At 37.0% G+C, this 143,801-nt stretch overlaps 12 protein-coding genes across 26 annotated transcripts in view; 3 read left to right on the forward strand and 9 right to left on the reverse strand.

Annotated features, from left to right (window-relative positions):
- Positions 1-12,094: 12,094 nt before the first annotated feature.
- On the reverse strand, positions 12,095-15,288 carry uchl1 (ubiquitin carboxyl-terminal esterase L1 (ubiquitin thiolesterase)). Its single transcript, XM_043243971.1, has 9 exons — positions 15,136-15,288; positions 15,021-15,032; positions 14,569-14,697; positions 14,174-14,309; positions 13,301-13,386; positions 13,012-13,059; positions 12,859-12,928; positions 12,694-12,752; positions 12,095-12,563 (listed from the first exon to the last, which is right to left on the reverse strand). Exons 1-9 carry the CDS (start codon positions 15,166-15,168, stop codon positions 12,480-12,482), a joined length of 657 nt encoding a protein of 218 aa, XP_043099906.1. The 5' UTR covers positions 15,169-15,288; the 3' UTR covers positions 12,095-12,479.
- Positions 15,289-20,008: 4,720 nt separating this feature from the next.
- anxa5b (annexin A5b) lies at positions 20,009-26,544 on the forward strand. The gene is made up of 13 exons (XM_043243910.1): positions 20,009-20,111; positions 20,329-20,366; positions 22,589-22,673; positions 23,034-23,128; positions 23,659-23,772; positions 23,869-23,959; positions 24,057-24,136; positions 24,313-24,363; positions 24,587-24,680; positions 24,773-24,868; positions 25,125-25,183; positions 25,434-25,556; positions 25,666-26,544. Exons 2-13 carry the CDS (start codon positions 20,364-20,366, stop codon positions 25,726-25,728), a joined length of 954 nt encoding a protein of 317 aa, XP_043099845.1. The 5' UTR covers positions 20,009-20,111; positions 20,329-20,363; the 3' UTR covers positions 25,729-26,544.
- Positions 26,545-31,524: 4,980 nt separating this feature from the next.
- Positions 31,525-33,137, reverse strand: fgfbp1b (fibroblast growth factor binding protein 1b). Its single transcript, XM_043244029.1, has 2 exons — positions 32,987-33,137; positions 31,525-32,851 (listed from the first exon to the last, which is right to left on the reverse strand). The coding sequence occupies exon 2, from the start codon at positions 32,828-32,830 to the stop codon at positions 32,213-32,215; it is 618 nt and encodes a 205-aa protein (XP_043099964.1). The 5' UTR covers positions 32,831-32,851; positions 32,987-33,137; the 3' UTR covers positions 31,525-32,212.
- A 3,319-nt stretch (positions 33,138-36,456) lies between these two features.
- On the reverse strand, positions 36,457-38,553 carry fgfbp2b (fibroblast growth factor binding protein 2b). The gene is given in 3 exon segments (XM_043237010.1): positions 36,457-37,215; positions 37,217-37,338; positions 38,496-38,553. Coding segments are annotated over 3 exon segments (930 nt in total). The 3' UTR covers positions 36,457-36,465.
- On the forward strand, positions 38,516-44,179 carry zmynd10 (zinc finger, MYND-type containing 10). Of its 2 annotated transcripts, XM_043243804.1 has the most exons (12): positions 38,516-38,684; positions 38,791-38,899; positions 39,515-39,631; positions 39,715-39,768; positions 39,926-40,078; positions 40,172-40,260; positions 40,815-40,906; positions 41,264-41,436; positions 41,615-41,740; positions 42,090-42,211; positions 42,326-42,451; positions 42,649-44,179. In XM_043243804.1, the coding sequence occupies exons 1-12, from the start codon at positions 38,599-38,601 to the stop codon at positions 42,746-42,748; spliced, it is 1,347 nt and encodes a 448-aa protein (XP_043099739.1). In that variant the 5' UTR covers positions 38,516-38,598; the 3' UTR covers positions 42,749-44,179. The 2 variants fall into 2 exon arrangements, with proteins under 2 accessions (XP_043099739.1, XP_043099749.1); XM_043243814.1 differs by lacking the exon at positions 41,615-41,740.
- Positions 43,089-65,372, reverse strand: prom1b (prominin 1 b). 6 transcript variants are annotated; one of them, XR_006251304.1, is made up of 28 exons: positions 64,809-65,372; positions 60,048-60,109; positions 59,887-59,913; positions 59,341-59,546; positions 55,979-56,099; positions 55,729-55,792; positions 55,521-55,610; positions 54,599-54,816; positions 53,357-53,431; positions 53,192-53,255; positions 52,908-52,916; positions 52,636-52,795; positions 51,693-51,845; positions 51,423-51,546; positions 50,577-50,680; positions 50,127-50,211; positions 49,879-50,025; positions 49,730-49,801; positions 48,765-48,857; positions 47,287-47,340; positions 47,048-47,128; positions 46,760-46,828; positions 46,588-46,677; positions 46,153-46,268; positions 45,651-45,722; positions 44,955-45,085; positions 44,452-44,480; positions 43,089-44,237 (listed from the first exon to the last, which is right to left on the reverse strand). XR_006251304.1 is itself a non-coding variant. In XM_043243653.1 (26 exons), the coding sequence occupies exons 1-25, from the start codon at positions 65,056-65,058 to the stop codon at positions 44,459-44,461; spliced, it is 2,556 nt and encodes an 851-aa protein (XP_043099588.1). In that variant the 5' UTR covers positions 65,059-65,372; the 3' UTR covers positions 43,089-44,237; positions 44,452-44,458. The 6 variants fall into 6 exon arrangements, 4 of the variants coding, with proteins under 4 accessions (XP_043099588.1, XP_043099560.1, XP_043099569.1 ...); XR_006251305.1 differs by lacking the exon at positions 45,651-45,722; XM_043243653.1 differs by lacking the exons at positions 44,955-45,085; positions 45,651-45,722.
- A 2,633-nt stretch (positions 65,373-68,005) lies between these two features.
- tapt1b (transmembrane anterior posterior transformation 1b) lies at positions 68,006-82,307 on the reverse strand. 2 transcript variants are annotated; one of them, XM_043243687.1, is made up of 15 exons: positions 82,088-82,307; positions 79,680-79,810; positions 79,001-79,119; positions 78,747-78,779; positions 77,375-77,537; positions 77,164-77,299; positions 76,829-76,926; positions 76,635-76,704; positions 76,448-76,528; positions 76,251-76,360; positions 72,260-72,319; positions 72,023-72,091; positions 71,689-71,765; positions 70,617-70,783; positions 68,006-70,524 (listed from the first exon to the last, which is right to left on the reverse strand). In XM_043243687.1, exons 1-15 carry the CDS (start codon positions 82,275-82,277, stop codon positions 70,292-70,294), a joined length of 1,737 nt encoding a protein of 578 aa, XP_043099622.1. In that variant the 5' UTR covers positions 82,278-82,307; the 3' UTR covers positions 68,006-70,291. The 2 variants fall into 2 exon arrangements, with proteins under 2 accessions (XP_043099622.1, XP_043099631.1); XM_043243696.1 differs by lacking the exon at positions 78,747-78,779 and having other exon boundaries at positions 82,088-82,306.
- A 691-nt stretch (positions 82,308-82,998) lies between these two features.
- ldb2b (LIM domain binding 2b) lies at positions 82,999-95,152 on the reverse strand. Of its 3 annotated transcripts, none has more exons than XM_043243898.1 (10): positions 94,866-95,152; positions 93,318-93,420; positions 91,912-92,084; positions 90,751-90,873; positions 89,219-89,302; positions 88,984-89,107; positions 88,045-88,098; positions 87,104-87,228; positions 85,885-85,944; positions 83,602-83,739 (listed from the first exon to the last, which is right to left on the reverse strand). In XM_043243898.1, the coding sequence occupies exons 1-9, from the start codon at positions 94,995-94,997 to the stop codon at positions 85,885-85,887; spliced, it is 978 nt and encodes a 325-aa protein (XP_043099833.1). In that variant the 5' UTR covers positions 94,998-95,152; the 3' UTR covers positions 83,602-83,739. The 3 variants fall into 3 exon arrangements, with proteins under 3 accessions (XP_043099815.1, XP_043099833.1, XP_043099822.1); XM_043243887.1 differs by having other exon boundaries at positions 83,607-83,739; positions 85,889-85,944; XM_043243880.1 differs by lacking the exon at positions 85,885-85,944 and having other exon boundaries at positions 82,999-83,739; positions 94,866-95,151.
- A 7,335-nt stretch (positions 95,153-102,487) lies between these two features.
- Positions 102,488-105,397, reverse strand: qdprb.1 (quinoid dihydropteridine reductase b, tandem duplicate 1). Its single transcript, XM_043243959.1, has 7 exons — positions 105,251-105,397; positions 104,942-105,034; positions 104,697-104,793; positions 103,918-104,058; positions 103,081-103,189; positions 102,914-102,997; positions 102,488-102,794 (listed from the first exon to the last, which is right to left on the reverse strand). The coding sequence occupies exons 1-7, from the start codon at positions 105,341-105,343 to the stop codon at positions 102,692-102,694; spliced, it is 720 nt and encodes a 239-aa protein (XP_043099894.1). The 5' UTR covers positions 105,344-105,397; the 3' UTR covers positions 102,488-102,691.
- Positions 105,398-105,654: 257 nt separating this feature from the next.
- On the forward strand, positions 105,655-116,560 carry gtf2e2 (general transcription factor IIE, polypeptide 2, beta). Its single transcript, XM_043243931.1, has 8 exons — positions 105,655-105,823; positions 106,477-106,640; positions 113,081-113,172; positions 113,629-113,736; positions 115,150-115,332; positions 115,675-115,768; positions 115,899-116,014; positions 116,147-116,560. Exons 2-8 carry the CDS (start codon positions 106,478-106,480, stop codon positions 116,264-116,266), a joined length of 876 nt encoding a protein of 291 aa, XP_043099866.1. The 5' UTR covers positions 105,655-105,823; position 106,477; the 3' UTR covers positions 116,267-116,560.
- smim18 (small integral membrane protein 18) lies at positions 108,041-111,380 on the reverse strand. The gene is made up of 2 exons (XM_043244071.1): positions 111,254-111,380; positions 108,041-108,865 (listed from the first exon to the last, which is right to left on the reverse strand). Exon 2 carries the CDS (start codon positions 108,862-108,864, stop codon positions 108,652-108,654), a length of 213 nt encoding a protein of 70 aa, XP_043100006.1. The 5' UTR covers position 108,865; positions 111,254-111,380; the 3' UTR covers positions 108,041-108,651.
- A 15,573-nt stretch (positions 116,561-132,133) lies between the features above and the next one.
- Positions 132,134-143,801, reverse strand: part of adgrl3.1 (adhesion G protein-coupled receptor L3.1) — a 91,260-nt gene continuing 79,592 nt past the window's right edge. For 2 of the 6 annotated variants that reach the window (XM_043243486.1, XM_043243479.1), the window contains exons 19-24: positions 142,994-143,162; positions 139,649-139,777; positions 139,032-139,128; positions 137,163-137,288; positions 135,829-135,846; positions 132,134-134,878 (exon numbers count right to left, since the gene is read on the reverse strand). In XM_043243486.1, coding sequence (XP_043099421.1) covers positions 133,962-134,878; positions 135,829-135,846; positions 137,163-137,288; positions 139,032-139,128; positions 139,649-139,777; positions 142,994-143,162 — 1,456 coding nt within the window. In that variant the 3' untranslated portion in view covers positions 132,134-133,961. The remainder of the gene's footprint in view (positions 134,879-135,828; positions 135,847-137,162; positions 137,289-139,031; positions 139,129-139,648; positions 139,778-142,993; positions 143,163-143,801) is intronic. The other 4 variants (XM_043243510.1, XM_043243491.1, XM_043243497.1 and 1 more) reach the window with 3 other exon arrangements.

The raw sequence follows: 143,801 nt of genomic DNA on the forward strand, positions 1-143,801 counted from the left end.
TAATAGTCCTAGTTAACCCTGTGTTCCTTTAGAAGAAAGTAAGATGGTTTGGAGCAACATGAGGGTGAGTAAATACCAGAATGTTTTTCTGTGACCTGTCCCTTTAAATAAATGAAAGGAATAGGTTTCCATATCTGATGTATTTGTTTGTGAAAGGCTGGAAACTGTGCCGGATGTTTTCTTGTGGAACCAACAGTGTTATTATGACATAATTTCAGTGTAGATCCAGCATAGTTAATTGCATCTAAATTATGACTCAGGTAATTGACCAGAAAAAAACCTGTGGAACTGAATGAGCAAAGATGGCGGCCAGTTGAGCAACAGCCATTGAGATGAATGTGAAAGCTAACAGATTGTGCAGACCTCCTGCAGGAATGCAGTCGTATCTATTAGCAGAGTAGAGAGAAAAGAACACATCAACAATAGCCTGCCTTCCAACATACTATGTGGTCCGCATGGTGCATTAAAATGCCTAAGATTCCTGTTTCTTTACAACAGGTAATAATAGCATTTAAACATCTGCATCCCTGCAATAGGCCACTGGAGAAGCTTGTATAAGCTTTGAGCTGCCAGAGTTTCCCCTGTGATTGTGCGTGTCTTTCAGATATAAGCCCTACAGCAGCATCACACAACATAGCATATTAAACACTGAACTGATATTGACTGACAGAGTTGTGACTGGATCGCTTATAGTGGCACACGGATCAATGACAATGACAATAAAATAGAAAAGATCATTTAAAAGAAAGGAAAAATCTATTTTGATAACACATGCCGAAGCTACTCCTTGTATTTATGTTGGTTTTGTTAATGCTTGGCAGGTGAGGGTGGATCTAATCCATCGTCATACAAAACAGAAGAAAAACCGACACAAGAGCAAACAAACTAAACTGAAACTGACATTCAGTGTTACTGGTTTTTGCATGGTTTTTAAAAACCATGCCATTTTCAAGAACTTCAAAAAAAAAAAAAAATTGAATCAATAAATCTTCATTCAAAAATGGAGGATCTGCAGGGGTCCTTCTCTACGTTTTGTTTATTTTTTCTGCATGTTCATTACACAACATGATTTTTCTTGGTCATGCGCATTCCAAAAATGAATACAGATATAATATAAATAACAGTACGCCTAGGTTTTCTTCAACAATTACATTTTTTTTTTTTTAATTTTCTGACAGTTCAAAATCAAAGCATAAACTTAGAAGAGGTGTATTCTAGTCATTGTAGCTTTGAATTACTTTTTTTAATGTATTAAATAAATTAATAGAGTTTGACAGTTTCATGAACTGCATAATACATTAAACACATTTTTACTTTTACCAAGTTGATGTCACTGAAGTGCACTGTGCCTTACAGTGTATAACTACATCCTTCTAGTGGTTAAACACGGCTGAGCTGTAGATTATGGAGCTCCTTCACAGAATCCAGTGGCCGGGGGATTACGAGAGAGCTGATCAAAGTAATGCTTTCAAATCGAATCCAAAGCAAGCGATTAAAGGTTATTACACATTCCCCTTCCCTCATCCACAAAATACCAGTTCTGTTGAGGATGTTTCTGTTGCTTTTTTTTTCCGTCCCTTGCACTCCCAATTTATTCGTTTATTTCAGCATTATGCAAAACCATGTGTTCCATCTCCTCATTAAAAACAAAACAACAACAGAAATACAGATCATACGTACATATGCCCCTGTTGCCCCAGTGTCATTTCACAATAACACTGTTCTCTTCCCGCCTCATTGGCTCGCCGTTGGGAATCTGTGTTAATTTCTTGTCTCCTCTTGCCCAATGGGGACGGATGGGATGTGGCAAATGTAAATGCACTGTTGTGGAGTTGAGTTGAGTCAAATGTCAAGCTCAGCTGCACTGCCACATGCTCTGTGAGTTTGCAGCATCTGTGCACATGGCACTCTGTGGATAATGTGATTATTCCGGCAACAGTGAGCACTGTGGGAGACAGAGAGACAGAAGTCACACAAAACCATGCACAATTTCAGACTGAAGAGGATAGAACACTGTGGAAAAGACCGGAGCAAGTATACTTAAAAATGTATTCACAGCATTCACAGAAACATTAAGTTCAAGTGCTATTTTACTTAGCAAAAATACGTAATCCCATAGGAGGTAACTGTGACTTTTCCTCTCAAAATAACCTTTTTTGGACGCAATTCGGAGAATATAAAAAGTCAGAACTGTAAGATATAAACTCAGCAATTCTGAGAATGTTATGTATATATATATATATATATATATATATATATATATATATATATATATATATATATATATATATATATATATATAAATAAGTAACTAGTTTTGGTGATTTCAATGCCAAGAGATTTACATTGTTCATAGTGCATAATCAACAGGGTCCATTGGGATTCCTCAGAAGAAAATGGAGAGCAGTAGGTGTTACTCATTTATAATATCCAGCTATTACTTATCCGTATACTCAGCCTCATAAAATGTGCCGCCAAATGGAATTATTATTTTTGTGTGTGTGTGTCATCACTGTTACACATCTTGGCCTGTATACCATCTAAACATTTTTAGAAATTCTCCCTAAAAATACTAGCTGAATATTCTCGTCACTCCACAATCCGACATGGGTTTCTACTGTGTTCCAACCATGTTCCTCAGTGCCAACGCAGACCCACAATCCACTTCAAACCATTTGAAGTGGTTTGAGAAAAACGGATTGCTGTCCATCTCCACTGCTTCCTGACACATAAGCTTTTTCGCCATCGGACACTAATCCGATCAGCATTAAGTGTCAAAGCATACTTTTGAATTGGGTCGTTTCGTGAGAAACCGCTCAAATCTTCGGTGACCCGTATCACATTTCTTCGCCTTCTTCCATCCTAAAGGATTTATCCCTTGATTGATTGACCAAGTCGGGCTATCATATCTGACACCCCACATCTGAAGATCCCACAGCACACAGAAAACTGATCCTAAAAACTTCACCTTGAACCCCACTTCTGGCACTGGGAAGTTGTGTGTGTGTGTATGTTCTGATGATTTGACTTTGTCCATCCATACACCCATCCAGTCTTTAAAAAGGAAGATTTTCAGAGTGTAGTACGTTAATAAAATCTATACGTTGTACCGTATGCTTTCCTTCTCCTCATATTAAAACACTTTTATGTCTAGCTCAAATGTTTATATACAGAAATCCTAATTGATAGCGTGTGTGTAGCATAAATGAGAAACTTAAACAACACTATGCATACACTTCAGAAGAGTGTAGACTGTTTAACCAGTGCAATTAGCCTGAACATTCACTCATAGGACAGACAGAGGCAATTAAGAAGAGATTTAGTCCCCTTGAACAAACCTTGTTAGTCTCATGAGCTGATTTTTATTCATGAGAGGCACTCTTAAACACAAATTCATCTGATCAAGAATTAATTTGATTCAAAAGCTGTTACAGGGTACTGCATTATGTTAAGTACATCAATTAAAACTCACTTGATCTTTATTTCAAACACTTTAATAAAGCTTCGACTTCAGCAAATGTCTCATGATTCAATTAAACATTTATTTATTTTTAACTGATGGTCTGTAAATGATTGATATATTGATGATGAGCAAAAGAGCTTGAAGAAGAAAGTTTAAAAGACAGGCATTTTTTCTCTCTCTCTTTCTCATTAGATTTGATGTATAATCGCTTTAGCTTTTATATTAGTGCTGCTGAATATGAGCGCTCCCCTATGCACTTATCATTCACGGATGTGCCCGCATGTGTGTTTCATATCCGTTTCACTGCACTGCAAATAACCATATTTTTTACTTAGTGAATGTCAACACATTTGCCTTCTAGAAAATCAAAAGTGCAGAATGAATAAGGAGGGAGAGAGAGAGAGAAAAAAGAGGCAGGTAATGTACTGAGAGAAGGCAGTCGCTACATCACAAATCTCTTTGTGTGGGAAGTGCGGTACGCTCTATTGAATATGAAGTGTGTCACAGCTATTTACCTGACCTCAACAGAGTTAAAGGGTTGCTTCAGCCAAAAATGAAAATTAGCCCATGTTTTACTCACCCTCAAAGCATCCTAGGTGTGTACGACTTTCTTCTTTTAAACAAATTTGATCAGAGTGATCCTGGCTCTTCCAAGAGTTAGAAAGAGAGTAGATGGGTGTTTTTGTTCAACCATCCAACGGTAGCCAAGTAAAATGTGCGTCTCTCTAATAAAACGTTCCTCACACAGATCCAGGGGGCAAATAAAGGCCTCCCGCAGCAAATCCATGCATTTTTGTAAGAAAAATATTTCAATATTACATATTTAAAGTGTCATAAACATTTTTGGTAACAATAAGTTGTCATTGTACTAACAGAAACTAACATGAACAAACAATGAATAATACATTAATTACAGTATTTATTACTTTTTTGTTAACATTAGTTAACAAAAGCACAACCATTCATTGTTAGTTCATGTTAGTGTTAACAAACACATTTTAATAATGCATTAGTAATGGATAAAATTAGCATTAAGTAATGTTATATTAATTATTAAATGCTGTATATAAGTATTGTTCGTTTTTAGTTCACCGACTCCAACATGATAGGTGTGTGCTAGGCTCCGCCTTCTTTTACATCAATTTTTTTGGTTTATTTTCACTGTTCCATCCGTCGAGGTCAGACATTTGTGAGTGAAAACAGCAAGTGCATGTTATTTTGAACTTCTCTTCAAAAATATCATAAAAGAAAAGCTAGAAAAAGTTGAACTGAACATGATATTCAGTTTTGCGGCTCTATTCACAATGTAAAGGAAGAGTTACCTTGGACTGTGCTCAGATATTGACAGATAATCAAACAAACTTCCACTGAATGACTTCTTTAGTGCGAGGTCATGAGTTTAAGTTTCTTTCTTTGCTATTTTTTGCAAGCCAGAAGATCTTTGTCCTGCTGCAAGCTTCAACGTTAGAAAACATGTCTAAGGATAATGTCAGCTAGGCTTTTCTTTATACTACACCAAGAATTGCTTGTGAGTCACAGCAATACGACAACAGATTTTTGGGGGGTCTTATTAAAATAGTCTATCGTTCTTTTTAGTTTATAGATTCTTTTTAAGAAGAGACCAGGAGATTCTTGGTAAATCAGGAGTTCGTTTTTAATTCGTTGCTGTAGTCATCTGCAAGAAGTCTTCAAGAAATCTTTAAGAAAATCGCCAAGCAATCTTCAAGAAAATCTTCAAGAAATCTCCAAGAAACTAAAACCTAGCACAGTGAAGTTTATCGGTTTCAAGGGGGAGGAGTACATAGAGGTGGAGACCATTAAAAAAAAAATACAGAACAGGACATTTCAGATCCGCACTCTATTTAAATGCATTTAAATGCATAGGTGATATAGAGACCCCAAAACAAAAGGCACAGTTTTACCTTTCGACTGGCATTCACACTTAACTTGGGAAGACCTGCCAGATGATCAGTAACTGAAATGGAAAAGATTACTGTCTCAGGGCTTAGACTTCCTGCGCTTATATTGCAAATTATAATATACTTTCAGATTGGAAGATGTGTTTAACCTTTTATAAATTTGTAATACAACATATTATATATTTTCATATAAGTGTTATGTTCAAGAATTTCAACCTAAAAAAGGTTCAAATGTAATTAAAATAAATAAATAATCAATTTGGTTGAGGTTTCTTTGCAGGCAATGACTCACTGAAGTCTGTAACCCTTGGACATCAACAAAGACTGAGTTTCCTTTATTAGTGCTGCTTCACCAGGCCTTTACTGCAGCTGTCCTCAGCTGTTTGTTTGTGGATCCTTCTGCCTTTAGTTTTGTCTCCAGCAAGCGAAATGCATGCTCAATCAGGTTCTTAAACTTCAAAAACTTCTGTTTTGCTTTTGAAGTATGTTTGAGGTCATTTACCACCAGTACTGTAAAGCGCCATCTAATCAACTTGAATATGAAGAACTGAATATGGGCAGACAGCATGTCCCTATGCACTTCAGAATTCACCCAGCTGCTTCCGTCTCCTATAAAATCAGCAATAAACACAAGTGACCCACTGTCACTGGAAGCCAAGCAATTAATGTTGCTAACTCACAAGTGCATACTTTTTAAAATCAGAACATACCAAGAAGGTGTTTTTTTTATATATTACCAGTAATGGAAATGTTGACTTACAGTATCAAGGCCGGATCTGACTGTAAGAAAAATCTATAGTAGTAAGGTAATGTTGAGAGAGAAAAAAACACACTTTATATTTGAAGTTGTCTGTTATTAACATCACTTGGCTATATTTACTGGAGGTGACACTCAAACGTAGCATTAGAAAGTCCAATGGGATTCATCTGGTATGGGTCATTCTGGTACAGGCCAGTCATCACAGACCAGTGCAGCATTATATAATTGAATGTTGAATCAGCCTCCTTAAGTCTCTTTGACTGACACATGAGGTCAGTGTGAAGCCTTTAGGTGGGGTTAGATTTAATTAGCATCTCTCTCTCGTCCACTGAAGTCACAGCGCTCATATTCACTGACCAGCCTTTTTGTTTCTGGACTGTGAACCATCTTGCAGTCAGCATCTCTCCGAAGAGACAGGCCTGTGTTCTTATTGCCTGTTCATTTCAGCTCAAACCAGCATCAGCCACCGAATCATGGAGTGCCTTTTTGATATATGAAAGAACGTATATTCAGTTGCAAATAAAACGTGTTTATGTGAGAGCAGACACTGTTCACTTTTACCATTTTGATTTGAAGCATTTAACTTTAAATCTCATTTTTAATTCATTGTGATAAAGGCAACTTTACATTAAAAAAAATGAAATTAATACAGAAACACGATCATTTTTAAATTCTCCCAGAAGCCCATGTTCATTTTCCAGTGTTTTGGTGATGTCACTGCACAGTCTGTCCCTGTGTCTGTTTCATGGTTGTCTGATTTTGGGGGACAGATTGCATAACAAATACAGGCATGATGCACCATCCGGGTTTTTAATCGTGAAGCTTTTTTTAGTCTCAAAGGCTCAGTCAATTAAACCAAGTCATCCTTTTCTCCAGACTATTCAAACCGGTCCTATACTTTACCCACGCTAACACACACACACACACACACTATGCATGCACATAGTCTTTTCTCACCCTGTACCCGCTACAGTCTCTTCGTGGCTTCAGCCTCAAGGGCAGAAAGGAATGAATGGCAAACAGAGAAAGATACTGAGAGAGAGGGAAAATTGGTTCAATCAAGCAAGATTTTTTCGGAATCATGCAACAGAAAGGTCATTCTTCATTAAGACACAGCCTAGAGCTTGCAGAATAAAAGCTAAATGAGTTGTTAAAAACATAAATAAATACGGTGGGGTTTTGGATAAATATCATCCAACAAAAATCATTAGAACGTACATTACAAAAGCTCACAAATTGAACTGTATTAACAGTAAGTATAACGTTAAACAGCTTTATGACTCACATTTACGCAGAAAAGAGTTCTCAATAATTTCCACTATAAATACAAATGTTAACCTCTATTCTATAAATACGTTCAAACTTTCACCTTGATTTACTTGAAATCCTGTAAAACCAAAAAAGGCATTCTGTGCCATACACGTCAAAATGATGGGACTGAGAGATCATTCACGCTACAATGACGTCCTCTAGTGGCAACTCAAACATTATTATAGAAACAAAAGCAGCTAGAATAATTTTGAGGAAAATCCTCATAAATAACAGAAGCATTAGGCTATACTTGAATGACTGGGTCCAGTGAGGTTGAGTACAGCAAGAAGAAAAGTTCCTGCCAACCAATTCAAAAGGTATCCCAGTTAATTGATATGACTTTGTTGGCCTGAAGTATCTTAGAATTCCATGCAGTGAAGATGATACTCTGTTGGCCGAAGGGTCTTTCACAGTATTGAAAGTGGCAGAAATGAAGCGACTGAAAGAATTACCCATTTTAAGATGTGAGGGGAAGGAATGTTTTCTAGCTTCAAGAAGATTGTCCTTAAAGGAATAGTTCACCCAAAAAATGTTTAATTGTGTCATCATTTACTTACTTCTCAAGGGTGAGTAAACGATGACAGAATTTATGTTATATTCCTTTAAGAAATAAAGCAGAAAGGTAAACCACAGCAGTACAGTCACAGAAACCAGTATGAATTTTCTGAACACATACTATTTAAAAAGGAAAAAAACACTGTAACGCATTACTGTACAAAAAAATGTCTCCATCAATAGTAAAAGGCAGCTTTTAGGCAAATAAATAACCTTCTTTAACAGGTTACATAGATATTTTAAGGACTCAGCAGTCTCAAAATGAAAGCTTGTGGATTAGCAAACCTTGGCTTTTCAAGTCATACCACATGGCAAAATTTACACTGAAATAGCGCTGTCTCAGTGGAAAAGCCAATTTCTAACTAGGTCTCACTAGGTAGATAATATGGCGCCCCCATGGATAATAATAGCATCCTTGCAATAGCATTCTAGAGTATGACCTTGTGTCTCACTGAATGTGTTGTGTGAGGCTCCATTATTTCATAAATGAATAAATATTATAACAAAATCCTAATTTGGAGCCCAAAATAACACCATAGGTTACACAAAGCAACTCTATTAGAAATGCTCACATAATCACATGTGACTTTCAGCATTGACCTCTTTATAAGAGGAGATGTAGAGCAGGGGCGCAACAGCACATTTATGCGTATGCTTATTCATAGTATTTTTAATTCAATTGTTTTCATTTGTTTCATATTTTATATAAAATGGGATTATGTAAAATTCAGTTTAAAAAAAGTATTATTATCATTATTGCTATTATTGTTTTATTCATGCAAATAATTCATTGAATAATTAAGTAAAGATGCGTTTCCATGCGTTTTTAGATGTGAATTGTGAACGCTCCATGTTTCTGATTGGCATGTATTCTGATACATATTGATGTCTCTGAGCTGAGACAGAGAAACCGTTCACCCAAGCACTGTCCCTGCCTAGAATCTCTAAGAACTTGACCTCTCAACGTGCCTGTATTCTTCCTGTTCTTCAGTGTTCTTGTAGTAGTTATTATAGCATTAAAGGTGAGGTCTTGCTCGGGGGAAAAAATCCTGCACAGAACTGGTGAAAAGCTGTTTAACAGTTTAACTCCACAATTCAATACTACATAGTTCAGAGTCTTTGTAATGTGTTTCAGCAATACATTTATAACATTTATAATGTGTTTAGAAACAATTCTCATAAAAGTCTGGCTACATGAGACTATTCCCACCATAACCTGTAGATGGCAGCATATGATAACTCATTGGCTCATTTGACGTTTCCGTTCCTTAATGCAGTCCTTTTAACGTGCTTTGCTTTAAAATTTATGTATAGACAAAAAAATATCTATTGCAACATTTAAAATGACTCCATATGACTCCACTGATATACAAAGTAGAAATCTATTGGATTGGAAGCATGGGGAGCGCTGTACCACATAAATTATAGAGACGCAGGCGGTTTGTCTGGCACTGGGACACTTTGCCGGATGCTTGTGGGGCAAACGTGTTAATCAGAAATACAACATGACAGTGTATAAAAGCAAACAAGGGGGTCACTCTCTTCCCCTGTTGCCGCTTGTGTGGAAGCTCCTGGTGTGGAGCATCACTCTGAGTGGTGTGGCGGACATGCTGTCCAGGGGTAGGCCGCAGGTCAAGAGGTGGCGCTTACAGCCACGAACGGTGCCGCAGACCTGGGATCGGTTCAGCAGCTCCGAAGTGAACACACACTGCCCACTGTTTTTCTCAACCACGGACCACTGGGGGTGGAATCTCTGTCACGTCACATGACATGTATGTCTCAGGACCCTGCCGTATGTATGTTTGGTGGTCGATCTGATACAGCCCACTCTTGAGTGCATCAGGAGCGTCTGTCACTGATTCTGGTGGCACCTTGCTGGATGGCGAAGACATGGTATGCAAGAATCATGGTACTGGTGCTGGTTCTGAAAGCCATGTGAGAACCTACTTTTGAGCCAATAGTCCTTGGATCCGAGGATGTTATCTTATAATCGGCTCTGCTGCTGGCACCGACATAGGTGAAACGTGGGTGATCTGCATGCACTGATACATCCCGCAAGCATCCAGTTAGCATTAAATGAGTCAAAAGTGATGTTTCCCCCTAACGTGTTGTATATACCGTAAGTCTTATGTATATATGTAAGTCTTATCGGATAATATATATTTGCAATATTTATAACACAATATTTATTGCCTACTGGAGTGCGTGTGCACTCAACAAGGGGCATGGCAACATCATGGGCATTATTTAGAGGAGCGTCTATGGAAGACATTTTTGCAGCAGCCAGTTGGACATCAATGCACACATTTTTTTTTTGATTTTACAGGCTAGGCGACGTTGGCTTGGTCCAGCTAGGGGCTGTCACTTCTCCACTGACAATCCAGTGTGATAGTTGTTGCTTAGACACAGGCAGGCTCTGTCTATGTAACCAAACCATAGGCCCAGTTTCACAGACAGGGCTTAGACTAAGCCAGAACTAGGCCATAGTTCAATAAAGACAATTAAGTCATTTTTATAAACATGCTTAGGAAAAAAAACTAAACAAAAAATACATAATTGGATACACCAAGTATGAGCAGTATTTGAGTCTTAGTGTATAGAGTGTGTGGCATTTTTAAGACCTGTCGCATGCATGGGCTCTCAAGTGGCCAAGATTGCACGAGTTGGTATTTGGACAGGGCATTTTACTTCAGAATCACTGAAAAGCTACAGACAGGTGTTTAGGTGATTAGAGTTGTAGGTAAATTCTGCAGGACAGCAGCCCTTCGGGACCAAAGAAGCCCAGCTAGCGGTTGAAAGGGGTAGTGCAAAAATAAAGGTATTTCTCCCCGGGACACACAACTCATAGCAAAATTACTGGCTATAGCATTGTTTTCCAGAGAAAAAGCAATGTGAACATAACGTGATTCTTTGAAAGCAATAGGCCGTGTTTTCAGAAAGCTCAAAGTGGGTAGGATCATACAGAATAAAGATGAAGTATGTAATATTGCCAGTCACGGTTCAAATGGGTACTGCAATTTCAGCCTGCACTCTCAGAAACAAAAAGTACAAAAGCTGTCACTGGGGCAGTACCTTTTCAAAAGGTACACTTTTGTACCAGTTAGATTCAAATATGTACATCTTAAGTAATAATATGTACTTTTAAGGTATCAAAATGGCCTCTTAAGTACAAGCATGTCCCTTCTGAAAAGGTATCACTCCAGTGACAGCTTTTGTATCTTTATTTCGGAGCGGGTAGAATCTGCCTGAAACATTTCAGAGTATAACAGAGGTAGGCAATGTCAGTCCTGGGGTGCTGCTGTCCTGCAGAGTTGAGCTCCAACCCTAATCAAACACACCTGAACAAGTTCAAGTTCAGAAATACTAGAGCTACAGGCAGGTCCAGTTTTTTTTCAGGGTTGGAGATAACATCAGCACTCCAGGACTGACGTTGTCTACCCCGGAGTAGAATTGTATCATTATTTTTCAGGGAAACAGCTATGTAAAAATAACCCATTTCTGCAAAAGCATTGACGCATCGTACAGAAACCAAATTCAAAAGAAATTTGTTTTTTTTTTAGTTAACTGAACATGTTTCCTTAAATTCTGAAAACATTTTATGGTATTTTTGTGCAGTCACAAAAATAAAAACAACAGATACAGCACCATTAATGTGTATGCTTGGGTTATTAGAAACCTTTTTAAATTTTCTAGAAATTAGAAAATGAATGCAACTTGCATAAATACACACAAAAAAATAAAATTATCTAACTGAAATCACACCAGTCACCCATTATATAGCCGTTTGGTATAACTTGACTCACGTAAACCATCTATGCCAAACATTTGAAGTGGATCCAAACCTTTCAAATTTGTCCTAAAACCCCAAAATACATTTTAAGCTCAGGATACTTTTAACTTTTTTGCTCCAATTCAAATGTTGACGGTTAGCTCTTACATTTATGAACAGGACATGGCACGCACAGGTGAATCAAGTCTAAATAAAACTACATGTGCTGCATTACGCAACCTTGTGTAATGTCTAAATGAGAAGTTAAACTGCCAGTCAGTTGATGGCGTAGGTTCACAAACAACTCTGCACAAAAAGCCAATTACCCTTCTCGGTTTTGTTTATTTTGAACATATGCCTCCAAGCTTATGAGTTCACATTAAAGTTCTGCTAACTGTTGCCCCCCCCTTCCCCAATCAAAAAAAAGTGCCCAAAAATATTAGAACTAGAACTAAATGAGGTACATCAAAAAAAAAAAAAAGCTAAAAATAAATACTGATGTTAACAAAGAGCATAGTAGTTTAAGTAAATAAATAGTGGAAATAAATGAGAAATGACATTAATTCACAGTCAGACAGGCAGGCAGTTTGTGTAGCATGTATCAAGGCATGGTATAGGTTTAGAATCTGTGCTCTGTATTAGTTAGTGCATGAAGGGTTTTCCGAAACTGCTCATGGTTCTGGTCAAGTGGTCTGGCTCCTCTCAGGCTTTGGAGAGAGCCACGGCGGAGAAACGCACCTCCCCTTTCTCTCGCTCCATAAACTCACGGCACACCCTCGCCGCATCCTACAGAGAGATGAAGTCAGTTATTCAGTCACATGACTCCTTGCTTAAAGACGCTCTAATTCTACTGTTCTGACTATAATGAACTTGTATGAAAACTACAAAACCCATACCTAGGAAAATGTGTGCTTACCATGACAAAGCTTTCTGGTTTTGTAGGTCCATGCTTCACGGGTCCATCCATTCTGCCATCTGAGACAACAAAAACTCACTTTTTATTTTAAAAGGAGTTTATATTTAAATGCAAGTCATTGACACAGAAACAGACAACGCACCCCAATGTATATCATCCACTTACCCAGCTCATAAAGCTGACCATTTACATTGACAAATGTAATGAAATGGAAGTTGACTTTGTCTGCCTCTGGCTGTTAGAATAAGAGATGGAGGGAATAAAACAACAATTTAACCGGGTCATTACTTTTAGTGTTGACGCATGATATTGTCTTACCCGACACTGTCCTTCATCAGCAACCGCATCATGAGTTTCCTGGATGGCCTGGATTTAAAAAAAATAAATAAATAATTTACAAGTTACTTTAAAAGCAGAAATCAAGTTTAAAAACGCAAAAAAAAAAAAAAAGACAGTACAATAGTACCACCTATTGGTTGTGTTGAATACTGCAAATAAGAATTAAGCAGGCCTTTGAGTCACATGAACTTTGTAGCTCTTTTGAAGATAATCTTTGTTTTTGGCAAATCACATGTTTACGGTGGCTTTTAATGGACACTTACAATACCTTATTTTGTTCAAGTTCTTTGGCTCTTTCTGCAGCAGACTTCCCTGAGGTGGCTTCTAGAAATTTCTTCAGTGCAGAGTCACTGTCTAAAGACAGGAGGAGGGAAAAAAAAGTGCCGATTCATCCCAACTTATTTTTTTTACCCATAAGAGTAAGCACAGCAATTACAAAGTTTATAATGTGCCTGGTTTCCGGTGCCACTGTTTCAAGCTATTTTTAGATATTCAATATCTTGCAAACCAGTGTGTCTAACCATATTTAATGCATTAGCTTTAATTATGAACACACTGATTTGTAATGCAAACAGTTTTAGTTCACTGCGCTGTTATTCTTATTTTCCAACAGTGGCCAAAGAACCAGAAGTCTCACATTTACAGAAAACAAAAAGGTTTTGTCAATTTATTTGAAATGTTGTAATGTATATATGTATACATGTAAACTGTTGCAGATTAACATGGCTAGGAGTAAATGTGTTTGAATTTATTTAGCTAGTCAAAATATGCAAAGATAAATAAATCGGTTACACTTTACAATAAGGTTCATTAGTTAAAACGAGTAAATGTGAAAGAATGAACTTCTAGAGCATTTATTCATTTTGGTTCATGTTAATTTTAGCAATTATTAAATTGTGTTGGTTAGCATTAGTTAATGCACTGAGATAAACTAAACGAATAATTGCTCTAATGGCAACAACGAACTAATGTAACAAAGATAAATAAATACTGTAATGTATTGTTGAAGGTAGTTAATGCTTTCATGCTAACAAATGACTATAATAAAAAGCCGTTGTTTAACTCAAAGCCATCAGCTCTATTCAGCATCAGTAAACATCTCGTGTATGGCTTAAATTTTATGGTACATGTTTTCACTGACCAAAATCAATACTGTCCTGGTTGTTGGCCACAGCATGTACCAAACCCACAGTTCCACAAGAGTTGACCACAGTTTGTTTCAGGAAATACACACTTTTAGAGTCGTCTACAGACTGTTTGGAACGAAAATCCTCGTGCTAAAACAAAAGGAGGGAGACGAGGGTTAAAGTTACACAGTTAATATGGTACGTTATTGTCAGTAAATAAGCGAATGTAAAGACGCTCAAATGCTCAAGTAATGATAAATTACCAAAAGCGCACAATAGCAAAAATCTACAATGAACTGCACTTAAAGCATCTGTAAGTTTTCGGTTACCGACTCCTCACGTGAGAGCGGTGACCACGCCCGCGTTTACCGTAACGCTTTGTGCGCGCGTGAGCGTGCGTGCTGCGTACCTGTTGCGTTAAAGGGAAGAGCAGCATCATGGCACAGCAGGGTGAGGGCACCCCTGACAAAGACTCATCTTCCAGACCCAAGACGTCCACAAAACGCCAACTCGAGCCCACACCCAACTTGCTTAACACCTACACGGAATCGCAGAAAAAGAGGTTCACGAAAAATCGGTTTTCGAAACCCGTCATTAAACAAAAGCGATGCCTGATATTACCTACTCAAAGTTTGAAACGACCGTGTCTTATAAGCGACTGATAAATTAATTGTGCAAAATTACACATTGCGTCTGGCGTGCATATAAAAATGCTGCGTGTTATTGTGCATAGCAAGTGATGCTGTGTGTAAGCCCACGCCCTTTGATTTCAGATTGGAGTCCATGACAGTTTAGTCCCAGACGCAACAGACCTGTCCAGCAGTCTCACCATCACCTCATCTTATGACTCAGCGAACGTACCTTATTCAGCATCTGAAACCACAAATAGGGCACAAATACGTCGGTCAAGAGAAAACGAAAGCACGCACGATGCACAAATCAGCTAGCGAGGCTAAATCGTGATAAAGCGTGAAACCTCCGGGTTTATTTCCATAGGCTTCCACTCCATGATTGCAGACGGTCTTGAGTGTCACTTCCCAGAGTTCAGAAAGGCGCCGCCCGACAAAACACAAACCAGACCGAAGGAGCACGAGGATCATATATGCGACCGGTCATATTCCATTTACTCAGACCGGAGGGGTGTCCGCCCAGATGCACGAGCTATTTATGAACTACTGACACACTTACTCACCCGACTAGTGTTTTTTTCGGTTTATTTTGGAGTGTCGGAAAACGTCGACGCAAAAAATGGAACAGAGAGAAATGGGAAAAGTTGGTTTCTCCAGCAAAGATTCTTCAGCAATAGACCGGTCCGCCATCGGCCGATTCTGGAAGCTACCAGAGTTCTCCAGCTCAGATGAATCATTTGATTAAAATAAAATGTAAAAAAAAAAAATCGGTGACATTTTACATTAGATAGTAGTATTTAAATTATGAATTAAGAGCACTCGATGATTCGAAGCAGCATAAATCAGAACTGAAGGACAAAATTCTACTTTATACCCAACTCACATAACATTTACTTTGACCTGAGTGGCTCTGTTGAAATAACAACTGATGACTTGCACTTTTGAATGCCTTGTCCAATTTAAGGGTATTTACTGCCACTCTGTGTTTTTCTGTGTTTGTGAAATCAGTTTATACATTTAAAGATATATTAACCTGAGGATTGAATGACTAACGACCAAAAAAAGCATACTTAAGCCATTGATTCGCTGAAATATTTAAGACCCCGCTCATTGTGTCATAACTACTGTATTGCTGAAAAATAAAAAATAACATACTTTCATTTCTGCAGTTAGATCATTGCTTTGTAGAGCAGAAGAAGATTTTATTTAAGTCTCTTACTTGGTCGCTTACAAAAAAAACATGTTTGTATCATTTTATCAACTCCGTCATATAACTCCAATATATCATATCTTCGTTGAAAAGTGTCTCCTCCTCTTTGCTGTCATCTTGTCTAACTAGGTTAGAAGACCTCTCCAGCTCTCTTAAATAATTTAGGAGCTGAGACTAAGTCTTAACACTGTGAATTCATGCTTTATGAATGATTCTTATTCTTAAGTCTAGTAAAATTACATAATTCTTAAGACCAAAATTTTACTCTGATCAGCTTTTTAGATACAGCCCCTGATAAAAACATCACAATAGCATACATGTATTATATGCGACTGCCCATCAGTGAGCATCTTTTGGTGTGGAAAGCTGTGTATTTGTAGAATATAACATCATTTAGGTGATTTAATTTTAATCCTATAAACCAGTCCATATTGTATAATAATGTTGCATCCATGCTTCCTCAAATTTCTCTCCTGATTCAGACTTTTTGTTTCGCTGAAGAAAGTGACAATTAACTAATAATAATTAGTTACATTTTCAAAGCACTTTTATGGGTACCCAAAGCACTTGGCGATGGAGGGATCTCCTTAACCACCACAGATGTGCTGCATTCACCTAGATGATGCAACAGCAGCAGCTAGCTTATTGGTGGAGAGGAGAAGGAGATTAAACCATCCCAAGGACTGTGGTTTTGGATAGTATAGTGTCCCCATCACTGGGGCTTTAGGACCCACACAGACCGAAGGATGAGCACCCCATGCTGTTCTCACTAACAACTCTTCCAGCAACAGCCTAGTTCCCTATCAACACTTTACTCGTACTGCACCTGCTAAATCTCTCAAATGCAGAGCTGCCACTATTCTGCGTGCAGGACCCACTCGGATGATGGGCACCGGGAGTGTATGCCTAAGAAAGGCCCAAAATCCCACAGAGGCTGTCTGCTTGCACTGCGAGTCCTTCAACCTCTCCTCTCTTCGCACTCAGATAGCTTTCTTTTCAGAGAGCGATTCTAGTTCCTGGGCCCTCCTGTCTTCTTTTCACTAGCCTGTGAGAAAGAAACAGCATTCCAAGACAAGCAAGCTCACACTGGCTTAGCCCCCACATGCCTCACAAAATCTCCTGTCCTCTTACTCAATGAAGACCAGAGTTTTTGGAGGGAGTGACGATGAGCTGAAGGATGACAGTATGTCTCTAGCATCTTCAGATACGGAGTAGCTGTCACCCGGCCGCCATCCGAGCCCAGCCAGACTAAACAAGGGATGGATGCCTAGCTTCTCCAGTCAGCAGTCAGCGAGCTGGGAAAGCATTGGCGTCCCCTAGAGGACCCGTCTTGCAGCTGCCTCGAAGAATGGTTCCTGCTCTAGTGCCCTCAAGAAGGTGTTAGCAATCAACACCATCCTTTCCTGAACCTTACGATGAACATACAGCCTCTACCTCTTCCTTTGCCCCTCTCAACGGCGGCAAAGAAAAAGGCTATAAGAAGCCCAGATTGCACAATGCTCATGGAACTGAGAAGCGCAGTCGCTCAATGGCCTTGTGGTGCTGGAGCGACATTTATGGCTCAGTCTGACCAAGATCCAGACAAGATCCCTTTTCTAGATGTATCAATCTCTCAGAGCAGGCTGTTCAGTACTTCTCTCGAGGGCTTCACCAAACATTTCACGGAGGCACAGAAGGCATCCCAGGCTATGCGACATTTCCTGCCAAAACTCCTTGCTGCAACTGCTGCTACCAGCTGCCCCAAGTCAGAGCCGCCTCAGCAGGCAAAACCAGAGCCACGATGAAGTCGCTTTCACTCAGCTGGAAGATGCTTTCCATTTAGAAAAAAAGCCAGCACCCCAGATCCAAAGTAGTGTTGGATTCACCTGATGTTATGGTCCTGATGTGAGCACCAAAAAGTGGGTGGGGCAAAGTCTTGCTGCTGCTGGACCACCCCGCAAATTGCCCTGCCGCCGTGTTCTATCCCACAGTGTTCTGTGCTCTGTGTCCTCAAGCAGCTACCAAATGCTTGAGTATATACAACCCCTGTCCTGCTAGGAAAAAGCATGGTAAGCTATCCCTGGGGTGTCAGAGTGGCTAACGGGAATAATAAAGTTTGAACAAAACTAATGAATCTAAATTGTACCCTAATAATATGGTTGTTCAGAATGAATACATTAAAGCAGATCCTCTCACAAATAGAGCCAGGGAACTGGCTTTTTTCTCTAAACCTAAAAGACGTATATTTTCACATCCAGATCAGTCTTTACAGACCATTCTTAAGATTTGCCTTTGAGGCAAATACACAATACACAGTCCTGCCCTTCGAGCTCTACCTAGCTCCTCACACTTTTCACGAAGTGTATAGACAAGGCACTCTCTGCTCTGAGGTAGATGGGAGTTTGTGTCCTCAATTATCTATCTAGATGCTAGGCTACCTAGCCAGGTTAGAGGAAGAATCTCTGTTACACATACCTCTGCTACTCAGCCATCTAAAATGCAGTTTTGCCAAGAGCATACTGTCTCCCATCCAACGTATAACTTTCCTGGGGATGGTCATAGACTTGACATGCATTGAGAGCATGGATCTTGACGTAGTGTGCCGTGTCCCTCATTCAGTTCATGTCCTCCTTGATGTCTCTCACCCCCTAAATGTATTTCAAAGGCTGCTGGGATTGATGGCTGTAACCTCCTCAGTATTGCAGCTCAGTCTTCTTTGTATTGGCCCTCTGCAATACTGTCTGTTGAGTTCCACCTCGAGTATGACATCTCAAACAGATGGTGGTGTCATATATAAATCTTCATCAAGACGCCTATTCAGAATGGGCCCAGTTCAACTCTCAACTCTCAACAATACTCTTCTTTGGACCCGCAATGTCCCATCAGAGTAAGAGCCCATTCAACTAGAGGCATCGCCTCATAATGGCCGTGGTCTAGCAGTATCTTCCTAGTAGAGATTTGTGAGGTGGCTGGCTGGTCCTAGCCATCCACATTTACTAAATTTTAGAATCTAGACGTTTCAGAATTACATGCCAGAATCCTTTCTGCTTAAGGGTTTTACCATTGTGTGGGTTTAATATGTTTTTTGGGCCGTGACATGCAGAAAATGTTGAACCTAAATTGCTTGTCCTTAGCACAAATAAATGCTCAGAGAGCGATGGCCGTGCAGTTTCAATGTGTGATTGAAAAAAGTTTCCTATAACATCTTTAGCAGACACAATACTCGTTCCTGTGTCTCAGGGAACCAGGTTTATGGAAGTAACTGATTATGTTTTCCCAGGAGATCTCTCATCCAGGTACTGACCAGGCTCAACCCTGCTGACATGATGAATTAGCTTTTTTGATTCACATGACTGGAGTCATGTGGCATTATTGTGATAATTTATCCGCCGTTTAAACTGTCATTTTGAGATTTTGTTCTAAATAAATAACAGTGTGTGTATGTACACTGTATTGAGATTACATACAATTTCCCCTAAAATGCTGTGATTGTTGTAAAGACAAGGGCTTTTATTTTGATCAGCTACCTATGGGAAACTGATGTTCTTTTTAGAACATAAATGCATTTCAATAATGTCTGGGCTTGAGATTTGATCAGCAAGTCTTGTATGCATCCATGTGGAACAACAATGGGTACTTCCCCAAAAAAGATCGTGTCACGTGTCATGTGACGCCCATCATTGTGTTTGATTAGTCTTATGTTGCTTGGCAAATGGTTTTTCTCTGTTCACTCAGATCACCTGCTGAAACAACAGTTTGTTGACCAACAGGGTGGGGGACAACCGCATCATATTTCACAAACCACAGTCTTGGATGGCAAACGTTTATGTTTATAATTTTGTGTAATAGCATGCTGGCATTCTGTGAAAAGAAAAAAAAAGTAAAAAAAAAATTAAAACGTTCTCTGTATTCTGAAATGTCTGGTCCTCAGATGCGATTCGTTGCATTTGTATGAGCAGATGTACTGAAATATAAGAAGAAAGCAGAAACACCACTACCCATAAGTCAGAGCGACTGGTTTATTTGCCAGGGTGTGGCTCTACACATAGTAGTGAAGTTTAATCCTCCTACTAGCGGAGGTCACTCCTCATTCGTGCTCTTTCGTTCAGTACTGCAGTCTTTCCTCTTCTCTCGGTAAGTACATTTAAACAACGCTTAAACACGAATTCTTAAACTTTTCGTGCTTATATTTCTGTAGTGTACACAGGTATTACCCTACCTATCTGAAAACCATCTAAGTTACTTAATAAACTAAGCCTTTTATAATTTTATACGCACATGCTTTATATTAAAAAAATGTTTAATACTCCACTATTATTTTGACTTTTCTTTCTTTTTTTTCTTTTTTTAGCTTCAAGCTCTTTGAAGTAGGCTTTTATTCCAAAGATGGTAAGTATTTTTTTTTTTTTATTATTATTGCTTAAGTTTATCGTAATTTTAGCATATACTAATATTTAACACGCCTTTATTCTTGCCGACATTTTCTACAGAGAATAATGTTACATTTCCGACAGTTCATGTGTCGACGCCCATAATAGCTCCGTAAGAAAAAAAACAAAACGCATTGCTTAAAGGGGCACAGGAACCATAAGTACTGGTTATACCGCTGTCAAACACTTCAAACGATGCTTCTTTATTAACCAACGATCTAGGCGACACTGTCTCTGGAAAACGGTTACGTAAAGATTTATCGACCACGACTATTTCAAAGAGAGAGTTAAGGTTTTCACAAACCTGCCTAAATGTTTAGAAAGAAAGAAAATGGTTGTAAATGAGAGCAGCCAGGGATGACTCACTCGTGTGGGCTGAGAGACCCGAAGGGCGTTCCTGTCTCTCTCCTTCTCAGTTTCTCCACTCTGGGATCCTCTCTCCTCCTCGAGTCCAAGACTTTTCCCTTGTTCCGCCAACTAAAAGTAAACTTATGAATGGTTTCCGCTAACGTGGCGGATGATAATAACGCCTAATAACTTGCCGAAGTCCGCAATGTGATTGTTTTGAGGCTATCAACTACTCTCGATCTAACCAGTGCAGTTGTTTGAAATTATTCTTTATAGCGTGAAAGCTTCAGTGGCATTGTAAAATAATTTATTTGAGCTGTTTAAAAGCAGGGACGCCTGGAAACAAGCAGACGCTTGTTGCTGTAGGTAATATTGTTTTAATTTCCATGTATTTGAATAGGTCATATGTTTGCTGACACTTGTATAGAAAGAGTCCGAGTAACATGACTCCAGCTGGCAGCTCACGCAGAGCCACGAGTAATATGTCAAAAAAAGTCCTTCACTGCACGTTTACGTGTATTTAACTATATTGCAGTGCAATGTCTTGCTTCTGTTTTGTAAAATGTTTAATATAAGTTAGCATTCACTTCTGCTTTATCTAGTGGACTGTCACCATGGCCAGATTTGCAGTCTGATCTGAATGACGCTTTGCTTGTTTTGTGTAATTGTATTGCAGGTGGAATGATTTAAATAAATCAGTTTGTATGTTGCCATTATGCAAAAGCAGGAATCTGTTCTATTTGGAACGGATGGCCGCAGATTTTTAGTTAACCGTAGAAACGTTCAGGCCCGAGTTATTCAACACATTCCTGTGGCTGAGACATTAACTTAGGCTTGAGGTGAACAATACATTTCCTTTCCCAAACAAAAGAATGTCATTTAGTTTATCTAATAAAAAGTGGTAATTGTAAAAACGTAACGGCTTATGTGGCGGACGGCAGCTGGTTTAGACTCGCAGGTTTGTAAACAATAGACACGTTCACTTTGCGCGGCGGATTTATTTCTGGGGGCTTAACAGCTTCTGACCTTTGGCCTTGGCACAAAAGACGCACTCAGAATCACATTATAGCATACTACCCTTACTACTCCCGCATCAGAAAGATATGATAAAATAGGAAGAGTAGTGTACGAATTCAGGAATACTTTGCGTCCAAAATCGCATACCTGTGGTAATTACTTGTTTTCGTGTTGTCATGTGGCCTACCAGCATCAGCTTTTTAATGAGACCTTGCTGAGGGCTTTTGTTAGTAGTATGGTTGTCACCTAGGGGACTTAACTGAGATAAAAACAAACAAGTGTGCCCGTGCCTTTTCCTGTGACTCCTTTGATCAACGAACAGATGCGTGTCTCAATTGAAGTTCATTAAATTGTTTGAAAAAAGTTAAAAGCGTTATCTTTTACTCTGGAAGTTGCATCACTTGGTAAATAAGGACCTTTTATGGTGACTTGCATAACTTTCAGAATTCGAGTGGACAGTAGTGTCTCTAAAGTCACAAAAAGGATGCAGATAATAAGTGAATATGAACCATATTTGAAAGAAAATGTTTGAATTAATTTACACACGTGGTATTGTCTGACGTATGGTATATTCACATCCAGTACGCTGGTATCTTCCCACCGCCTCCTCAAAACATTTGCAACAGAAGATTTGTGGAAGTTGCTCATAGTTTCCATGTGGAAAACTGCCGCATGTAGAAGTTTAATGCAAATCTTCTTTAACTGGCTGCACATGTGGGTGTGCTTGTGACTCATAGGGGCATAGTTCCCAAAGTTAAATATACACATACCATAAAAGAGAACACGAAACTAAGACTTTATTTTTTGTCTAATTAGGCTGGCAGAGGCACAGTGAAGCCCCAAAGTGGATTCAATGCTAATAACGATGCTGAAGTTCTCTACAAGGCCATGAAAGGACTCGGTAAGTGTGACAAACATATTAGATATCAATTTTTACATGTCAGTAGACTTGTATGTTTATAATTTAACGCGGTATTATATCAGTCGAACCGGTATAGGTGTAAGTTAGAATCTATAATGCTTTAGGAGAGATCTTACACAATTAGTATGACTTATTTATTATTATTTGGAGTATAAAGGCTGCATATAGATTTATTCCTATTTAGACGTTAATTAGTTAAGTTTTGTTTTGTTTAATCAGTTTAGTTCATTCTTATATCTGAATACCCCAAAATATTGCATCTGGGTGTAGGAGATGGATATTAGTTTACTCATTTGGTCGTCAAACATTTATTGATTTGTTTTTTTTTTTTTTTCTCAGGCACTGATGAGGATGCCATTCTCAAGCTGCTGACAGCACGCACTAATGCACAGCGCCAAGAAATCAAAGCTGCATACAAAACCCTGCATGGAAAGGTAATACCATCGGCATACATTCTGTACTCTTAAAGGAGCAGTTCACCCAGAAATTAAAATTACTCTCGCGTGAACACAAATGCATCCATTGCTGGAAGTAATTTGAGTTATAATTTTAAAAATCATTCATTACCATCATGTCGCATACATTCTTCAAAACACAATTTTAGATATTGTAGATGCAATTGTGACTTGTGACTGTTCCATTGACTGGCAAATAAATAACACTGTCAAGAGCCCGTAAAAGTATGAAAGACATTGTCAGAATGCTCCATCTGGCATCAGTGGTTCAATCTGAATGTTATGAAGCAACAAGAATCATTTTTGTATGCAAGAAAATAATAATAATGACCATTTTGAAGTATGCTGTTCTGCGTCAGCCTCCTGGTTTTCATCTAAAATATCTAAAATTGTGTTCTTGAAGACATACAAAACTTTTACTGGTTTAGAATGACACTGTTTAATTTGAATTAATACAGAACATTTAAAAAAGTGCGTGTATTTATTTTTTCGTTTTTATCTCCTTTAAGGATTTGGTGGATAATTTGAAGTCCGAGCTGGGTGGGAAGTTTGAGAGTCTGGTAGTGGCTCTTATGGCTCCTCCCATCATGTATGAGGTCACATGTCTGCGGGACGCTATTAAGGTACATACCAATAAAGAGATGGCAATCATTTTTAAATAACGTACAATTCATAATTGTTGTATGTATTTATTTATTTATTTTTATTTGTTGTCTTAGGGTGCAGGCACGGATGAGAAAGTGTTGGTGGAGATCTTGGCATCCAGGTCACCTAATGAAGTCAACCAGATCAAAAGTTTATACAAGCGAGGTAACTGTGTTTGTGTGGGTTGAGTACTATACGTCTTTAACTTAGCGTTCTCATTCTTAGTTCTTTACTCTTGACTATGTCTATGTATGTATTGTAGAGCATAACGAGGACCTGGAGGAAGATGTGACTGGTGACACTGGAGGTCATTTCAAGAGGATGCTGGTTGTTTTGCTACAAGTATGTAGTCATGTACTAAGTAAACATGAAAATGTACGATTTAACTCAACAAAAATGTGTTCTTATAAAGTGAGACTGGAAATTTAGTCCACTGTAAATAGACATTAGACTTAAGTGTGCATGTTTTCTTATTTATAGTATTACTGTTCATTCGACATTATATTATTTCTCCGTAGGCTAGCAGACAGCAGGGTATACAAGAAGACCTCATCCAAAGCGATGCCCAGGTAAGTTTGTATAAGCAAGTAAACATTTGCGAATACTTGTTAAAACTACAGTGTTCATTATGAGTTCAAAACTTTCATTCTCTGAAATAAAATAGGTTGTGGAATAAAGAGTTTCTTTTGGCTTGATGATGAGAAAATGCGGTGAAATGCTGCCATCTAGCGGCTGTTGTGTGTAATATCTGTTTGTCAGTCATTCTAAAAGTTGGGTCTGTGTTGGGTGTAGGCTCTGTTTGCTGCAGGAGAGCAGAAGTATGGAACTGATGAAGGCCAGTTCATCACTATACTGGGAAACCGTAGTAACGCTCACCTTAGGAGAGGTTAGTTTGACACGTGTGTGTTGGTAGTGAAAATTGTTTTTTTTTTTTTTTTTTTGTAAATTCATTTGTTTTCTGTTAATGTTTTTCCACAGTGTTTGAGGAGTATAGGAAGCTCTCAGGGTATGAAATAGAGGAGAGCATCCAGAGAGAGACCTCAGGAACCCTTGAAGAAGTACTGCTGGCTGTGGGTAAGATACACAAACAGACCTCTGTCAATAAAATATGGTTAATTCTTCAATCAAGTGCAAAATGGAATTTTCTATAATTTATCATTTTATTATAGAGGGAAAATTAAAGTATGTGTAAAGACTATGGCCAAAATACAGACATTAATGCAATCTTTTTTTTTTTTTTAAAATCATATTAGGGAAGGGAATACAGCTTTTAGTTTTTTCTCTGCGTGTCTGTTTTGTCTGTTAACACGCTCTTTTTCTGCCTCCTCAGTAAAGTGTGCCCGCAGCGTGCCAGGCTATTTTGCTGATAGCCTTTATGGTGCCATGAAGGTGAATCTGTTTTAATATTTGTAAACCAACAAGCAATAAGAAAAAATATGTATGTATGGCAGGCAGAGGGCAAACCACAGCCTGCAGTAGTACATCAAGTTAAACTAAATTAAATTAAATTAAATAGAAATGTTGAATAAAATGAGTTTAAGGTTAGAAAATAATGTATTATTATATTTTAGTTTTAGTCAACTATAATAATACCTGCCAAGAACGCACCTGTTGCTTTAATTCTACTTTCATCCTGTAGGGGGCAGGCACCGATGACCGGACACTGATCAGGATCATGGTTTCCCGCAGTGAGGTGGACATGCTGGATATCCGTGCCGAGTTCCGCAAGAGGTTTGCTACCTCTCTGCACAAAATGATTCAGGTATACTCATGCATACAGGTGTTAGTATTTAGCAGTTAACCCCTTAGAAATGTTGTTCCTCGTGCACATCACTGAAACTGAATCTTCTCTCATCTTTCCATTACTGCAGGGTGATACCTCAGGTGACTACCGTAAAGCCCTGCTGCTGCTGTGTGGTGGTGATGATGCATAAAGCCTGCCTCTGGGTCGGATCCCATGACTCTGTAGGACGAGGGCCTAGTCCCTTTCTGAACCCAATTCATGACAAATTACAAAAACGTGACATTCCAAATCAAAAGAAGGATCTCTTGTCCAACTGTGAAGATGCTCTGCATAGCACAGAATTACTTAAATAAGCTCAAATAAGCACTAAGCAAAATGTGGCACTCAAATTCATGAAGCACGATTTATCATAGATTTAGAGAGATTTAGATATTTTAGTATAAACTTAAAAATTATGAGGCACTTTCTCTATTCCATATGCAAAGAAAACCCCTTCTCTGCTTGTCTTATGCAGTCCATCATGGGGGAAAAAGTCCCACTCTTTAAAGATGAAAACTCAAGCCTTAAGAAGTTTCTGAAAACATATAGTAAGACCAAAGAACTGTAATCAGTGAAGCAATATTTTATATGCATTCAGCAATTTTTCATGTATTTATTGTTTGTATATTTACTAACTACCTTGACATTTCAGTGTATAGCGATACATAATCGGCATCAATCACAAGTTTATTTCACTGTTGACCTCTCTGCATGTGTTTTTAAAACTAGATTTGTGGAAGTTAAAGGAAAGATTCACTGTGCTTTCGGTGACGGTGGTTTGGAAAAAATGACAGAAAGAATTACCCGTGATTGGCACATTGATGTAATCACACAAACGATAATGAGCTAAATGTTATTAATATTCATTAAAAGTTGTTACTTGTTCATTAAAAGGTGCTACTGCTAAAATATTTTAATATTTCATTACCATAATGTTCAAAATAAACACTCATGAACTAAAGGCAAATACATTGTCTCCTGTGTGACTGATGGCAACTGGACTGTACTGTGCATTTATGGTCAAATCAGTAAAGCAGTTCATCCTTTTTGTTATTTTACAAACGCACACACTACCAGAACAGATTTATTAGAGTCAGTGCACCATCAGGTCGGCGTCCATAGCCTTGTGCTGACATATAGCATTGTTTGCATCCTGCCTTGAAGACCTTTCCCATCACCACTTTCTCTCTCACCTCACTCTTTGTCATTTCTGCACTGTCCTGTACTAATAAAGTAAAGTGTACTATTTGTACAATACCAAGTGAATCATTTTAAAACGAATAATTTAAAATTTGTATATAAAAACTAAAGTTCTTTAGTTGCTCAAAAAAAATACTTGAGGTTTAGTGCGGTGTAGGTCAGTATTGTCCAAAGGGGGGCGCTGTAGTCAAAGAGTGAACAGACAGCAGGTAACGTGTGGAATGATTAAAGAATGAGCTAATTAATGCTCACAGGTTTGAGACTGCACTGCATGTAGTTTGTTAGTTCTTGAAATATGCTCCAAGTACGGTCCTGTTTGGTGAAGTAAGGCACATACTTCGATAACTACTTTTCCCCGTGGCGAGGAGGTACCGTATAATACATTTCCAGGAAAATTGACACTATGCTTCCTTGTATCACTATAGGCATGCTGGAGAATGTACTGCCGGTGTAGACAAGCTTTGTTTGCACCTGTCCTTATTAAAAACAAAATAATAATAACAGTGGGGTGATGTAGTAATAATTGTGTAATTCTTCAGTTGTATGGATGTGTGCTTCAGAGTTTGTCAACCGAATAGTTTTGATCATAGACTCTTCTGTATGTCACTTCCACCCTCAGCCAACAGATAGGAGCAGATGTACCAATAGGTGTTGACTTCACAGCACATTACCGGCCAATGGCAGTGTCTGAATTCAGGGGTGGGACTGTCAGGCCACCTCGAGACACAAAGGAACAATGAACGTGAAACCCAGCCCACCAAACTGAATGAATGAAAGCTAGACAGAGTTACTGTCAGGATGAGTTAAGGCAGGTTGAAGATAATGACACAATATTTGTGTGTGTGTGTGTGTGTGTGTGTGTGAGTGTGTGTGTTATAAATGTATGCATGCCATTTAGATGTTTCTGTTCAGTATTTGTGAAAACTTTGTGGATGATCCCGTGCTTCTGGTGGGAAGGTACACGCCCCTCCCCTTTTTCAGGACATCGTATGACTTTGATCTCTTAGTTCTTCCGGCAACCCAGGTGCAACAGTAGTCGTGTAAGAACACGATCTTTGAAAGGAAAAGATATTCTACGGGTGAACAGACACACACACACACACACACACACACACACACACACACACACACTCACTCACAAAAAATGTGAGTGCAAAGAGTCTGCTCAATTCCAGTGAATACCTGGGTCTGTTTGAGCTGCAACTTGAATAGACTTGAACCTTCCCTTCTCACACACACACACACACACGCTGATTCCTGAACTGTATTTGATACTATGAGAAGTGCACTGTGTTCCTGTCTAACTGTTCTTTTGGCTCAAAGAGATTACAGAGATTATCCTAATGTTAAACAAACTCGTGTTAGGTACAACTTTAAGAATCACTTTACTTCCTCTCAGTGTTTAGTTCAGTCTAAATGGTGTGGGCGCAGTGCTACGGGAAGGTTTTATCAGTAATATTGCATTCACGCATTTCTTTCTTGTCCTCCTTCCTTATAAATGGCGAGACTCTTATATTCCATATTTACATTTATTATGTTACATGCTTATTATTTGTTTTGTGGCGTTTAATATGTGTTTAAACGTGACCAGTGTCACATTATTTCATTCTCGGTGATTTACAAATGACTGAATAATCGTGCAACACTAAAGACCGGACAATTCTGCTTTGCCATTTCAGAATTAAATTGACATTTCAAAATATATTAGAAAAGAATACAGTTACTGTCAATTGTAATCATATTTTGAATAACAATTTTACAAACATTACAAACAGGCTTTATAAGTTAGGTTATATTAAAAATAGCATTTAAAAACCTGGTCTTGACTACATGGTGACGTGATCTTAACCTTTGACCCTTACCGTGTCGACGGTAAGTGTGTGTTGGAGTGGAATGTGGTGTGATCACAAACTGTAAAGTGTGAATTGCACAATATAAATATCGTTTCAGGTGTGTGCAGGAAAGATGGGAAGAAACACAGCAGTAACTGTTATCAGATGTTGAGTGTTTCTTATTGGCCATTGGCATGATATGATCCACAGTTTCGGCCAATCAAAAACATGCTCGCATGTTCTTGTGTATGTGTGTGTGGGTGATTTGATTTATTTGTACTTACAGTCTTTCTAACAAGTACCATAGACCCTTATTCATTTGATGTCAGCGTTATTTGTTCACTTTTAGTCGAACTGTTAAAGTATGTTTAAAAACAATTGTCAGAATTCTCTTTAAACACATTATAACTGTATTAAAAAATGTATTGCTGAAACACATTACAAAGTGAACTGTGGAGTTAAACAGTTTTTCACCAATTCTGTGTGCACAATATTTATGGGCGGGGCTAAAACGATGACACAATGGAGACTCCGAGCATGGCCTCACCCCTAACTCTAGAATAACTACAAAACAAAAAACGCTAAATAACAGAAGGTGTACAGGTTTGTTGAGAGGTTTGAGTTCTTAGTCTTTTTAAATGTCCGGTCAGTAGGAAGTAAATCTCTTTTAGCCCAGCGCTGTGAAGCTGTGTTGTTTATGCTTCCTGCCGATCATGTGCACATCTGCACCATCTGTTGTATCACACATGTTCACACACGCTAGACCGCCCCGAGGATGTGTCACAGAATAGACGTATGTTCAGTTTTTGTGTGCGTCTGCCTTAGTGCCCATGGGAAACTAAAATGAAAGAAAAAGTATTCTTGCTAAAGGAAAGGTCACGGGCGGTCATGTGACAGAGCAATTCTTTGACCTTTAGGTGAGAAGAATGAGTTTCATTATGGGTTTAGTTATATAATGTTATGTTTTCTGTACTCGGTGGGAATGTTTTTCACCAGTCCAGCCATGAGCCTGTATGTGTTTTAAAGGTTTGGCTATTGATTAAGACGGACGGTTTCAGTTTGGTGCGCTTTTTATTTTATTTGTAATTACATTTTCAGTAATAAAAATTAATTTTTTGAAAAGAAATGACCTAATGATTTCGATCCCTTCTGTAAGTAACATAAAAGATTACATATTAACCTTAGATAGAGAGCCAAACTATGAAGGCGCAGTGACAAAGTATCTCCAAAAACAATTACAAACCCTTGCCCTTTTGACCCCAAAGGATGATTTGTCACATGTCGTGATATGATGTCATATGAATAGAATGTATTGTTTCCTCACATGTCACGGTCGAGCTTCAGGTTGTGCACATACTTCAGACCAGGGGTCATCCGACTCGCTCCTGGAGGGCTGGTGTCCTGCATGGTTTAACTCTAACCCTAATTAAACACACCTGGACCAGCTGAACAAGGTCCTACTAGGTTTACCTGAAACATCCAGGTAGATATGTTGAGGCAAGTTGGAGCTAAAGTCCGCAGGACACCGGCCCTCCAGGACCACGTTTGGTGACCCCTGATTCATACTCAAACCCATAACTATTTTTATTTTTCATCGTCAGCGTATTTTAATATTTTGTTTTATACATATTTAAAAGAAACAGCTCAAAACTTTACGGTGTTAGACATTTAAAACACTTTATTCTAAGCTGTTTTCTTCATGGGGACCAAAAAAGTGTCTTTACAAGGTCATCATTTACTGTATTTCTATATTAGTGGAGATTAGGTTGGTCTTCATTCTGTTGGAAATACCAGGTACACTTATACACACACACACACACACACACCTACACGCATTAGGATACTGCCAACGCTGTTATAAAGGCAAAGTATCAGTGACTAGTTCCAGCTTTTACTCAGATTACTTCAGTCAGCAAACACACACATCTATGTTTTATGGGGACTCTCCATAGCCTTAATGGGTTTTATACTGTGCAAACTGTATTACCCAAACCTAACTTTTAGCATTTTGTAATTAATTTTGTATAACTTATAAGCTGTTTTCCTCATTGAGATGGCACTATACTTGTTGGGTCATTTGCTCTCCATAACATACAGGCAATACCTGTTACACACACACTTAGCTTATCATAAACAGGAAGTTTCTCGTGGATACATTTTTTTAAGGTTTATCGCTTGTTTATATGTTTATCACATATTTGTGTGCTATATAATTTATTTTAATTTTACATTTCAGACATTTTACAAACATAAAAACAACATCAAAAAATCACACTGTAAAAATACAAATAAGAACAATAGAGAATCGATACAAACCAAACATAAAGAATTAGAAATACAATTAGAGGTGTAAAAGGGTTACAAGCTAATTAACCAGGAGTAATACGTCCAGCTGGAGAGTTTTAACATAAGTAAGAAAGGGTTTCCAAATGTTAGTAAAGGTTCTGTGAGGCCCTTGTAGAGAGTGTCTGATCTTCTCTAGTCTCATAAAGAACCGATGGAAGATGGCTCTTCCAGTTTAATAAAATAAGACGTCTACCAAGCAATGTAAGAATGACCACAGAATTGAAAAGATGATTTGGCAAGGCATTACAAGTGGGCACCACACCAAAAAGCCAGATAATAGGTGATGGTGTTATATCCACAGGTGTAATGATTGAGAAGAAAATCCTGACCCACAAAATGAAGAGCTCCAGAGACACATCCAGAACATATGGGTTAGTGTGTCTAAACCTAAGTGACATATTTGTGTGTTTTTTATCATTATAAAACTTCCCAAAAGAAAATGAAAATCCAAATAAAAATGCTTTTTTTGTTAATAATCCCTCCCTCAAAGCTGCATTTTAAAAATCAAGCTTGTATAAAATTTCAACGTTTTGTGGTCATTGGGCAAAAATGGTGCGTTTCAACACAGATACATAAAAATATTTATTTTGCATGTCATAAATACAGTTACAATGCAGTGAGTCTTGTATTTTACAGTAGACTGACAAAAATAATGTACATTTGCTGTGTAACAACATCTGAGTATTAAAACGAGATGATGAAGGTGATCATCCAGCGTCATCCAATTTATTTTTATGAAAAATAAATGTACATATATTTGCGAATGTAACTGTTGAAGCACAATGTTACACATTTAAAGGGCTTCTCTTGCCCCTTGATAAAATCAAATTCACTGAAAGATATAAAACAACTGGTTTACAGTCAATGATCATAAAAGTAACAACAAAAAGCCACTGGGACTGGTCGTCTATTTAAATAAAAATAAAAAATAACTTCAAATATCTAAATTATTTACTTTCCGTACATCCCTCGAAATTCCCATTTAATAAATATAAATACAAATGTAATATTTAACATGATATAAATAGACATATCACTGTAATTCGATTGAATGTCATCATTAAAAACCGTAGTCCTAAATGTGTGAAGGATCAATTTAGTGCCACTATACAAGTGATGGGAACAAGCGCTTCTCGACTCACCTTTCCAATTGTCAGAATCAATACAGTGCATATTGTTTATAATAAAAAAACGCGAGGTTTTACACCTTTACAAAACAATCAGTAGTAGGCTATAACAGTGCCCTCAAGCGCGCGCTCAGCAGTCCCCGCTCTGGATCACGGTGAAGAGGAACGCGCAAAGGCTCGCCCAGGACTCTCCGCACTTCTCTTTCGCCACCTCGCTGTGGTCAGCGCGTCCCGTGCACTGGCGCTTACTTTCTAGAGGCGTCGCGTTCGTCGCTGTCGGCGTCTTCTCTGTGCTGGGAGGTTTAACTCGCCTCGTTTCGGTGAGTTTGAAATGCGCATCCGGCGGCGCGCGCCTGCACATGCCCGCTCGGATCATCGAGCGCGGATCCGCGCAGAGTTTCTTCTGCTTTTTAACCGATCTGGCGATCTGTTTCCAATAGCCCTCGGGATTCGACCCGTATTCGGTGCACGTCGCGGGCCTGGCAGTGTACTGACAGGCGAATTCATCCCCGTCTGCAGGCTTGCATGTAACGGTCATGGTGTACCCGTCCTCCCCGCGCGCCGCCCACGAGCACCGCGCTTTGTCCTTGGTCGCGAACTTTCCTTTCCGCACGGAAATGTTATCATCACCTCGGCTCACCGGCCTCCCCCCTTTCCTCCTTGCACCCCTAAAGCTTTCAGCGGTGAAGATGAGCTGGGAAAGACACGCGAGGAACAGCAGGAGCGCGAGAGTCCCACGGAGAGACATTTCTTTCAGTGACGCAACGATCTGAGAAATATTAAATATTACATTTAATACGATATCACGTCGTGACAAGAGGCTTAGAGTAAATATATAATATTTTTACAAGTTAAAAAACAACAACAACAACTCATATAGGTCCAAAAACTCAATTGATCTTACCAATAAGAGTTACGAGGACAGATGTGTGATGAGATTCCCTCACTAGTTTACGTCAGAATGAACTCCCTCGTGGTATTTATGTCAAGTGACACACACCCACTTACTACAGAACAATCAGATTCTTTGACACGAGAAAAGCCCTTTAATGAGCTCGCGCTCACGTGCAGGAATACACTGCCGACGTCATTCATACGTTTGCATTTTTAGAGGGAGTTAAACTAAAAGATAGGAGCTGCAAAGCTGTCTGAGGCTTTTTAATCTCTTAAAATGAAGTATTTTATTTATTTATTTTTGAATGCGATTGATAATAAAAATCACCTTTCAATCAAACCCACCAGAACGCAACATAAGGATTATTAAAATATTAAAGTAGGCTTAAAATGACCAAATTTAATCCAAAATGGATTATGGGGAGCAAGGCTAACATGCAATACAAACCAAACATGTTGTATTTGGATGTGTGCCAGTAATTTACAGTTATATGAACTACAGTAATACAATGTTAATAATAAATAAAACAGACAGATGGCAGCAGAAGTGAGAGGGGCCGGCAAAAGTTATTCATTATTTCCAAAGTATGTATAGTATTGTGTGTATGGTATTTATTTATATATATTTTTTTGGGAGCAGGGGCTTCCAAACAGCTGGTCCCTGGCCCTGGGGCCTCACAAGAACACAACCTGTTCCTGAATTCCACGTAAGAGTCATAGTTAGACATGCTCTACTGCTGCATATACTTCGCACCGTTATGCTTGTGTAATATGTCCTGGTGTGTTGAAGTGTTTTGTTAAAGGGTTATTGTGAGTGTGCACTCATGTGGTAGGGGTGAGGGGTCCCGTGTGAAAGTGTCTTTGTGGCCTAATTCTATAGCTTAACCCCCAAACCACCCCCTCTCTCTTAATATCAGTTTGATGCGCTTCATTGATTATTTGTTCATATTTCATTTGCACACACACACACACACACACACACACACACACACACACACAGTGGAAAATAAGTAATAGTACAACAACAGTAGTGCAAAAAAAGTAACTTATGGAATGTTAACTGGAGTTTAATGAATTTAGTTACTTTATTAAATATTAATTGAATTTGAAGTAAAATTAAAACCAAAATGTAACTGAGATATATATGCAGGCTGGAGTTTTGAGTCATCAATGAAAGTCCGGTTTCCACTGTGCATCTTCGTTACTTATTTACCAAGAGATCAACCAAGCCATATTTCTGTTGTTATAGCTAAGATCTACATCAGTGTTATCAGGAATATGTAATGATCTCTCGCACATGCATTTATAAAAGCAAATGTGCATTAATGCATGTGAGTGTGATGGTTTTTATTTACTGTGAATGTGTCTGGAGGAAAAGCTCATGAGCTCCTCTTGGAGTTCCCTCACAACTTTCCTGGTTCTTAATGATTTGGTGTTTATTATTCCACCATGACCAATTTTACAGGAAGGGCCCGGGCTATGTGACATTTTCAGGTGTTTACCTTGTTAAAAACATATGCTTAGAATAATAATATTTTAATGGTAAATGATATAGTAGAATAGTGCATGAATGGCGCTCTGGAGAGGCTGTGGACACTGATTGTATCCGGAGGGGGGTGCTTGTGTTTCTTCCAGCTGTGCAGCATATTCAATTCATAATATTTAGATTTGAACTCTTTGTAATACAAATACATGCATTTTTCTTTCTTTTGGTTAAATGTTTGCTGAGTGGTTATGGAATATACAATAAAAAAGAAGCTGTCTATAGATCGTGATGAAAAGTGTGAGATTTAGATGAAAGTGTGTTATTCCAGTCTGCCCTTGTCTAGCTGCGTGGTTTAAGGTTTGGCTGCTTAGCGCAGCTCCATTAGCCCCTGCTAGGAGATGACCTAAAGGGATAGTCTACTATCATTTATTGCATATCTCATCAGTCCAAAATGTGTGCATATCTTTCTGTGGCTGATCCAAACTGAACACAACAGAAGATAGAATGTGGATAACCAAACATTTTTAGTGCCACATTGACTTCAAGTGTTTTTATTTATTTGTCCATATAATGGATGTCAATGGGAACAGAAACTCTTTAGTGACTAGCATTCCTCAAGATATCTTTGTGTGTGTGTGTGTGTGTGTGTGTGTGTGTGTGTGTGTGTGTGTTGTGTGTTTCACATGGGTTTGGAACAATAAGAGTGAGCATAATGACAGAAATGTAGACTTTCCCTTTAACTATGCCATTTGGCATTAAAAGTATCTTTCTTCATTGACTGGAATTCAATTTACCTGTGTATTCATTCATTCATTCATTCACTCATTCAGAAAAAAAATCAGCAAAATATAGATTGCTAATGTTAGTAGTATAATTATAGTATAGCAGATATTTTACCAGTGTCCGGTTCTTGATTTGAGAGCTTTTAAAATTGCTGGCTTTTACTAAGTTATAGCCAATCGTATATAAACCATAAAATCCATATGGTTTTTGTAACCTGTTAATCCGAGTCTTTTTAAATTGCATGTATCATTGCCCTCTAGTGGTGTTGATGTGCTATCACATGTTAGTTAAATAAAAACCATGTGGGTTTGGAACTGCTCTCTCCTATTTCTGTCGTTTAGAGAATTAGGATGACTTTTCAATGGTTGTTTTTAACTTTTTTAAGCATAGTTTTTTCTTTTTTTTTCATTTTAGTAGTAATTTAATGTGCAACTAAAACATGAGATTAAGAGTATTCTAAATGCTCAAATTTAGATTTATATGTCATTCTTGAGAACACTATTGTGAAGAATTATAAAACAATTTTTCTTATGTGCATCACTGCATGTCTGCTTCATTGCATTTTCTACTTTAACATGAAAGATACACAATACACAGAATTAAGAAATATGTTTTTTTTTATTAAACGACATATTAAAAAGGGTTCTTTCATTCCTGTTTCATTCCTTGCATAGAAAAACACACAAAACCATAAAAGTACAGTCGTAACCACATTTTCAACACACACACACACACACACAAACACACACACACAAAAAGCTGTAGTCTCTGGAGAAAACACTCGGCCGGTGGTCAGACAAATCTAAATTTTCTGACACTTTTAACCTACAGAGAGAAGAAATATGAGCAACAGTGGGTAGAGATAATACACTTTTATAACCAATTTTATTTAGGCTGTTTTGGAAAAAATGCAGAGGTGTAACATAAACATGGCAGGTGTTTGGGGGTAAAGCAGTGATTCAAGATTTATGAAGTTAGCTCTCTGTTTACTTCCTACTGAATACATCTCAACCTTCACACTAAAAAGCCTCCAAATGATCCTTTAATGTGATGAAGACGCTCTACTAGTCTTGAACTAGTCCTCAATCCGAAGCTAACAATTACAACCAGGACTTATTTTCATGTAAAATACCTACATCGGTGTGATGTAGTTCCTTCTAGTTTATTTATGTCCTAGTTATTTACTATAAAACAATGTGCTTACCAGACATGGTGATGAATTAGTTTTGGAACCAGCTAATGAAGTATTCGCAGATGCCCTGGAGACTCTTCCAGCAGTATTCCTCCGCCATCTTGGTCGCTTGAGTCTCGTCTGCCGCTGTGGGTCTCGCTGTGATGGTCTTTACAGATTTCCGTGGTGTAACAGTCTTGGTAACGGCAGGCTTGACTGGTCTGGCGGCTGGTTTGGCTGGTTGCTGAGGTTTGGGCTGCTGCTTTGAGCTCGGAGGTTTGGTAGGGGTGATGCTGGACTTGACCTGGGTAGGCTTTGGGATGGAGATTTTGGGCCAAGAGGCGTGGAACACCATCTGGACCTCATCTGAGGCAGAGCGACACATCTGCGGCTTGTAGACCCGCGGTCCCTGGCAGGCGTTTTGAAGCTTCCTCATGTCCCACATGATCTGAGTAAAGAAGTGCCGAGGGTTGCTGCTATATGGCCTGCATAGGTTAGGTTTGCCTAGGAAGTCACACCAGTACGACTTGCCCTTGCTCTTGCAGGAGACACGCAGCTTGGTGAAGTTGGTCTGGCCGAAGATCGCCATGGAGCAGCTATCTTTTGCTTTGGTGTTGAAGCGAATGGGTTCATCCCAGATGCTGCTTTTCGGCGGCTGCTGCTGTCTTTCGACGTGGTTGATCCCGTTCCCCTGGTTACTGCTGTTCTGGGCCTGAGCGTTAGTAGCCCACACGAAACAGACCAGAAGGAAAGCGGCGCTGCATACGGCTCTCATGATGGAGGTGTAGAATGGACTCGGCGAAGGTGTTGGAGGTGCAGGCCGTCTTTATAAACACGAGTCCCACAAAGGGGTCTTTGAGCAGGGCAGAGTGCACACATCCCTCCAGACTGGGGGGGCCTCTGGACTCTAGTCTGGAGCCGCCTGAAAGAACTAATTGTAGGAATATTTGGAGAAGTGTACGTGTGTGTGTGAGATGAGATTGGTGTGCAAGTGATTTTGAGAGTGCATGGGTTTCACGGGCTAGTTTTGTCCGGCATGGTATTTGCAACCTAATCTCACGGGAAAACGTAACAAGGTGCCGATTTTGTGTGAATTGATGAATTGTTACAAAATGAAAACGTACCTAACGAAAAAGTATGGGTGCAGCCGTAAAACTATTGCTGGGGTGTGAGCAGATTGTACGAAAACATTCCGATCAGATTATATAAATGAATTCCTAACGTAAAATAGTTGCCCCCTTTTGTGTTTATCTTTGTGTAGCTGGTTTTGGGGTTCGTTTTCCTTGAGTGTGTGTTGATGGTTCGAGGGGAAGGACATGGGTGTGGTTACATTCATGGATCCTTCATTATATAATCCTACATGCTAACATAAGTGGGCTATTGACTATTGAAGTGAAAGACGTTTTAGTTTCAGGAGAAGAGACAAGGAGAGTAATTCAACTGGGACCCGTTTATATTTTGTCGACTTCAAGCAGTGCGGTTAACGTGACGTACTACATGTACTAGGATTTAGAATAAAACAGAGCGTAGAAAGAAACGTTTTGTGCATATGGTGTTTTATAGAATACTGCCTTTACGACATACTGTAAGACATACCTTTCTGTAGCCTGCTTTATTCTGTGGTCAGTGTCGCGCTCATGTCTTTTGAACCCTTTAGTAGATTTAATAAACTTGCAATAGCAATTAAAAATAAACTCATTAAATAAATGAAATAATAATATTGTTGTAGCCTATTTTTAAGCATCTGAGAAAAAAAATGAATGTAATTTGGGCTTCTATATTTTGGAGGGTAGTCTTTAAGAAATAAATAAATAAAAAATGGTATTAAACAAAACAAAGAAAAAAATCAGGCAAAAAAACAAAACAAAAAACAAACAGTATTTAAAAGATAATTGAGTTAACAGTACGGTATGTTATAAATTTTAGGGCTAATGAAACACCCGGGCAATTAGGCCGTTGAATAACAAGGTAACAATAAATAAACTTTTTATATAATATCTAAATATTTATAATCTCCATTTGAACGCGAATAACCAGCCATTGGGTTTAGAGCTCGTCACTTCCGCACTCAGTGTGTACCTGTAACCATAGAGACGAAACGGAAGTTGCTGTCCGCGCTGTTTGTGGACGAAAACATTACATTATAACCTTTACATTATACTGTAGAGGGCATTTAAAATCGATGGATTCAGTACTTCTGCATGGAGAAGCCGAAGGTTATATTCAAAGTCTGGAGAAGATGTCATTGCGCGATATCGGAAGTCCAGGGTACGGGAATATCTAATAAATAACCGCTATATGAGATAAACAGTTTTATTCTAAATTTACCGATGTTTACGTCTTTTTCTTTTCTTTTTTTCTTTTTTGACTAAAGGTGGTTTCGTCAACATGAATACATCGAAAAGCTGAATATGCAAGCTATTCTGAATGCCAGTGCCAATCAAGAGGAATTTATAAAAGACCTCTTTGTCTCTCTTGGAAAGGTAATCAAATGTATTCTATAGCGAAAGATTAAAAAAATAGTTCTTTTTAAGAAACGGACGTAGAACAACAAAGGATGTTAGTAAATGGTTGCATAGATTCAGTCAGTCGAAGAAACATGCAAAACGCCAAGGCAAGAAAGAAAGGGTTTACTTTGAGCTGACAACAAAAACTAAAGTGCACAAAACAAAAAAGTCTCATACAAAAAGGCAAACGTTTCAGTTCAGGTCAGAAGTATAGTTCTTTTTAGAACCTGAAAAATGTTATATCGTTTCCACAAAATTATAAGCACCACCACTGTTTTTAGCATTATATTTACAAAGAAAAAAGGAATGTTTAAGAATAAGCTCATTTTACTTGTATGCACTTAACAGGAAAACAGAAAATATTTTTTTTACTACTTTTTTGGATAAAATAAAATAAAAACACCATCATACGCAAAAGACATCAGATATATGTAGGCATTATCTAAAATGTACCAATGCTAAACTTTTTGGATTACTAGATCAGCTTTCCCACTGGCACATCTTATTCTCATGTTGTGTAAAAAAATATTTTTAGCATACGGTCAAAACCCTGTAACTGAAATACAGCTGCTGTTGTTGGACTTCTTCCAGATACCCACACTGGTGCATGCAATGATTCTTACAGAGGTCTGGAAACATAAAGTGTTTCCCATAATTTGCAAACTCCAGGACTTTAATCCAAAGAGCACGTTTCTGCTCTACATGGTGGTAAGTGCCCTCAGCTTCAAGTTACCAGGCTATTATTTCACTACATTTTCTCTTTGTCTCACTGCATTTTCTCCTAATTTCAGATTCATCATGAAGCTACCATTATAAACCTACTAGAGACGATTATGTATCACAAGGCAAGCACACCTACACTGAGAAACACTGTTTTTATATATATCTGAAAGTGTGATTAAAAACAGATATTTGTAATAAACGTAGATGACCCAAAAACGAATACCCCATTCTAATATGATAGCAGTGCAAGAAAGCCTATATGTTGTGTTGTATATGCAGGAGTCCAGCGAGGCCGCTGGTGATTGTGTACTCGATTTAGTGGATTACTGTCATCGCAAACTCACATTACTGGCAGGACGCTCCGTCTCCGGAGAAATCCCAGCTGCGGACCGAATCACACACACACAGATGTCAGACACGGCATCCGTACAGGTGAAGAACACCGCAGCAAATATAATTCTAGCTCATTCTCGTGAGCGTAATTTACATTACATTTAAATGTAACCTGTGCACTGTTTGTTGCAGGATCTACAAAGACAAAGTGACATGTTAGAGTTTGAAATCTCCATCAAGGCTCTGTCAGTACTGTGCTACATCACTGATCACATTGAGAGGTATCGAAGCTATACCGGTTATTTAAAGAGATGATATTAAAGTTAATTAAAATATACGACGAAATGATGAGTTTGGAACAGATTTGGAGAAACTTTACATCAAGTGCTCGCCACCGGATTCCCGGCAGTGAATGGGTGCCGGCAGAAAGCTGCATATTTATTACAGACAAGATGTTATTTAACCTTAAAACATTCAACTTTCAGCCTTCTGCTGTGAAAAAATCGTCCAATCTGAATCAGTAGACTAATGTGAAACATGTGAAAACCATCCAAATATATGCTTTTTACTGGAGGAAGTGTTGATATGGATTATGGAATTATAATGTTACCAGAAGTGATGGTTTAAAGTTAAACTCCCTAATTAAAAGTCTGTTCTGATAAAACTCATCCGCTGTACATCTTGGACGAGTAATATTTTTTAGCACATTTATTTTTTGGATGATCTATTGTTTAAAACATTTTACGTAAAATAAATGTGAAACAATACATGTTTGAAAACAGTTATACAAATATATGCTTACTAATGAATATTAAAATTTCTCATTTCCGTGTAGTTTGGGTTTATGTGTGCTCTCAAGGATGCTGTGCACTCATAATATGCCCTGTGTGCTGGTACAGCTGGTGGAAAATTGCCCCTGGAACAGAGGTTAGTCTCCAAGTGCTATATTTTAAGCATACAATATAACGGATATGCGTAATAATTCCTCTTATTAGCATTTTTTTCCTATTCAAGTAACTCTTTCAATCAGAAAACATGAGAATCAAATCATAGAACAGCTATACACAATGTTAATAGAAATGGATCAAATATTTCAATGAGTAGCATGTTTATAAGGAAAAGTGCTCATAAATTGTTGAAAAATTAAGATAAATTATAATCACAGTTGAAGGTTGGAACCATATTTTTAAGGAAAATACCTCCATAGACTTACATTAGAAAATAGCAAAGTCTTGTCTGGTAATATTGATTGATAATTAATACTGATTGGTTTCTCACGTGTAGGAACACTGGAAAAATACTCGGAAGGAAAGTGGAGAGCCGTCCAGCCAGAAGATCAGCTCAAGTTGAGTAAACATGATGGCCAGGTGTGGATGGCTTTACTGAACCTGCTACTCAAACCAGACTGCCAAAGAAAATACGACTTCAATAGCTTCAACAAAACACAGCTCTTGAAGGTAAGATCGGTTTTTAAATATGATTGCTGGGTGATGCTTCCATAGTATAGTAAAAGCTTAATTATGTATTTATGTAGCGCAAAAAAACAAAGCACGTAATTAGCTTTATTACATGTTAAATGATTTTATAATTCTCCTCTCACATATATCTCACATCATTATAATTCTTCCTATCCAGCTTCGTGGGTTTTTGACAGAGGTTGTGATAGATCAGTTACCAAATCTACTTGATCTCAAGCACTTTCTTAGTCAACTTGCTGTCACAGATCCAGCAGCCCCTAAAAAAGATCTCATCTTGGAGCAGGTATCCAGCATACACATACAGTACACTACCAAGTTTGGGCTCAGTCATATTTTAAAAATATATAATAATAATAATTTTATGCAGCAAGGATGCATTACATTTATCAAAAGTGATAGTAAATACATTACAAAAGATTTTTATTTTAAATAAATGCTTTGTTTTTTTTCTAATCAAAGAATCAGCGAATTAAGAATTAAGTACATTTTAAAATGAACTGAAATGGAACAGTTATTTTAAATTTTAATAACATTGCAGAATATGTGTGTTTTATTAAATAAATAAAGCCTTAATGAGCATATGAAAGTTTTTATTATCTTCCCAACATAAAACGAAATTCTTGTTTCTTTAGGTACCAGAGATATGGCATAATATTGTAACAAAGAACAGCAACAAGTGGAAAGCCATTGCTAAATATCAAGTGACACAGGTTTTCAACCCCTCTGAAAGTGAACTAAGAGAACGAGCCAGCAGGTGAGGTGATCTATCAGGATATGTAAGGGACGAGGAGATGCAGTTCTGACATGTTAGTCTAGCAGCATGCATATATATACTGTACAACTGTTTATTTTCATCCTTTCTGGTCAGGTTGGCTCAAACATATAATCTGGATGTGATGGAGAATTTAATCCCAGACAAACCCAAGTGTGGAGCCTGTGGAAGAACAGGAGCAAAACGCTGCTCCCGCTGTCAAGGAGAGTGGTATTGCAATAGGTATTACAACATGTGACAAAATCATGTAGTCTTTCAGATTTCATCACTTTAACAAAGTGTTCATTAGCTGTACTAATTTCCTTAATTTATAACGTAGATGAAGAGAAGGTAATATACGATAATTACCCCTTAATTGTTGTCTTTGTCATTATTTGTTATATTGTTTATAAATCTACTTGTCTGGACTTTGTTTGCAGAGAGTGTCAGGTGAAGCACTGGCCCAAGCACAAGACTGCATGCGCACTCATGACAGAGGCCATACAAAAACTACAGGAGGAACCCAACATCAGCGGGTGAAGAACAGGACTAAATGAAGAGGCTGAGAGGGTGATGCTGGGACACACACGCAAAACACACAAATGAATGGACACTGATATAAAAGGATCATATATATTCTTTTTAAATTTATGATTACTGCATTAATGGCTAAACTACACCTCAGAAGCAAGCACATTGATTTTTACTGAAAAAAGCTTTATTCCATCTGTTGTAAATTACTTCCTTTATTCAGTATTTTCTATACAGTTACGATAAATGGTGACTGGTTCTTTAAATTTTTAGGGCTATTAAAGTTAACCAAATATATATTATTATATATTATATCTGTACCTTTTACAAAACAAAAACACAAACCATGTCGAGCTGATTGTTTTTATTATAACAGCCTCCAAATTCCAGTGGGATTGACATTGTAAAAATCCAAAACACTTGGTACAAGTGCCTTTGAGTCTCATAACACGGCTGACAACAAGACCCTGGGGATCTGTACTGTACCACTTCCAAACAACACATGCATACAGCGGCGCACTGTTTGGATTTGTGGGTATCACTAACAGATTTGGGATTTAGTTTACATTTCTTTCACAAACCTTTTTTGGTATATGAGAAAAACCTTTGGTTTATGCAATAAATGATGTGGAATTGTAGGACTACTGTATGATGTAGTGATACGTGTATTTTAAGAAATTACAGTACATTAAAAACTGGACATATTAAACTATTTTCAGTTTCTTGTATGGAAATAGACACAAAAAAGAAATACATAAGACACTGAGAAGAAAACAAAGACAAGAACAAGAAACAACCAAAAAAAAATTATTATCTATAATAGTGATTTTTTTGTAGTGGTGTAATTATTGTCTTGTATCAAAAGTACTGATATTTTAAACATATAGGATCAAGCAGTCTTTTCGGACATTGGCTTAATTGGTTTTTCGAGACATTGAGCCTTTCCAGTGCATTCAATTTCCTCTTACTAAAAGACTTCTCTGAAACTAATACTTAATTCATTCATTGAACAATAAAATGTACAAAAAGGTAACATTTCACAGAAGAACTGAAAAGATAAATTGATAAATGAAGAACTTCACTTGCTACTGTAAATACGTCAGAAACTGCTTTGACCATCAGCCTTGAGATGTTTGCTTCAGAAACACCATTTCATGATCAAACACTGACAAGACAATATCACAGACCTTCTTGCCCCTTTATATCAAATGAAAAAAAGATCAATACAAAATCTAGATGTACCCACAACTGTCTAAAGGACATTTTATAAAACAGATATTAACAAAATACATACAAAACTTTCAAAATCTTGTTGAAAGTGTATAAAAAGAATACATTGCTGTTTACCACGATGAACTGTATGAAGACTATGCTTGAAATGCTTCAGTTAAGGTCAGAGTACGTATTGTTGTTAGAAACTGGAATAAACTGTTATTATTATTACATTTTCAGTGATTATATTCCCTTTTTTCTGTCTTCAGTTGTCGTCCTCAGAATCCTAAGAATGACAAAAACAAAACAAACAGTCACTTCATTTAGACTTTTCTCACAATAGATTCTTAGGTAGTTTAGGTATTGGGTACAATTAGGGATGTACAATAAGGTCATGCAGAATAAGGCATTGATATGTGCTTAATTAACACTAATAAATGACTAATATTCTAGTAATATGCATGCTAATTAATAGGTGTAACTGTAAAATAAAATGTTACCCTCTCTTTAGCTCCAGTTTTCAGTACCACTGTAGAGAAAAAAGAAGAAAATGTAATGACACAAAAATGTATATATTTAGTTACTTAATTTATTCAAAGATGGAGAGTAAGAAATAAATGAGTCAAAGATCAAGCAGTCGTGAAAGGTCATGCAATGGGATTTTGAAAGGATTTCGGTGAAACGTTCACGGAAAGTAACTATGAGGAAGATACACAGGACTGTGTAGAACACTGATGGTGAGTTCCTGATGTGCCTCAGAGAAAAGTAGAAAGATGGAAAGAATGACAACAAATGTCTAAATAAAGTAATGGCGGTGGACCATGAATGGAAACAAAGTGAGAAAAATTCAAGTTGTTATCTCAGTTGAGAAGTCAAGGCATAAAGCTGAAGATGAAGACATGAACGAATGTGTTTTGAGAGAAGACGTAAGGACATATCAATGCCGAGACAGAAAGAAGGTCAATGAAAGGATGAACAGATGAACTGTTGAAAGGTTTGGTACCTGCAGGATGCACACATGGCTGCATACCCTGTGTGAAAGTGTTTGTGTGTGTGAGTTTGTGTCACCAGTCAGGCTGTCTTGGGGGGGCTGAGGCCCGAGGATACCACCTCATTGTGCTATAGGATGGATAGCTGAAAAAAATCCAGGTTAACTGTGAAACATTTTTTAGTTTTCAAAGTTTGGAATGACAGTATCGTTTAAACAAAGTATATCTTTCAGTTAGCTACAAAAAAGAACAGAACACTGTCATGCGGTGCTAGAAATGAAAAAATATCATGCTCCTACATTATTTACTAGGCGTGCATTGCATAAGTTTTGTAAAAAAAAAAAAATTGATTAATATTGGGGTACAAGCTACAATTTTCATACCTTGACCAATAAAACAACATACATATTCTACTTTGTTTAATATAAAAAAACAAACATTAAAACCTTAACCAGAGTTTCACATGAAGTATTACAAAAACAGAATACTATCATGTACAGTATGAAAGACATCTGTTCGTTTTTAATCTAGTAAAATATATATTGTATATATTGATAGTAGAATCTTTTTTTAGAATCAGGTTTTGTCACCCAAAGTCATCTTACGTTGATATGACATGCATACTGTACATATAGATGCACATGCACACAAACGACTTCAGCTAATACTGATTTTATCATGCAGAGACGAAGAGGAGGAATAAACTCTACCTGCTCATCACGGGGTTGTTTATGCCATATAAAGACTCATTATGATAACCACTTACAACAACATCCATACTACTGTAAATAAAACAGTGAATGTAAACATTAGTTGCTTATAAAATGAGCATGAGATGCAGGATTTACAGTAAGTAGAGCGATATCATGATTTTTTATTTCAATGTGCAGTCAGGGATAAGTAAATGAAGTAAAAAAGCAAAGATGTAGATGAAAGGATGAGAAAATAGATGTGGTTTGTTTTCGGAATGGAGAATATGGAAAGAGTGAGTCGCATGTCAGGATATAAAAGACTTAAGATGAGTCTTGAAAGAAGGAAACTAGGTTGTTTTAAACACGTGGAATGAATATTCTCCTCGAATCTTAAAAATGAAAAAAAAAAACAGTTTAGGTGCGGATTTGAACGTGATGACTTTTAGAAAAAGCTGCCATATATCACTTCACGCATGACAAGCGCCGCAGTCTTATATTCAGCAAGTATGTGTTCACTCACTCATCATAGACGTCCTCAGTGTCCATCCTGCGGTAGAATTTGGCGAGTTTTACCGACATGATGATGCTGGGAATGAGTAACAAGCAGCATCCTCCCAGACCAAACCAGAATGTGTTCTAAAACACAAAATAAACACCTCATATAAATAATGAATTCTCTAAATATATGAAAACACACACTTCATGAAAGTTTTTGTGTAAAAAGTGAGTGTGTGTTTGCCTTTGGAGTTTCTGTTCACACACGAGCATACGCACTGCAATGTTGTCCTGTTCTCTGTGTGTGAGTGTGTGTGTGTGTGTGTGTGTGTGTGTGTGTGTGTGTGAGTGTTGGGGGGTGATCATATTCTGAACATGTTCATGATTATATGTAGTATGTTTCGTGAGTGTGGGTTCAAGTACATGTTAAACGAGTGAAAGCAGTCTCGTATTTTCTTACCACCGAGTCGACGATGAAGCTGCAGGCTACGATCTCTATGGAGTCTATGATGTTGCTGATGGGCTTGCACTGGGCGACCTCCATTTCCAGCTGCACACACGGAGGCACACATTAGTTTAACTGATTAAGTCGCGGTGCTTTTTTGGACTTTATCTTGTATTAGCATACTCACAGAGTGCTTGACCCACTCCGTGTATTGTGAAAAATATCCCACAATTTTCTTAATGAATTTATCAGTCTCCTGTGACACATTAACAACAAATTGTTAAAAAAACACACATGCGGAAAACGACCTATATAACTGACCTATTAGAATATATAATATATCCTCAGTATTGTTGTAAAAACAAAAAATGTTTAACATTATAAATAATGAATGTTTTTGCAGTCTATTCTTGTACAGATCAAGACTAATAATCGGTGAATTAATAATAAATAAATGTAATAAAAGTATTTGTACCTGTCTGACCACATGTGAGGCATTGTTGGCGATGAGGTACTCTACTGCCTCGATGGCATTCAAGACATTTGTCACTTTAATCTAGAGGAAAAACCATTAGGAATATCAGAATCTATATGAACGCGTATCCACTTGTAACAATGTGTAAATGTCACTGCATTATACAAATATCACAAACCAAGTGCCGTTTATTATACATAAAAATGTTCTCCATAAAGATTTGTGTATACTGTACTTACAGGTAGTTCTCTGGATGTTTTCTGAAGCAGTTTAATGCTTTGACTTAGAGTGCCCTACCAAAAAAAAGTACATTATATATTAATCAAATATAAAATGCTATATAAATCACTTACAATCTCAACCTTCAAAGAGTCACTGGTTTCTTTCATTCTAATTCTGTTAAAGGGTTACTCCACCCCGAAAATCAAATCTTGTCATGAATCGCTTCAATCCCCATTCGTTCCAAACCTTCTTCAGAATGCAATTGAAGATATTTTAGATTAGGCTTGTGGCTGTCCCATTAACTGCCAGTTAAATAACACTGTCAAGGATCAGAAAAGTATGAAAGACGTTGTCAAAATAGTCCATCTGCCATCAGTGCTTCAACCGTATTGTTGAGACGAATTGTTGAATAACGTCATTTTTTAGTTTTCTCTGCATACAAAAAGTATTCTCATAGCTTCACAATGCTAGGGTTGAACCTTGGCCTTGACTGTGTTACTTGGGAGCCAGTGGGACAGTCACAGTTTTCATCCAAGACAAACTCAGCTCTTATGGGTTTGGAATGACATGGGGGTAAGTGATTTTCATTTTGGTCATCTTTTCAGCAGGTCAGGATCAGGTGTGTTCTTTTGAACTCAATTTTTAATAACTGGATTACAGATTCTGAAAAATCACAAGCACAATGAGCCAAAAGGAGGACTCTTGCACAAACTTGCAAACACAAACATTTACTAAAACACAGACTGCAGTCCACATTTACTAAAACACATTCATCTTTTGGATTATCACGTCACAGTACCAACTGTTGGCTTACCCTTGCTTTCACAAATTTCTTTGGTTTCATAAAAAAAAAGAATAAAGAATAAAGCTTAGAATAAAATGTCCTGTGTCGTCATGAATAAAGTAGCTTAAAAACATACTAAACAGTTTTCTGTGGGAGTTACGTTGAGGGGTGAGGTTAAGGTAGTAAGATAGTAATAGGGATAGTTTGTTTTTGTACCTACACTACCATATTTCAGAAGAAAAATTTGTATCTCCTTTTGGGGACATAAAAATAAATACTTATTCACATTTTTAAATCTTCTGTTAAATTTATAGTATTTATAACTGGCTGTATTAAAAAAAAACAGAAGTCCATGAAATGCCTTAATTTAGATAATTATGGGCTGCAGCCCATAACCTTTGTAGCGGTTAATGAACAGAACTGCGTGCATGTTGCATGCTGAGTATACACTGTAGTCAGAGCTACTTCTCTCTGTTTATGATGAATCTACTCTGCAGTGAAACCAGTCTAAAAAGTCTGAATACACTGTAAACACTTTTTAAAGGTTATCTGTAGTGATTCAGGACTAGCCAAAAACATGGTTAGGAAAATGGATTCATGGTATACTCGCTTCTTATAGAAATTTTGTACATTTTAAACACAAAAAAAAGTTATGGACTGCTGCTTTAAGTGTGTGTGTGTGTGTGTGTGTGTGTGCGCTCGCATGCTTACCATAGCCTGTTCCATGGGCACCACTTGTTCTTTGTGGATCTGTCTTATACTGCTGGCATGACCCTTAAGCGCATTCTCAAGAGCCCCTCGTGGCTAAGAAAAAGATAGAGAAAAAGAAATTGAATTGTCCTTCCTCAAAAACATATTTAAAATGATTCTCACTAGTTTACTCAATCTGTCCAATAACAAATTCAGCAGTGGACATATATGCAAGAAAATTAAGAATTACTTTTATATTTTATTTTCTGACAGGCAAAACCACAACAGCATTGCATGCTGGACATTTGAAACATTTGGGGAATAAATTATAAAATGAAATAATTCAAGAGCTAGAACGTTATTAACCCTGAACAAATACAATTACATTTTTTTTTAACTATTACATTATCGTAAGCCATTTGGAAATGGGATTAAAATTACAGCAGCTGTATTTCTGCAAATTGATATAAATAAATTTAATTCATTAAATATTGAAATGTTTGATTCTATTAGTATAGATTGCAGATAACATTTTAAAAAGTTTAAGAATGAATTATTACATTTTAAGATTTAATTACCGGGCCTGTGTCATCCTCCTACTTTAAAAGGCAAAGAATTACAATAATACAGATAGATTTGACTTATTTAACTGCGATATTAACATACAGACTCACGTCTCAGACCAGCATTTTATGCCCAGTGCTTGAAAAGACCCTCAGTCATACCCATAAACACTTGCACACACTGCAGCTCTACACATCCTGTAGCTGTGTGTTTTCCCCTCATGAATGAAGTGCTTGTGTACCCCTACACTGCAGGGGAGATCACTATGAAAATATGAAATGTTCCAGAGACTGGCCTCCGGGTGTTAACTGATGTAACTTAGTTGAAAACATACAGTAAATAATACCTAACCTAATATCTTCAAATATTATAATAAAGTGAGCGGAATCATGTGACTGGAAAGTGATTTGTATTTGACTCACCATTTGGTCAGCTTGAGCTTCGAGTTCATTTGCGTAGGACAAAAGATCCACAACTGTCACTCCTTTATTCACCTGTCAATCAAATAATTCTCGTTAAATTGTCTTGGGTGGTTGTTGTCTGCGAGTGTCTGTGAGAGTGTGCTGGTCACCTCAGTTAGATAAGCTTGATAGTCGATGTCTCCAATGCCTATGTTGGCAAAGTCAATAAGGTTATCCTTGCCCTCCTGTTCCAGAAGAAACATCCCCTGGAGATCCACATTCACACTGTTAAATGTCATGGTCAGTTCCGGGTTATACTGTTGAGAAAGCACAAACACGCGATTAAAGAACTGATAGTATGTAGATATACAGAAATATATATTAAATGCTTTCGTCTTTCTTAGATCAGCTCACGCACCACTGTGGCATTGAGGAACTTGTTGAAGTTGAAGTTGGTCTCCAGTTGTAGTGCTGAATATAAACCATTATTCTCATAACAATCTCTATAAGCAAGATAAAAAGTGAAAACGAAAAGAAAGTGAACACATCTCACAGAGTAAACGTGCTAATAAGCAACTAGTTAATAGTGAGAACTGGTCACTGTACTAATGTGTTACAGAAGACTTGGATTAAACCATTCGATTCATATGTATTACATTTATACTGTCAATGTTTTAGTGCAGCGGACTTTCAGTTGAAGAAAATAAATCTCTCAGGTTTTATCATGAATAGTATCTTGAGTAGTATTTTGAAGAAAGCTTAAAGGGTTTGGAACGACATGAAGGGCAAGTAACCGATGGCAGAAGAGCTCTTCGAGATTAATGACTTGTAAATGATCCTTAGCATTGATCTTTTCTCACACACTTACCTGTACATACTGCCAATGGTAAGGTCGATGTTCGGATCTTGAAACAGCATACCAGGAAGGAAGTTCTTTTTGGCAGGATGGACCATATATGGTGTGTCGATGATCTAAACAGTATTAAAAAAAATATTATTTGTTATATATAAATATACTATTTGTTTAAAAAGTTAATTTTCCTTAAAAAAAAAACAGATAATTCTGTCACGATTTACATAAATGCCATTCCATGTTGCAAAAGTACGACTATCCTTATTCTGTGACCACCCATGCATAAGAAATATTTATTCAATATTAATGTGCATAAGAAACAAAACAGACTGAATTTGTTGCCTGGAGTGCAACTGTGCTGCGTGAAGACATCAGCTCTATCAGAACCTTTTTTTACTTTCAATACTTGCTAAAATTAATGTAAATACAGCGACATAAGCCACAGGTAAGATCTTCTAAACGTGTTTGAGGTCAGAAGTGTTTTTGTGCAAATGCTTTGCTGTGTGTATGATCTGAAACTAACCTCCAACCCCCTTTTTTAAACTTTTGCTCAAACACACACACACACACACACACACACACACACACACACGGCCTAAGCTTAACCACAGTTTAGCATGAATACAAGGACTCCAGTGTTGTGTGTGAGTTATTTAAGAATATACTGGTCTGTTTCTCTTCTCCCTGCAAAATTAGTTCTTACATCTGAAATAACAAGTGTGCAAGATGCGACCAAAAATTAATTTACTTCTGTCGAGTTTTGTTTATCTATTGTATGTGTGTGTGTGTAAATATAAGCTGTTATCTAATATTAAACACCAAATCAAAATTGTTTCTTATTATAGAGTAGTGAACCAGTACCTTAAAAATCTGTCTGTTAGCCAGCGGCTCACACACAAGCTTCTCTACGTTTCCGCCAACAACAAATGTGGTGACGACCACTCCCATGAGCACCCAGGAGAAAATGAAGCTGAAGCCAACAGAACTGACCAATAAGAAAATCAAAAAAAGCAAAAGAATGTTAATATCTAACTTTATCATCACATTTGTATTTTTATAAGCCAGTTTCTGGCAAGTTAGTGTGTTGTTGTATACAGTATACGTTGTTTTGGTGTTTTCATTGTAACTCACGCCATGAGCAGGTTTCCACCGGTGTTTGACAGACAGCCACGTGTTGTGGGGGTGGCGTTTTTATCATAGCCACATGATCCACACAGCAGACCCAGGAAGTTAAAGGTCAGAACCAACACAACCATACAGCAAATCACCACACACCCTATCCATCTAAAGGCACAAACACAGAAATGAAGACGTGAGCGAAAGTGACAGCATACACTGCAGCGGCCTATAAATATTGAATTTGTTTTCTTTTTTTTACAGAAATTAATAATTTTATTTAGCAAGGATGCATTCAGTTGATCGAAATTGACATTACAGATATTTATAATGTTACAAAATCATAAAAATGTCCTGAAAACAAAAAGAAAATCAGCTTCTTACATCAAAAATTTGCCCCATTTTTTCAAAACTTTACCTGCAAATTCAAAAATTGCACACGCAAAATGTCTCACAACTCTTGCATAATGAAACTGCATTCAGAATATCACAAACACGTCTCAAAAGCAAACATTTGCAAACACCTATTCCGTAATATTAATTAAGCTTATAAGCATAATTCAGGCATATTATAATATTTGAATATTATCATTCTTAACAATATTTTTTACTGTGTTTTTGATCAAATGAATGGGAGAGCATGGCACAATTTATCAAAAACCTTTTGAACGGCATGTCATTTTTTATATAATAAATTAAGAAATATGTAATTAATAACCAGGGCAGCCTTTCTGAAAAGCATTGTAAGTTTAAGTACATCATAAACCCATTAAAACCAATAGTGCTGCAATCAACAAGCACTACAATACTTTTTAGGAAATGCAGCCTAGTTGTTTGCTTCTACACACAATATTAGCATTAATGTTAATGTGCTTGTCGCTAGTAGTATTTTCTGGAAGCATATATATGGTTGTCACTCTAGTGAATAACACCCTAGGAATAGAGTTTACAGAAGTACCTGTAGAAGTCCAGCTGGTCGATCTGTGGATAGTACGCTTCAATGTTCTTCTGGCTCTCCGTCAGGAACTTTGTGAAGTTCTCAAGCGCTGGTTCTACTGGGAACATCTTTGTGAAACCAATTATCTCCACACCGGACTTATCCAGCAGCCCTTTTACTTCTTTAACAGACGAAAAAAGACAAAGTGAATATGTGTTTGTGAATATGGAGGGATCTTCTCATCTGGCACTAAAACTCTGTGAGGATTAATATTGTAGTTGAGGAAAACTTACTGGGTAAAGCTTCATTTTTAAAAAGATACAGATGAGTTCCCGCATGCACGAGGACAGATATAAAACAACAGCAGAATAATATTAAGTGTTTTGCGTGTTTTCTTTAGTCACAGACAACAAATGAGGTTAGCATGGAGAAAGCTATAGGCCTAATACCAATAGATGTTCTGTTGCAGTGGGTTTATGAAGGCAGCACATTTAGGCATCATAGGCAATATTCCCTTTGTAGGCAGCGAAGCAGCACATCGGAGTGCTAAAGAAATGAATAAAAAGAACTCCCTCACCTGACACAATTCCTTTCGTCTGTTCACTGACCAACCTTGGGGTGTCATTAAAAGAAGAGTAGCCCTAAAGAGATAAGCAAAAAGAAAATGAGGTGAAAAAACTGTCACAGTACATTACAGGATGTACATTATAGCTGGTGCATGATAAAAATAGACCCATCTGACCTTCTGTACAATGTTGCTGAGGTCTGTTTTAAGCACAGCATCCAGATTGGCCAAAGGTGCCTCGACATCAGGCAACTATTGGACGACACATAGAAGTTACAATTAAACCACACAGATTTTTGTCCAGTCAAATGCTCCCATGCATGCTTCCAACACACATCCCTATCGAATCAATAACAGCAGCTAAGTCCTTCTAGAGTAGATCATTTTTGATAACAAAAAGTATGTTTGCTGCGTAAATCAGATGGATTCATTAAAAAAGCAAATTCTTTCTCTGCCAGCTTTAGACAAAGCAGCTTTGAGCTTACAAATGCTTTCCTACATGCGGGATTAAACAAATAATAATGACATCTTCTAAAGATAGTCTTCCTTCAAAAAACAATAAAGTAAAAGACACCCATGCCACGGTTTTTTATTTTTAAACGTGCATTACACGCTCATGTTAATTCAACAAAGCCTTTTGGAAAATCGGTCAGTTTTGATATTTTGGCAGGTCGCAACAAATAAATAAATGTCTGGGAAACACATCTCACAGCACAATAACCTGAGACCAAATTCATTCATCATCATTAGCTGCGTTTGTAGCTGGAGACACTAACCAAACCGATAAATAAACTCAGACCAGATGTTAACTCCGGGTCTAATTGAAATGGCTTTTTTAAAGGGGCGGGTCCTTTAAGGCTGGTTAGCATTCAGCCACTGTTTTGATTGGCTAATGTCATTTAAGTTATGACATCTGCATTTTCTCATATGACTCCTTTATCAAAAAAAAAGTTGACTTGATTTTGTCCATGGGGAATGTTGTTGTTCATACTTGAAATTAAAATTCATATTTAGGGATAGAAGTTAAGATGGTTAATACTTTACAGTATTAATCCAGCAAGGAAGAATAATTGTTTTTAAAACTTAAAATGTATTATGTATGTTTGTTACTGTTAGTTAATAAAAATAAATCATTCATTATTGTGAGGTTCATTATTAATTAATTTCAGCTCTGGTTCATTAAATAATCGCAGATAATTTAATAATGTGCTAGTAAATGCTGAAATCGACATAACCTAATATTAGTAAATGCATTGTAAATATTTTTCCAAAATCTACCTACTGTAAGAATTTTGTCGCTGCACATAAAACTGAGAATAACAAGAAATATTTCACCTTAAAGTACAGTCTAATAATTGACAGTTTCCTATACACACATGAACACACATGTACAGTATATATGGGCTGTGTGTGTGTTACCCCATGAAAGTTAGCGTTGAGAGCGAGCTGGCTGAGTGTTCCACGGATGGTGTTGCAGGTGTGTGTTACATCTCCATTAGAGCAGGCCGGGTCGTTGAGTGTGTTTGAGAGAGACGCGCGTTCAGTCTGAAGAGAGTTCTGGAGTCTGCCTGTCCCTTCCTGCAGGATCTCCAGCGATGTGGTCACACTCTCTAACGCCTCTTTGGTCTCCCGCATGGCTGCAGCACACACACACACACATAACACCTCAATTACAACACACACTCACATGCAAATCATGAATGAACCGTGGCCAGCAATGCATAAAGATACAATACCTAAAACAACAACAGGATGCACAACAACCACAATTTCTACGTACACAAAACATGTGAGTGAAACCACTGACTTTTACCTTTAATAGCACCCTCCACTTTAACTTTTATCCAAAATCACAAGCAACAGAAACAGAAAGGGACAAATGAACAGAAAAAAATATTACTGTGAATGCGTTTCGTGGTGTATGGCAGCAGCAACATCAAGGTCATGGGTTCAGTGAGACTTTTTTTAAAATAAGTATTCTATTTTACTTTTATATATAAGTACTGTGTCTTTATAATATCCTTATATTAGGTATTGTTGGATTGTTTTTGTGCACAAGTGAGCAGGAGATAAAATATGCAAAGGTGAACAGTTAGGGTACGACATTTAAGGTTTGTCAGTGCAGCTTAATTTTAGTTTTATTAGATTAAAACAGCTATTGTAACTAATTAACGTCAAATTGCTTCTGAAATAAAAAAGAAATGTAATCCAGTACCGATGTCTCAAAACGTTAAATGAAATTACTATTTTTTTTATTCCGGTTATTTAGGACCGCGCTGAAATGCCATGTTAAAAAGTGAGAGCAGTTTGGAGGAGTGTGTGTATTTGACTGGTTTTGCACCTGCTGTCATGCGAAGAGCATTGTCTAAAGCAGGCACCACTTCTCTCTCCAGCTGATTATGAATCTGTCCTCCCAGCAGAGTCCCAATATCTGATAAATCACAATGATAACGGATGAACAAATTAGTAAACACAGCTCCAACGAGTACAACGATGCTCAGAAGTGTGCGGTGCGTGCTGCGACAGAGGAAGAAAGACAGAACACTTACTGTCTAAGTCTGATAATACTTTGTTCTTGGCTGTTGTGTACTGCGCAGAGAGGTAGTCTATTTGCTAAAAAATAAGAAGAACAAAGACAAACAGATTGTGCATGCGTGTATTATGATTAGGCCCGCACAGCATCTGCAGAGCTGAATTCTTAGCTGATGTGATTAGCATTTCGGCTAACAACAACAATCCATGTAATAGCTTGTTTTACACATTTTACCACTTCAGCATCTGAACCCGTTTACGACTTACCGCTGGTGTGTAGTTGGCAAAAGATTTCAGGTCTCTTATGTTAGTGCTGACGAAGCGTCTGGTGCTCTTGATCTGATTTGTGATGTTCTGGTTCGCTGTGTAGGCAACCGTTACTCCAACGCTGTCAACAAAGCAACAAACAGACAAGAAGTGCGTGAAATAATGCGCTTACAAGTATTGTTATGACCTTCTGAAATTGTAGATTTTGTCATGAGAAAGCCTTATCCATCACTAATAACTTAGTGCATTATTGCAAATCAAATTTAATGCACACTCTCTAAACACTACACACTCTCAGGGAGGATGTTTGTGATTTGAGTATATTTATAATTCAGATATGCCGCCTTTGTATATTGCTGTCAGTTACATGCAGTAATAACAGAGGGCCACAGTGTGGTACTGTTGTGTTAAGAAGAGCCCGTTTGTTAAGACCCTGGTAGAAACTACCATCTGAAAACTGCTGAAAAAAAACAATAGAACCCTGCCCAAAACACAATAGAAAATGTAATGGATTTATTGGTTATATTGGGAATCGTATTGGTTTTAATGGAAAGAATAATGGTGTCTACTGGTATGTGATGGATTCTATTAAATCCTATTGGAAAAGTGCTTAAACACACTAAAAAAGGGTTTTTAAATGGTTTTGTAGGAAACAGTTGATAAGTAATGGAAACCATTTCTGTGATGGTTTTTCAATTGTGTTTCTTTTGTTTTGTTTTATTTGTTTTTTTTACTAGGGATAGCATTTTTATCATCAGATAATACTTTTTGCTAATCAGCATTACATTTAAAAATCACCTCCAACTCTGAAAGCTTTGTAGCCCCTATGACCCTATGGGACAGCAAAGTAACCACTGGCTGCACACTTCCAAGATGAGCTGCTAGATCATGAATACTGATATTGGACACCCTATTAATTTGGCATATGACATTTTGCATACTTTGTATCTAAAAAAGCAGACATATTTGCAGAGGTGGTTGGTTGACATTTACAGCTCAGGTGACTGGTACAACAAAGCCTGGATCAGAGATGTCAGATACCATCAATTTCAGATACAAGGCTCCGCAATATACAAAAAGCAGCTGTTAAGGGGAAAGCCTTCTCTAAATATTATAGACCTCCCTGGAAACAGAGCAGCACCGCAAGGTACTGTTCATCAGTATCATATAAATATCTGACCGCGGCCCCAAAAAAAGTTTTTTAAATCGAGATTGTTGTATGGTTTGTTAGGATCGGACAGTGTTTGTTTGAGATACAAATATTTGAAAATCTGGAATCTGAAGGTGCAAAAAATATTCTAAATATTGTTGTCCAAATGAAGGTCTTAGCAATATAATCATATAAAATATACACATACATTACAGAAATTTTGATTAAAATAACTTACAAATATAATAAAATGTAAATGTCTGTGTGTGTGTATGTGTATGTCTATATATATATATATTCTTCAAAGAATTGTTAAACATGTCTTGGTGTCTTTCAAAAACATTAAAACTATTTATCAACCTTAAACCTTTTAATGTAGAAAATATATTCATTATATGTTATCATGCATTAAATATATGTCACACTGAACTCAAAGTTGGGGGAATCAGTAAATGCGTGCACACACACATACACACACACACACATACAGTGGTGTTCACATAGCCACAAACTAGAGATAACTCTTTACTAATTGAGTGCTGCAGATACATATTAAATTTGTGGCGTCTGATTACAGATTATTGCCAGACAAACCTCCTTCTCCATTCCCCACTCTCCTGTTTCCTCTTTCACTGTATCTCTCACTATTTCTTTCTCTCTCATCTCTCTCCCTCTCAAGATTTAATAAAAGGGAAATGTGATTCAACAAAGGATACCATAGAGCGAGCGAGAAAGAAAAGAGTGAAGAAAGAAACAGAGCAGATTTGCACAGTCATGTTCTCTGCTCCCAGGCCTCGTCCTGCACAATTACTGCAAACCTCTCAGTGAGTCATTGAAAGTCCATCAAGACACACACACACACACACACACACACACACACACACACACACAGTACAGTCTCACAAACGCTCATTGTGACCCAAGCAACTGCTGTCAGCACTGTCACAGAAGGAAAACAGAAAAGAAAAAGAGAGGCAAAAAGAAAGAGGGGGATGGGGTACAGAAATAAAGAGGGGACTTTCTCTCTGGATAGACTCAGGGCTATCAATGTCACATGTGTGAATGTGTCTGTGTGTGTGTCATTCTAGACCGCTGCAGGTGTGTTCATTACACTCTCTAGCAATGGTGCGCACAACCGAAAGACTATGTGCGCAAAACGTCTCTTATTTATTCCAATCATTATCTCTTATCTCCTAAAACGTCAGTATCAGTTAACAATTAATAATCATCCAAATGTGACAGAAAACAGAAAACGCAGTTGCACAACCACACACACAGACACACACACACACACACACACACAGACCCCGTAACTACCCTGGACTAGGCTAGATTAGTGTGGAGCAGCACAGCCTGTGTTTATCTCACGAGAGAGAGAGGGCAGTGGTGGTTCAGTGTACCTGACCTCTATTCTATTTCTAGACCTACATAAGTCTAATGTACTTTAACTAGACTCAATGTTGTTGCACGCAAACTGGCCTACACACAGCGACACGTTTATTTACTAATGTGCATATTTTCTGCAATCCTTTGAAGTTTTCTTTACTAGTCATTATGTGTGTATGATCCATGATTACTTTGTTAGATAGTATGTGTTGCTTAAAAATAATTTAAAAATAACATTTAATTTTAGGTATAAAATCTGACAAAATGTGTTTCCAAATTATTCAGGCTTGTCTAGCTAATGCACATGTATTTTCTATCTATTTTCTATCTATAGTAAACAAGCAGGGGATTGCTGTACGGGGGATCTTCCACTCATTCATATAAAAATTATTAGTGCTTGATGATTGATTGCATCCAAAAATGTAGTTATATATTAGTTATATATATATATGTGTGTACGTTTATTATGTAAGCTATATATAAATTCACATGCATGCATGTATATAATTAAGAAGAATATGTTATATATATATATATATGTATATATATATATATATATATATATATATATATATATATATATAAATAATATACATAGTTTAAATCTAAACATATATGTAAATGCATGTAAATACGTTCAGAAAATATACTGTATATGTGCATATTTGAATACACACACACACACACACACACACACACACACACACACACATATATATATATAATAGATCATATATTACTTATATACAACATTATATAAGTTACAGTTACAATATTACATAAGTTACTACAGTTGACTTTCATGCATAAACTGTGGAAGACTCACGCGAGGAAGACAGAGGTAGCGATGAGTGTGGCCATGTAGAAGCCTCGAAGGCAGTCGCCGTTCTTCTTCTGTCTCTGATGCATCTCACCCCCACAGTTCTCACAGCAGCGGCACACACAGAAACACAGGCCCACTATCGGCATTAACAGCACAAATATCACCCCCAGCACTGTCAGGACTATGAAGCCGAGCTCATAGTAGATAGCCTGGAGAAGAGTGGAGAACATTTCATCACAATTAATCTTGCGTATTATTATTTGTCAATAAAAATCAAAGAATGAAGATAGCAAATGTTCTAGCATGGAATTTATGTATGGGCCAAATACAAATGACACATTATATGTTTAGTTATGAATATCAGTGACTTTGATAACTATGGTACATGAGATCGTTTCCACCAAAACATGAAGAATAATAAAAGTACTTTTTTATACTTTTACTTTAAATGTTGGATTAAATAAATAAAATACGAAGGCAGGAATGAAAACATGTGAGCATGTAACAGGCATAAACCGTCTCATTTAAGCTCTCATTTTTAAACAATACCTGAAGTAATAATACAACATTCTCTGGCTGCATTAGCGTGGAGTTGAAGAGACATCAGTAGTGCGCGTGCCAAAGATAAAGAGAGAAAAAAAACTGTGACTGGAGCATGTGATTTCATACAATACAATCATATTATGACACAAACAAACACATGCGCGCACCTTTTTGTAATCTTCTTTTTTGATTCCTCCCATGTTCTGCTGGACCATTTTGACAATTAGATCTGTAACAGAAAAGTTTTACCAGATTAGCTCACAAAACGATTTCTCTTAGGCTGTACGATGGCCATTATTGTTTGAGTGTAAGGGCTACAGCAGTATACGCCTTCTCTTAGATTTGATCAACAGTTACCGGCAGTGGGTCATGCACCGTTATGCTTAAAGGACAGATTCAAGTTAATCACAGACCTGTGTGAATCACTGCCGGTGTCTGTTCAGATCTATGTTAACAGTGCAGTGGACATGACATCAGTCTTCTTGTCGCTGCTAATGCTATTGCTACAGTATGTTAGCATTTGTTACAAACCATCTGCTCAACCTATATTTCTATGTAATATATAAGCGATATTCATGCTCATGTTTTAGGTGAATCACTAACTAAACTAACGTTGGTCTTCTATACACTCTCAATATCCATTAAATATCAATGATGTCTACTACAAAAAATAAATAAAATGTATAAAAACTGAGTAGACCTTGAAAAATGGGACCGCTTTATATATATATATTACATCTGAACTGGAAACTGAAACCTGGTTTGAAAGCTAGAAGATACTTACACTAATAAGCACGGTCTCATCCACCACGTTTTACCTCATCTGAACTAAACATAGCCTTAATGCATTTATACACCTCACCTCTAAGTGTGTTACTAATGGCAGTAGTGGAAACATTTTTATAGGTTTAAGACTTCACTGGTTTAATCAAACAATTAAAGATCAAATTTGTAATTATATTACATAATGTCCCATAAGATGGGTTCGAGACTAAATAATATTTTTAATGAAAAAAAAAAACATTTTCTACAATAAAGGTGATGTTCAGAGTTTGGCAGACATTTTGTCCTCTGTACAATGCATGATATTCATTTTTGCACATATATGTACACACATATTGCACACAAAGACATGCACGTAGTGATATAACGATTGAATATAAGTTGTTAGTGTTCCCTGTGAAAGGTCTCTGTCTCTTCCCTGGCGGCCGGTCTGTGTACTGCAGAGGTGAACTGAGAACTGTAATGCTCACGCACCTGAACATAAACAAACACTTAACCCTAAAACACCTTTACATAAAAGGATAAGCTCCTTTACGCTTGTACTAAATTTAGCAGGTATTTTTTTCTGGCATGACACCTCGCAAGGATAACAACAGAACATGATCCAAAATATAACGCCATGGCCAAGACTGCGTTGCACAACACTAATTATAGCGCTAACTATAGATACTAAAAATATAGAACCAGTGTGATGTTTTTAGAAATTAATACAAAATGCGACCGTGACATGGTGACTCGGTATATTGTACAGGCGTTGACATGAAAATGAGTTAAACGTTTTAGAGTGTTTAAATACGTGTGTGAGATATGGCAACTCTCAAACTGTGCATTTGTGTAAGAGAAAGAGAGAGAACAAGAAAAATCCTGTGTGAACAGGAAAGGGTATCATTGGTTATAATGGCATATGGTTAATCCTCTTACACTGGTCTTGCTGTTGGGCAGTTAAGTGGTCCCTCTCCCTTAATGCTTTCTTTCCCCTTTTTCTCCCTTCTTCTACCAACCCCATTCCTCTCCTATTTAATCCTTACCCCCATTCACGCACTCTCGCTTCCTTCCCTCCTTTTCACACAGTAACAACAAGCCACTCAAACACACCGAGCGGACGAAGTCTTCGAAAGCAGCATAGCGCGATATTATATAACATGTCAACAAATAAAGACACGTTGTCTGAACAGACAGAACAACACTTCACACACAGACAATACCAGCAGAACTGGGTCATATCTGGCGTTGATCTTCCTGTCCTTCAATTACAGTGCAGGTTTTTTTAAATCCAGCGATCAGTGATATTAAGCTTTATCTGGGCTGAGACGAAGGGAGTCCCCGGATTAAAGCCCAGACCTTAGACAGAACGAATGTTGTGATATTAAGCTGTATTATGTCTATAATGCACAAATCCATCTATTCCTTCACAGACAACACACTCCAACGGTGTTCAAATCTGCGAGCTGTGACTAATCTGAAAAAAAGAGTTACAGACAGACCCAAAATAGAGAAATATAGCTTTGTATAGGCCTTTAACCTGGACAATGAGTATGTTACATGCCGTTTAATCCAGTAATCCAGCCTCATCTCCACATCAGAAGTACCTTTCTGTAAGATCAGGAGTTACAAATCTGCAAAGAATGATTTAGCGGTACTAAAGAGATTGCAGAGGGAATAATATCTGTTTGTGGCTCGTGTTTGTTGTGTGTCTGTCATTTTGTGATTCAAAATGGCATCTCCTTTCTCATATTGTGGTATTTTGTCATTTAAGATGGTGGGTTAGGGTCAGAAATATTGCAAAACCGTCGTTTTTTTGGTCGTATGATTTGTCAGGAGCGCTGCATTGCGTGTACCTTTGGAGCATATGGCACTCAGATTATCAGCTTACCTGATTGGGCAGGTGACTCATAGAGCAGATCGGCTAATTGGTTAGGCAGCAGGGACTTAACCATGCAATCCTATTCTACTCTGAAAACACACTTACACACACACACACACACACACACACACAAGTGCTCCTCTATGCTCAACATGCTGACCTCACAAAGAAATCCACCTGCCAACAGCCTGACCTTAAATAGGCCGGGGCTAGTTGTCACATTGTTTTTTTTTTTTGCAGTGAATGTTTTTTAGAGTAGCTGCATTTTTTTCATTTCTTCATTTAGGCACACACCATAAAGTTAAAAAATATAGACAAAATATCAACTTATTGTTTAAAATATAAATGCCATAGTATGGCACCGGAATATGTTCGCAAGTAATGACAAACTTCACAAATAATAACTTCTAAATTAAAAGTGACATTTAAAGTGAAGGTTAAAATGTAATTTTCTTCTGAAATGCATATTAAATAAATAAATGCCTTGCACGTGCAAGACACTTTATTATCGATGATATTTGCAAAGATATGATTAATTAATTTCCTCAATGGTTTTGTGCAAAAGCTGGTATGCTGTATAGTATATTGTATATTGCACGTGATTCCAGTCTCATGACCTCAGCTAATAAACTGTACGTTTTGATTCACAACTGGAAATCTGTACATTAATGAACTTTCCAGAACTTTGTTACTCTACTGTTAAAACCACTGCAGTCTTATCTAGTGTGTAGTTAGCATTTGCATTACATCACATTCATACTTTCCACAGGTTGAGAAAGCAGATGGTGAATGAATCATGAGTGGATGTTTGATTGCATCCATAACAATGGATCACATGGCATCATTTTGATTTTAGTAATGCATTAGTAAATGCTGAAATTAACATTAACAAAGATTAATAAACGCTGTATAAGTTTTGTTCATTCTTAGTTCATGTTAACCAATGTTAAAGTGTTACTGTTATTTCAATTCATTTATTTATGGCAAGCCGTTTTAACGTTTATCACCGAAATCTACCTAGCATTACTTTATGTTAGTTTGTGCACATTATTTAACATTATACATGTTTAAATCAGACATTTGTGCTTCACTGTTATTGCATATCCATCATTATTAGGATTACTGCCCTGTTACAAAACAACAAAAATTACAAAATCAAAACATGGCATAATTATCTTAACTGTGACTGGCTTGACAAAATGTGCCACTAATCATTGCAGTCGGGTCCATTCAAGAAGAAAATGCTATATTGTGTATGTGTGCATTGTAAACAAATGACAAAATAATAATATTAAATAAAAAATGTATACCAACCAAAAAATGTGTAAAATTGATTTTTGAATTAAATAGTGATGTCAAGCATTATCAGCATGTGCCTATAATGTTATTAGATACTAGTGCTTACTACAGTAGCAAACATCACTGACACGTTACACGTTGCATGTACCTACTGTAACAACAATAAATTCATAACCCTATCCATACAGTAAGTACATGTAGTTCATTTCCACTACTTGGTACTTAAATGCATAATTACACTGTAACAAGGACACCTTAAAATAAAATATGAAACAAACATCTGTTCCTTTAGTTACAAATTCACAGCTTCTTGAAGGCATCAAGTTAGATGTATATTAGTGTCTCATATCACCTTCTCCATAAATCTTCTGGAGAAGACCTATGTTTTACAAAAATATACTATTATTGTCCTTGTTACAGTGTAAATATAGACTTAAGTACTGACTTAATGTACTCACTATATAGGTTATGATTAGGGTTTGGCTTTTAGATTTACTTACATGTAATTATGCATGAATATTTGGTATTATAATAATAAGTACATGTAACATGGGTAACTAGGACACAATAAAAAATTGTCGTTCCGAATACTATTTCTGCTTTTAGGCAGTGCTTAAATCAGTGTGTTGCTTGTGTTTCTTTGCAAATAATTGTGAATTTTCTTAGCTATTTCTGACCAAAAAATTTTCTACACTAGTTATTTTTGGTGTAGGGCCTACAGCAAATACATACCACTCAATACTTAAGTATAACTTAAGATAGGTAAGTTTAGGAAATAAATGTTAAAACAGCTTGCCATAAGATGCAGCTAGAAGTCCTTTACCTAACACTAAAGCAGGCACCTGCGATATTCATCTACCTAAAGTCTAAAACACACTTCTGTAAGAATATGTGGACGTTTGCCACGTGAAACTGACCCACAAATACGCGCGCGAGAATGTGGAAAAGTTTCGCGCGTTCTCAACGTCAGTGCGCGTCTCACCTTTGGGGAAAGGGTTGGGTTGAACCACGTACAGAAACGCGTGGACCATGTGAAAAAGGACGCCGATGGGACCCGGTTCATAGTACGCGTGCGTTTCGTACACCACGGACGGCACGAAGCCAAAGTCCAGCGTTTCCACCGGCGCCCTGAGCATCGCGTTGCGCGGAGACGAATCCCGGCGCTCCTCCCGGGCTTCGCTGCTCGTGAGACCCGAGCACATCACCAGCACGAGCCCCACTTTCCACCACATGTCCACCGGTCCTTTACGCGGGGTGATTTGGATGTGTAACGGCAGGGAACGAAAAGTGCAGGAGAGATAAAGTGAGGTTAAAGTGTGTTTGTTTGGAACGCTCTCTTGTCCTCGACATCAAAAATACAAATTAGGGGGGAAAAAGAATAAAAATAACCTTAAACGTATAAAAAAAAAGCAAACAAATCAATAATGAAAAAATATATTCCGGCTGATGCGTTTATTCCCCGTCTCCTTGTGATGGCTTCATGGTAAACATCCCTCGGTTCTGGAGAGCTCAGGATGAGCTGAGTGTTTTGACCTGCGCCTCCCGCTACGCTCTTCTTCTGTTGTCTGGTGCAGTCTTAGTGCGCGCGCACTGGAGATGGCTTTAGAAGAAAATCACGTCAAGCCAAGTCAAAGCATGTCGTTCCTTTGCTCTGGGAAAGTAGACGAAAAACTTAGAGCATTTGTCGCGATGCACACAATTCCAAAGGGACAAAACTATCAATAACTACATATATGAGCCAATTGAGTATGCTTCTATCTTTGTACATTGTTTAGTTTAAGGGGCTGTTTTTTTAATTAAATCGCATATTTTACTTTAGTTAAACAGATTTCAACTTACATGTATTTGTGTGAAGGTTACATAATTTCCCTTGTTTTATTATGCATTTTCTGCTTTATTCATTTAAAACAACGCACTGTAAAAAGCATATAGCATGCATTTATGATTATGCATTGATTGGTCATAATTTCTTAATTTCATCATTTATCTTAATCTTAATTTAATGTTAAACGTCATATCATATATATATATAACTGCTATAAATCTTTATGTTAGACTCTTTTTCATTTTAGATTATATTTCTTTATTCTTTATTCTTCCCTGTCTATAAATTCAGCAGATATGAAGGCATTGTTCCATTTCTGAAATTCTACTATTTTATATTCATTTCACAAAATATTTTAATTTATTGTGGCCGTCAGACTCAACAGTCAAAGAATGATGATAATTTAACCGTGGTCGTGACTTCAGAGCAATAGAAATTTTAACTAAACTTAAAAGTTTAAAGTTTATCGGTCATGTTTTTTTACGAAAACGCTCACTATATTCTCTTTTCAAGCAGTCAGAAAGTCAAATGAACATAAAAGCAGCAAGTCCAGACTCTGCCAAGACACAGGCTGATGGTCTGTCCCACAGATACATTTGTAACAGCTGAAAAGCCTCTGTGTGCGGCTGTGTGTGTATGGACATGAATACCAACAGGGACAGAGAGTGAGAGAAAGACAGACAGAGAAAGAGCCCACAGTTTGTATTGTGTCAGTCAGCACAACCAAAATCAACACGAACATATCAGAGGAAAAGTATGAAAAAAATACTGTTTCAAAGTGTATGATGCAGTTGTGTGTGTGTGCATATCTATCTATCTATCTATCTATCTATATATCTATATATATATATATATATATATATATATATATATATATATATATATATATATATATATATATATATACATATACACACACACACACACACACACACACACACACATATATATATATATATATACACACACACACACACACACACACACACATATATATATATATATATATATATATATATATATATATATATATAATTCATAAGGCAATTTGACAGTATGTTTCGCTCATTCAAGCATGAGTGCTTACTGTTATGAAAGCAAACAGTGAGTAAACTAAATAGTAATTATAGAAACGTTCTAAAAAAAACCCAGCAAGACTTTTTAAAAGACATTTTGAACTCCACTGTACTTCGACTCAGCAGTAGGGAACCTTCTAGAGATTTTGTACGGCGTGTTTGAAATTTCTAATCCAGCTTTAAATAGACGCGTCTGATAGATGTATTCATTCATTTTGTGATCTAATTTTACACCCAGTCCAAGTCAAAATCTCAATCGGTTTAGTGTTTAGATCTCTATGGTTTTAGCACTGATCAGTTTAGTGTTACATAATCTTTAGGCAACTATTTATGGCCTGGGGTCACAGAGGATGGATTTAATTCGGTCCTTGACAACTACATCACCTCATGCGTTCGCTACCACTCAGACCAGAATGTGATGGACGGTTCGTCTAATGTCCGTTAGGATCACGACTGCTCCACAAATGTAACCTACATTTTTTTCGGACTATAAAATAATATTCAGCAGTATCGAAAATACTTTTAAAAAGACATAGTGAAACGTGAAAAGTGTAAATGTTAGGTTCTGCGTTTCTTTTCCAGGTGAATCAAAGCTTTGTTGTGAAAGCAATCTGTAGTTGGAATGAGCACTTTAATATGAAAAAATATGTAATTTCCTGGATGCTCCAAGACATTGATTTTATAGTTGCTCATGAGTCCATTGTTTATTTGTGAGAAGTTCATCTGCCTGCTGTTCTTCAGAAAAATCCTCCACTTTTCTTATATTCTTTCACATTTTTCTACCATCTTTTGCATATTTTAACCCAAAAGTGGCATCACGATTTTGACAACAGAGGATCTCATGGACAACTATAATAACTTTTACAGGTGAAAACAATTACTGGCACTCAAGAAGGCAACACAGTGCATTAAGGGGATGTAAACTTTTGAACAGCATGTGTAAATTCTTCTCACTTTGTTTAATGATCGTCCTTTTCCATTTAGCACTGGACTTCATAAGCTGCATAAATGCCTTTCTCAGAAGACATAAGAAGTACAATTTACCCTGATCCTCCAATTTAAAGTACAACAAAGTAAAAGTAAAAAAAGTGCTTTGTCCCTTTTTTTGAATGGTCACCATTGGCACGTAATGCAACAAAGATTACTAATAGACCAAATAAGATTAATAGACAAAAATAGCCATTAAAAATAGCCAAAATCTTGCCATTTTGGCCCCCTCTCTACAAATGTAGATTACTCTGCACCACTCTAGACAAACAACAACAACAACAAGAAAGGTACAAAACAACAAAACTTTAATTAACATAACGCCCTGATTCCTCTCCCCATTTCTGTCTCTAAAACATCCCATACAAGGGATTGGACATTGTCATTCCTCTTCAGTTTCTACAGGAAAAACAAGTTGTAAGAACCTTGGAGCCGATCTCGGTACAAAAAAAAAACACCAAAAACAACAACATGATATTGACCAGTGAGAACAAAACGGTAGTGAAGTCCAGCAGTATTGAAAGAACTTGGGATGGTTGAATTTTTTTTTCTTTTGCTTTTCCAAATAAGTGGAAGCGAGTTCTGTCAAGCAAAATCATAGTAGCGATCCATATCCAGTGCAGTTCAGCTTCAGCCTTATTTCAAGAGTCTAAAGGAGACCGAACCTTTGGGAATGCACAGGCAGTTACACCGAAAACAAAACCGAGCATCTTTTACTTTCAAAAACAAGGAGTATTTCTAACTTCAATGTTTAAAATGCAAAAAAAAAAGCATCATTTTGGCAGTTTAAGTCAAGAGAAAGCTTCTGAGGAGGTTTTGAAAAAAGTGTGATTCAGAGTTTGCATTAGTTTGATAACTGGGTAAACAATTCCTTGGCATAGTTGATATTTTCAATTTACAAGTTATGAAACGATAAATTAAATCAACCTTTTGTGAAAAAACGGAGCACCTTACTCAATATGACGGCTGTCGACATGCTGACTGAGTGTATCTTAATGATATTACAAAGCAAAGCAATCACAGCCATACATTTGTAATACAGCAAAGACAAATTCCAAAATCAGTCCAAAATAAAAAAACAGAAACAGAAATACAAAACATGTTGTCATTACTGAGAGAAAAACAACTTAAATTCTAATCTCCTGTAGTACTAAGAAATGTTAGTGCATCACAAAAAATACTTTTTAAGACAGTGTGGTCCGTTATGTAAAGCAAATGTATAAAACATTATTGTCTATGATGAAAAAGCATTCCAATAATTTCTATAGTACTACACATGATGCATTATGACTAATCACAGGCTTTCACAAATGTCACTGTCAACTGATAAGTAGGTTATTATGAAGCTCACTGTTATTAGCTCACATTACTGGATTCTGATGCTTACTGACTTGCAAAAACTGTATACTTGGGGTCAACAGGCCCTTTTTTTCTTTAAAATACACCTTAGATATTAGCAAAAGGTTGTATATCCTACTTTGCTTTGGTCAAGATTCTGACTTTTGGAATGTTGGCAATCGATTATTTCTCATCTGCTCCCAACATCAGCACCAGTGGACGATTGTTCATCTAATACGCTGCTCTTGGTACAATAAGATGCCAAGAGCTTGCGGGGAAAAAAAAAACCAAAAAAGTTTTATCCTTAAAGGGAAATGTTTCACTGCTTCAATTTAGCTTCATTTATGATATTATGCTTCAATTTTCTGGTTCCATGCGACCATGTTGTAAAAATGTATGATCCTTTAATTCAGACGCTGACTTGTAAAGCACTTCACTCAATCCACAAGCATGCGTTTCATCACAGTATCACAACAGCCTTTTAAAAGGTCATTACCTCAAAGGATGCAAAACACTATTTTTTTTTGTCACAGGAAACCCTGCACATAAACTGAAATGAGCAACTCTCTTAAAAATATAAATAAATAAAATAGTGATACGCTATTTCTGCCTGCGGTCTGCATTCATTCAAAAACACAAAAACAAAACCCGTGGAACACACCTGTAATTACATTTCAGTATTGACTGACAAGGAACACGGTAATATTTCAAATTAAAAGTATTTTGAGGAGAAGGGACATTTTTAAATAGAAAAATTATGAATGAAAAAAAAAAACAGTTATGAATTTTTGTATATTACATTTTGTGATTATTTGAACCCCACTATTTTTCCACTAATAAATGGAATCTATGTACTTTAGGAATATAATTCATCCCGTTCTCTTTTTGCCATAACTGAATGCCCCCTTTGAAAGGTTAAGTACATGACCATCAGACCAAAATCTTTCCTGCCGTCCAAAGGTGACCTCCGCTGGTGATCTTGAACCTTTTAAAAGCTTGGAAACGTCACTGGGTGGACTCCAATCGCTTAAAAACTGTGTGTGTGTGTGTGTGTGTCGGTGCGATTGTCTGTTTATAAGTCTTAAATAAATTAGGTGCATCACTTAATAATAAATATCCTGCAGTTTCTTGCAGTCCCGTTCCAAGGAGCTCAGGTTCAAATGTCAAACGAATCAAGCTGGCAGAGAGGGCGGGCAGAGTGCCTGGCGTCACTCTTAAACTTGATGGTAGGCGTTAGTGTCAGTCGATTCGGTTACCACAGATAGTAAAGCGGTCAATCTCCAGCAAGTCTTTTTTGGGCGCCCTGTGTTTAAGTTCGGTATCGTCCTGAATAAGGCTTTTCTCTTCGGATTCATCTGGTGTAGTGAGGAACTGATCTGATTCGCTGGTGGGGATCTGAGGGGCGGGACATTCATCCCTTTGGGTGGGTTGAGTGGTGACTGAGGCAGACATGTCCTCCTCCGCTGGCTCACCTTCAGAGGGGTATGGACACAGCAGGTTAGTGAGAAGGAAAACTTGACACGGCAAACTATTATCAGGGTTCTCTCTACTATGTGTGTGTTACCTGGTGGCTCGCGTGTGTGTTTGGTGCGGTGGGCTCTGCTGGACACTCTGCTGGGAGCTGCAGAGGGGGGATTCTGAAACAGCTTCTCCTCCATATTTGCCTCTTTCACATACATACAGGATTTTCCCAATAGCACAATGCTGTTCAGCACCTTCAGGGTGATCATACTGAATAAACACACACAAACACAGGCTCAGCAAAACTTTCAGATAACATTCGCCCCTGGTAAAATTTTAGGATCACTTAATTTTGGGCAAAAGGTTTCTCATGTTCAGTTGAAAAAACAGCAAAATATTGATGCATTAGCTGTTTTTTTTTTTTCAATGGAATTCATTCCTGTCATAGCAAAGTTGAATTTTCTGCAGCCATTACTTTAGCACTCAACAAAAAAACCCTGTAGCATTAAAGGAACACTCATTCTCCAACTCCTCCAGAGTTAAAAAGTTGAGTTTTACTGGTTTTGAATCCATTCAGCTGGTCTGGCACTTTTAGCATAGCTCAGCATAGATCATTGAATCTGATTAGACCAAAGAGTTTAAAACGATTTAAACTATTCAAAACTTGACACTTCTGTAGTTACTTCCTGTTAAAAAGCCCAACGGATAATGAAAAGTTGTGGTTTTCTAGGCTTATATGACTAGGAACTACTGTCATTCTGCCAGGGGGAGTCGGAGAATGAGCCTATTTCCAAAAAATGTGGAGTTTTCCTTTAATATCCCAGTTGGACATGGTTGTGCTGCTTAGTTTGAAGGACTAATTATCAGAAATAGAAATTAATTGTAACATTATAAATGCCTTTACTGTCATTTTTAATTATTGTAATCTAGCCCAGCGAATTAAAAGATCATAGTGAAAATTTAAAAAAAAGTTAGAAACAATTTTTTTTTTTAATCTTTTGCCTCATACTCCTAATTAGCTAATTTTTAATAGTTAGTAGTTTTTAGGTATTGTGTAGGATTAGGGATGTAGAATATGGTCATGCAGAATATGTATTAATAAGCAGCTAATATGTTAATAATAGACATGCTGATAAGCAACCAAGAAGGTTATTGTGTAAAAAATGTGAACCTACCCCAAATAGAAGAGCACAACACAAACAATAGACAGAGAGCCCTGGATCTTCACTGAGCTGGTCACCACCCTGATCAACTGTCAATCACATATTACAGGAGTATATTGTAATATCACATTACACAGTACATTTCCTTCATGCTAAATGACTTTAGAAGTTTAGAAAAATGAAGCTACATTAAAGCTAATGTAAATGTCAGCTGTCAGTCTAACAGAGTCACTTTCAGTGTTATAAAACAATAATGCAGCAGAGCAAATTGACAAATTGCTGCAAACAGCTTTTACTTTGTACTCTATGATAGATTTAGTATTGTGATTATTATCAAATAAGTTACCAGTAAAGCAAGAGGAAGAGGAATGAAACCCATTCTCCTGGACACACTGTCACTGTAGTCTGTGTATGCCTGGAAAACACACGCAAATTAATAAAACAAGAGACGAGCTGTTTGCTGAACTTTACATAAATCTCTTTGATACATAATTTGACATACACGTTCAGACGATTATTGTTTTTTTTTATTGATTCTTGCTTCAAAAGCACTTCTGATATGATCAAATGTGCATGCACTTACATTCTTCTGTCTGCTGCTGACCAGATCAAATGCCAAGCTCGCTCTGTATTCACTATAGACCTGCACACAGACACAAGAAATGATGAGTTCAGTAATTCAAGAGTCCAATATTAAACTTCAAAATGTACTGAAAGATTCATTAAAACGATTACATCAAAAAAGTATACAAGAGTCTTTTTCGAATAATTAATTAAAGAGAGCCATTCATGTAATGTGTACTCAGACTGCTCTGTACGTTTGTGCTCCTGGCCCTTTCAGTTCATGGCATTTAATTGAGATTGTAAACTCACATGGTGGTGCAAAAAACACTTATCTTATAATAAATAATCTTTTCACCGCTATCTGAGCCCTGGCTAACTGATAGATTGACAAAGTTTGCATAACCATGTTCTTTAGCCATTGGCTGTTGCAGGATAAATAGATTCACAATACTTCCCTGTCTCGTTGCTTTTAATAGTCTCTTAATTAAAGTTTAGCAGCAAAAATATTTCCTAAGTCTAATTCTTTTGTGAATGAATTCAAATCAATGGCCATTAATTTTTTTTTTAATGTTTACTAAAGCTGCATTTATGTGAAAATACAGTAAATATTAGTATAGTTCAAAATAACTGCTATTTTAATATATTTTAACATGTTGATTATTCCCGAGATGACAAAGCTGAATTAAATTTTTAATCTTTATTTGGTGCTCAGGAACCGTTTCTCATAACTTATTATTAACTATTATTTATTATTATTTTAAGATTTAAAAACATTTCAATTCTAGCATAACCTCAGTTTCCTGAGATGAGGGAACAATATTGGATATTGGTTTTACTCAACATTGCATCACTAGCTGACAATACGGAGATGCAAAGGTCACACTCAACATTCAGCAAATAGAGGGAAGACATTCCAGCTAGATAATACTCATCCTTACATACATATCGCACAAGCATCAGTAGCACCACACATCTACAAGTAAAGAACAGTGACAGCAGCCCCACTGGTCTTATAGTGTATTTATAATAGTGATATTTATGAGACCCGGTTTAATTAGCATAACCTGTAACATGCTCTCACATAGATTTTGGTTTTTTTTTACATTTTGGGAGGAGTCCAATTTGCAGTTTTTGTCCAGTTTTGTCTGGAATGTATCCCAGACCACCTCAAAGTGGTTCGGGCAATCAAATTTAAAATGTAAAAATATATTTCGAAGGGCTTTTTCACCTGGTCTTTTCACCATCAGATAGCTATATGGTCAAAAAAACTCAAAGGCTCTAGAAATGAAGCAAATGTGTGAAAGAACAGATTTAGACATAAACCTCGGCCAAAGAAAAGCTAGCTCTCTTTGACTACTAACAGTAGTCAAAATGATAGCAACGAAACAAGCAGATTTTAAAATCTGGGAAAAGTATTCAGCAGAACCCATCCAGCTGCTAAGCAGACGACCTCCAGTCCACTTGCCCATGCCCAAGAGGAAGCCATAACTTGTGTGGAGTGGGCTCAATCCCCTGAAGGACATTCAGAGCTTTGAGAGTTGTAAGATGGAGCTATCACATTAACAATCCAGTGAAAAAGTCTCAGCTTTAAAACAGACTGGCCTTTAGTATGCATGCCAAAGCACACAAAAAGCTCTTTTAAAGAGTCTAGAGTGCTTAAAATAAACACACTATGCGAATGCAAGACATAGTAACTGCAAAAATAGCATCTCTTGTGGCTGGCTCTTTTGGAGTGATCACCAAAGCATTGTTACCAGACGATTATCAATTTCGTCATGAAAAGCAGTTATAGTGGCTACATACATTTTAAGCATATAAGCGTGGCCACCATCTAAATGCTCTTGTAGAAAAGACATGCAAATTCCACAAATCTGTGCTGGAGTGCCAGATTGAGCCCCCCACCTGTGACAGAAGGTACAGCCCTACAGAACGGATTTAGTTTTTTCTCCCTGATCTTGCACTTGCAAATTTCAAAGGTAAGAACGCATACTTAGAGTTGACTGTACTCTTGAGGGAGAATAAAAGTACATAAAGTGTGTTCTCTGCAGAAGCTAAAAGATCAGTGCTTTGAAAATGTTCAATATCATATCCACTTGTTAAAATGTAGTCTCCACTTCTCAGGGACTATCCTCCTGCCCTGGACAGCATCGCAAAGGGCTCCCCGGCCCATGCTTGATGCACCCTGTTCATCTAGAGCTGTGCTTTTCTGTGGAGCTATAGCATCTAAGCATTAACGTGTCACAAAGATGCACAATAGACCCGTGTACCAAGCATGGCATTTGACACAGGTTTTTAGCAATCTGTCATTTTTGTAATGGTAGAAATATTTGCCAGCAAGTATTGCTCACTACAGCGGCAACAGCTTGCATGTCCATGTTTAATGCTTCTCATAGCTGTAAAAAATGAGTGTCAGTCTATAAACAAGGTGTCTCATTGGAACACAGTTCATTGATGGAGCGGATGATCCGAATGAGAGAGAGATGCAGAGCAGAGAACGCAAGGAACAGGATTAAAGACTGGACAGGATTCTTGTTCTTCAGGAATCTTGTGAATTCATCAGAATCATCAGAAGATCTCTAGTTTTGACAGCATGGGAACAACTCTTCCTCTTCTCTGAGGAGCAACATGCCTCGCCCCCTTTGTTGCGTTTTCCCAGGAGCAGAGTACGCACATTTATAGGGTTTGTGATGTCACCAACCCAGGAAAAAGCACATTGTAGTCCCTACCAGCCATATTTGGAGGCATTAAACTGCCATCATTTTAAAAGACAATATTCAGCATCACTACTTTGCAGATATTGTTTATGCTCAAACAACATTAAACACTATTGTAAAAAAAAAAGTTAAATCACATTCAATCACCCATTATTAAAAAAATACTGAAACATTGATATATATTGAAAATGATAAATTGGTAAATGGTAAAAAAAAAACGACTTCTAGCATCCACCTCTAGGAAAGCTACTGTTCGAGAGAGAGATGTGTGCTTGTGGGTGCTGTGACACTAATCTTCCTGCCTAAACTAAGCAGATCTGTCTCTAATCCCTGCCAGTAACTACACTCCTCTTTCTGTCATTACATATCTCTCTACCCCCCATCCACAGAGTATTTTGCCTGCTCTGCCCCTATTTTCCTCATTCTTTGGTCTCTTCTAGAACCATATCTAAGGACAGTTTTGTTTGTAGTGTCACTTATCTTTCATCTCATGAGTATGTCAAAAGAGAGGTGCCCTGTACTGGACAGAATGTGTGAAACCATCCCCACTGCTAAAGAGAGTTCCACTGCTGATAGATTTGGGTCAGTGGATCTGTCAGGGTTATCCAAGACACTGAGAGCGGTGCTGATTTTCAGACACACTCCCAAAGGAAACCTGTCTCTCTTTGTAAAGACTTCCTCTTGACTGGGACAGTTTTTTTTCCTTTTTAGACAAAGAACAGGGCAGAATGGGGAACCCCTTTGGTTTAAATAGGTCATGTCATTGTTCTCAAGCTGTTTTTCCTTAGTTTACTCTACATATATTAGTGTCTTGTCATTTCAATAGCATAAAGTATAGCTTACAAACACTAAACCCTTTAAACCAAGCCCATAATCACTACTACATTCAAGTTACAGGATTTCATTTTTCAGTTTATGCACTTTTCTCAATATCTTAACCAAAACCATATAGCTCAGAAAGAAAGTAGTGTGTATTTTTAAATTTTAGGTTTTGTTATTTAATTTAATACTATGAAGTATTATATATATATATATATATATATATATATATATATATATATATATATATATATATATATATATATATAAATAATATTATACAACACACAGTAGTTAACCATATTAAATTCTTTGCTATATTTGTGATCAATACGCCACACATTTGATCGGCAGTGTACATTACGTAACTACAAATAGTCTACATTTTGGTTCATTTAATAATACTGGTACAAAACATTATTTTGGGAGTTACTTGAATATTGTATCTACAAAAATACAACAATAATTTGAACTCACGTCTGCTGTAATGTCATTAAACTTTGTGATGAAGGCATGTTTGACAACATCCACTGCAATCTCTGAGGCGATCACCATACAAACATCAGGAAACAGTACCCATAGATGATCTATAACCAATAAACAGTGATTAATACACTCATCAATGTGACGTGTTTTGCACAAACTCGGAAATGAGTCAGTTGTTAACTGGATACCTGGATTCCAGGAAAACTGCTCCATATTTCTGAGACAGACGATTAGTAGGAGAGTGTAGTTTGTAAATCGTTCCTTGATGTCTATAGTGAGAAAGACAGAAAGGGGAGACAATGAGTGAGACATTTCATCAGTGACAATTTGAGATGTTTTCATGAACTCTCTCACTAAATATATATATGGACTTACCACTGTTGGACATTTGGAAGAGGTTATTTTTCTCAAATTTCTTGAATACGCTTCCTTTGATCTCAACAAACTATACAGAAAGAAAAAGCCACATGCATGAATATAAACTCCACAAAAGAAGGCCTAGTGTGAAAGTAATTTGTAGTGTAATTAATGTAATTTAACCAAATAAACAATGTTAAGGTAGTACTCACATTATTAGACATCATAATGGTGAGCAGTGACTTGTTGTGTGAATTGAAAGCCACGTTCAGAGTGGTGGCCTGAACCATAATCAGAATGGCATGTAGAACTGGATTATTAATTAAGGAAAGTTAATAAAGTTAATAAATAATGAAAAATTAATAAGCATTTTATCACCATTTTCATTTATTTTACTCACACTTTATATTAAATATGTGCAAAAAATGTGTATTTGTTTAAATTATTAGTATGAATATGTCATTTTTTTTAATCTATACAAAATTATTGTTACCTATATCCCGATATGAGTATCTGGCATTTGAAACAAAGCAAGAGTGAAGGATACAGACATAAAGAACTGCCATGAAAAAATGTGGGATGACTCCTATATGAGCTCTTTTTCTCTCTTTTGGTTCAGTGGCAGTCCAGTACAAAGCATCCAGAATATCCTGACCGAAAGATGAAAACAAACGATCTGCCACCTAGAGGAGAAACAGAGTGTTTATTCTACTGCTGCTAATATAATAACAACCGATACAACTGTTGTGATACTTTACCTCCAGCATGTTGTAGATGATGTAGAGTTTTATGACAGACTGACCCCGAATCAGGTGGTACATCATGGAGTAATCCACATAATGCATCATGAAATAACACAGAACCATGATGAAACCCTTCAGAACATCACACACCTGAGCAGGTTGCAAGATACGAGATCCACTGCACACACACACACACACAGACAGAGACACACAGATAAATGAGAAAAACATGTTCAAGTAAAATTGGCTCCACAGACATTAAACAATGGAAGAGTAACTGATTATAAATCACAAAGCAGTTCTTCTATTAGTTCTATCTTCTTCCACACACAGTGATCTTGCATCACACACTCAGTGGTACATGCATCATGCTAAACACATGATTTGTGTTGGGGAAGATCAGAAGTGTAAATGTGCCCACACACATAGCATTGAAATAGTATATTTGAACTGAAACGGTTACTTTAAGTAATTTAAATCTAATTCAACTATTTACAAAGAGTAATTATTCTCTCTTCCGTTACAAGTTATTTATGGTTATGGTTATTTACATAAATATGCTGAAATCACAAGATGCCATTAGAAAGTCTAAAAGCGGTAATCCACTGTTTTTGGATTACTGACAAGAATAATATAACAAGCTTTACATTTACAGGCTCAAGAAATTGATTTAGACAGCTATTTGCACAGAAACATCTGCCAAGAAATGCAGATTAGATTATGTCGAAGTGCCCAGTGGGTAGAGCATGTGCAGTGGTATTTTTGCATAACCTGATACAATGTTACAAAACATTTCTATTTTTAAATAAATTATGTAATTTTAAATTTACTATTGTCATGGTTTTAACAAAAAAATAAACTGGCAGTTTTAATAATAAGCACCAAATCTTTGGAGCATTAGAAAGGGTTTACATAAAAAAAAAAATTATATATAATATTTTATTATTATGTAGTTACGTATTATTATGTATTTACTCATTGGCTTCTTTGTTTATAATTATCATTAGGTACTGAAATGCATGCACTGAATGAAATTTACTGAAGTTTCATTATCAGATGCTTATTACGATACACTGTATTATTATATTGCATTAAGTATTGTTTCTCTATCACAGCATTTACTTATTGAACCACACTGCCATCCTGTGACCGATCACGCAAGTACACCCCGAACACAAAGAAAAACAGGAGAATTCTGGGAACAATCTCAGATGATTTTAGTACTTCAGAGTGAAATTAAAAGCACAACAGGGCAAAATTAGACAGCTATGGCAACTAAAGCCTAGTGTGTGTCTGTGTGTTTGTGTATGTGTGTTTGAGCTGCTGCCATCATACCAGCGAGGGTGTTTGTGCTTAAAGCAGCTGCCGTCATTTATTTTCTGCATACCTGCTCTTTTTGCAGTAGGGGCATATACTAGCCCTGCAGGCAGAAAAATATGTAGTGAACAGCAGCTACACCTATATGCACAATCATTTTGGACTTACGTGTGTGTGTAAGTGTTCAGTGTTTCTATGTAATAACACTGAAAGAAAAAGTTGGACAGCTCAGACATTTTTAACCTGTTAGATTATCAGAATATTATGAAAGTATTACTTTTGGAAATATTCCTCCACGTGTCCTGAGTTCTGCGTGTGTATTACCTGAGTCCGCAGCAGGGCAGTGTCAGCAGTCTGATCAGGGCCAGCAGCACTCTGAGAGGCAGCAGAGTGAACACGTACAGAAACACGTCCAGGCACAGGAAAAACCCAAACATCATCAGCTAGAGAGGAAAAAGACAGATCAGTGATGTGGTACAACTTACTTCAAAGGCTCCAAAATGACTAAAAACATTACGTTTAATAAAAGTAGTAGACAAAACTTGCTATTGGTAACATAACTGCCGGCAGCCATTCACTTCTTTAGTATTTTTTTTTTTATTACATATGATGCAAGTCAATGGCTACCAGCATCTGTTGGGTTACCAACATTCTTCAAAATATTTTATTTTATGATTTACAGAAGAAAGAAATTTATAGAGTATATCTGGGACAATTGGGTTTTATTATTGGATGAACTTTCCATTTCAGAACCCTGACACAAACACACACACGTTGGTATTTGTGGTTCATGAGGCATAATGTTTTTTATACTGTAAAAACTGTATGTGCTATTGCCCTATCATGTCTTATTATAATGTCATGAAACAAATTTGTGTCCCCATAATCCACAAAAACCAGCGCATGCACACAGGCATCATTATTTTTGCATTTATGTCTGGTGGCAGATAAATCAGGTTTAATGCAAATAAAAGATACTGTACAGAAGACTTGTGTTTGGTACCTTCTCCAGTTCTTTTGGAATACGCAGGCAGGTATAGACCCTCTCTCTCCGCTCAGTGTATTTGGCCTCATTGTGTTCCAGAAAATATCCTCTAGTCAACTCAGCACTAATAAACCTCACAAGAGAGAGATCTGCACACAAATAAACACACACATGAATGTGTTGTCCAACACAATGAAACCATTTTACTCATGATTTAGCACTATTCTGTAAACACAGACATATAAAGGATAGAAGCTTGTGTGTGTGTGTGTGTGTGTGTGTGTGTGTGTGTGTGTGTGTGTGTGAAAAAGAGGTTGAATAAACAAGTGTACCAGCATTAACTGCTGTTCATTTCTTTCCTATGCACACAGCAAATAAACACGCACCATTATAAAATACAGAGAGTCACAGCGGTAACCTAAAGAGGGTTTCAGAAGCCTCCTCCTTTGAAACTACTGAACTAAATACTTATTTAACATTTTAGCATTTAGTTTTCCAATATAAGACACCTTAATTTAAGATAAATAGCTAATTAAAGCAAGCAAAAAAACTTAGTTTTAACCTCTGTTTTAACTGAATATTTATTTAGTATTCATGTTTTTATTGTACGAGCAAAATAATTGTATTAAATGACACTTGTATTTTACAATCTGCAATAATGCAAAAAGTTTTATTTGTAGAATTGTAGTTGTTCATTCAAATAATTAATCATTCTTTATTTGACAAATTTTAAACTTTAAAGATCATTTAAAATTCCAGATTTTCCACATCACTGTATAAACCTAAAAACTAATTTAAGCAATCTTCTCACAAAGGCCAAATAAGCACATTTTCTAAGCATTATGTTTATAATATTAAAAACAACACCAAAAGCTTTGACTAGGAACACAGCTGTTGTGTGATAGTATACACCGGCAACACACTTGATTTACAGCACAGCAAATCAGTCACATAAATGTTCCATCTAAGCAGAACAGAAAGTACTGGACTGTTTTAGGGCACGTTTATGTTGACCTAAGGCCAAATGTGCCGTGATAAGGGCAAGCCAGATGAACAGCACATACTGTGAATGAGTTCTGTGGCCAACACACACATTACTTTCTATTTTTAACAGAGAAGGGTAAACTTGACACTACATGGGAAAACAAACAGAGAGTGAGAGATCTGAAGAGATAGCAGCTTCTCCTGTGTGTATAAGTGTCTTATATCTGGGTTGTATGACAAAGTGAATAAACGTATCATCCGATGAACAAAGGTAAAACAAACAGAGAAAAGAGGCCATTGGTTGCATATATTATATATAATACACTATTTAAATATTGCTAGAGATATTATAACATTTTTATGGTCACATGAAACGCAAGTAAGCAACAAAACATTTTTTGATATAAATTTTCTTCTATTATTTACTTAATTATATAATGTAAAATGTAAAATAAATATCAGATTTTGTATTTATTCACAACACCCCGGCCTGCAGTTCCCTCAGAAGTCCCAGGGGTTTTTAGGCATATCTATAATTACACTGTTGACTCCTAACCTAACTACACCATAAAACCTGTCCATAACCTTTATTGTTTGCTACCCGAACAGCGGCAAAAGTGTTCTACAATACAACATGAATACTATATGTACACTGCACCTAATGTATTTTATTTTACTTAACATAAAATAAACACATAGCATAAAGTGTAACCCACTTTTTTTACCCAGTACCCAGCTTTAGGCTATACTAAACTGCATTAATAAGTCATTAACATACCAGTGATTTGTTATATGATATATATGATATGTTCAACATTATCTGTAATTATTGCATTACACAATGTTAGCAATTACAGTTACTGTTTCTAAGCAACTCCGTGTAAACAGATCCATGGCACACCAGCTTTATCCTTCATTAAATTACTGTTGGATTTAATATCACTTAATTTGTTGAATAAATGCCAAGGCAAAGGGATAATGACGGTGATAACTTCGGGAAAGAAGCTGATGCTGCTCTGGTCTTTATTTACATCTTCCCACCTGATCAGCTGTCTTGATCCTCACGCGTCTAAAGTTAGTCTCATTATACAAGAGGCTGAATGTGTCACATGAGCCACACTGGTATTTTTGGTACCTTAAATAAACCGAGAGATGCTAAACTGAATCTGATCTTGTTAAAGATAAATAAGCTCTAGTGACTGATGATGCTCCAGACAGTATTGACACATTGAGCTCTGTGTGTGTCGGTGTTAAATGAGCCCGACAGTGAGCCGCCCGCCTAACTAGACGGTATTTCGGCGCGTTATAACGTTTATATCAAACAACGCAAACCAAGACCAGCATAACGTGTTTGTTATGATGCCCATACATGCTTTCTAGACAGCTCGCTTGGGTTAAAAACAGTGTTTGCAGCGCACGGAGCCGCTGTCTGTCACTCTTACCTGACACATTGCTCTTCCTCTCCTTGCATTTCGCCTTCCTCTCGTAAAACCCCAGAGTTTCTGTAAGGTCTGACGCAGCGGCTTGTTTCTCCGTCTTTTTGACACCGCCGAAGAGTCGTTTCTCCCTCTCATTATCCTCATTTTCAGTCTCGTTTTCGTCCGCAAGACCAGTCGCTACTGAGTCCGCCATCTTCCCCGCAGACACAACATTCAGGCGTCACTGCATACGTCACGAAACATGACTACAATTCCCATAATGCAGCTGGTAAACGTACACGCGCAAGCGTCACCTTTTAGGTGACAGAATCGTTAAGAAATATAGAAACATTAAAATATGGATAGGGTGTGTTTTAGAGGTAGGCCTAGGCTACTAGGCTACGGATTATGTGAAAACACAGCTGATCGAAACAGCCAGAACAGAAAAGCAACATTCATCATCCGGCAATACATAATTTAATAGTATAATACATAACATAATAAAATAATCTTATAAAATTAAAAGTGAGGTACACCGAAAAATTTTAATTAGGTGGTTTATTATCTTTTATTCACCCTCATGTGACTTTCTTTTGAGAAATGTATTTTTGTTTGTTTTTGTAGGTCAGTGGTCACCAATACTGTTTTTTTTTAACAAAATATAGTTGTAAACGTTTTACAGAGGAACATCATAGGGATGAATAAATTAATAACAGAATTAAAATTTTTAGAAGAATTCTCATCCAGTGAATTTGAACCACGTTTCTTTGGCCACTAGAGGGAGAAAAAGATCCAGATATTATTTTAGACCTATAGCTTTGCGATTTATTTATTTATTTAATTAATTAGATTATAACAATGAAAATCACTCTGTGTTCTCGATTATACTGTTTTTATTACATTGATATCATTAACCAAACACGCCGAGTCTGATATCATAACCAAACACATTTTATTAATGCAAATTATTGAAAACCATACATAAAATACACAACTAACAGCACAAATCTGCATGTGTTTTACAATATGCATTAAAATTTAGAGCAATAAAGATATCTGCATTTATGCTCAAAACGCTTTAGCGTTCACTTTTTTCATCCGGTTGTTGTAGCGAAACCAAACAGTACAGTACAGAATGAAGCCGAGACATCCACTGAGCTTTAAAAAAGGGCTGAAAAATTCTGATATGAAATGAACTGATAGATCTGTATATGTACAAGGCTTGCAGTATCTTTTATTTTTTCGGAATACTTAAACTAAATGGTTGAAGCTGTATGTCTCAAGTATGGAATACCGTGTCACACCAACATAAACGCTAGCATGCACACACACACACACACACACACACACACCTCTCTCCTGCAATTTCTCCTCTACAGTTGAAAATACCCCCATCCCTTGACAGCACCGTTGCCATAGCTACCCAATGTCAGATCACATTATTCCAACTGCTGCGTTGCCATGGTATCAGGCTTACTGTCTTGGTTGCTAGGGTGCTGGCCATTCCAGGAGCTGCCGTTTCCAAGTGTCGGTGAGTTGGTGTAGTCATGGAGACCGTCATCATGGAGACCGTTGACGGGGTCGTACTGTTCGTTCTCGAGGCGTGTGATCAAACGCTCGTCCACGTCACCCAACTCCCCTCCCATTAGAGAGGGCTCCCCTACCACCATCACATCCTACAGCCAGAGAGAGAGAGAGAGAGACACAGAGAGAGACAGAGAGAGAGAGAGAGAGAGAGAGAGAGAGAGAGAGAGAGAGAGAGAGAGAGAGAGACAGAGAGAGAGAGAGAGAGAGAGAGAGAGAGAGAGAGAGAGAGAGAGAGAGAGAGAGAGAGAGAGAGAGAGAGAGAGAGAGAGAGAGAGAGAGAGAGAGAGAGAGAGAGAGAGAGAGAGAGAGAGAGAGAGAGAGAGAGAGAGAGAGAGAGAGAGAGAGAGAGAGAGAGAGAGAGAGAGAGAGAGAGAGAGAGAGAGAGAGAGAGAGAGAGAGAGAGAGAGAGAGAGAGAGAGAGAGAGAGAGAGAGAAAGAGAGAGAGAGAGAGAGAGAGAAAGAGAGAGAGAGAGAGAGAGAGAGAGAGAGAGAGAGAGAGAGAGAGAGAGAGAGAGAGAGAGAGAGAGAGAGAGAGAGAGAGAGAGAGAGAGAGAGAGAGAGAGAGAGAGAGAGAGAGAGAGAGAGAGAGAGAGAGAGAGAGAGAGAGAGAGAGAGAGAGAGAGAGAGAGAGAGAGAGAGAGAGAGAGAGAGAGAGAGAGAGAGAGAGAGAGAGAGAGAGAGAGAGAGAGAGAGAGAGAGAGAGAGAGAGAGAGAGAGAGAGAGAGAGAGAGAGAGAGAGAGAGAGAGAGAGAGAGAGAGAGAGAGAGAGAGAGAGAGAGAGAGAGAGAGAGAGAGAGAGAGAGAGAGAGAGAGAGAGAGAGAGAGAGAGAGAGAGAGAGAGAGAGAGAGAGAAAGAGAGAGAGAGAAAGAGAGAGAGAGAGAGAGAGAGAGAGAGAGAGAGAGAGAGAGAGAGAGAGAGAGAGAGAGAGAGAGAGAGAGAGAGAGAGAGAGAGAGAGAGAGACAGAGAGAGGGAGAGAGAGAGTGAGGGAGAGAGAGAGAAAGTGAGAGAGAGAGAAAGAGAGAAAGAGAGAGAGAGAGAGAGAGAAAAGAGAGAGAGAGAGAGAGAGAGAGAGAGAGAAAAGAGAGAAAGAGAGAGAGTTGACGTAAACAGAGACACGGGGGGTCGAGTGAGAGAGAGAATGGCGGGGGAGTAGAAAGAGAGAGAAGAACGACAGAAGCAGAAAAATTTATGGCTGTTATTTTACAAAATCTGAAATTGTAATTTAGCTAATGTAAGCATACAGTAGAGAATTTGCAAAATTAAATTAAGAAAGATGTGCATAATAAGCAGAGCTGGGTAGTAATTGATTTATTGTAATCTGGATTACATAATCAGATTCCAGAAATTAACTGTACTTTCAATTAAATGACAGTTTAAAATACTCGTAATCACAATACATTTTCTTTTCACTTGATTACATGACTAGTCACACATTATTCATAATGTATCGTAACCTAATATACTTAGTTTAAGAACCCATGATTTTTTTTAAATAAGTATTCAATGATGAAGGATATATTAGCATGTTGATGGTTCTCTGGTTAATGCTCACATGACATTCAGAACCAATAAAATAATCTTTTAAGGAGTGTTTTATTTAGATTTCTGTCATTTTAAAACTGTATTTTAATTCCATATATTTTTATGATTTAATTCATGATTAGCTTTTCATGAACTACGAACCCCCTGCAGTATCTATACAAACACATGTTTGAGAAACCTCATGTAAGGTAAAGTTTAATGCACTTTATATTATTAATAATATACTTCTTACACTTTTTATTTTTTTGTCAACATGTTACAAGATTTAGATGTGAAAAACAAGTTCGTTCAAAACTAATCTAAAAGCAATCAAAAAGTATTATGATTATATCGTCTCAAATGTGTAACGTAGTGCATTACGTTACTAACTACAATTTTTGTCATATAATATGGAATCAGTACCGGATTATAATTTGTAAGTAATCTACCCAGCTCTGATAATAAGGAATATTTTTACATAAATAGAAAAATGTGGCATACCCACAAGCTTTGTTAAATACGCAGTCATACACACACATGCACACAAACTCGTCTCCAGACACTAGCTCTTTAGACTTTAATTAGATTTTTTTTTTTCAGATAAAGAACACCTAAATAACAACATATGTGCTAATTAAGCAAATTTGCATTGCTAAGTAGCTCGTTAAGACAGCACATGCTGCGTGATAACTGTCTGCATGTGTCACTCACCTACCTAAGCTCCGCCTCCAGCCACCCGCCACCCCTCGTTTCCCCGGCGACACGTTTAGGCTGGGGACCAGAGACGGACAATACTAATTATCATCAAATCAATTGCGGCTAATTAGTCTCAATTACAAACAAATTAATCAGAGTAGACAAATGACTATATATTAAAAAAAAATGACTCTAACATTACAAATTACAATCACACTGGAAACGGATTGTTACTTATTATAAACAATAAAACAATTCAGGTGCTGATTTTATAATACATTGCATAGAAATATTACAATATGAAAAGAATATGGTGGGTTAATTTACTAAGCTGCTCTCTCTGTCTTTTTCCCTCTCTATACTGCTTTATGTTATTTCTTCACACACACTCGCACACATGCACGTACACCTACATACATCCAGACATTCTCCATATATCAGTTTTAGTATATCTCTCCTATAAGATCTTTTTATGTGCCGTATACTGTGCGGTACGCGTTTCATTTTTCAGTTTGCATTTTTTACAGTCTACAGTTGTCACGTAATCTTTTCATTCGTAATTCAGCGAACGCCGTCCAGTTATAAACTCTAATTAAATCTGTCAAAAGAGTTTTAGAACGGACATTGCTTTATAAATGACACTGGAAGCTGAGGTTGGTCCAATTTTTGCGTCGTTTAAAAGTGATTGAAACCTTTCTTTAAGTAATTATTTTGTTATTCTGTTATTTATTGATTTAATGATATGCTTTGTCTGTATAATTTATTGGAGGTGTGTTTAACACCTGTTTCTTACTCGAAGAGGTTTAATAAAGGTTCAAATTCGACGCATTGCATTGTGGGATACGCTATTCGACAACAGTAATCACTCTTGCGCATTTTAAAATGTGCGTGCAGAAAAGTAGCATACTGCCCACAGTGTACGTACTACATACCTGGCAACGCTTTAGAGCAGGGAACACTTATTTACTACTAACTACCACTTTTCCCTCAACAAATTCCTAATTTGCTATTTATTAATATTTAATAAGGTAGTTGTTCATTTTAGGTATTGGGTCGGATTAGTGATGTAGAATAAGGTCATGTAGTATAAGGCAATAATGTGCTTAAATAATACTAATAAATGGCTAATGTTTTAGTAATAAGCAACCAGTTAAAAGACCCTAAAAAAGCGTTCCCATACGCTATGGTGTGGTGGTATGGTATATACGTCCATTCTGAACGCTCCGTGACGCACCTGTGAGGGTAGGCTGAAGTTATTGGCTGGGCTGCGCTTCTTGCTGTTTCCTGTGCTGTTATTGGACGCGCTCCCAGCTGAGTTCCTCCTCCTCCGTCTCTTTGTTGCTGGTTTGGCTGGCTCTGCTGTCAATCAAAACATAAAAGCAGCATAATGCAAACTGAATCAACGTCGCATCCCATGAACTGCATCCCATCTTAAAACCCGCGAAAACAAAAGTGAATATGTGGATTGATTGATTGATAGATATATTTTAAAACACTAATCAATACTGCAAATGAAAGCAAAATAAGAGCGGTAGAGGTCTAAATAACTGTATCCAGATGACACTTTTTTTAGCATATACACAGAAATACAGAAGCATTTTGATTTGAATTTCCTGAGGGAAATGCCGTTGCTCGCGCAGCAACAAAAGGATGGCGTTCGTTTTATATATAAGGGTTCGGTTTTGAGTAAATGAAATGAAATGGCTTTGCCGTTGTCATGACACTGAGCATGTGTCTGGTTTTTTTAGCCAGCTGCACACAGGAATTTTCACATAGGCTGAATTAGGAATCGCATACTAGCATAGTACTCCCTCAGTGTGCTATTTTGAATTCAGCCATAGTGCAGCGCGTGGCACATAGCTTTACGGTTAAATATATGCAGCAACTGCAAGATCAGTCACAATTCAGTATGCAAAGAGATGCAAAAAAAAAAAGAAGACAAATCACGATACAGCATGCAAATGGTACTATCGTTGCAGTTGGTTATATTTTGCACGCAGAGAATTCTGGAAGCATCGATATGACATTTTTATTGGATTGATTCTGTTCAGGTCGAAGTAAATGTTTTATTATTGTTATTATTAAATATTTAGGGTCATGAGCGCAGGAGAAACCTTAACTAGAATGTTTGAGGAATTGTATAAAAAATGAAAGCGCACAGAAGAGCATACATACATTTTTTGGAATTAGAGGGGAATATTTCTGTCTTGAAGCTGGGCGAGGGTCCAACTGAAATGAAAGAAATTCATAACAGTCAGAAAACATCACTCGGAAACGACGTTAAGAACAGTTCGGGACGACAAAACGTAAAGAGAATGGGAAAAAGAGAGGAACAATGAAAGAGAGGTGCCTGAGAAGAACAATAAGATTATTGTTCAGTCAAAATAATTATTAATGTCACCGAACAGCAGAGGGTAGTTATTTTTTTTATTTTTTTTTAAAAGAGCAGTAAAATAGCACATAAATAACAACGCAAGGTCAAAGCCTCCATTAATTACTGCAGATCACAAAACCCTTAACAGCCTGTGCTTAGTGCTTTGAAATGTTAATAAGGAATATGAAATATGTTTACAATGTACAAACTACTGTAAATTTAATGACATTGTGTAGCTCTTAAGAGGAGAACAACAGAAAGAAATTAAACGCTGGGGGGAAAGAGTAGCTAAACAATGCTGGTGTTTCTATATTAATCTTTCACAACAGACATGAAACAAGATCTAATGAAGAACGTAGAAGCCAGAGTTATAATTAGCTGAAGCTAAAACCATAAACAACTGAGGTCTGAGAGGGGGGAAAAAACACTCAACAAAAGTGCTAAAAGTTTATGTAAAAAATGTATTTAAAAATATGATGCTAAAAAAATTACTGTGAGGCTTGTGTGTGTGGACCTGGCATTTCCTACAACATGGGGACCTAATGTCCTCACAAGGAGAGTCATTTTTGTTCTTGCCTGTACCCCGTGGAAAAAAATCAAAAAAATCTAAAACCGCAGAAAGATTTCTGCGAGAGGTGGATTTATAGGGTATAGGGTATACAGTTATGCCTATAGGAAGTCCCCATTAAAAACAACCCAACGTGTGTGTGTGTGTGTGTGTGTGTGTGTGTGTGTGTGACCTGGTGGTGTTGTCATTCTCTGCCACTGGTGAAAGAGGCAGGTCTTTAGGCAGTCTCTGGGACTCAGTCCATATGTCTTATGCCTAGACATGAGCTCCTGCATCGGCTCTAGAATCACACACAACTGCACACAAACAAAAGAATCTTTTCACCCTGTTGTTTAGCACATATTAAACCATACCATCTGTGTGAAAGTGGTTGTGTTTATATGCGTGTATAAGTGATCGTAACATACTCTGAGGTAGTTCAGCGTGAGGTTGGTAAGTCCCACTCGACTGATGTTTTTGGACAGTTGTTCCAGAGCTCCAGGGTCTTGCGCCTGACAAAGACACACACACACACACACACACACACACACACACACGCGCACACGGACACACAAGTCCATTTATTCTCTCTCTTATTTTGTGCTCCATCCAGATAGAGCTCTAATTCATTACAGGATATGTTTCCATAGCAACATCCTGACAGCTTAGCTAAAAGGTTTGGATGCTTTCACCTTGATTGATAAAAAAGGGCTGAAATGCATTTTGTTGTACCATAACCAACTACCTGTGAATGTATCTGAAAATACCTGAGTTTGCCAGCGTGCCAAACAAAATCCACGGTGAACCTAACCCACGTAACAGGCTAAATCGTATGATCTAGAAAATAGCAAATTCGTTTTTTTTTTATTATTTTTGAATGGAAATCATCTAAAGCTTAAAATAGTATTGTAAATATTAAATATTTAGAATGTTAACGCACGTTGTAGTCTTAAAAAGCAAAAAACTTCACTCAGACGCTGCAGTACTGTACTCGTTTATGCAGTGCATGGCTCATGTGAGGAGCAACGGAGTTGTGAGAATAATATTTAGCACACAGCATCAGAAAAAGTAAGAACGGCGTTTTACTTTTGTTAACAATTACTAATGTATGAGTTGCATGAAAATGTATTAACGCAAAGGAAAGGGACCTTTATAATTTATACACGTTGCACTCAAGACACAAAATTATTAATTAACCTACACACTGGCAATCAATTCCGTGACCTTGGTATTGTTAGCAATTAATTTAGATTTTAATCCAAATTGGAGTAAAATTATCATTAACTATGACTTTTGCCTCAGTAACTCCTAATTAGCAGCTTATTAATATTTATTAAGGTTGCTGTCAAGTTTAGGTATTAGGGATGTAAGATGTAGATGGTCATTAAGAATATGTGTTTATTATTGTAATAATATTTCACAATTTAACTGCGTTTCTGAATAAATGTAGCCTTGGTGAGCATAAGATGCTTCTTTTGAAACCTATTTTAAAATTGTACCAAACCCAGACCATTGAAGGGCAGTGTATGTGACAGCACGGACCATGCAAAGATAAATATCTTAAACAATAGAATGCTACATTTTAATGCAAGTAAAGATTCAGAGTGGTGTCCAGATTATGATTTCGAAATCGCTGAATTTTTTGTCCAGTTTGGTGAGAAAGAAAAATATATTTTTGGACTGCTGGCAGTCTATTTATATTTTAAATGTATTTATTTTTACTTTTTTTTTTTTTACTTATATTTACTATCATTTTAATATTCACAGAGCTTTTAAAGCAGTTGCTGATATTACTCCTGCTTTATTTATTTTAATGGAAACAATGGTCAGATCTAGGACATTACATTATGGTATACAGTATTCAAAACAGTGTGTACGCTGCAAAACTGGCCAGTGTAGAAGGTCATCCAGGTTGCAGGTTGCAGAAGGATTTTCTTAATTCACGTGAAAAGAAACTCACATTTACAGCCAAGACGCTGCGAGGAATGAGCTCACTGTAGTGTGTAATAGTGAAGTGCCATGTTTTGATTCTCATGAGGTCATCAAAGGTGAACACAAGAATCAGACGACCTTCTGTACACACCTGCGAAAAAAAAAGGAAGAGAATCCGTTTCCTTGGCTTGTCTGTCTTTCGGTGTTTTTAAAACTTTCCCAACAAAATAAGACAGACATCACACAAAGACGATGAATTATCTCGTATATTCTGAAATCATAACACCGACTTGACCAGTGCAGAACATCTGAGAGAATTACTTCTACCTCATTTTTATTTTTCTTTAATTTAAAACAAATTAAATTATACGGTTCTCTCATTAAAGCAGTATTTTCAGCACAAGCAGGATTCTTTGTGGAACTCTGAACCCCAACATTCTGTTGCCGGGGGAACGGAGGGTAGCTGCGAGGTTGGCATAGCAACGGGAGGGATGTAATCCCAGCAGACACGCTCTGATCAATGCCTCCAGTACACACACACACACACACACACACACACACACACACACACTTGGGAACTGTATCTGTATAACTTAGCTACAACATACAGTCTTCCGAATCAATATTTAATTCACAAATGTTCATTTACTAAAAAGCAAAGTTGGACAAAACTCTCTCTCTCTAATTGACAACTGAACGATTCTGCATCGTAATGGCGTACCGTATGAATATTGCATAGGACGTTCGGAAAATCCCGCGTTATGTTGGTCTTTGGGAACAAAGTATTCATGTCATATGATGAAAATGATGTAAGCAAGAGAATTCTCTGAACAGCATTTTAATATACTTGCTCAAAGACAGCATTAGCAGACTTTTCATTAAGATCATCCTACAGTTTTAGCGCATGAAGCTATAGGATAGAAAAAGAGAAGCATTTTTTGTGGATGAGCGAGGGAGAGAGGGAGGGTGAGAGAGAGAGAGAGAGAGAGAGAGAGTGAAGAAGAAGCCGAGAAAGAGCAGGAGGGAGAGGGAGAGAGTGGGGGTTATATTTTCCTTTTTTGTTTTGTGCAGTTCCAGCCCAGAATTCACAATGAGGAATACATTAGTGCTCAAAATGAGGAAGCAAAGACTCACTGAGCCAGACTTGTGCGCGTGCGTGCGTGAGTGTGTGTGTGTGTGTGTGCAGTACCTTAGTGAACGTAGGTTTGCCGTGTTGTGTTGTCATAGTACAGTGATGAGAGTCGACGGTAATAGTTGAGTTGTTGAACGACTCCTTTGTTTGTTTCAGCTCAAAAAACAACTCATAGACTCCTCCTTCGAACAGAGAACTGAAGTAACGAGGGATCAGGGTGCGCCCGATGGCTGGGGAAAAAGCAAGGAGAGTGAGAGAAACATACGTGGAGGGGGAAATTTCATTTTTTAAGGACATCAGTCGCGGCCGCTGATTACCAAACGCAAGGAAAAGGATGGTATGGACTGCAAGCTGAGGTGTTTATTTATTAATGGCCGCGTGATGAAAGAGACTCAAAGTTGGGCGACACACTGGCCGAACACCTTAACTGGCAACCGTAAATGTGTGTGTTTGTGTGAGTCTCTGTGTGTGGTCCCCTAAGAGTTGGAAACAAACAGGCTACTGAATGCCGCAGGCATTAAGTCCAGCAGGCTGTGCGTGCGCTCAGAACAGTTAGTGCTCTGGAGCTGTCAATCACTGCAGTAGAGGTGTGTGAAGTCTGCAGGCCCATATTTATTTGAACACCCCAGACCTGTCAATCAAATCTCACCACATACACAGTGAATAAGGAATGAATGAGAATGAGTGAAATCCAGCACAACTGTGTTCTGTCTAACTCTAAACAGACTGAAATGAATCTAAATTCAAACTCCACCTTAGAAAAAGAATTTATTACGATATCATTATTTTATTGCGATTTTTAACAAATATCTAACTGCGTTTAACATATCTCAAAGATCTTATTGTCATCATTTGTTGCTAATAAGTAATCATTAGCGTATACCATGATTTTATCATATTTTGGTTTTTACAAAATCCACTGAAAGAGTTAAGTGGTCAAATGTCCTTAAAAATCTAGTTTAAACATACGTGTCAAGTTCCTACTCGTAATGAAGAATCATAAGGTAAAAAGCATATTAATGAAGATATGAATTGATCATTTTTATTACATTTTATAGCCCGAACTAATCTTGAATGTCATAAAAAAGATTAAAATTGCTAATATTTAAAATGATTTACAGACCTTGACACGCAATCATGAGAATCAGCAGGATTACCCAATATCATTTTCTGTTTTCAGTTTTGTTTTTTCTTTTTTGGCAATATTATTTTTTAAAAAAAAAAGCGTTTCTACCATTTAAGTGAGAAATTGCATTGCCATTGTATGGGTGAATATAATCTTTCCATATTTTTTTATAAACAAAAACCATTTTAAAAGTGTTTTTTACATCACAGACCTAAACAAATGTTACATATACTGCATGGGGGGGGACAAACAGAAAAAGTTGAAGAATCTAAAGCATCACAGCCCACCTTTCAAACACCTATGCATACACGGCGGATACGGCTCTGCACACACTTACTGTACGTCTTTGGTCCCTCCTCGAGGCAGAAAGAAAGAGTCAGTGTGGCATCTTCTTCAAAGAACTCGGTGCAGAACGCATCCCACCACAGAATATCACAGTCCTGTGGGATCACACATTAACATGCATTTAACACTGAGCGAGACAGAGGAGAAGCACAGAAGTACTTGGCCCCTGAATGACCCAAAATGACCATAATTAGGCCCGGCACGGTGATTATCATTTCAAAGCTTTCTGTTTATTATAAACACACACCCATGTTGACTCGCCCCATTAAGGGCAGCAATTTACACCACAAATCCAGCCAACTACCGCTGGCCTGCTATTGAGATACACTTGATTGTACTGAACGTTATCACACCAGCTCGTGTACCACGATACACTGTATTTTGACAGCTCTTCCACTTCGCTCTTTGTGCGTTATAAACGTGTCAGGGAGTTATTAGATTGTGAGAAAGGGGTGTTTCTATAGGTCATCGTTCCAATAGTTCAGTCTCTCTTAGCGGTGTCTTGTCAAATTATTACGACTCCAGGTGTGCTGAACAGCATTTCATACCTCTGCTGGTACATTTTATTTTCCTGCATTTTTTTTACACTGCATGTGTAGGCAATATTTTAAAAGTACTATTTATTGTGGATTATTTTTTGCACACACACTGACGGCATCAGGAAAAGCAAATATTAACACAGCTTGCGCTGCAGTTTAAATCGGGACCTACTGAGGGAGAAGAAATATATATATATATATATATATATATATATATATATATAAAAAGTCACATTGCAGTGTTTGTCCGGTTTCTGTGTTAGGAAGAGTACTACAATAAATCATGCTACCACATAAACATTATAGAACATCACCTTGCTGTCTGTGTTCCTGAAAACCGCCACATAATCAATAGTGCATTTGGTATTGTACCAAACCAAGGACTAATGTGTCGTGTGCTCAGTCAAATCCTATTTAGTGGAAGTCCTTGAATAAGTTCAGTTCGTAAGTGAACACTGGGGTCACACTGTGGTGATGCAAGATGAATAAATGAATGTGTTAAAGAGATTTATCCATGGGAACTTTTGGCTGCAAGAAACAAACAAACAAAAAAAAAGACTTATTCGAATTGTGTTTCATATATGTTAAAACGGTTGTAACGTGTGGTAATAAAGATCTAATCACGCTCTTTAATATTTTTTTTGCAACAAAAATGATTTTGCTTGTAGCGTTGTAATAATAATGTCATGTCAGTAATCACATTTTATTGTAAAAAAAAAAAAAAAAAAGGCAGCCCGTAACTTGCACATTATATCATGATCTTCAAACTGCTATTTTAACACTTTTTAAAATCATAAAATAGGCTAATTATTGAAAAATCTTTTTTTCTTTCAAATCAGCTTAATTGGCGGAAAAGTTCTCCTTATAGACTGCATGATGGCTCTATTGATCTCTTATCTAAAATCAATGTTTGCTTCATATAGTGTTTAAGAACGTACGTGAAATACGAAACGCAAAGTCCTGATCACCAAGCTATTGTTTTATTTTCGGTAATCACTCACCTCAGGCCGGGACTGGAGCCGTTTGTTGAGCTCGTGCATCCGGTACTCCGGCTGCACCGGGTAGGGCGCGTGTCTCCGGTAAAACGGACCGAACGGAGAGGAGTAGAAGGGGTCGCGCGGCGCGCCGGTCATGGTTTCTGTTACCGACAGCGCGCGAGGAGCGCATCCACACGCAGCACGTGGAGCACGACGATCGTAAACATACACACACACGCGCGCTCCCGGACACAAGGAGAGATGCGACTGTCAAATCACACGCGCGCTCTGCTGTGAGAGGAGAGGAGAGGAGAGGAGAGGAGAGGAGAGGAGAGGGGGAGGGAGGACTTCACGAGGGGAAGGGAGAGACGAGGGAGGGGGTGGAGGGAAGGAGAGAGGCTCCTGTAAATTGGTGGGTCTTTCCTTACAGTACAGTCTGACAAGTTGGCCAATTAGAGCAAAATTCAATGGAATACAATCACTGTTTGCTTTTTTTACACGTTAGATAAAACCCACAGTATTTTCAGAAACTACTGCAGTGTGTGCCATAATGTAGTTTGCTAATGTGCAAATGAATTGTATACAGCATTGCACGTATTCAATGCAGAGCAGCAACTACAGTGTGTGTGTGTGTGTGTGTGTGTGTGTGTGTGTGTGTGTGTTTCTCTACTTGTATTTTTCCATCTCTCTTTATGACTCACACAAGAGACTTGCTCTCCCACATACATACAGACACACACACACACATTCTCTCTATTTCTCCCTCTGTCTCTCACTCTCTCCCATTGTTTGGAGACATGTACATTTTTTTTCTTTTTAAAGATAATTTAATCTCTCTATACATTTCCCTTGCATTTTACGCTCGAAACCTCGCTCTGCGTGATGAGATAGGACAGACATGCAGGGAGAAAGAGAGCACGAGTCCATATGGATTCTATTACTCTCTTGTTTTAGGGGAAAGCAGGGCCCCAAAAGTTCACCTCCTTACTTCACTTTCTTTTTTTCCTCTAAGTCTCTCTTTCTCGTGGCCAAAATCAAGACACTCCCTCTTTTAACAAAACAGTGTAAAGAGCAGCACGCACGCAGGCATATGCACAGAGCCTGTTGCTTCATTTTGTGCTCGTGTGATTGATAGTTCAATGCTCACGCGGCTTCACAACGCAAACTGTAGATATACTAGTAAAGAGGATCAGAGATGCACACACACACACACACACACACATGCACACACGCACCCCTCCCCCCTCGGGTCAGTTAATAAGAGTGGTTGCTGGGCTCTTTGTGTGCGTTGTGTCTCATGGGGAAAGGCAAGGGGGAGAGGGGGGTCTAAAGGAATGGAATTTACCCACTCCACTGCTGTATAAATGAAGAGAGAGAGAGAGAGAGAGAGAGAGAGAGAGAGAGAGAGAGAGAGAGAGAGAGAGAGAGAGAGAGAGAGAGAGAGAGAGAGAGAGAGAGAGAGCAGGATAATGAGAGAGCTCTCTATCCATGTCTTTGTGTTTATCAATTTTCCTCCTGGTCTCTATGGTGACTTGATCAAAGATGACCACAAGATGTCACTCTCTGATTTCCTTTTAGTTAATAGCAAATGGCAAGAGGATTGAGAATAGCAGCAGAACAGTTGGAAAGGCCAAGGACTGTTTCTCGAAAGGGAGAGCACACAGATCAATTCGATTCCGTTAAATTCAGGTCAATTCAATTCTATTCAATTCCATTATATTTCAGTTCAGGTAATTATTTTAAAAAATATAAATAAACAGGAATATTTAGGATTTGATAAATAGATAAACGTAAACAATTACATGAATAAACTGAAATACTGATGTAAAAGAAAAAAATATTTTAGGTCACTCCTTTTTTTATTAAAAAAATAAAGCAAAACAAAAACATAAAAGCTTATTCAAAGCCTCAACCTAAACAGGTAACATATATAAAAAATGTATTATTGCAAATTACTGCGTCAAATTATTAAGAACATAATGTATACCGGAAACAAACATTACAAGGAACATGAAATACATTACAGCAAGATTTTATGAAGCAAGTGATAAAATGCATTTTAAGCATCATTTATAAAATATTAATGAATATGTTTTTTTGTTTTGCCAGATGGGATAAATTGTTCCATAATTGCATACCCTAAATCTTAGAGTAATGACCTCTACAAATGAGACGTTTAGTAGAAATCTAAAATCATGATTTTAATGTCAAGATTTTAGAACACAAAGAGGGCTTGTATGAATTGTGATGCTGCTTGTCTTTAACAAAAAGGACATATGGAATAAAAAGAAATCCGGAAATTCATTTCACTTTCAGCATTTCACCAAAAAAAACAACAACAACAAAATCTGATAATTTAATGTGTGATAAAAAGTGTTAAAGAACGAATCATCAAACAACAAATGTTTGAAATGAAATTTGTGACGGACCTATTAAGAAGAAAAAAGTGAAAAAAGGGGTGATTTTAAGGAAACCTTGGGTACTGTAATATTACAATGAATGTCAAAGGACGTCCTTCATTATTTAGATTAAACATCACCCTCTCTGACCCTAAACTAGCAATTCCACTAAGTAGCATGTATGAGTCAATCTGTCCTCAGACACACACACATACATCTATACTGTATGGATAATCAAAGAAAAGGAAAATGGAGAGAGAGGGAGTCAGAGAGAGAGAGAGAGAGAGAGAGAGAGAGAGAGAGCTCCACATGGATTTTATTGCTGAATCCTTTGATTAAATATTAATGCAACCTCAGATTCTCTAAAAATAATCCACAGACACTACAATATATAGGTGGGAATATACACACGAAAAGAAAATCATTCTCATCACAGCTCCAAATGGTTTTCATCATCTTACTGTAGATACAGAGACCAAATACTGAAAATACAAAAATCAGACGTACAAAAGAAGACATGTCATTTTGGTGCTTATAAAGCATATACTATATAAGCATGCGCGCACACACACACACACACACACTGGTATTTATGGTTTATGGGGACTCTTCATAGGTGTAATGGTTTTTGTACAAACTGTATGTGCTATCGCTATAGCAACCCTTACCACGTACAGGAAACTTTGTGCATTTTTAGATTTTTTAAAAAATACCATTTTGTATGTTTTTTTTTAATAAAGTATAGTATATTTTTTAAATTACAGGGACAGTGTCCTCATAAACAACCTTCAAATTCTAATACAATAATTCAAATTTATGCCACCGTAAACCCTACTGTACACACACACACACACACACACATATATATATATATATATATATATATATATATGTGTGTGTGTGTGTGTGTGTGCTTTAATGCTGTCAAATGATTAATTGTGATGAAACGCATTCACGCATAAAATAGTTTTTTGTTTATGTGTACTGTTTATATTTATGTATATATAAACATTACACACACACACACACATACAGCATATATTTAGAAAATATTTACATATATATACAACCATAGTTTTATATTCTTATATCTACATAAATATATATGCATGCATATTTGTGTGTGTATATCTATCTATCTATCTATCTATCTATATATATATATATATATATATATATATATATATATATATATATATATATATATATATATATAATATTAATATTAATATACACCGTATACACATATATAACCAAATTTTATGTAAACAAAAACTTTTATTTTGGATACAATGAATCATTTGACAGCACAAATATGTATATATGCTGAATGTAAATGACATTGTATGAAAACCTGGAAACTTCTCTATTTAAAAACTGTGAAAATGTGAAAGATTTGAGGTTCTGCACAGTTGTCACCCAACTTCATCTCAAAATATTGTCTGATTTATATGTAAATAAAATGAAATAAAATGCATATTTTTTTGGTGGATTCAACACAAAGTGGTGCCTATTGTACCTGCAGTATAACATTGATCACATTACAAGCATAGACACACGCAAGAATTATCAACAAGAGTGTAAAAAGCCAAAGTCTGTGACTGAAGTTGTATTTAAAAGTATATTTAAGAGTGGCGAAGAAGGAAGAACAGCAGCACACATTCATCTACTCAGGAATAACACAAACAGAACTTCAGCTTCGCTTGCTGTATGCTCCTACCATTCACTATTCTTTAGATGTGACGTTGCCATAGCAACCTCAACTCAGTGACCTCGTTCTTTCAGCTCTGAAATTATGGGCTGGCCAGCCTGATAACAGGCAAAGAAAAAACAGAGATAGAGAGAGAAAGAATATTTTTTCCCCCTAGTTTCTCTTGCTGTTGCTGCAATACAATGACATACTATAATTTCTGAAATTATGAAGTAATCTTTTCGTTATATATCAACCACAAAATTCATGAATGAATTTGCCACAGGAATTAATACAAATGCACGCAGTGGATTATGCAAAAAGCAGAAACGGAGGCCGATAACTTTCTTTACTGACCTTTGATGTACAGGATTTTGCATTTATTATTGATCTTAAGATGCAAGGAATATTTCAAAATACTACTAAAATAATCTAACTTATTTATTACTACTCTTAGGTCATCACAGCTACTATTGATTCCTTGAATTTTCTTACATGTCGTGTCTGATAATAGATACTCGTATCTATAATACCATCATAACGCACGACCAGAACAACGAACAAATATGTAATTCAAAATTCTTTAAAGGAAGCTGGCGTATATCGCTCCCTTTCCAATATTTGCAGACACCAGCGTTGAATGTCTACAAAATCAGTTTCACGACTAATTAATGGTGTCTCACAGAAAAAAACACATGATTACGATAATTAAAATAACCAAAAATGCAAAACAGTGAAACCCTGAAACAACAAAACTCTTTCTAATATAAATATAATGAAGACGCACGAGCCATCTGCGGAAGAAATAAATGAATACATGAAAATTAAGTCATTACTGAATTTATACAACCGACACACACCAAAATGATGCGATTGAAGCCAAGAAGAATACATCTGCTGGTATATGCAGATAGGAGGATCAAAGCAGGCTGATCGGTGGTTTCAGCTCAGGCTTGTGATAAATGTTTTCTTGGCACTCAATCGACCCCTTAATACCATCTAGAGCACCGTTTGAATACTGTTTCTGATTGTGGGCAGCCATTTATGACCAGAGTCTGCTCGCTTTCAGATGCACACATCCGGCGGATCCTCAAGCAAACATCATCTGACATTAACTCCAGCGCACAGTGTCTTCAGATCTTAATCTAGAAGGACTGAATGAGGTGGAACGGGAGGTTTTGTGCAGGCCTACAGAAGGTGCACCAAATCCAGCAACAAACAAAACCTGCTCATGAATGTTGCGAAAGGGTTCTCAGCTGTTGCATCATGTGGAATCTCATTACTTGAAATCTCAAACTTGAAAAAGCTCACCGTGTGCACTCACTGGTAACATCTTTGTATTGTTTCATAATGCAGTGTATTAGCGTTACTTTTTTATACCTTAACTGAAAATGAAAAATTGATTGACATACGCTTGCGCTCGTGTCGTTCTGAATTCTGTAACGCGAGTAATTTTTAACCTTTTGCCCATAGAATAAGAGTGGATGAATGTAAAAAAATTATATAAAAATCGTCGAGCTCTATTATAGGCCAATCTGTATCTCAGTATGTACATTCTGTCTAATTAATGTGTTACTTTATTGATGTCACAGTGAAAAAACTTTAAAAAAAATACACAGTAAAAAAATAATAAAAAATAATTGAAAAAAAAATAAATAAAATAAAATAAAATAAAATTATATATATATATATATATATATATATATATATATATATATATATATATATATATATATATATATATATATTTTATACACAACTCTCAAAACTGCTTTATTGGGTTTTTTTCTACTGAAAGTTTTTTAGAAATACATTTCATCAGCTAAACAACCGCTATGTAATTCAACTACAGTACAATGCATTAAACACACTGTAATTCTATCTCTCTTAGCTTAGTTTTCTTTCCTATCAAATATTAAATACCTTCTTTAAAATCAATGTCTTTTTTTTTGTTAGGCCACAATAAATTAACTTGTTTAAATGTTATTATTTTTGTGCTCATTCTATGTACAAATGTCCATTTATACAACTTAAAATTACAATCTGTACTAATATAAGCAGAACTGATACATGGTATGAAAGGAATAATCATTACTTCATGATACCTAATGACGTCAGCGTGAAATATTAGCATATTGCCCGCCCACTTCTTATGCGGTCAGATCTGGGAAAACTTGTTTTTTTGTGTTGGCTTGAATAAAAATGCAAATTCATTCTTTAGCACTACACACTGCTTTAAACCAAATCAATGTTTATTAATAAATCCATATTACAGGAAAATGAAAGCGTTTTTTCACTAAAAATTCATGACCCAAAATATGGTCACTTTAAATATTACTGAACCTATATACTGTATTATAAATGTCACCATAAAGTTAAAAAAATAATAACAAGGTATAATAAAACGGTAAATTATATTTTGTGCTGCAGAAGATAAATACACTTCCCCTTAACTAGCACTTTTGTTCTGGTGTGTCTCTGATTTGTGACATTAAATATGAATATGCATACTCATGCAACATTTGAGAGTTAAAGCAGACGGGATTTTCAATAAATAACATTCATTTGAGTCTAGAAATAGCTATCATGGCTTTAACTAATGCGCAATTCACATTCACTCATTTTAATGTTATACTTATACTTTTTTTTACATTTGTGGTACTTTGTGCTTTTTTGTCAGTTTTGAAGATTAGGCTATAATCCCTAGATGGGAAAATACAGCAGTATGTGTCTGAAAGAACACGACACTGCGTAAACGACAGAATTTCCCGGTTTTTTGGACACCAATGATCTTGACTTTCCAGGCAGCAAACAGCACTTCTCAACACTCATCTGGATGTTTAGCACTGATTTAGGGAGAAAGCTGTACTTTCAATTCAAGGAACACTTTCCTTAATATCATTCATTCTCAAATGATATGATGCATTATGCAAATAACAAGGCATCTCTGTAAAGCTCGTTTGTTTCTCCCAAGACAACATTTGTGACGTGTTTTTGTGTCGTTCCTAATTATTATATAGGAGAGATACTATGCAATACTATGAAAATGTCAAAATTATAGAAAGTTTTTTTTTTTTTTTTTACCAATTATTTTTTTTCTATGGTTTCAATTCCGTAATTTCTGCAAAATAAACCATTATTAGTTTAATGGCTTTTTTTCCCTCATCAAGTGCATCTCTTGTAATAGCTCAGGAACCCATTATCATTTTTCCATTTTATCTAAATTACACAAAATTAAACAACTCACGAAGGATTTATACTTGTGCTTTGTTACAATAAAAGCCAGTTTATAAAGAGAAAACAGGCAACACTTTAGTACCTCTAAATAAATACCTGTTTTTCACAGAAAAAGAAAAGAAAAAGTGCATGGCTTAATAAAAGCTCTTTTTAAATGCTGACTCACTACTCTAGTCCGATTATAACATAATTACTTTTTTGACTGTGTGGACCCAGAGGAGAAGCTGTAATTAAATTAATCGTCAGCGCCCCCATATGGTAAGATTCAGACTGTGACAAGGATACGTGACAAGAAAAAAAAGACGCTGAATGAATCAGAATAAAAGTTTCGATTTTTTTTGCCATCACGCCCACAACACATGATCTTTGACTTTTTATGCAATCGTCCAATTTAAATAACTACAACTTACAGTATTTTGGTGTTTACATGTAAAGAAAAAGGCAATAGGATAAAAAGCATCACTAATGCAGTAGTGGATTATTGGCTTGGCTTAAAGGAATTTGATTGGCATCCGTCATATTAATCATAAGACTGGTGAAGCCTCCGTTTTTCCACCTGCAGTGACCAGCTGCATCAGAGTACCTGACGGAGGTCTACTCTCTCCCGTTGTCCACTTATAGAACAGCCTAGAAAGGAGAAAACACTTAATGGTTTTGTTCACCCACCCTCATACACACACACACACACACACATCTATGCAACCTGTAAAAACATACTACAGATGTTCCCAAACACACATACTTACTCTGTTATGTACTCGAGTGGTGTCCAGGAACTGACATCAGCATCTGGCATGAACTTTCTATTCATAGGTGTATCTAAAGTCACTCTAAAAGTAGTAATTATTAGTTGTCATTAAAAACAAAAGCATTTGCGTGAATGAAAACCAGCTCTTGTATTGTCGTTCCTTACGGAAGTATGGTCACTGCAGCAGATCCCGGAGGAAGTCCACCATTTGGGCCGCTCAGACTCTGACACAACTGATGTACCGCTGCCTTGGCCATACCATAACCAATGCATCCTACGGTGACAACGAGAGAGACGCGTGGATTCATGTGTGTGTATATATATATATATATATATATATATATATATATCTCAGGGCTGTCAGTTGATTAACATTTATAGAATTATTACATGATGCGTCAATTTATTTCATTAATCACAAGTTAAATTTGGCTGTACAATTACCCACAAAAGATTACTTAAAACCATTCTTGTGTTACATAAGAAAGTATCAAGTAGACACAAAAAATCTTAGCTTTAGAAAGAAATATTTTATTTGATTTAAAATAAGATTTATTACAAATAAACTAACTAAAATCGAACATAAATGAAGATCATTTGAGAAACATTGTGCTACAATTTTTTTTTTCCTACAATGAAAATCACTGGTAACAAAAACAACAGTCGATTATCAGTAATAATACCAAAATACCTTATGCAAAATGATATCACAATTAAAACTACTATGTAAACAGAACCTTTTATTTTGTATTTCGGATTGGTTAATTGGGGCCTGATGGGGGAAATGCAATTTCTACTGAGGCCCTAGTGGATATGTATATATATGTATGTATATATATGTATATATATGTATATATATATATATATATATATATATATATATATATATATATATATATATATATATATATATACACACACACAATTGACATAAATAGATAGATAGACAGATATAGCTTTCTATTAAAGATACTATCAAGCATTAAATAAAAGCATACACACCTGCTGTTGGACCCAGAGCTGCTTTAGCCCCTGCCAGTGTGAGCAGCCCCCCCTCTCTCAGGTGTTTGGTTGCTAGGTGACTGCAAATGGTGGAGGTCCACACACTCTGCTTCCACATCAGATCAGTATTCTTATACAGAGCTTAGGCACAGAGAGCACATTTATACAAAGTATAAACATCATTGAAAATGTTCAAGAAAAGAAAAGAATTAAGACTTTAGGACGCCCCCTTGGGACAATACAGTCACGAACGGAGAAGAACTCACTGATGATGAACAATTAAACTGGCACAGCTAGAATGTGAATGCATTTGTACAGAGTGTAACTCATGCCTTTACACTAAAATGGGACTAAGTCGAGATTTAGCATGTCATAAATCATTGGTTATCAACCATAGGGCTTCAGCAAACTTCCATGACTTAAAACCATTTAAATGTACTTTATTATTATTATTAATAATAATATTAATTAAGCTATTTTTAACAATATCATTAAGAGATTTAAATATAGGCTACTTGAATTAAAATGTTTGAAACATACAATCACTATTCAACTTCCATTATTTGATTTTACATTACATAAATGGTGTATGTTTTTACATAAATAGATATTTGACACCAGTTTCTGTTATATATTTGAATGTGTTTTTGTGTGTGTGTGTGTGTATACAGTGTATTACATATCATATAAAGGGCCTTGACAGAGGGAGACCTTAGAGTGGACCACTGTCATAATTAATGTGTGTCTTCTGTGGGTGTATTTATTATGTATATACTAACTTTTAGCCTTGGCGCTGCCGCCTGCCCAACCTCCAGCCACACACAAGATGGCATCGACCTTCTCTTCACCTAAAAGCTCACCGACATCAGCTGTCACCTAAATAAAAAAAGAAAGACAGAGACGCAACGTGCTTGAAGACAACACAATAAGACGTTTTCATGAATAATTAGAATTAGACAATTATCATTCTTAGTTTTAAAACTTTTAATGGACAATTATATAGTCAAAAAACGGAAGTACCTACCTGACTGGCTTGCTCGGTGAAGGATTCAGTCATCTTCACTGTAATATTGGCACTGGCTTCTTCATTTACATTGAGATCTATAGAGGCAACCCACTGTAAATTACAAAACACATACGAAATTAAGTTATCCACCTTACTGACATATGATAAGCCACAATCAATGTATATTCGAAGATAAATGCAAGACGCCGTGACAAACGAATTAATAATTAACATTATCACTAAAACCCATGGAGCATGTCTGATGGCACACTAGAGAGCAATTTATTTTCAATTACGTGAGCTGTCTTAAAGGTTGAGACACCTTACCCAGTTTTTAGCTCTGAAGTACTGCACACATGCAGATCCGAGAGCCCCTTTCCCTCCGTAAACAATCACTTTGTGAGCTTCTGTAGCTGCCATGCTGTTTCTTTCTGCAGAAGCACATGAAACTTGTTATGGAAAGAAAACGACGCATGCGCCTCCTACTGGTGAAGAGGAGAGCCGCAATCTGAATTTTACTTGTGTTGTTTTTTCAAACATTTTACTTTGTTTGTATAAAGTTACCAGTCGTTTTTTAACTATAAGTTTTTTATATATATGTTTATTGTTTGAAAATATTTACTAATATCAGTAAATTAGCATTTTATGCAATTTAAATGATGCAATAATTCTTTGACCAGCAGGCGGCAGTGTACTCGGGTGTAAATCACTATCGAAAACAAAGAAGAAGAAGCTCGTTCTTCCGCAGGAAATTCATGTAGTCGTAGCATCGCTAGCATTCAGTGACAAGCTTCCTCATTTAACCTCTTCAATAAGTTGACAGCATATGGTCACTGGAAATAATATTTAGGCTTTAGCTTAACTGTTTCTCTCTGAGAGGGAAGGCAGTGAGATATCCAGGTAATGCTCTGAACTACTTAATTAAATTTGTGGATGTGTTGCTGCATGTTTTATTTGATGTACCGTTAACGTGTTGCGGATATTGTGTTTTTGTTACTTATATTAAATGTCGTTTAAATATAAAAGGTTAAACGTGTTAGATATCTAATATATGCTCGGAGTGTACTATAAATGGGTTATTTATCTCAGTGTGAGGTGGCTAAACTTTCATCTGGCCTCAAATATCTCTGCTAGACTGTCTCTACTGGACGAGAAATGAAAGTTATGGTTTACAGTCAACATCCTCCTCTATCTATATATACATATCACAATTCTTTACAAACCTAAAAAAGTGTTTGTTTAAATGAACTAGTTGAACTACCAGATATTAAATGAAAAACAGCCAGCGCATGTACCCTGTATATGGAGACCGTGCGATTATTATTATGACTTTATTATTTGTACTATAGTTATTAAAAATAAATAAATGCAACCATTGTCGGTTCTGTTTTCAGTTTGTAGTTTAATAGTGCATTGATTTATGTACAGTATATTGTGATGTTTTCAGGTGTCGTGGTTTAGTAGTGTACTAATTCATAATTCATAAAAACAAATCTCAATTTATATAAATACATTTAAACAGTCAAATGACTGACTTTCTTGTGTGTCTCTAGGATGGATAAAGCTCTGCTCAGAGAGCGAGAGCTCTTTAAAAAGAGAGCTCTGTCCACTCCTGTAGTTGAGAAGAGACCGGCAACCTCTGAGGCCTCTGGATCCTCCAAGAAGAAAAAGAGCAAACCGGACAAAGAGAGCTCGTCATCCTCCAAAAACAACACAGGTCAGAGAGTGGACGCATGTTGTTTCTTTTCCACATAAATGATGTTCTTTTGAACTTTCTATTCATCAAAGAATTGAACCGTGAGTCAAAGAAAATAAATCATGGTTTCTGAGAACATATTAACTATTTATGATCTTCTAGTAAATAATGGATGCTTTTCAGCTGCCTAATCAGCATATTGGAATAGTTTCTTAAAGATCGTGTGACACTGAAACTAGAGTAATGGCTGCTGAAAATTCAGCTTTGCCGTCGCAGGGATGCATTTACACAAAAAAAACACTTTTAAAATTGTACCGACCCCGTGATGAAATTTATTGTATTAATATTTAGCTTTATTTAAATGGCTTCAGCATTTCTAAACCATTGCACTTATGTTTTTGGAAGATGCTCAAACATTTCCAATACATAATAAAAAAGTAGCTGAAGCCGCTTGAAATAAGACATCCTTCACTTAACATCCTGTTAAAAGCTAAACCTTAGTGTAAATAGCTAAAGTGACATTGAGCGTGTTTTAATTCATGCCAGTGAGCCTAACAAGCTCCAACAGGATTTATTTACTTTTTTGTGGGTTATCACCCAAACAAAGCTTGTGATATAGGGACTGTCCTGGGCCGGGCCACAGTTGGCAAAATCTTCTTCATTGGCCTTTATTTTCAGTGTTTTGCCTATTACTGTTGTTTAGTTTTTGGCTGTGTAATGCTAGGAAGCGAGATGTAGAGAGGAGGAGGGATCAGGAAAGGTCCACAATCTGGGATTCAGTTTCGGGAACACCTGTAGCTCAACAGCACTGGAAGTCACAAGGTCCACGAGGATTTTGGTGCGAGCCAGTTTACAACAAAATATATATAGGAGTATATAAGAACAGACTAATACATTTTGATTGGATATTTGCTAACAAATACGTGGAACAGATTTAATTATTAAAGATAATTTTTGTAATATAAAAATAAAAAAATAGTAGCATAACACTAATGATAGCCGTTGTTTGTTATATATATATTTGCCACGTTTGGGTTTTACATTTAGAGTTATATATATGTTATTTTTAAAATTGAGGAATTACCCCTACTATATATTTTAAAAAGTGACTATAACTGTAAACATACTGTTGTCGAGTCCCACCAAAAGTATCAGTACAAAATGTTAATCAAAGCAATAACCAGCGATATGACAATTCTGAATATCATAAAAAAAAAATCTGTTTATCTCTAGCTCTCATGGTGTCTTGTATATTTAAGGCCAGAAATATTGGCGTCATTAAAGTTGTAGTCTAGTTCTTGTGTGTGATCAGAGTCGAGCAAAGGCCCGTTTCTGCACATTTTTGAGCTTGTAGAAAGATTTAAAAGCACTGTTAGCAGCTGAAGATATCTTCTGTGACCCTGATGGGAAACACGCATTTCTCATGCTTGTATAATATTTTTATTATATCATTTTAAACACACAATCTTTAAGGCATTGCAAAGATGCAACAATCGGCCTTTAATGTGCTTCTCGGTGTTGATAGAACTATTATTATTCACATAATAAATCTCTCCTAAAAACATTGCCTTTACTTTAAATGTAGTGTGTGCTCTTTGCTTTAAGTAGCAGAATCATAATCTAGAATAATAACTTTATAATACCAACATGTAAACTTTGTCATTCCACACAAAGGGGAAAATCCATGTAAACAGACCTCAAAAAATACAACAGTTTTATGTAGTCATCACACAATAGTATTCAAATACCGAATGCAGACTATAAGGAGACAATGAGCATACAAGCGCGTTTTTTTTTTTTCCCCTCATCTTTCTGGTCTAAATCTCATGTAATATTTTAAGCCTTGGAGACACCTGCGCTGTCTGTTGCTGTTGGAGCTTGTGGGAGTAGAGGGCTTCTGTCTCTGTATGTGTCTGGCGTGTTTTAAGGGACCCCAATCTGGCGAAGAGCTCCGTCCAAATCTGCAGCTTTTTCCACCAATCTACTGTTGTGGTTCCTATGGAGACTGTGTCCGCTGTCACCATGGTTACAACTAAACCACCTCGTCACGCTGGCGGCGCAGGTCACGAACGGTTTTGGTTTTGGTGAAGCAGCCGCAGTCCAGCAGCTCGTAGAGGAATGCCAGCGTGGCGAGGGAGAGGATGGTGAGGATGAAGAGGAGGAGGATGATGAAGCAGGCAACATTCCAGCCGTCGTGAAAGGGATAGATCTGCTGGATCAGAGCAGAATTGCTGGACATGTTCATACTGCAGAGACAACAATAAACACAGTCAGTCATGAAAGAGGAAGATGAGGAATGGGGAAAAGATTGAGTGTGGGTAGGAATAAAGATGAAGGCAGGATGATTGACAGATTGAATGGCAATTTCTTCTTTCTGCTTTGTGCTTTTTGTGGTGTTGATGGAAAGAGGACATACATTAGAGCACGTTGAAAGTCTCAGTTTTTTTTCATACAGTGCTTTAGCTGTCAGTCAGACCTCTTCGTTCATTACATTGCAACCCACTCTTTTCTAGTATCTTGCAGCATTAGTTTCGATTTTTCAATACACCATGTTAAGGTAAAGAGAGCTCAATTCTAGTTTGATCACCCTTGTCACCTGTGCTTCTTTTACTCTCAGTCTGCAGTCTTATTGGGATCAGGTTAACCCCAAATCTGAATAATTATTCAGGAAATACTTAAGATTCATTAGCTGATCATTTGGTTGTTTTCTTGTAAAACATGTAGATTTGGATGAACAGTAAAAAAGCAGTAAGTGATTTTATAAAAGGACATCTAGAAACCTACTGTTTTGTATTAATGCTTTTGAATTTTTTACATTTTTTTATTTTAATAGAGTGTTTTTTTTTTTGGTTCATGCATTTGGAAATGATGCTGCCATTCAAAGGTTTAGAGTTTAATTTTGTAATATTTATGAAAAAAGCTCTTACGCATACTAAGGCTGCATTCATTTAATAAAAGAAATGACATCAGTAAACTTTTTCTATTTTTAACATATTTCAAAATGACAATATATTCCTGTTACAGCAAAGCTGATTTTTTCTAGCAGCTGTTATCACAGTCTTCAGTGTCACATGATTATTCAGAAATCATTTAAATAGATTTGGTGCTCAAGAAGTTTTATCATCTCTGTTGAAAATGGTTGTGCGGCTTCATATTGATATGAATATGAATGATATGGCTTCATATTCATATGTTTCTTTTGTGCATTGCAAATTCAAAACATCTTTACATCTTTACTGTCAATTTGGTGTATTTAATGCCAAATTAGCATTAAATCCAATCAATTCACTATTTAAATCTTGCCAAATAAAATACTAATTAAATATTAGGGCTGGGCAATATATCGCACGATATATGCACATTTCATCAGTAAATACGGTTCTTTAATTAGTATTGCGTAGCGCATCAGTGATCTACGGCTCTGTATTAACTGCCACTCCATTTGAAAACAGGTGATGGAGATTTACCACTAGTCAAAGAACCAGCTTTACTGATGAGATGTGCATTAATATATCATAATATATTGCCCAGCCCTATTAAATATAAAAAAAAACAAAAACTAATCTCTCTGACTTTTAGTCTACAATGTTTTGGGATGGACTAATCTTAATCTTGTATAATATGTAGGGCAGATAGTATGCAAAATGCAGTGGTGCTACTAGAGAAATGAATTGAGATGAATCAGCTGACCTAGTTTGCTTGAGTGGACATGTGTGTGTGTGTGTGTGTGTGTGTGTGTGTGTGTGTGTGTTGTGTAGGTTTAGATCAGAGTGGAAGCTAACAATACATTCTGTTATGTAGCTTTAGGCTTAGATCATTTAATGTTCTTGTATGCTTTTTGAAGTTAATTTTGATGATCTATGGTTTTCTGTATTGCATATGTCACGTTAAGCAGGATCTGTGCACATCAGGAATGCAATTGTAGGTGTAATTAGGTTAACTGTAACATGAGCCATGTGAAAGCATTCCTCATGCGTGTCTGATTGTGCACATGCGCTTTACTTTCGGTCCAACCATGACTCACAGAAGAGAGTTCCTCCATCTCCAGAGAGATTTCAACTTTATTTCACCTTCACTTATTCAATGTTTTATTTAATTTTTATTAAATTGTTTTTTTTTTAAAGACCTGCTCTTGTGACCTTAGATTAACTCTTGTAGACTCCCTCGTAGAAAACAGAGTCTCATCTGAAACAGACAGATGGCTTCTGCTTGTCCTGCTCTCCAGAGACCCCCACCCCGAGCATCTTTTAGTATGATGCTACCATTTCATTCAAGTCTAGTGTCTCTTTTAAGAATTATAGACACTAATAAATGAGATTTTTGCTACATTTTCAGTGCACAGTCAATTCGATACTATGGAGTAATGATGTAGAATTGCACAGTAAGCTTGATTCTGCATGTGTGTCTATTAGTAACGTTCCCAACCAAGATCTGATGTTTGGATTTCCTTTTAATATGTTTGTGTCAGAATATGTGTGTGCATTTTACTTCTGGTCTCACAGCTTGTCACGCACATTTTCAATATGAAGAGTCAATTACTAAAGAAATCCACTGACGTTTTTATAAAACCGAGATGGTGATGATATAGTTTAATTTTGCAATGAGTTGTGTGATTTTATAAAAGCAGGACGTACCTGGGTGTGAGTGTCTGGGATGCAGGGTGATGGAGCAGCCTCTTGCTCGTCTCAGTGTTGTCTTTCTTGCCGCTCACGCTCTCTCTCCCTGCCCCACCTTATTCTGGAACCGTGTGTTGCACTGGCTGTTCTGAGTCTGTGCTCTGACGCCATTGGCTGGCTGTCCTGTCATTCAAAGCGTCAGCCATCCAACCTACCGTAACGCATCTGCTCTCAGCATTAGTTCCCGCCCACACAATGAATCATTCATGAGTCAGTGCCAAGATGCGGCTGAGACTGGCTACGCTCCAGTTGCCAGGGTTTGAGAGCAGGGTGTGGAGGAAGAAGAGGATGTGATGCTAGAGCATACATACATACATCTGTGCATCCTTCAAAAATGGATCAGATGGGCAGAATGTGACATGTTGATAGGATTCTGATACATTAATTCCTTCTGCACACTGAGGCAGCATTTCCAGCTTTCAGACGCAGCATAAAATAGCATCTTTAGATAATGCATTGTTTTCTTTTAAGCAATCAGTCATCTATGATTTGTTTCACCAACCTTCAGTGCGTAAAAAGTTGCTTGATTTTAAGGCCTCACTGAAAGTAATGAGAACTTGCACTCACAACCACTGCATGTTTTTAACAATTTCTTAAAAGAACCAGCTTTTTTTTTTTTTGTGAGCTAGACTGTACTGGTTGTGCTGTGTGTTTATTTTTGTGTACAACCTGCAGGGACTTCTCAGAAAAAGTGTTACTTTGCTCTTATTTTGCAGTATTTTAAATAATTCATTATTTACAATTCTGGTAAATATGATTTTGTGGTGTAGTAGATTTAGAAACCAAAGATGTATATAAATATTTATATTTATATATTAAAAATAACTGCTTAAGTAATATGGTTTTTATAATAACTGTATATTAAGTACAGTATATATATATATATATATATATATATATATATATATATATATATATATATATATATATATATATATATATATATATATATTTTTAATACCTTGAAAGCAATTTCTGTGACAGACCACTCGTAGATTATAGATCCTCAAATTCAAACATATATTTTATGCTTAATTACCAACATGATTATATAACAACTTATGATCATCAAATAAGCATGGTATTGCTAAAAAAAAATGTACCCAGACAAAATGATAAACATGAACAATTTACACCAGCTTATGCTTAAGAATGCATAAATAACTATCATTCCACATAGCGTGCAGCTGTTGATATCATGAAACAAAATCCATAGCAATAACAAACAGGCTGAGCAAACAAGTCAAATGAAGTGATACGTTTCTGAAATTGATGTTTAATATTTATACCTAGAGTTCTTTTTAAACTGTTTCACCGTTATTAATAACAGTACAGCTCTGTTATTGTTGTTATAATGCTATCTATTTTGCTATCATGCAGATGAAATCTGTTTTCTTTTGCATTAGAGAAAGTGTTGTCAAATGTAATACATCAGACCACTGAATAAAGGGGTCTTGAATGGCCAGAGTGCTTTTTCTCTTTTCATTTTGTCAGAATAGACATTTTGTTGCCATTTTGTTTTGCTCTTTCATTTCACTCTTTTTTTTTTTTTTAGTTTTTAGCGAGAAAGCGTCTCCTGACAGCAGAAATAATTGTAAATGGTGTGGAATATAGCTGCCAGAAACTAACTTTGTGTTAGAAAACAGCATGTGTGTTATTACTTTAGTTCTTGTTTGAAAAGATTATAGTAGTTCTGCATTAATAGCCTATTAGTTGCAGCACTTACTTATTATAGCCTCTTACCTCTTCTTGTTTTGCTGTCTTTGTTCTCTGCTCATCGTTCAGATCCCAGCAATGGCTCCTTCAATCTCAAAGCACTTTCTGGGAGTTCAGGATACAAATTTGGAGTTTTGGCCCGCATCGTCAACTATATGAAGGTAATGCAAAAACACAGACATTTCCTGCAGTGTCTCTCAGTTGTCATTGCTTTATGATAATGTCCCATCTCACATTAGAGCACATCACACTGATCCTTATTTGAGTGCAATGGTTTCTTTTAACTAAGGAAGAGATTTCTGGTAGATGACCCAGAAAAAAGGGATTCTCCTAACAAGTTTCTCCACCTGACCTGATTAAACACTGGAAAAATGTAGCACTGTGACTAATATGCTTTGTCAGACTCATGTTACAGTTGTTTCATATTATCGCAAGCAATTTTTTTTTTTTTTTGTCAGACTTGGCAGTTGCCCAAAGTGAAATGATGTACTCTCTCTAACATGACAGTAATTAAAGGCTGCCAGGCTGTAATACACAGATGTAGCTGTGACGCATTTAAACTCTCTTTTTGCATCTCATCTCTTTGTGTTTCTCTCTCTCTCTCTCGTCTTTTCCAGACCAGGCACCAGAGAGGTGATACTCATCATCTGACTCTGGATGAAATTCTGGATGAGACCAAGCTGCTGGACATCGGCATGAAGCAGAAACAATGGCTCATGAGCGAGGTGTGTGTGTGTGTGGGCATGAGAGAAAGACACTTGGTCTCATGAATTAATAATTGTTTTTGTATTTATAGGCACATGAGAACATCTCATGAACAAAAAATATTCTGCCTAATTCACAACAGTCAAGTAAAAATAAAACACATTTCCTCTGAAACCCTGCCGGGGGTTTATTTTATGTTAGAAGAAAAAGACAAGTTCTAGTTCTGCAGAATTCTAAATGAGTTTTCAACACATTTGTGTAGAAATCAGTTCAATGATAGAATATTCAAATTGATGTCCAGGCCTTTTTTATTCACTATTATGAATGTTAATCAGTTAATTTCAGGCATTAAAATGATTGTGATATGGTAATAAGAACACATGATTTGCACATTTTATTTATTTTTATTATAGATTTCTTGCCTATAGGGAAGAATAACAAATGTTTTGGCCCAAGGCCTTCTTCAGTGTGTTAAATAACTCAATCCCTCCACCCACTTTTAAATAGTTAATTTTGTTAAAACATTCATTAACCAGTGTTCAGTTCCTTAAATAACACGTTACCCTTTAAATACTGGATATTTTTTGTGTTTGTGTTTGTGTGTGTGTGTGTTGTGTGTTGTGTGTGTCCACATAGATCATCACATCCTCCAATACACTAGCTAATATACCTTTAACTCAAACATGAATTACATAGGATGTTTGGCACTATTGAACACAATATTGTTGATGTGCTAATTAATCACATTTTAGTAACACATATCACTTTTTTTTTTTTACTGAGAAATACAGTAAATAAAGATTCTTCATTGACATCACTGTTACAGATAAGTGAAGTGTTAAATTGATATGTTCAATGATAAGGAAATAAAACAATATACTGACCCAAGCATCTCGTATTGCACCACTGTCCTGAAGACTACAGATATCCATACGAAAGGAAAGCTTTCAGTTTGCCTGATATCTACAATAAAAATAAAGTACAGGCAGAAAACAAGAGCACATGTTAAAGCACTCCATAAATTGGTGTGATATCTGCATTTATTATTTTTAATGTTTGTTAATTGCTTGATTTAGTTTTTCCTTATTCTTTTTTGTTTTTGTTTTGTTCTTTGTTTTTATAGATATGGTAATGCATGTTGTCTGTAGAAGCAGCTGGACTTCCACTGATTGCAGAACTTGTTGAAATATGCTTTGCGTGTAGGTGGTACTTGAATTGCTCGGGTGATTTACATATGCTTTCTGGGGCCATGTGTTAATATAAATCAAATAACACAATTTGTTTGGACCACAGAATGCCATTGATTTGAGCACAGATTGACCAATCAAAATCATATGTTCCTTTGAGCCTTGTACAAACGCAATTTCCCTTTTCAAGGGCAAGAGCCACATTCAAAAATGAAAATCTAAATCTTTCTCCCTCTCTCCCCCCAGGCATTAGCAAGTAATCCTAAAATTGATGTGCGGGAAGGGAAATATGCCTTTAAACCCAAATATCATCTGAAGGATAAGAAAGCTCTGCTAAGACTACTGGACAAACACGATCAGCTGGGACTAGGAGGAGTGTTACTAGATGATGTTGAAGAGGGTCTGCCAAACTCGGCCAAGGCTATAAAGGTAACATGCTAGAACATTATCATCATTATTATTAATTAATTTAATTATAATATATATATATATATATATATATATATATATATATATATATATATATATATATATATATATATATATATATATATATATTTTTTTTTTTTATTTATTTATTTATTAACGATTGTTTTGAGGCATCATTAACGGATGTACTGTGATTTTATTATTATTTTTATTGTATTTATTCTTTTATTCTTTTTGTTTGTTTTTCAGATGGTCTTTTTAGCACCTAATAATATAATATTTGTTTTGTATTTAATGTGTAGTTCTCAGTATGATTTGAAATGCTTTCATTTTGTTGTTCAGGCACTTGGGGATCAGATCATATTTGTGACCAGGCCAGACAAGAAGAAGGTTCTTTTCTACAATGACAAACACTGTCAGTTTATTGTTGATGAAGGTTTGTGAGCATCATTATTATTGAAGGGTGATTAATATTGATCTGACGGTTACTGCCTGTAGTGGAAGAAGCGTTCTGGTCATTTAGGTGGAGATTCTCTGCTGTAATGTCAGTGTCGTTCATTCTGTAGAGTTTCAGAAGCTGTGGCGCAGCGTTCCTGTTGATTCCATAGATGAGGAAAAGATCGAAGAGTACCTGAAGAAACAGGGCATATCGTCCATGCAGGAGACGGGACCAAAGAAAATCGTGCGTTCGGTTTCTCACACACACGCAGATAAACAAACACAAAACGCACTCCAGATTGGCTGGTTCACGCATATTTGCGTGGGTGTAAACGGTTGCCGCGAGGTTGACGTGATTTGTGATTGGCTGTTGCAGGCACCCATTCAGAAGAGGAAGAAACCTGGAACACAGAAAAAGAGACGGTTTAAGACTCATAATGATCATCTGAATGGCGTTCTGGAGGACTACTCTGAGGGAGTTCCCTCCAAGAAGTGACACACACACACACACACACGCAGCTTTAAAGGCTCAAAGTGACAAGACTGATATCTGTGTGATGTTTGTATATCTGATCTAATGTCTTATTGCCAAAACCATAAAGACATGCAGACACACACACACACACACACACACACACACCTTAAAACTGTACTGAGTGACACGAATGTGAACGGATTGTAAATATTTCCTTCCACTGTTATGTTTTACTTTTTGCTAGTTCTTTAACAATGGACAACTAAGCTCTTCTTTTTTTAGATTTAAAGATTAAACAAGAGCAATCAAACCACATAAACCGTTTCCTTTCTGACTGAATTTATGTATTAATATATTTATGTTTGGGATCAGCAAGGTGCTCCTGCTTATCAAGGCTGCATTTATTTGATCATAAATACTGAAAAAACAGTGATATTGTGAAGTATTGTTGCAATAAAAAAAGGTTAATATACTTATAAATATTATCAGTGTTGGAAACAGTTTTGCTACTAAAAGTATCTCTTTTTGAATTTCTTTTCGCATTTGGGATACTGGATTTTCTGGATTTTTTTTCAGACAAAGAACAGTGTTTCTTCTAAACTGAAATCTATATCTCAAATAACACAACCATGTTATTTATTCTATTTAGATTTGTCAGTAATGTAATTAGTGGATATATTTAAATAACATTTAAAAAATACTGTAAGTATTATAGCAATTGATAATATAGCTTTTTTTGTAGTTTAGGTACTTTTGCAAAAAGTTGATGTCATTGTAATATTTCGGTTAATAATTCCGGTTGTGACACGGATTGAAAACAGCAGAAATGCTTTGGATTCTCTCAGTCCTTAGAAGCACTTCTAAGATGTTTCTAACATTAAAAATATTTTATGCATTGCACTTAGATGAATCATTTTGTCCTAAAATAATTAGTGATATGACCCTAATTTTGAAGAATTAACACCTTGTTAAACAAAAAGCTGTTTGTCATAAAAAAAAAATAATTTTTAAGCTCCAAACTCTTGCTTCTGGCTATAATAGAAATAACGGTCAAACAATATAATGAATGAAAGTCTGTCGTTCAAAAGAAGGCTTTCTTCTCTGAAAAAGTTGTCTCAGGACAGAAAAATCCGCATGTAAGGTCCATTTACATGCAAAAACAATCCTGAAAAATGCGTTATTGGATTTTGATGTGAGACGACAACTGGAGGAAGCATTATGGATTATGGACTGTGTTTTGGATTATGTACTGCATGGATTATGGCAAATGCATTTTGGCCAGAAGCAGTGGTTTAAAGTTAAAATACCTTGATGATGGATTTGTTTTCTCAGGAACATGACGTTTTTGGGGATTTTTTTACTTAATTGACGGACTTGAGACATTGCAATTTCTACGCAAACATCTACTTGGATGGCCTGCAGGTTGAGTAAATGTTTATTTTTAGGCTATCACAAAAAAACAGTAATCACAAAATGTTGTTTATTCATTAAAGATCACTTACTGATCTGTCCACTGATTGGTATCTTTGTTGTAGAGAATTAACTATATAATTAACTACAGTCTATAAAAAGCGAATGATCTTACACTAAATCAGTTCTGACACAAGAAAGAAAAAAACGGTATTTTCAAAATAAAGATGCTCTTGATCAGAACACCACTTGTTGCTAGGCACCTCTTGTCATGCATAAATGTGAGTGTGCTACGGTTCATGTCTTCAGCGGGTTTTGAATGGTGGATCTGATTGCACGTGACTGCTCTGCAAGGGTTCTGCTTTGTGTCAAATTGATAATGTGCGTGTAGGCTGAAAGGTTTCATATAATACAGAGTCTTAATTTTCAAGGCCCAGACTCGATACAAAAAAAACCCAATTGCTTCGCAGCCTGTTGTTTGGACTGTTTTGTCATAATATTAGCCTAGAAGAAAATAAATAATTTTAAAGATAATTTATCATTACTGAAATGTTAAAACCTGACGTTCTTGTGTGCTCGTTCACAATAGTCTAGTCGATTATTTCTCCCTGCTTGCAACAATATATCGGTTTTACCTCCTTAGAATTATGGAAATGGATCTCCAGTTTATTATGTGTGATTTAATCAATCAAAATGAAATTCCTGCCCGTTCCTGAGTTCACTGAATATGTTTTTTGGATAACTGCACTTACTGGGGTTTACCAAGGGGAACATTAACGTGACTGAAAATTAGTGTACCTTGGTGCTTGCTGATCCCTACTGGATTTTGGAGCCCTGTTTATGGATCCGGTCTTGAAAATGAATAAATCAGTAGGAGTTATGTTTCTCCATCTGTTAGAGCCTGGAGACCGTCCTCGTGTACTGTGGTTGTGTTTAGGATTTCTTAGTGTTTTGTGTTTATATAGAGGAGGATTCGTTGTTATGTAAAGAAATGTATTGGTATGGATGAGGTTGTCAGGTTGTGTGAGTATTCGTTATTTATTTTCTTCAGTTGCTAAATGATTTCTGAAGTCTTTCAAAATGGGTAAAACGTCTTTAATTATTCATAAATGTATTTAATTGCAGCTCAGAGTTAGAGTTCGTTTACACAAAGACTCATTTCATCTATCTGTTTGTCTTCATACCAGTACATTTTAACGGCTGATTTTGGTCTTTATTTCTTATTTTTGTTTTCCTACAAGTGTGGAACCACATGAGGGCAAATTACAAGAAACACATCTCGTCTCGTACCACGCACACAAGGTTTATGTCCCTGGATGCTGGTGCTGTCTATTCTGATTATTTTTGAATAGGTTTTGTTGTTGAACTTTCCCAATAGTGTGCATTTTATCTTATTTCCATTTGTTTTTGAAAGGAATTCTTCGCTCCCCACAGTCAGTCCTCATTAATGTGATGGCCAGAAAACAGAAAAGGCTTTGATTTTTTTTTTTTTTTTTTTTTTTTTTTTTTTTAGTAAAAAGGGTAATGGCGACATAACTCCTTTTCCAAGGCACTCATTAAAGGTGTCCAGCTTCACCTCCCTTGGTTCACGAAAGAAGTGTAACAAGCTCTTATGTTATGGCCTATACAAATGGCACGTGTGTATTATAATGTCGCACGATGTTAGGTTTTAAACGGCTGAATTTTTGAATACCTTTATATTGCCCAAAGCAGTCTTTTATTTCAAACATGTACAAAAGTCTGAGGAAGGTGAAGGAGAAGTCAGCGGAGAGACTTCACCGTGGCACCTGCAGTAAGCACATTTCAACTGGAACAAAACCTTCTACAATTCACTTTCCTTCCTTTTCATTCATCAAGCACCGTCACATCCTCAGTTTGCCTCTGGTGGACACTGGTCCTTCGGGAGAATTGGACTTTGTAATAACGGTTGTTGAATCCACTGTCATTTTTATGGCTCGTCTAAAAGCATCAGATGGTATTTTCACTTGTATTTCGCTCTCTCTCACTAGTTTATTTTTATTTTTTCTGATTCTGAGATCACTAAGTGAAATGGAAACTTTACTTCAAGCTTGTTGACAGTGGTCTGTCATTTCACAGAGGTCGCTTTTCGCTATACCGGCCCTTCCGTCATACGCATTCAGTTATTGATGACGTGTTTCTCGTGTTTTTAAGCTCGAAAACCAATAATAATACAAATTAATGAACCCCATCGCATACGTTTTTATGTAAAGCGGACATTTGTATTACCTCGCTAATTTGGCGCCTTTGTGCCTTTTGATTTCTTATTTTCATGGTTTTCAGGTGCGACAAAAATCAGTGCAAAAAAAATATACCAAATATTGTCAGTGCTGGGTTTCATCCTCATTAGTCACCGTGCCAACAATCCTACAGCTGATTAACCCAAAATACTGGGGCACAAAGCACCGGTAATCACCACAGCAACGTTGCTAGCATAGCAATGCAGTCACACACACACACACACACACACACACGAAACAAACCAGTAGGTGTCTTCATCCTATAAAAGAAAAACTCTTAAAGAGTCTGTCAGTGATGACAATGACCTAATCAACTTAACTGATGAATAATTTATGATGGGTGGTTTTTTAAATTTGCTAAATGATCACGCATATACATAATCTTAGACAGCAACAGAGAAACTTTGATTAATGGATAGCTTATATTTGACATTGCTTTCGTGAAGATTGTTTTGGAACTAATCGCTCTCACAATTATTGTGGTTCTTATGCACAGTTCGCTAAATATCATTTTTAAAATGTATTCGTACAAATATTAGGCTACTACTGGCCAAATAAAAAAAGCTGATTAAAATAGAGAGATAGATTACTATAAGTGCAGTCACATTACAGAAATTGGCTTGGGTTGCGTTAAATACCTGCAGGGTTGTGCAAAATAGAACGATATATAATTTGCATATAATGGGCGCTATTTTTGACACCGGGTGTTTCCTCCTCAACCTTTCACACACACTATTTGCCCTCTTTAAACGCACAGATAGCTCTATTCTATTCTGCTGATAAGCTTCACGTGTGTATATTCCTTCCTGCTTCTAAAATAGGCCGTTAGTCATAATGAACTAACAATTCATTCCATTATAGGAAATGGTGGAAATGTTTTAAGAGCTATGACATCCGGGTGGTTGTGACCTGCCCTTAACTTCATGTACAATACGAGGCTTGAACTGCCAGATACAATCTAAAACTGTGATCGAGAAACAAGCTATCCCAAAAGAATCTGCTTCGCTGTGCAAAAACCGAATATCACTATGGAAAACGGTTGTTGATATTTTATCGGCAGTCTGGCTGCGACCGTCGCGCGTCTCGTGTCCACTTGGTGGCAGTGTTGCCGTTTTGCTGTTAAGAAGTTTGCGCTTGGTACAAATGCGTGCGTATACTAAGAAGTCAATAGTATACTCATCAAAACGGGATTAACTTGAAGGGGGTTAAATGATTATTGAACCAGTTTCTGTCGACCGTTCTTATCAGTTCCATGGGAACCTGTGTGTCCGTGTCACTTTTGTGAGTAGGGTGTTTTCACGAGCTGACATAAACACTGGGGTTCGTATGCATCCGTTGGATTTATGCTTCCAACGGATTAAATAAAAAAATAAAGTTCATGCAAATCAAACACAACAACAAAAAAGTCTAATAATATGCTGACACAAAGTATTGGCCTATCATTCAAACACTGATAGCAAACCTAGCATTAAATCAGTTTCTTCAGATCAAAAAGGACTTTTGATATCATGAAGCATTCATAAAACTTGTGACTAATGTAAAGAAAGAAAGAAAGAAAGAAACATTGGGGGGGGGAATCATACAATCAGGAGTGTTTGATGTACAAATGCTAGTAAATGACGACAGCTGTGGTTGGAAACGTATTTATAAATATTAAATAATATATGACGTATAAATATTTGATTCCTGTTAAACCCGGGTTTCATCATGCCAGTGAAAGAGGAACAGTGGCATAAAAGAGGACGTTTGTGCTTTCTTCTCAGTGTATCATGAAAAAAAATTAAATAGAATAAATAAACGTCAGAAGCTAGCATTTTTCAGTTGTTTAAAATCTCATGAGTTTTGGTGGTGGGATCCCTTGACCCTGTCTAATCCAGATTCATTATAAAGATCTCTTAGCAGCAGGAATCTCACCCGGACACATGTGACCTTTCTGAAAAAGATGCCACGAGAGGCAAATCCTCTGACCTGCGGCTGCCCTGCTGTGTTTATCTTATCTTTCATTTCACATCGTACGCACTTAGGTGGGAGCGAGCCTGAATGGATAGTAGCATCCTTACATATATTCCAAAATTGCATTATACTTCTCCTGCCTTCTCTCAGTCTCTCTTTCTCTATCAAACTGCAGCAGAACAGATGCCGTGGGAACGCTACAGGGTCCGTAACACACACACACACACACACACACACACACACACACACACACACACTGGTGCAGATGTTGCTTATTGTTTTCCTTACAAGAGAAAATTTTATATGGCATTTTCTGTCATACTGCACCTCTCATTCCTTTTTGGACCTATTGTGCGGGTGACAAACTCAATATACTTGACCTGACAGCAGGACACACAAGCACTGTTTAGCTGAGGCAATAGCCACTTAAAACTGTTTTCAATGAAAATCAGGAAACAGATGTTTGTGAAGGCTTAGGAAATGTTTTAAAAATAGTCTTCACTCCGTACGGTCACCTTCACGATGCAACACAAATCCCACCTATTAAATGTACTTAAAATCACCATGGAAATTGACAGTTCATATTTTCCACGCGATGCCGCAGAGTTTCACTGCTCACATCGCTGTCATTATAATACATTTTTTAAATTATGTACCGTCTTAATCTTTAATCAAAAGCCCAAACGTCCCCTCCCCGCAGCGGCGTCTACTCTCTGCTGACGTGCACTGGCGCGAGGACTGGGAAACGATTCCTCCCCTCCAGCAACCTGTCACTTCTCATGAAATCGTGGCAATTAACAAACAACAACGCTCCAATCAATTCCCGACAGACAACATCAAGCCCCGCCCTGCATCTTTTTTCCTTGTTCGAGAAGGAAGCCGTTCCACTCAACACGTACATCCCAACAGAGAAGAACAGCAACAAGGCTACAGCGCATCGTTCATCATTCATCGTTCATCTAGTTTTCGGGGTCCCTTCATCCCTGACACTTAAGCAAAGCTGCAACAGTTGCAGCAGTTAAGTGTCCAACATTCCACACTTTTAATGCGGGAGTTGCAGATTTTTTATGGTTAAGGCCGAGCGCTGGATAAAATTATTCCGTATACGTTGATGAAGAAAACGTGTACGAATCATAAACTCCTTGTCACAGAGCATAATCTTGCAGCACCATTGCCTCGGTAGGATCTAGTTCGGGCTGCTCTATATATTCGGTTTATAAAACAACTTAAGTAACCCAAACTACAATGTGCTTGCAAGATGTTTTGTAATGTTAACAAATTGAGATTTACAAAGTGATAACAGATGTTCAGCGTACTTATAGCACGCGAGCTTAATCTATACCCTTCACTTATCCTACAAGTGATCACAGCGAATTTTTGGGTCCGAGTCGATTCAACGTGTGGACAGAAATCTCCATAATACCTACATTTTTAGTGTTTCTGCAAATCAGCCAGGATATGGTACCGTACCAATGAGAGTTAAAGAAACCAACAGCACGGTGACTCAGCGACCTCCGGAGATTAAATCACTGCGAATGTGAACACAGCTGTATTCACTGGTGCATGTTACCCACTCCCCAGAAAGTAGAAACTTTTCAGCTGATGTCACCAATATTATTCAACCCCCCCTGTCTCCAACCATCTGGCTCCGTCTTGGTATATAACGGCCACTATTTACAATCCAATCGATCAGTCCCACTCGATGTTTTTTCTCATTCTGTACCACGTTTTACTCTGAAGTACATCAGATTACAAAAATGAAATGGGCCTGAACACCGTTTCATGAAAAATCTAGGCAATCTTTCAATCTCGTTTCAATCAAACACATACCAATGATTATTTAGCGGATATTTTTCTTCCAAAGCAACATAAAGGACATTAATGGCAGGGCCGGTTGGCCGGGAGCGCCGTGAGGTTAAGTGCCTCGCTCAAGGGGCCAATAGAGATAAAGATCCTTTAGTAATGCTCTAATTCACATGTCCCGCTATCTGGGATCAAACCTGTGACATTTGAATTACTGTCCCAGAGCCTAAACCAATAAGCTACGAGCACCAGCTGACCCACTCGCACGCCTCCGTCCCCGGCCCTCGGTCGTTTCCACAGATGTAACCGTACTCTGCGGTTTTCACCCAACAAAGGGTTAACAGAATAAAAAATGTTTGCGAGGTGACATGTACGAGACGCTTGAAGACATCGAGTTTGATGAGCTGAAAAAAGAAAATCTGCTTTACACAAGCTGCCAACTGCAGAAACAGAACACACACTCATACACACACGGGTTGCCAACTGCGATATGGAGACAAAATCGTCTCTCACACTGAGTTGTTTTTGCCTGTAGGCACATCAATACTTAAACACAACATGTTTATATCTCAATCTTTACACAAATAGACACTTAAAAAAACCATTAGCGAAAAACATTATTTTATGGGCGCGCATGGCACACGCGCATCGCCGCTCTTCAAGGCTTCGCGCTTTATTTTGTAACGCCGGCTCAGGAGGTCACCTCTGACCTCTTGAAAGCTCTTCTGTCAAACAGAAACCACGACAACAGGTGAATGAAATAATCACCATGGAAACCAGAAGCATATAAAAGCACTCCGCTTCGAAAGGAACCTAATTCTATATTGTCGAAAAGCAGTGCTATCAAATCACGTTAAAAAACGCTTGCGTGTACGAGCGCCGGATGACAGCACATGGGACTCATGATGATAAAGGCCATTTACGATATTGCAAAAATTTTGTGAAGTTATTTTGTTACATTTTCTAAATATTTGCACAAATGTATCATGTCATACTTATAATAATTTCATTAATTAAGGAACTGTTATTTAGGTAAGTTGATCTATAAACATTATCCTATTATCCTTGTTTATTTAATTTGATGATTTATTATTATATTTGCTATATATATATATATATATATATATATATATATATATATATATATATATATATATATATATATATAGTGTAAAATAAGTAAATGTGAAATAAACAACTCATTTTAGTATTAGTTTAAAATATGCGCATCTTTTATTCTGAAGTTTCAGGTGATATTTTTGTTTATCCTATTTATGGAAAACATCAAATGTTTTGATGCTGAGGTATTGTGTTTTTCTGTGACAGACTGATGTGTGTGTGTGTGTGTGTGTGTGTGTGTGTGTGTGTGTGTGTGTGTGTGTGTGAACAGTGAGCATTAAAAATGAATGCAAACTTATTTTTAAAGAATGTTCCATTTATTTACAAGTTACTAATGTTGCCTTTTGTGTTTCAAATCCAAATGTTTTACCTCCTGTACTGAATAATTTGTTTCTTACAACGATACACATTACATGAAACTTTCTCTCAGCAAAGGACCCGCTGTGATGATTTATGATTTATATGAAATGATTTATAATGTCAACCTTTAACTATAAAACATTTTTTATTTCATGGTTGTTATCTTTTTTTAAGAAATTGTGCTAGTTCATAAACAAATTAATCATTTTCGGTGACATTTATCATTTAGACTTATCTACAAACTTCATGTTTAGTTAACTTTTCAAATCTCAGTTTATTCATTCTCACTTCATACACTGACCCAGCTGGATAAAAAGACAAAGGACGCGTTTATGATTAATATCAATCATTTCCTTTCGGAAGAAAACAGTAAAATTATATAGATCTAAACTGAGGAAAGAATCTAATCTTTCAGATTCAGGTTTCATTTAGTTAAATCACATTACAGATTTCCCATAATTTGGTCATAAATAATTCCGCTGACAAATTTAATTCTTGCAAAACGGGTCCCTAATTACTATTAACTTAAATGTAAAAAAGATTGAATGCCTTCCTGATCCACATGAAGCTGACTCATTAGTCACCATATATCAAAGATAAATGTTCATTCTTCAAAACATGAAAAATGATTTCATCTAAAATAAGACCATAATACAAGAATGCTATTATATAAAGGTCAGATCACTTATTTGAATGCTAATTCCTATATATATATATATCAAAGAAAAATGTATTTATGTGGACTTTAGTGCTATTGCCCTTAAAATGATTTTAAATGACTTCTATTTCTCTTTTTAATTTCTTGTAAAGCACTTTGAATTGCCAGTGTGTGTGTGAAATATGTTACATAAATAAACACGTCTCGTCCTGCCTGTCCGTTTCGCCTCCATTGCAACTCATGAAGATGACTGATGGTGAAAAGCGATAAAACGAATTGTTTGCGCTGATAGCTGAGAGCAGCAAACGAGAAAGATGAAGAGCTGCCTCCGTGCTGTCGTTTTGGCGTACAGCTTAATGCTTCGCAGATCTTGTTACGCTATTTAAAACATTCGAAACATTATAAATGGACCGTAGAACTCGAGCGTTACTGATATCCATCGCTTTTGTGCCCTTGTGCAAGACGCGCTCCGGGTCTCAAAAGGGGGATTGCGATGACATCCGCTGACATGCCTTGATCCCAATCTCTCCTTGTCATTTCCTGTTCGCAGACACTGTCAATAAACGGGCAAAAAAGAAGTAAGTCTTAATTTGGATGCGTTACCGCGATGTTTCTCTGCAAGCGTTGTTATGTGAATGCGGTAGTAGACTTTTTCTGCGCGGCAATTTTTTTCTGAGGGTGTGTGGACACGAGCACAGGAATGTTAGAGTGCATAAGTGATGCTAAGAACTCTGTTATCTCAGTAAGACTCCTGTTCCTTCCTTTGTTGTTCCTTTACCCAGAATGCCAGCTCTCTCACACACGACTCTTAACTCTGCTGGCTGCGAGAGCTCTAGCAGCACTGTTATGATTCTGCCTCCGATAGCCTGCTGTTGCCGTTTCCATGGTTACTCTGCATTTCCCCAAATCCTAAAGAGAATGAAAAATGGAAGTTAGATAAAGTTTAATAAGCGAGAGATAGCATAGGGAGAGAGTTAGGTATAGCTCACCCCCATCAGCATTTACAATAAAGCCTGTTGACCCTTTGTGCTCGCAGAACACTCCCCGCCTGCCTCGGCACCTGTTCAGAAAGGACCGGAGGCTGGTTAGAGGCTTCAAATATGCAAAACGCATTGAGGAAAAGACTTAAAATGTGATTGCTTCAGAGGTACTTTGGCTCTACTCGGGTTAATGCCAGTTGATAACTGTAATATGAGGTATTTGAGAACTTGCACATTTACATTCATTGGACCGACCCGAAAAAAAAAAAAAAAAAAGACTTGAGCTAAAAAAAAAAACTGCCTATGATACTGTTTTTGCCCAGTTTGACAGCTCCTTGCTGCCACATAGTGCTATGGAAGTAAAAAGTTATGATTTATAATAAGTACGCATTAGTTAACTAATTCAAATGTAACTGTAGAAGGGCTGATATTTGAGTTGTAAAGGTTCGCCACTTGGTAAGTCTCAAGTTTAGGAGCAAATATGGGTTTATATCACGTTTTTCATAATATAAATAAAATGTACTTGTTATATCAGGAAATAAAATGAGATGACCTACTTTACGAATGATTATGCTGTAGAAAAAATAACAGACCATAAGAAAGGTTAAGATAGTGTTGTTTAGTAAAAGAAATAACGGATACTAGTACTAGCATAATCCGTTACATTTTAGGTAATATAATTAGATTATTTTTTAATAATCTAATTACATTGCTGTTGAATTATTAGAAAAATACTGCACACCCGAAGTGGTGATCTGGTCATTGTGTGTGTTATTGCATTATTTTTACCTTGCATTGGATCATTTTTATTGCTTTAAGTGAAGAATTGTTTTAACTATGTAATACTCGTGGACTTTCCTCTGTGCATTGCCAGTTTCGAGACACCTCAGCATTTGGATTCTAAACTTTGTTACATCTAAACTTTGTCCAAACTTTGTCTGACCTTCGATTTGTGCTAAACCATTCTTCCTCCATTACTGCGTGTTTTGGGTTATAATCTTGTCGGAAGTTTGGAAGGTTCCATTTCAGCATTTATTGATTTATTTATTTTAAATATGGCCTTACATGCTCCTCATGCACTTTTTGGTATAATGTGGAATTCACAGTTGACATTATAATGGCCCTGAAGCACGAAAACACCCCTAAACTATAACACTACCATCATGCTTCACAGTTGGCATGACTTTCTTATTCTCAAATGCAGAAACACACTGTAAAGTTTGAAGCTGTGGCCAAACATCTCCACCTTTGACTCAGTGTCCAGAGTACATGTAGGTGTTGGATTACATTGGATTTTGTTAAGAGCAGAGGCTTCTTCCTTGCTGGCCAGGTTTGCACAGTCTCTTTCTAACGCCTGACATATTGACTTTTTCCAGAGTTGCCTGCAAAACATTATAGCCCCATTATAATATTTGCACTAATTCCTTCTCTTTAACTCCAATTGTCACAGCAAATTTTGAGTTTTAAACCCAAGTTCAATCAATTTTTTTTTAATTGAACTTAAAGCAAACCAATGTCTTGAGTTGAAACAAAACTTATTGCCAAGTTGAATTCTCTCACGTTTAGTTGAGCTTGCTCACATTTTTAAGGCAGCAGGCAAACTTTCATTTCTAAGTTTGTTGAAAATGTTTTATAGGGATGATGCAAGGCAAACCTTTGACACTTTTTCGAGCATCTTGAATTTTGTTCTTGGGGTGAGTTTGATGGGATGGCTGGCCTGGAAAGATGGTCTGTGATGTAAAAGCTTCTCCATTTGCAGATTATTTTATGCACAGTGGAATGGTGGATTTTAAATATCTTGAAAAAGGCTTTAAATCCCTTTTCAGACTTTAAGTGTTAACCTTCCTTCTGAAGGGCTCTGCCTTTTTGATGCTGCCATGTATTTCATTGCTTATGACCAAACCAGAGCTGTTTATTAAAGTTTATGCACGACCTTCCTCTTGATGTTCTACTAATTTGCATTTAATTGGTGAACCGTGAGCATTTGATGTAGCGATAAGTGTATGACAAGTGTTAAGCTAAAATGCCTTTAACTATTAACTTGTCCAATATGCTAAATTTTCAATATGGTAAGTTTTCATGTGGTGTTTTTGTATGTGACTGAAATGTAGGTTTCATATAATAGCACATTTCTTTCTTTATTTATTATTTATTATTATAAATTACATGGAAAAGCAGTTGAGGTAACGTGATAGTGAGATTAAAATAAAACGTTCCAACCATTATTATTTTTTTTTCTTTTAAATGATTAGTAAAAGGGATATTTGCCCTTTAAAATTGTTGATCATCAATTTATATAAGCTGCTTTATTTTATAAGAGGTTTAAAAGTTTAAAACCCCGAAAAAAGATACATAAAAATATAATATATATATATATATATAACATTTGTCATAAAATAAGAAAATTAAAAGTGTGCACAAATCATGTTCCACACTGTTCTATATTTATAAAATTATTAAGACAGTAGAATTTGTTTAGTTACATAATATATATTTTTTTATTTTTATTTTTATTTTAGATTTTTGGTAAATCATGCTTTGGTGTTGCACATAATGTAGAATACAGCTATGTTATGATCATTAAAAATACTTTAATTACAATGAATTATTTAATCAATTAATTTCATATCATTTCAACAGATTATGTCCGAATTACAACATTATTGCATGATTACTTGTTGGCCTCTAAACCTCTGAGCTGGGACAGGCCAAAATCTGTAATTGAGAGGGGGAGATTAATGCTATCCAATTATAACAAGTCATATCCAGCATGCACATATGCACATTCACAGTGTGCGCTGATTTCATTTGTGATGTGACCATATTTACCCAGCATACTGAGGGTATTTATATTTCACATTCATGTCTGGTGCATTGAGACAAGAATGGGCATGTGTGGTTAAAACGCTTTTGATGTTAGAGTGGGCAGCCTGGGTAAAAATGTCACAGGCAGCACTAAGTGATCACAGAGCCCATGCTGTGATTCGGCCCACATCTTCTCCAGTCTCATTTAATTAACCTGAGACAAAGGCGAGAGAGAAGGAGGTGAGGAAGAGGACTGCAGCCTCTCTGCCATCTGCCTACAGCAGTAGTTTGCAGGCAGGGGGCTGGGGCCCGTGGGGGGCCTCAGCAAACCCTTCAAGAGGGGCCACAGGATGACTTAAAGTAAAGTATTTGTTACTTAAAGAAAAAAAAACTTGACTCGAATGCTAAAATTGCAAATGCATTTTTAAACATTTTATATGAAAATATTTTTTAAACTGAGTGGTATATAATATAATTAAAGAGTTGCAAAAAAATTATTAAATTAAACTTATGTACATTTGGGTTTTATGTTACATCTTCTGTTGTTTAATGATTTGCATTATTTAAGTGTTGCGTGTAACCATGAATGGTGTTTTGCATCTTTAAATCAGTATATCATTTGGCCTGAGGAAAAGATACTTGTGATAAACTTTTTACCACCTGCATTACTATGGTAGCTCTCCGTATATGTCAAAGGCTTCCATAATAAAAATTTCCTGATAATTCCAAGATGCCCACGTTGTTCTTGTTTCAGTCAAAAACAAATTAAGCAGGTTTTTCTCCCTATAGTGGACTTTGATGGGAGCCAATGAAGTGAAGGTCCAAATTGCAGTTTCAATGCAGCTTCAAAGGGCTCTTCACATTCCCAGTCCTATCTAGTAAAACAATCAGTCATTCAAAAAAGAAAGTGTTATATAAATATACCTTTTAACCACAAATGCTTGTCTTGCACTAGCCCATGCGAGTCTTTACGCATTACATATTCACTTGGAAAGGTCACGCATTCTTAGTTCTTTGTCTGTGTATTTTGGTTCAAAAAAGCTTAGAGTGGGGCGAAAACTCATTTTCTCCTCCAACTTCAAAATCATCCAACGTTTAACGTTTTTGTAAAGTGTATTTGACGTTCTTTGCACGTTCTCTTTGTAAACGCTGCGTCAGTACTTCTGCCTGCATCACGTGTGACCTTTCCTACTTGATTATGTAATGCGTGAGTGCAGGATGGTGCAAAATTAGCATTTGAAGGGAAAAAGTATATGCATTTTTATTTTTTTAGAAAATGGTCGATGGTTGTGCTAGATAGGTTTGCGTGACCTTTCCAACGTTGTTACGTAATGCATGAAGACACGCATACGCACTGCAAAGCTAGTGCAAGACAAGCAATTGTGGTAAAAAGTAAATTGTAACTTTTTTTTTTAAATAACTGATTGTTTTACCTTTATATCTCAGCTGGGCTCATGTAGAGCCATCTGAAGCTGCTTTAAAACCTTTAACCTGTGGGTCCCATTGAAGTCCTGAGATGTTTTCCTCAAATGCCTTCATTACTTTTCGAATGAAGAAATAAAGACACAAACATCCCGGATGACATAAGGGTGGGTACATTTTCAGGAAATTTTTATTCTGTAAGTGAGCTTTAAAATAGATCTCAGTGGCATTGTGTGTTAGGTTCACTGGTTCTTGTTTGTAAATTGCAGTTTTATACTGTTATACTAAAATTTACAGTTTGTTCTGTAAATGTGTTTACGGTATTTGTAGTAGCTCCCAAAAATGTAGTAAAAAATATATGTATATATATATATATATATATATATATATATATATATATATATATATATATATATACTTTTTTTACAGATTCTTTCTTAAAAAAGCAACTTTTTTCGATTTCATCGGTTGCCTGCAGTACACACACACACACACACGCACACACACACACACTCCATACTCATGTCAAAGGCAGGACAGGGCTCTAGAGTATGGGGCTATATAGTCTACTTGGAGGGGAAAGCTGCATCTTTCCTTCCTTTCAAAATGCTCAAGTGCCTGTCAAAACGGCCTATAAATATTCATGAAAGTGGTAACATTTGGCAGAGCGAACTCTCACAGACACACTCACACGCGCGGGCTGTCTGACATTTGGGCGTGTTTGCTGACGGACGCGTGTCTGTTTGCATGGAAAGACATGAAAATCAATAGGTCGTAATTACACTGTTTGTGCTGGCGCTCTTCACAGATGTGCATAATTAATTGGTACCGTGCTCGTTTGACTGGTGCCGGTACCGAAACTGGGTCAGTATAAAACGACTGACTGTTAAAGTCTTCCGGCTGGTTTCCCAGACAGAGATTAAGTCTAGTCCAAAAGGATTTTCAGCAGAGAATCACAATCCACAGTACAATTTACTCCATGACAATCCTTCCCAGAAAAAACCGCCCAGAGGAGACATGACCATTCCTCGTGCTGTTGAAAGTGTCACTCTATAATTGAAAAATCCAATTAAAAAGCAAAAAAAAAAAAAGACGCAGAAACTCACACCTCTCCCTTGTGAAATATTGTAAATATTAATTCAGTCATTTTATTTGTTGGCAAACAACTTTCACTGTTACAACAAATATTAGTTATGAGTTCATTCAGTTTAGAATGCATATGAAAAGAATAAATAATAATTTCATTGATATTGTAATAATAATAATATTGATGATAATAACAATAAAAAAGGTCTCAGTGCCGATCCGATTCTTTTCCCGAAGCTCTCTAGGATCCTACATTTCTGATCTGTTGAAAAATAAAAAATAAAAAAACAAGACTGAATCACAGGAATAAATATGCAGTCAATTTTCTCGGGGTGGGTTAACAAGAGATAGATGTGCAAGCTACAGGGAGTCTCAGTTTGAGAACAAGTAAACAGTAGTTTCAGAAACCGACCTTTACAAGGTTGTTTCCATCTTCCAAACCACTCCATTAAAGTCCTATCCTTCTAGTCTGCTCTTTTACATGGTTATTTTATGTTTACACATGCTGCACACGTGATTCGTAATCATGATTTCCCCAGTTCACACTTTTTTTTGGACCCGTTCCAATTCACATCCCGCTAGCCTTTCTTACTCTTCTTGATTAAGCTCTTAAAAACACAACTCGATATGTGAAATAGTCACAATAATAGACCATCTTTTTAGCCTGAGAACAATTTTAGCTGTGTCAACATGTGTGACCGGAATTTCAATAAGCTGGAATTCTTCGACCCGCATCCAAAGTACGATTTCTGCTCCTACACATAAAAAAATGGCGCGTTGAAGGTTAACTGTTCTAGAACTCATGACACGACAACATTCCGGCATCCTTGGGATCCCATCTGCAATGGCTGTCAGTCACACAACAGTCATTTCCCCAGAGTCTCTTGGTTATCATCGACACAGTGAGAATTAGAATGACAAAGTGTTGCATTTGGAAAAGAAAAAGGAGGCGGCCACGGTCATCCTTCCGAACGAGAGTGTGTATGTAGATAGGTGAGCGTGTGTTTGTGCTGTGCGTTATCAGGGATAGTATTTTGGAGGACCTGCACAGCATTGCGGGATTGGTCTAGTCTACAAAAACACATACAAGGGGCAAAATATGTCAAAAAACATGAAACGCATATGATCATATGCAATATCGGGAATCTGTACATTTTACATGGAAAACAGTTCCATTTCTTTGTAATTAGTGAAGATTACCTTTCCCGTAACTGAGATTATTACTGAAAAATAAACGTAAGAAAACAAGATGCGTCCTCAGTCTTCAAGAATAGATGCGCCTTTTGTGATTTCACGCTCAGAAAACGGTGCTAAACGAGAAGGAATGTGTGCAGCAGAGAATCATAGAGAAGTCTTCTAGAGAGTTGTGGGTAATGCAGTTCAGTACGACAGAAGAGTTCAAAGTCTCATTATCATACACGGTCATCTAAAATGGCAGCTAGTTTTCCGCAGTCTGTCCCACGATCCGTGGTGAGTTTTGAGGAGAATCAGACAGCCATCGGATGAAGGAGATCTATGCAAAATGATCCATGGAGCAAAAGTTTGTCCACGTCTCCGAATTGATGATTCGCAAGAGTTTTACTCAGACTTCCGAGGAGATTGAGGAGAAAAAAAGTCCACAAGACCTGCCTACACGTGGTAGTCCTTGTTCTAGCATAGGAATGGGTTACTAGTTTCTGGTTACTGGTTCTAATTGGAGCAGGATTTTGGTGACAGGATACTCGTATGTACTGGAATCGGGGGGCTATCTGGAATCAGTCTCTCTATCAGTGCAGTAGGTAGTGTATCCCATGCCTTGTGCATTGTGTCTCACTCACACACACACACACATACACACACACTCTGTGTGTGTGCGTCGGTGTCTATAGGCTGGTGACTAGCTGTGAGGGGTCTGGTGGCTGTTCTTCAGGCGACGAGTCTTCTTTCTCAGGTGGGGCGATGAAACCGTCGCTGCCTCCGCGTCCCATCTGGTAATAGCTCTCTAGTTCCTGTATGTGGTTCCTGGAGCCCAGGTTCGGCATGCTCTTGTAGTATACGTCGTCCGCCTCCATTACGACCCCTTTACCGTTGGCCAGGTGAAGTTCGCTGCCTTCTTCTTCCTCGCCATCATCATCCTCATCGTCTTCGTCATCATGCAGACCATTGATGAGGTCGTCAGTGCCATGCGGGAGGTCAGTGAGCGTGGGCATGCTGGTATAGAGCGAGTCTCTGAGGGGGGAGTGCGTATGCGCGCGGGGAGTGTGTGTGTGGGAGGAGTGTGTGTGCGTGTCGTTGGGGAGCAGCGGGAAGAAGCTCTCGCTGTTCTCCTGCGGCAGGCGTCGGTGGGCTGAAAACGTGTGCAAGGGGGCGTGGTTCTCCGGAGGGGGCGGTCTCGGTGGGAGGAGCGGTGCTTGCGACTCCTCCCTAATGAGCTCCAGACTTAGCCCGCCCCCGTCGTCGTGTCGGTGAAAAGCTCCGGGGTTGTCGAGCACCATGACGTCGTCTTTGGCGATGGATGATGACCCCGCGACCCCTCCGTTGGCCAGGTGGTTGTTGAGTTTATTGGTCAAGGTGCCCTGGTGGGCTTTTCCCTGTCGCTCCTGGGTGTTGAGGTACGACGGAGCGTAGTTTGCCGTCAGCTCTTTCAGTATCTTCTTCTCAAGCGTAGTGGGCGGCTCGCTGCCACGAGAACTGTAGGTAAGGTAATCGCCTGCTGCCACACCGTAGCTGTTGCCATGATTACCATTAAGTGGCAGCGTATCCATAACACTGGAGTCCCGTGCGTTGTTGAGAATGCCTTCTAAAACAGAAGAAATGACAGCAAAACCTCATTTACAACATTGTGGTACATACACAGACAAAAACTGTAAGATTTTAGTATAGGGACCAATTCTCACTACTAACTAGTTGCTTATCGCTAATTCTACTTAATACCTAAACCGAACTAGCTAACTTTCTGTAGGAGGCTCCATGTGATATCAGTGGCTCAACTTTTTCTTGTTTGCGATGCTACAAGAATTGTTTTTTTTTTTTGTGCAAAGAAAACAAAAATAACTTACTCAACCATTCTTCTCCCCCGAGTTAACCTCGAAAATGGTGGAAGACGTAAGTCAAGGAAGAAAAACGGTAATTATAATTATACGGTAAGTAAATTATGTTATTTTTCTTTGCACAAAAAAAGCACTTTCATAGCATCGTAAAACTGTAGCTGAGCCATTAATGTCACATGGACTGTTTTGCCGATGTATTTACGTTACATTTATAAACCTGGGAACATTTCAGTTGCGATTGCATCAAAAATATCTTAGTTTGTGTTCGAAGGTTTAAAACAACATGACAGTGAGAAAGAATTACAGAATTTTCATTTTGGGGTGAACTAAGCCTTTAATGAATAGCATGTTAGGAGTATTTTGAGAAGTTGTAGTTAACGTTTTGTCAATAGCGAGAATTGGACCTTATAATAAAGTGGGAACAAAAATCTTATGTATAATATAAGAAAATCTTACATACAGTATTTATGATTGATGGCAATATGAATAGGTTCATGTATGCTTCATGAAAGATGATATCAAATAGGATATTAACTTTTATCAAATAAGAAACAGATGAATATAGGAGGATGCGGATTTAACAGGGAGGGAGAAGAGGAGGGAACGGGAGGGATGAGGAAGAGGAGAAGATTAAAGAAGAGAGAAGCAGAGGAGAATATATTATAAACGTGGAGCTGTTGTGAAAGTAAATGAATCATACTTGAGTCTCTGTAGGAGGCTGCAGACCCGCATGAAAAGAGAGAACGAGAGAAAGAGAGAGAGAAAGAGAGAATGATTACATACATAAATGCTTATGGAACATGTCCAGAGAGAGAGAGAGAGAGAGAGAGAGAGAGAAAGAAGTATTATATTCAGCTCAGACTGTGACAGGCATTAGTGACTGAATGCTAACCTGCTGAGTTTAGGACAGATGCTAGGCTGAAATGTTCTTAGACCACCAAATTATTAAACAGAACAGATGGACATAGAAACAACATAAACAAGCTCATTAAACAGACACAGGAAGTATGTATGTAGGATATCAATGCTAACTCTGGATCATATTGTGTGTGTATGAGTATACCATTAGGAATATTAATGCATTTTACATTTCCCAAGATAATAAACAGGATGCAGAATAGTCTATCAAATTTGACTTTAAAATAGAATGGATACTGCCATGTAGTACTTTAATAATTATTTTCAATATGAATTACCTATTAGGATGTGCTCTAATATACTCAACATATGGAGTATTTCAGGAAACATGAAATAATGTAATAATCAAATGTTTAAAATATACATATATAATCACTATATGAAATAAAGCAACTTTTTTAGCATTTTAGTATTATTTACCACGGTGAACAAACACTTTACATAATTAATTTTTTAGGTAAATCATCTGAACTGGTACTTCAATGCTAATTTACAAAAATAGAAACTTTTAATAGTCCAACAATATATAATCATTATCAGTAAAATAATCTTTAAATAAACATCCTATTTATTGACTAATATGTGGGATACAAAAAAGGGATTTTTAGATATTTTATTTAGTAATTTTTTGGTAATAATTTTTTGGTTAATAAAGTATTTTTTACACAATAAAATTACCATAACCACCACCCGATTGTTTTCTGACAAAATTATAAATCAATAACGATTAAATCAAAATTTGTGGCAAATAAGAGGATTATAGCTAATAAAAAATTTTTTTAAAGAAAAGTATAATATAGTAAAACGCATTTTTATAGGTTGCATTCGTGACCATCCACAAAGTTAATTAAATTTGCATTTATATAAAATGAATATAAAAAATGTATATAAATTACAATTATTTATTAATAATAAAAAAATACCAAAAGCTTATATAAACAAAAGACAAACTTTAGCAACATTAGCTTGATCCTGTCTGTGCTGATTCACTTTCATTAGACAAAAATGAAGCATGAATGCAGTGTGAATATTTTGCCTCATATCTCCTTGTCGTGTAACTTCACAATACCATCCAAAACGTGCTTAAGTTTGTAAATGTGAATGTGAGAGGCAAACCTTGCGTGTTGAACATGTTGGCAGTAGGGTTATTGTACACAGCAGACTCTCCCAGTAGTGTGTTATAAGGATTAGTGCCATGAGGACGTAACAAAGCATTGGAGATGAGATGGTTAGCCATGGTACCTACAACACCCACAAACAGAGACAGAAAGAGAGAAAGGAAGAGAGACAGATATGGAAGCAGGAAGTTGAGAGAAGACAGAAGGAAAGAGCGACAAAGAGACAGAAAAAAGATGTACAATAAACAGTTAGAATGATGCAGACAAGGAGTCAGTAAACTTGTGTTTAAACAGCTTTAAACATGTTAGTTCGGGTGGACAGGAATGTAAAACCTCCCATGTGGAGAGCAACATCAGTGCAGGACTCAGCATAGCATGTTTATGTTGGACAGCTGTTGATGTTTGACATTTTGTACTGCCAGTGTGACTTGATTGGGAGCGTTTTTCCGTGGCTTCAGCTCTGGTGTCGCTGGAAGACGTTTAAAATCTCACATTTTTGTTTACACGGGACGGAGAAGACAAAGGAGCTCGGAGGAGCAAATCATATTAGCGCTCGGACATAACAGAGGCAGGCAGCGCTTGAGAATGAGCAGAACATGAGCACATACACAGATGGCTGATCCATTTAGACTCCAGGGTCAGAAAGTTGGAGGGCTTTCCTGTTGCGTTCCAGATTTTTCTGCAGTTTTTTTTTCCTCTTTCTCTCATTAAACAAACACACTCGTGCAATTCTTTATCTATAAGCACTTTTGGAGTTGGGAACACTGTTGAAACACGTACTGATTTGTCATTTGTCTACTAACATGTTGGAACATTTTTGGAATAAAGCAACCGACTTCTTCTTTTGATATATCCTCATTTTATATATCCTAAACACACATGCAGCATTTTCATTTTTTTTCTCTCAAAAACAACTAAATTACAGCTTAATTGGAAATGACACACACTAGAAGCTTGCTATTTATATTCTTTTCATCTTTGTTTTTTTCACGTTATGTTTAACCATCCTCTTCACTGACAATTTACTAAGTTTATTAGTAATAAAATATTTGTTGAAGGAACAGCCGTCACATAAAATGAATATTGAAATGGTTTATCTTTATGCAATTTTTATTTATTTATTTTTTTTAAATGCAACGGTTTTTATTATTTTTAGATACATAAAATATAAATTAATTGAGGTTAAAGGACTGGCCTAAGAAGAAAGGGTAAAACAAAGTTTTATACTTTGTAAACATATACGTTTAAAATTTTATACGTGTAAGGAATTTAAGAAGCAAAAATAAACAATGAAAGCCAGGAAAATATAATATATAATATAAACCCTTCACATATAAATATAAAAGTGTTAAAATGCTAAAACTTTATCCATGCCAAAAAACAAGTGCCCATTGTTGAAGAAACATAATCTCCATTTTGTTCCTTCGTTTTTTTGGCCTAATTTATTATAGCTGATTGTAATCTGTCAGATTGGTCAGAATTAATCTATTGGTGTCAAATGACTACTGGTGAGTACTGTGTTTAATGATATGGGTATGACAGAGGTATTACAATTTGAAGGTGGTTTATGAGGACACTTCCAATGTTCCCATAATTCAAATGGCTTAAGAAACATACTAAATGGTGTTTTTTCAAAAAATCTATAAACGCATAAAGTTTTCTGTAAGGGGTAGGTTTAGGTGTAGGGTTGGTGTAGGCCAATAGCACATACAGTTTTTACAGTATAAAAACCATTACGCCTATGAAGAGTCTTCATAAACTACAAATACCATTGTGTGTGTGTGTTTATGTATGTACAGGTTCTATCAATATGTGTGTGTACGTATGCTGTGTACATGTGTACACATGGGTGTATGTTTTGTTTTACCTCTGTTGAGAGTCGCTGAGCTGTTCATATCAGCGGTGATGAAAGATGACTCTGACTGCTTCCTGACGGTGTCGTTCCACATCCTCCGAATACGACTCTGACAACAGAGAAAGAGAGGGAGTCGACGTTCAGTTTCTAACTGTAAGCAAAGCGGCGTCCAAAGAAAGCAAACAAATAAACTGTATTATGCGTCAATGGTAGTGCGATGCAAATAACGTATTTTATATCTAATATCTTGCATCACAAATAATACAGCCATTCGATCTGTGAGGTTGGTTTTGTTTTCCTTTTTTGTCTACAGTTATTGGCACTGTACTAGAGCTAATGGCTAATTGGAATACGGCATTGAAAACCTTTCTGATTATATTCACGAATAGCGAGGTGAGCAGAATGCTGAGTGCACCATTTAAAATAAGGCTGAATGGGAAATTGGGTCATGTGGGACTGTATTCATCCATGAATAAAAAAGCGACACAGCTAAAGTGCTTTCTGTGCAGAGAAATAACAAGCTGATGACTGCATTGACCACTGACAGCTTCACCAGTCACTGGCCTAGAAAAATCACTTGAGATGGTTTTGGAGGATCCCCTGCAGGTGTGTGTGTGTGTGTGTGTTACCTGCGAGTTGGTGGAGTAGCGTCCAGGTGTGCGGGCTGTGCTGGTCTTTGTTGAAGTGGAGATGGTTGACTCCACACTCTTCCCGCTGCAGCAGTGTGTCCGGAGACATCGGCCATATTCCTTACGCACCTGCAAAGACACACACACACACACACACACATACAGTTGAGTAAATTTGTATTTTTTTTCTAAACAACAGCAGGCAGCTGAACTGCTCATGACCAACGAGGGACTCATGAACAATTGTCACAAAACAGACAGAACAGTCGTGGATCATAGAGGAAACATCACACAGTATTAAGATTCAAGGGTATGTAAACTTTTGAACCGAGTCATTTTTATGAATTCAGTTATTACTTTGTCTTGTGGAGAATATATAAACATCTGTTATGTAAAATATCCTATTCAGGATGGTATTAAATAAGCTATTTTAAAAATTCATTGATCCTTCTTATTTTGTTAAAATCATTTTGCATATTCTGTAAGGGGCATGTAAATTTATGAGCATATATGTATATTAGACGTATATAATATGTGGGTATAAACATTCACATTCAACTGCTTTTATTTGCAGCACATTATTTGCGTACATTTTTATGAAGACAAACTACGATTAAACAGTTGAGACATAAACTGAACTATGAAATATGAAATCTATTAATTTATTCAAAGGTAAATATGCAATTCCTTTATGACACCTTTTTGATTAATTAAAACATTTCTGAAATCAAATTTCTTTCAGTATTTTTTGTCGCTGTAAAATGTACTGTGGTATGACTTGCTAAAACGTAGAGATATTTATGAATTAATAATATTTTTATTTTTATCTTTAATTATTTAAGAAAAGGTTTTCACCACTAAAACCAATGAATAAGATGTGCATACACCTTTTAAAGCTTTAAGGGAAAGGTTATTTTATACTTTATAGTTACATTAAGCCTTCATTTAGGAGATCTTCTTAGCAAATATTGAAGTATGTGATTAATTGTGATTTGATTAATTAGTCAGCATTTCTTGTAATTAGATTACAGTTTTTAATCGATTGGCCATTCCTTGTGTCCTTGAGTTAAAAGAGTTTACTGGGTTCATATTAATTCCTGCAGGCTAGAGTATGTCTGTGTAAGCGCATCTGTGTGTAATGTGTGTGTGTGTGTGTGTGTGTGTGTGTGAGTGTGTGTGTGCATGGCAAGAACCCTCATATCATTTACATGACTTCAATAGTTAGCATGCTGGACGACCTTCCTAACGCTGTAATCTTAATCAGGAAAACCACACATACATTCAACATCATGACCTTCACCTCAATTTTCAAACAACAACGACCAAAACTTGTATTGCTCCGTCCAAAAATCTAGACATAATAACAATAATGACCAATATCAGTACAAAATTCCCTGTTGTATCAGCAATAATACAGCTATAATTGCTTTTTAATGTTGTTAACATGGACGCTATGTTATTGTTTGCGCAGCTGTTGAAAGAAAACTCTCAAAGATCGGCCAAATAAAATCCAATGGTTTTATTCCTCCATCTCCATGGATGACTGCACACCCAACTCCTCAAAGACCTCAACAAAACAGGACTTTTGATTTAAATCACTGCTGTCTCCACAAAACCCAAATAAGCCTAGATCAGTCCCTCGTCTTGTAAAAACAGCTTCATGTGGGTCTTTGAGATTATATATATATATATATATATATATATATATATATATATATATATATATATGTTGTGTTCAGATCCATTAGGTAGATGGGTCGATTAGAGAAAAACTCTACAATCATCCACTTTAGGCTCAGAAGTTGCTATTTAACTTGAAAGGTTAGCAGAATACGTAATCAAATTCCACAACAGTCCAATCTTTCTGTCCGTCAATACACAGAAATATTCACACATACACATTATTATTTTTCTTTAATCAATATCTGTTTCCCTCCACGGCTAAAATGCACCAGTGTAATGTGGATATGAGCATTTTCATGCTAAATGACTCTGGAAGCAATCCACCGGTCGGCCATCAGATAATTAAAAGGTTTAAAATCTATCATGAGCTAAATAAATCTGATGAGCTGAGGGTCTCTAATTGAGCATGCATGTGACAGAAGGGTTGATTAATGAGATCATTACTAATGAGAGGCCAGTAAACCCTTAGTAAAATGCCCAGGAAAGAGGTCAATTGAGCCACGGTATGCGTATGTGCACGTGATTGCAATACTGCAGATGTTTGCATAACATTCATGGATGATTCTTCAAATAAGGGGAGTTTTTCTGTCAGCTAGGATCATTTTGAAAACAATCATTCTAGCTTTGGTGGACAGATTCAAATGTATCTGATTTTCAGTATGACTCTAATTTGACCAGATTTGTAAGATTAAATTGTAATTAAATTAAACATGGACTTTTTAATAGGAATGTTTTATATATATATATATACTACGTTTATATGATTAAAAATATAGTAAAAACATTATATTGTGAAATATTGTGTCATATTGTGTTTTCTATTTTAATATATTTAAAAATGTAATTTCCTCCTGTGATGACAAAGCTGAATTTTCAGCAGCCATTGCCTCAGTCTTAGGTTATGCTCGTCTTTTCAGTTAGAATCCTATGGAGTAAACAGCATTTTCAAAAAAAGTCCTCAGAGCTTTTTAAAATGCCACCGCCGGATTCTTTTTCTGCAGCTTAGAGCATCTTTTCAAGTTAAAAAAAAGTTCAACTTAAAAAAAAAAAAAAAAAGCCTTACGTTAAGCCCGCTTTTGACAGTTGACCGATGACCAAGCGAGTAGCGAGATCTGTCGTTTCCATAACAACATGAAAAAATGGAGAAGCTGCCGACAGATAAACTGATCGTACTAGTCTAGGAAGCACAAAGAATGTCGTTGTGAATCAACAATCAACAACTTTTTTACGCTTTCTTGACATTTCTGCAGCACATCCCTTGCTAAGCTACTGTTGCAGCTGTTGCTATAGCAACAAAAAGACGCCAAGTGTGAACACGGCCTTAAGTGTCACATGATGCTTTCTAGATCATGCTAATATGCTGATTAGGTCATTTTTTTCAGGATTAGCTTCAGTAGGTGCCGTTTCCAACCTAGTTACTATTTGAAAATTAAGAAACAATCATTTTAATTTAAACTTATTCACTGCTAGCGACCTTGTTTTTCTCGAAAAAACTGCATTAGCATCACACACAATATAAAAATCCACTCGAGCAATCCAAGCTTGATCAAGGCCATGATCTAATGCGATGAACGTATACCAGGCAGCTCGAAAATGTTTCACTTTTTAAACCCTCAAGCGGTCAAAAGAAGAACAGTCTGACTTTGTGTTTGCGTGGTTCACCTTCTTCTGCAGGATGCAGTGAAATATGAAGATGAACATTCCCTGCAGCGAGTTAAAGATGGTGAAGAGGTAGGCCATGATGACTGTACTCTCATTGATATACATCAGCCCAAATGCCCAGGTCAACCCCAGCAGACACAGCAGAGCTATGGCACCTATAACCCAGGACCTAAAGAGAGAGAGAGAGAGAGAGAGAGAGAGAGAGAGAGAGAGAGAGAGAAATCAAACACATCAACTCTCACTCGCACACACTCGATACATGTATGACCTCAGCTAGTTTATATGATCTACTTATATTAAAATGTTATGTTTTATTGGACTGTATCTGTTTCCTCAGTTTGACAATGGTATAGAATCAGATTATTAACCGTCTCAGAGAAAGGCTTTATTCTACAGCAGTCAAATGTCAAGCTGGCTCCAGCCATAATGTCTACTAGTCTGTACTTAGCACTGAGGCTCACACTCATTTAGTGATGTCATTTAGTCTTCGGGGTCATTCACACACACACACACACAGACACACACACTTAGGCTCACACATAATAAGCTTGCAACCCATTTATACTGTGAAGTGCGCTAATGTGACAGGCTAATGTTTGGCACTGAAACAAGATCATTAGAACGTATGAGACAGAGAAAGAGAGAGACAGACGTAAAGACAGACAGGGAGAAACTTTTGAGATGATATGCAGATAGACAGTAAATATGAATTATTGTTTCCATCAGAGACAATAATAATAAATAAATAATGGTGGATCAAGATGGAAAGACAGACAGACAGACAGACAGACAGAAATATTGATTTTGA

Source organism: Puntigrus tetrazona, chromosome 1 (assembly GCF_018831695.1).
Source record: "Puntigrus tetrazona isolate hp1 chromosome 1, ASM1883169v1, whole genome shotgun sequence".
Classification (NCBI taxonomy): Eukaryota; Metazoa; Chordata; class Actinopteri; order Cypriniformes; family Cyprinidae; genus Puntigrus; species Puntigrus tetrazona.

Coding starts and splice junctions, on each gene's coding strand:
- uchl1 (XM_043243971.1), bottom strand. CDS start 15,168: ATGGAGTGGAAGCCTATGGAAATAAACCCGGAG. Junction 13,060..13,300: donor AAGAACTTGAACAAAATAAG/GTATTGTAAGTG, acceptor TTTTAAATCCAG/GCCATCCAGGAAACTCATGA. Junction 12,753..12,858: donor TGGTCAGCTTTATGAGCTGG/GTAAGTGGATGA, acceptor TTGTTGTCTCAG/ATGGCAGAATGGATGGACCC.
- anxa5b (XM_043243910.1), top strand. Junction 24,364..24,586: donor TCATCCAAAGCGATGCCCAG/GTAAGTTTGTAT, acceptor TGTTGGGTGTAG/GCTCTGTTTGCTGCAGGAGA. Junction 25,184..25,433: donor GCCTTTATGGTGCCATGAAG/GTGAATCTGTTT, acceptor TTCATCCTGTAG/GGGGCAGGCACCGATGACCG.
- fgfbp1b (XM_043244029.1), bottom strand. CDS start 32,830: ATGTCTCTCCGTGGGACTCTCGCGCTCCTGCTGTTCCTCGCGTGTCTT.
- zmynd10 (XM_043243804.1), top strand. CDS start 38,599: ATGGATTCAGTACTTCTGCATGGAGAAGCCGAAGGTTATATTCAAAGT. Junction 39,769..39,925: donor AGACGATTATGTATCACAAG/GCAAGCACACCT, acceptor TTGTATATGCAG/GAGTCCAGCGAGGCCGCTGG. Junction 42,212..42,325: donor CTAAGAGAACGAGCCAGCAG/GTGAGGTGATCT, acceptor CTTTCTGGTCAG/GTTGGCTCAAACATATAATC.
- prom1b (XM_043243625.1), bottom strand. CDS start 65,058: ATGTGGTGGAAAGTGGGGCTCGTGCTGGTGATGTGCTCGGGTCTCACG. Junction 53,432..54,598: donor TCAACGCTAACTTTCATGGG/GTAACACACACA, acceptor GTCGTCCAATAG/TTGCCTGATGTCGAGGCACC. Junction 46,829..47,047: donor CCTCACATGTGGTCAGACAG/GTACAAATACTT, acceptor AATGTGTCACAG/GAGACTGATAAATTCATTAA.
- tapt1b (XM_043243687.1), bottom strand. CDS start 82,277: ATGGCGGACTCAGTAGCGACTGGTCTTGCGGACGAAAACGAGACTGAA. Junction 78,780..79,000: donor CTGCCCTGCTGCGGACTCAG/GTAATACACACG, acceptor TTCTGCCTGCAG/GGCTAGTATATGCCCCTACT. Junction 77,538..78,746: donor CCCTACTGCAAAAAGAGCAG/GTATGCAGAAAA, acceptor GTGTGTGTGCAG/TGGATCTCGTATCTTGCAAC.
- ldb2b (XM_043243880.1), bottom strand. CDS start 94,997: ATGACCGGCGCGCCGCGCGACCCCTTCTACTCCTCTCCGTTCGGTCCG. Junction 87,229..88,044: donor CCCCTCTAATTCCAAAAAAT/GTATGTATGCTC, acceptor TTTGATTGACAG/CAGAGCCAGCCAAACCAGCA. Junction 83,740..87,103: donor ACTTCAGCCTACCCTCACAG/GTGCGTCACGGA, acceptor CTCTGGCTGTAG/GATGTGATGGTGGTAGGGGA.
- qdprb.1 (XM_043243959.1), bottom strand. CDS start 105,343: ATGGCAGCTACAGAAGCTCACAAAGTGATTGTTTACGGAGGGAAAGGG. Junction 104,794..104,941: donor TCACCGAGCAAGCCAGTCAG/GTAGGTACTTCC, acceptor TTTTTTATTTAG/GTGACAGCTGATGTCGGTGA. Junction 102,998..103,080: donor GCTGCAGTGACCATACTTCC/GTAAGGAACGAC, acceptor TACTACTTTTAG/AGTGACTTTAGATACACCTA.
- gtf2e2 (XM_043243931.1), top strand. CDS start 106,478: ATGGATAAAGCTCTGCTCAGAGAGCGAGAGCTCTTTAAAAAGAGAGCT. Junction 115,769..115,898: donor TCAGTTTATTGTTGATGAAG/GTTTGTGAGCAT, acceptor TTCATTCTGTAG/AGTTTCAGAAGCTGTGGCGC. Junction 116,015..116,146: donor AGACGGGACCAAAGAAAATC/GTGCGTTCGGTT, acceptor TGGCTGTTGCAG/GCACCCATTCAGAAGAGGAA.
- smim18 (XM_043244071.1), bottom strand. CDS start 108,864: ATGAACATGTCCAGCAATTCTGCTCTGATCCAGCAGATCTATCCCTTT.